Source organism: Stegostoma tigrinum, chromosome 30 (genome assembly GCF_030684315.1).
Source record: "Stegostoma tigrinum isolate sSteTig4 chromosome 30, sSteTig4.hap1, whole genome shotgun sequence".
In the NCBI taxonomy this organism is placed as follows: Eukaryota; Metazoa; Chordata; class Chondrichthyes; order Orectolobiformes; family Stegostomatidae; genus Stegostoma; species Stegostoma tigrinum.
The window spans coordinates 37,720,170-37,842,065 of NC_081383.1; the positions used below are offsets into that span (position 1 = coordinate 37,720,170).

Here is a 121,896-nt window from a genome sequence, read left to right on the forward strand (position 1 = left end):
ACCTCCCAGCTGCGAGACATTTCAACTCCCCCTCCCATTCCTTAGATGCCATGTCCACCCTGGGTCTCCTGCAGTGCCACAATGATGCCACCCGAAGGTTGCAGGAACAGCAACTCATAATCCGCTTGGGACCCCTGCAGGCCAATGGTATCAATGTAGATTTCACAAGGTTCAAAATCTACCCTTCCCCCACTGCATCCCAAAACCAGCCCAGCTCGTCACCGTCTCCCTAACCTGTTCTTCCTCTCACCTATCCCCTCCTCCCAACTCAAGCCGCACCTCCATTCCCTACATACTAACCTCATCCTGTGCCCTTGACCTGCCCGTCCTCCCTGGACAGACCTATCCCCTCCCTACCTCCCCATCCATACTAACCTCTACAGGCTCCATCTCCGCCTCTTTAACTTGTCTGTCTCCTCTCCAACTATCTTCTCCTCTATCCAGCTTTGGTCCGCCTCCCACTCTCCCTATTTATTTCAGAACCCTCTCCCCATCCCCCTTTTCTGATGAAGGGTCTAGGCCCAAAACGTCAGCTTTTGTGCTCCTAAGATGTTGCTTGGCCTGCTGTGCTCATCCAGCTTCACACTTTGTTAACTCGGATTGTCCAGCATCTACAGTTCCCACTAGCTCTGAAACCACTTTACTCTTCATCACAGGTTTCCAATGCTTGGATCCATGGATGTACAACAGTGGTGATCCACCTTGTTAAACTGCTATTAACCATGGGCACGCTTGCAATGCCAGGGAGTGAGTTTCAGGATTTAGATGCAGTGGCAGTAAATGAGTTGTAAGAGAACTCTAAGTCATAATGATGTGGGGCCTGAGGGGGAACATGCAGGGAGAGATACATCTTGTTGATGGTACACACTGCGACCATTGTATCTTGGGGCTAGAGGGAGTGAAGGTGGTGGTTGGGGTGTCAACCAAGTTGCTATTTTGTTTTTGATGATATTGAGCTTCTCTCGTATTGTTGAAGCAACTTCAATCCAAGCAAGTGTAGAGTCTTCCTTCACGCTCTTATCTTCTGTCTTGTTGATGGTGGAGATGCTTTCGGGCATCAGGCAGTAAGTTATCTGCTACAGAATTTCTAGTCCCTGACCAGGCCTTTGTGGCCACTGTATTTATTATATCTTGTCCAGTTCAGTTTCTTGATAATGTTAACACCCAGAATGTTAATACTTGGGGATTTCAGTGAAGGTAATGCCATTGAATGTCAAGAGATGATGGCCAGCTTCCATTTTGTTGCATATAGTCATTGCCTGGCATTTGTGTGGTGTGAATGTATCTTGCTACTTGTCTGCCCAACCTGGGTAATGGACAGCTCTTGCTGAACATGAACATGGACTGCTCCAGCAACTCCAGAGTTATGAGTTGTGCAGGACATTGTGTAATCGCCAGTGAAATTTTCCACTTCTGGGTTTTTAATAAAGGAAAATTCATTAATGAAGCAACTGAAGATAATTGCACCTAAGACACTAGTACAAGTCAGGACTGTGATGGAATGCTCCCCACTTGCCTGGATGGGTGCAGCCCCAGCAACACTCAAGAAGCTTAACACCATCCACGACAAAGCAGCCTCTTGGTTGGTACTACATCCTCAGGTATCCACTCCCTTCACCACTGACCCTCAGTAGCAGCAGTGTGCACCATCTACAAGATGCACTGCAGAAATTCACCAAAGATGCTTAGACAGCACCTTCCAAACCCACAACAACTTCCATCCAGAAGGACAAGGACAGCAGACATATGGGAACACCACCACCCTCAAGACCCCCTCCAAGTCACTCGCTGTCCTAACTTAGGAAAATACCGCCATTCCTTCATTGTTACTGCATTAAAATTCTGGAATTCCCTCCCTAGGGGAATTATGGGTAAACCCACAGTAGGTGGACTGCAGCAGTTCAAGAAGGCAGCTCACTACAACCTCCTCAAGGTACAACTAGGGGCAGGCAATAAATGCTGGCCCAGCCAGCGGCACCCACATCTGACAAAAATTTACCCCGATGAACTCCTGCTGAGATGTCCTGGAGCTGAGAAGATTGACCTCCTACAATTATAACCATTTCCCTTTGTGCCAGGTATGATTACAACAAATGAGGATTTTAACCCTGATTCCAATTGACTCCAACTTTGCTAGAACTTCTTGAAGCCACACTCAGTTGAATGCAGCCTTGATGTCAAAGGCTGTCACTCTCACCTCATCTCTGGAATTCAGCTCTTTTGTCCATTTTTGGACCAAGGCTGTAATGAGGCCAGGAGCTATATAGCCCTGGTGGAACCCAAACTGAGCATTTTTGAACACGCAAAATAAAAACCAAAAGAACTGTAGATGCTGTAATCAGGAACAAAAACAGAAGTTTCTGGAAAAGCTCAGTGGATCTGGCAGTATCTGCGAAGAAAAAATATCAGAGTTAATGTTTCAGGTCCAGTGACCCTTCCTCAGAACTGGGGAGGGGTTCTGAGGAAGAGTCACCAGACTGAAACATTAACTCTGCTTTTTCTTCTCAGATGCTGCAAGACCCACTGAGCCTTTCTGGCAACTTCTGTTTTTGTTCCATATTTTTCATTATCTCTTAATGCAATGTGGGCATTGTTGGCAAGGCCAACCTGGTGGGTATTGGCAAAGTCACGGTACCTGGCAGCATAACATTGCCAGCTCACCTGCCCTCTCACAAGTCTCTTACTCTTCTGTGTGTACAGGAGTCGTCTGTGATAATCTTTCTTTGTATTTGTAGTTTAGCTGCACTGCAGCAAATTACAAAGGTTACTCACAATCACTGACATCTAGAAGGGCAGGGCAGTCAGATACATGGGAACATCACCAGCTGTAAGTTCACCTCCGAACCACTCAACATCCTGACATAGAAATATATTATAGTTCCTTCAGTGTTGCTGGGTCAAAACCCGAAACTCCCTCCCTTACAGCACTGTAGGTGTTACTATGCCCCAAGGACTGCCACAGTATAAGAAAGCAGCTCACCACCTTCTCCAGGGCAATTAGCAATGGATTAGGTGATTCTTGTTAAATAAATATGGAAACATTTCTAATGCCACTGGGTGGTGTGTACTCAAAGAGAACCAGCACAGAGTGTTTAATTTCAAATTATTTTATCATTGTTGTTGTGGTATGCAGCTTCCCGGTTTTAAATTATTGAATCCATTAGCCAATTAGATTAAAGCCAAACAAGCAGATCAACCGCTTTAACCACTTATAGTGACACAATCCTTCTGACGAACTGTAACAAAGTGTGAAGCTGGATGAACACAGCAGGCCAAGCAGCATCTCAGGAGCACAAAAGCTGACGTTTCGGGCCTAGTCCCTTCTAGGGTCTCAGCCTGAAACGTCAGCTTTTGTGCTCCTGAGATGCAGCTTGGCCTGCTGTGTTCATCCAGCTTCACACTTTATTATCTTGGATTCTCCAGCATCTGCAGTTTCCATTATTTCTGACGAAATGTTATTGATTTGTTTGTTCAGGCAAAATCAAATGCGTTAAATCACAGTAAATTACACCCACTGATTTTATGATTAGAACTGTCATCATAAGCAATCTACCTCTTTCTCCTTAAATGGTATAGTTCAATCTGAAAAAGATTTTCAGCTTGAATAAGGGAAATTGTGAAAGAATGAGGCACAAATCAGCTGATCTTGATTGGGAAAATATATCAAAAGGCACAACTCTACACATCAATAGACTTTTAAAAGACTATGATATGCGTTACAGCAGCTATATATATCTTAAAGGTGAAAATAACACAAAAAATAGTCACTCTCAAACAAAAACAGAAATTGCTGGAAAAGCTCAGCAGGCCTGGCAGCATCTGAGGAGAGAAATCAGAGTTAACATTTTGGGTTGAGTGACCCTTCCTCAGAACGTGGGACCTATATGTGGGGGTAGGGGTGAGGACATGAGGGAGTTCAAGGCCTAAAGTTGTTAAACTCAGTATTGAGTACAGAAGGCTTCAGAGTCCCCAAGCGGGAAGCGAAGCGATGTTCTTCCAGCTCGCGGCGAGTTTCGCTGGAGCACCGCAGCAAGCATGAGAAAGAGACAAATATTGATCAGGGATTCTGTTAAAGTGGCAGGTAACCAGAGGCTCAAGGTTTTTTTTTCACAGACAGAACATGGGTGTTTGCGAAGTGTTTAGCCTGTCCATTCTTCATTTCTCCAATGTAGAGGAGAACACATTGTGAGCAGTGAATGCAGTAGACTAGATTGTGTGATGTGCAGGTAAAGTGCTGTTTCACCTTGAAGGTGAGCCTGGGCCCTTGGGTACTGAGGAGATTGGAAGCAATTGGATAGGTGTAACACCTTTTGTGGTTGTGGGGGAAGAGGCCATGAAGGCTGACAATGGAGGGGTGGGGAAATGTGTCTGGTGGTGACATCTTGCTGGAGGTGGTGGAAATGGTGGCTAAGGATCCTCTGGATGTGGATGCTGGTGGGATGGCAGCTGAGGACAAGGGGGAATTACCAAATCAGAGATTCAGGGACAGTGAGAGCCTGGGGCACATAGGATTGCCGAGATACCAATAGAGCTATACAAAGACACTGCCATTAACAGATCTGTTCAACAATACCAGGAATGGAGGGTTTGCATTATAAGGAGAGGCTGGAAAGGCTGGGAGTTCTTTTCACTGGAACATGGGAGGTTGAGGCCTGACCTTATAGAAGTTTATAAAATCATGAGGGGTATCGATAAGGTGAATGACAGGTGTCTTTTCCCTAGGTCGGGTATTTCAAGACTAGGGGGTATACTTTTAAGGTGAGAGGAGAAATATTTTAAAAAGGCATGGGGGTAATGTTTTTACAGAGGGTGGTTTGTGAGTGGAATTAACTGTGTGCGGAAGCTGTGGATGTGGGCACAACTACACCATTTAAAAGACATTTAGATATGTGTATGAACAAGAAATGTTTGAAGGGATATGGGCCAAGTGCACACAGGTGGACTGAGTTTATTGTAGAATTATGGTTGACATGGAAATTTTGGACTACAGTGTCTGTTTCTGTGTTTTATGTGTTAATGGCGCTAATGTCAAGATTGGGGCAGGAGTGTTCAGGATGACTGGAGATGAGAAAAATCATTAAGATCCCAATGAAAGGAATGTTGATGACTGGAATACATGGGGGAGCAGAATACTGCTGTTAGTCCCTGGCGGGGGTCTTCAGCATGGTGCTTCTCAATAGATTGAAAGCTGAAGAAGATTATAACCTTTGTGAAATATAGGCAGGTGTCTTGCTTGGCAGATCATGCTGTGAGCAGTTCTTTACCCACAGCCTAAATTACCAAAAGCCTCTTGTTATCAGCTTTATTGATCGTGAGAAGGCTTTCGACAGCATCTGTTGGTGGTCATACCCGTCTATTATAAGGCAATATGGCATTCAGGAATGAGCAGTTTGTACTTTCAAAGTCTCATAAAGACCAGCAAGACACAACAGACTGCTTCAAGAGCCAGGGACCCAGGATCAATTCCACCCTTGGGCTACCGACTGTGTGGAGTTTGCACATTCTCCCCGTGTCTGTGTGGATTTCCTCTGGGTGCTCCGGTTTCCTCCCACAGTCCAAAGATGTGCAGGCTAGGTGGATTGGCCATGCTAAATTGCCTGTGGTGCTCAGAGATATGTTGATTAGGTGCATTATAGGGGATGGGCCTGGTTGGGATGCTCTGATGATCAGCGTGGGCTGGCTGGGTGATGGGCCCGTTTCCACACTATGATTCCATGATCTCAGAGGACCGTAGTAAGGTTACATTCTCTCCATATTCTGTTACCTCTTAGTTATTGATTCCATCCTGACAAAGATGCAGGCTTAGGCATCTCATGGCAACAACAGCAGTTGATAAACCTGGATTTTGTAAGTGGCATCAATGAAGAATCAATTGCGGTTCAAACCATGCCCACCAGTCTGAAGAGTGGTGACATCAAAGCTGGGCTGTTCATCAACTGTGAGAAGACCAAAATGATGCTTGCTGCCTGGCACAAACCTGCCTTCCTCATTATCATTGGACACTAGGATGTTGAAGACATAGATCACTTTTCCCACTCTGGACTGAAATGGAATACTCAAACCTTTTACCCAGGTATTCCCCTTGTGAGGCAGACAGAAGGCAGGGCATAACTCTGACTTTAATTAAACAAACCCTTCTTTATTTTAACTTTTTTAAGAACTAATTTTCAATATAAAACTTACATTAATTGCAGTATTAACTTCTTATCTCATCTAACTGAACTACAGTTTTAACTCATTACGTTTAACTTCACTTTGCTTAATTCACATTTAACCCTAACCCTACAATGCATCATCCTCTGACACTTTTGGCATCTACAGTCCGACCCCACCACCCAAGACATTTTTCCATCCCCACCCTTGTCTGCTTTCTGGAGAGACCAATCTCTCCAGAACTCCCTTGTCCACTCCACACTCCCCTCCAACCCCACCACACCCGGCACTTTTCCGTGCAACCGCAGGAAGTGCTACACTTGCCTGCACACCTCCTCCCTCACCCCCATCCCAGGCCCCAAGATGACTTTCCATATCAAGCAGATGTTCACCTGCACATCTGCCAATGTGGTATACTGCATCCACTGTACCTGTTGTGGTTTCCTTTACATTGGGGAAACCAAGCGGAGGCTTGGGGACCGCTTTGCAGAACACCTCCGCTCAGTTCGCAATAAACAACTGCACCTCCCAGTCGCGAACCATTTTAACTCCTGTCCCATTCCTTAGACGACATGTCCATCATGGGCCTCCTGCAGTGCCACAATGATGCCACCTGAAGGTTGCAGAAACAGCACTCATATTCCGCTTGGGAACCCTGCAGCCCAATGGTATCAATGTGGACTTCACAACCTTCAAAATCTCCCCTTCCCCCAATGCATCCCAAAACCAGCCCAGCTCATCCCCGTCTCCCTAACCTGTTCTTCTTCTCACCTATCCCCGCCTCCCACCTCAAGCCGCACCTCCATTTCCTACCTACTAACCTCATCCCACCTCCTTGACCAGTCTGTCCTGCCTGGACTGACCTATCCCCTCCCTACCTCCCCACCTATACTCTCCTCTCCACTTATCTTCTCCTCTATCCATCTTCGGTCCACCTCCCCCTCTCTCCCTATTTACTTCAGAACCCTCTCCCCATCCCCCTCACTGATGAAGGGTCTAGGCTTGAAATGTCAGCTTTTGTGCTCCTAAGATGCTGCTTGGCCTGCTGTGTTCATCCAGCTTCACCCTTTGCTATCTCGGATTCTGCAGCATCTGCAGTTCCCATTATCTCTGACCACTAAATGTTTACAGCAAGCCATAAAGAGTGAAGTTCCACAAAAAGGTAGTAGTGGTGCCAGTATGTCTAGGAGACAGTAAGGACTGCAGAAGCTACAGTCAATGAATGTGGAGCTGGAAAAGCACAGCAGGTCAGACAGCATCAGATAGAGGAATGTCAACGCTTCAGGCCGAAACCCTTTGCCCGGACTGACCAGTATGTTAAGAGACCACCATAGCACTTATCTTATTTGGTCAACACAGGAAACACAGGTCACAGCTTACAGGGCACATCACAACATGTCTTGGCTGCAGTTTTAACCAAGGTCAGAGTTTAAACTAGCTTGACCAAAGTTCCCAGCATGCTCAATTGTAGTTCTTAGCAGTCTCAAATATATTTCTGCAGCTGGCCACCTGACCACACTACTTCAAAAAAGTAACATCTCCAGGGAGGATGATATAGCGATTGATGTCCATGCAAGAAACAGCAAAGCAACTTAAGCAACTTCAGTTTTGCAATGATCTTGCATGGTACGGGCATCCAACACTATTAACACAGACATAAAGCTTTAACTCTACGTATTTGACATAGTACCAGATATGATCTATGCCAGTGGTATCATTAAACAATTTCCACCAGTGTTGCCTACATAAGAACCTTTGCATTCATTTGGAGAGAGAGCATCACCCATTAGAGGGCCATACTGAACTGGTCAGTGGTACCAACAGGGCATTGTGATGGAGACACAGCTGGTATGTTTGAATGGACAGGGCCATGTGGAAGAAGAAGACTGAGTTGATAAAGAATGTGTGGTGAAGTAGCAGTCACTGGTGGACCACCATTCATTGCCCTTGAGAAGGTGGTGGTGAGGTGCTACCTTGAAATACTGCAATCCACTTGGTGTAGATAGACCCACAATGCCACTCGGAAGGGAATTCCAGGATCTGGAATCAGTGACAATGAAGTAACAGAAATATGTTTCCAAGTTTGGATTGATAATGGCTTGGTGGGGACTTGCATGTTGTGATGTTCCCATGGGTCTGTTGCCCTTGTCCTTCTGAATGTTAGAGGTCATGAGTTCAGAAGATACTGTCTAAGGAGTTGAGATAAATTCAAGAGTGAGATAGCACATGGCCTGGAGTGAAAAAAATTGAAATGGACCACAGGATTGAAGAGATCAACTAAGACCAAGTGAAGGAATATAGTGAATATAGCTTCTACCTTGGCCAAGGATTGCTAGCCCCGGTCATGCAACCAGCGACCTTTCTTATCTGTGTAAACTGGATCCTCACTCATTTTACTACAAGCCACATAGGGTGGATGACAACTTTCTTTTCTCCCTGTTCATATTCTTTGTAGACCCAAGTTTGTTAATGCTCTCAACAGAAATCAGATTTAACACTGAAAAGAGCCTAGAGGTTTTGAGCATATATATTGCATTGATAAGATTGTAATATCATAGCATCAAATTTATGCATTGTATGAGTTAACAAAGAGAATGAGATTAATGACCACATAATCTGTTAAATAATATCCCTTCAGGCGAAAGAGAGCAGTTCCCTTTTCTTCAAATAGTGTTATGAAATCTGTGTGTTCATTTCAAGGGACCAGATGTCTAGATTAATATCATCAAGTAATGTCATCTTAAAGATGACTTCGTTCCATCAATGTAGCAGCTCCAGTATTGCATTAATGTGTTTGCCTCGATTACATGCTGAAGTCTATTTAATACATAAAGCCATGATCTTTTTAGCCAAAGTGCTAAAATTTATTGTAGTGTTGAAAGGATGCTTTCCATCTTGGCTTAAATAGGGAACTAATAGTAACCTGACTATATGCATGTTTACTTCCAGATTAATCAAGAAATTGGAATACATTTGAAAAGCATTTGTTCATGATGGTGTAAGCTTCATCTTAAAATGATACAATAGAAATATTTCATATAATTGTTATAATTTGTGTTATATTTAAAATACAAATCTAATATTTCCTGTATACTGATAAATATTTCATGCAATCTGATTCTCATGATTGTAACTTGCAGTTGAAGCTCTGGTTTTGCATCCAGAATTTCATTTTTAAATATCTCTTGATTTGTCAGGCATCTTTAAGAAAAAAACTGCCACTCGGGGGTAGCAGATACAATATTGGAAGGTATGAGTCAAATTCAGGTCCCTTCATACTCAAAGCAATCAGACAGAAAGAGTAAAGCTCTGCAGGCTACCTTGTCAGAATAAGAAGCAAGTAATGTCAGGATCTGAAGGAAAACAGATCACGTCGTTTTGTAAGGGTCTCCATTTGAACCAGTTGGCAAGTGGCTGCAGCATGATTCAGACATTCAAGGTCCTGTGGGACCCCTTCATACATTCAATTTGCCACTTTAATCCCACCACTCCCCTGTTACCACCTCCACCGCAGATTTCATAACACCATTTGAAGAAAAGGGAACTGCTCTCTTTTGCCTGAAGGGATATTATTTAACGGATTATGTGGTCATTAATCTCATTCTCTTTGTTAACTCATACAATGGGTTACCTTCCAGTTCTTAAAGTACCCCCTGTTGCGCATCAGTGTATGGTTTGCCTCAGACATATCCAAAGTATTGGCACATTCCAGAAATATATTAGCACCATTTACAACACAAAGATATCCTTCATGGTTTGTAAGCAGAACTTGTTCTTATTATTGATTAGAATGTCGCACTGTTTATACTATTAGTGTTTAGTCATCTGCTCCCTTTCTGATTAAACTGCCACAGTGAAATTAAATCTTCGCTGACAAATAGAAATTAGCGTTCAGTGGATCTATGAGGCAGATGTGTGTCTGACAGACCTCCTCTGAGGTGAAAATTATCCTTCCTTTGTTTTCTCTCACCGATGGCATTGACCTCCAGCTTCCAATTTAATTACTTGTCAGCACAGAACTGAAACAAAAATGAGATTAGAAGCTTTTCATCTTGAACTCCTCAGGACTATCAAATTGTCTTGGAAGAAGAGACAACATTGTATCTGAATGAGAATTAGATGCTGATTGGTTGGCTGTAAAACAGTTAGCATCCATTTCTCATGCTGTATAAAATGGCAACCATTGTGAGAGTCTGATGGCTTCTGACGAGGTCAAGATGAAAATGTTCAACTTCTAGTCTTAGCAATGTTTACCCTCCAATTTCTTCAGTTCTCATCCTGGCCTTAACTCCACTACCTTGCTTGTTCCCTACCATCCCTGATTGCTTTATTTTGTACTTCTGAAGGTCTGTAATGCTGTATTTCTTTATTTTTCTAATTTTCTCCTGAGAATTTGATGTCAAGCATCTGTATCTCATTACCTACCTTTGTACCTATGATGGTGCCAGAAGCGACAACTTGTAAATTTTTCACTGTACTCATGTGAGTACTTGTGGCAATAAAGCTAGTTCAGTTCAATTATAGACCAAAACCTGTCTATCTCTGATCAAATATGGTCAATCATCCAGCCTCCACTGCCTTCTGGAATAGACAAATACAAGTGACTTCTCAACAGAGGAAAAATCTCCTAATCTGTCTTTAATTGGAGAAGTCCCTCCTCTCTCCTCTCCTCTATGTCCCTGCTTGACCAAATTATTAGCCATCCGACTTGACATTTCCTTAATGTCACAACACATCGGTTGATAATTCTCTGCACTGAGTGTTAACTGCAACTTGAAATCTTCATGTTGAAATTTATTGAATGTGGCACAGTGACTCAGTGGTTAGCACTGCTGCCTCACAGTGCCAGGGCCCCGGGCTTGAGTCCACTTTCGGGTGACTGTCTGTGTGGAGTTTGCACATTCTCCCTGTGTCTGTCTGGGTTTCCACAAAGATGTGTAGGCCAGGTGGATTGGCTGTGCTAAATTGCCCATAGTGCTCAGGGATATGTAGATTAGGTGGGTTATGGGGGATAGAGCAAAGACAAAGTTGCTGGAAAATCTCAGCAGGTCTGGTAGAATCTGTGAAGAAAAGATCAGAGTTAATGTTTTGGGTCCAGTGACCATTCCTCAGAATGGAGTTAATTCTGATTTTTCCTTCACAGATGCTGCCAGACCTGCTGAGCTTTTCCAGAAACTTTGCTTTTGTTCCTGTTTTATAGCACCTGCAGTTCTTTCAGTTTTTCTTTTCGAGGGATGGGTCTGGTTGGGATGCTCCAAAGGTTTGAATGGACTTGTTGGGCTGAAGCTTCCACACTGTAGGGATTCTATGATGATTCTTGAAAGGGCTCAGAAAAGATCTATAAGGATGTCACCAGGGTTGGAAGGTTTGAAAGTTTGGAGAGGCTGAATGGGCTGGGGTTATTTTCCCTGGAGGATCGGAGGCTGAGGGGTGACCTTATAGAGGTTTATAAAATCATGAGGGGGTGAATAGCCCAGGTCTTTTTTTCCAAGGTAAGGGAAACAAAAACTGGAGGGGCATAGATTTAAGGTGAGAGGGGAAAGATTTGCAAGGGACCTAAGGGGCAACGTTTTCACACAGAGGATGGTGCGTGAATGGAATGAGCTGCCAGAGGAAGTGGTGGAGGCTGGTACAATTACAGCATTTAAAAGTCATCTGGATGGGTATATGAAGAGGAAGGGGTTAGACAGATGTGGGCCAAATGCTAGCAAATACGAGTAGATTAATCTTGTCAACACAGATGAGTTGGACTGAGGGGTCTATTTCCATGCTGTACATCACTATGACTCATTTGCAGGCATGATGTAATTGAGAATTTTAAAACTATGTGCAATCAGATCTACAGGTCAATTTCTAGGCCCTGAGCAAACGGCTGTTGTGAGCAATCTGTGAGAATTGAGTGAGAAGTCCAGTGAGGCCTTTCTCAACATGCGGAGCAATTCACTGTATTTTCCAACAAAGTTCTGAGATTAGAGTTTCACTAGGCAGCGGTCAGATGCTCATAAAAGGGCTTTAGTGCTAGCCCTTAGCCTCTTTGGTTGCACATTGAATGCCTCACTAGTACGCAGCATCCCATTCCATCACCAGCCATGGGCAAACCAGACGTTGAGAATTCCAAACATGGAAGTCAGAGCCGGAGCCTGGCGATTCCAGGATATTCTCCTAAGGTTCCAGATGTAGGTATATTGCCCAACAAGATCTTCAATTGCTCATGGAATTCCCTTTCGGGCCTACTACAATGACGTTTCTACTGGATCCCAATGTACAACCCCTATCTCCGCTGCAGAAACCACAATCTGGCTATCGGAAAATCTGGGCCTTTATTGTCTGGTAATTATCACATTGCCATTTGTGGGATCTTGCTGTCACAATATGTCTGCCTTTCTTGCTTCACAGCCTGGAGTGCATTTCAAAATATTGGCTGTGAATCCTACGACTTGTGTTTGTTCTGTTCAGAAGGATAAATTAGTAAATTGAAGATTAGAGGGATGAGGATATAAATGCAATAAGGTTCCAATCCAGTGGAGTGTTAGTTGTTCTCTGGCAAGAATTTACAAATTATCCTAATTATTTTGCCCAATAGCTTTGTAATTTGGTACAGAGAGAACTGGAGATCAAGGCAGTAAATCTGGGGACAGCAAACTGAAAGGAATAAACTTGATGTGTCCAATATCTTTGCAGCAGCAGGGGGAGGAGGGAGAGCAAGGACCAGGGGACTGCTGGGAAAGTAAGTTCTTCATTTCGGCTGCAGAGCTGAGTGGGAGCGGCCGAACTGCACTCTGGGAAGGTGAGTGAACTGGTATTTGGGCAGTGGCTAAACCCGAGACACTACATGTGTAATGTCTCCCACCTGCCCTCCTCCTCCAACCAAAAAAAAAGACTCTGTGGTGTGTTGATAACGTAAGGATTTTCTTTCTGTTTTATCGCTTGCTGGTAAGTAGAGTGATTGGTAAAATTTTTTTCATTTCATTCAGCTATTATTTGATATTACAGTAGGACTAAGTTAAGCTTAAGAGTAAAAATGGCAGGAGATCCCAGACCGGTGTTATGCTCCTCTTGCTCAATGTGGGAGCTCAGGGGCGCAGCTGATATCCCTGACTCCGTCACGTGCAGGAAGTGTTAGATCGTATGATGGATCTGGACCTGCGGATGGACTCATTTTGGGGCATCTGCGATGCTGAGGAAGTGGTGGATAGCACATTTAGTGAACTGGTCACACCACAGATTCGGATTGCTGAGGGAGAAAGGGAATGGGTGACTAAAAGGCAAAGAAAGAGCAGGAAGGCAGTGCAGGTGTCTCCTGTGGTCATCTCCCTCCAAAACAGGTATACCGTTTTGGATACTGTTGGGGGCAGGGGGGTGGGGGGATGGCTCACCAGGAGAAGGCAGCAGGAACCAGGTTCATGGCACCGTGGCTGGCTCTGATGTACAGAAGGGCAGGAAAAGAGTGGAAGCTTTATAGTCATAGGGGGTTCAATTGTATAGGAGTAGATAGGCGGTTGTGTCGAAAACAAGACTCCTGCATGGTACGTTGCCTCCCAGGTGCACAGGTCAGGGTTGTCTCAGATCGACTGCAGGACATTCTGAAGGGGGAGGGTGAACAGCCAGATGTAGGAGCAACAGGGATGGGATATTTTAATTTTACCAACTTTAACTGGGATTCACTTAGTGTTAGGGGTTTAGATGGAGCAGAATTTGTAAGGAGCATCCAGGAGGGTTTTATAGAGCAGTATGTAAACAGTCCAACTCAGGAAGGGGCCATACTGGACTTAGTATTGGGAAATGAGTCCGGCCAGGTGGTTGAATTATCAATAGGGGATTACTTTGGGAATAGTGATCACAATTCCCTAAGTCTTACAATAATCATTGACAAAGATGAGAGCGATCCTAAAGGAAGAGTGCTAAATTGGGGGAAGGCCAACTATAGCAAAATTCAGCAGGACCTGGTGAATGTGGATTGGGAGCAGCTGTTTGAGGGTAAATCTACATTTGATATGTGGGAGGCTTTTAAAGAGAGGTTGATTAGAGTGCAGGAGAGACATGTTCCTGTGAAAATGAGGGATAGAAAGGGCAAGATTAGGGAACCATGGATGTCAGATGAGGGTAGCAAAGAGGATAAAGGAAGCATACATATGATCAAGGCGACTGAGGAGACACAAAGCTTTGGAAGAGTATCGGGAAAGTAGGACTAATCTGAAGCGAGGAATTAAGAGGGCTAAAAGGGGTCGTGAAATATCTTTAGCAAACATGGTTAAGGAAAATTCCAAGCCTTTTATTTGTACATAAGGACAGGGGGGTAACTAGAAAAAGGGTTGGCCCACCCTAGGACAAAGGAGGGAAGTTATGCAAGGAGTCAGAGAAAATGAATGAGATTCTTAATGAGTACTTTGCGTCGGTATTCACCGAGGAGAGGGACATGACGGATGTTGAGCTTAGGGATAGATGTTTGGTTACTCTAGGTCAAGGCGGCATAAGGAGGGGGGAAGTGTTGGGTATTCTAAAAGGCATTAGGGTGGACAAGTCCCCAGGTCCAGATGAGATCTATCCCAGGTTACTGAGGGACGTGAGAGAGGAAATAGCTGGGGCCTTAACAGATATCTTTGCAGCATCCTTGAGCACGGGTGAGGTCCTGGAGGACTGGAGAATTGCTAATGTTACCCCCTTGTTTAAGAAGGGTAGCAAGGATAATCCAGGTAATTATAGACCGGTGAGCCTGATGTCAGTGGTGGGGAAGCTGCTGGAGAAGATACTGAGGGATAGGATCTATTTACATTTGGAAGAAAATGGGCTGATTAGTGATAGGCAGCATGGTTTTGTCCAGGGAAGGTCATGTCTTACCAACTTGATCGAATTCTTTGAGGAAGTGACAAAGTTGATAGATGGGGGAAGGGCTGTAGATGTCATATACATGAACTTCAGTAAGACGTTTGATAAGTTTTCCGCTGGTAGGTTGATGGAGAAAGTGAAGTTGCATGGGGTCGAGGGTGTACTAGCTAGATGGATAGAGAATTGGCTGGGTAACAGGAGACAGAGAGTTGTAGTGGAAGGGAGTTTCTCAAAATGGAGAACTGTGACCAGTGGTGTTACACAGGGATCAGTGTTGGGACCACAGTTGTTTGTGATATACATAAATGATCTGGAGGAAGGTATAGATGGTCGATTAGCAAGTTTGTAGATGACACTAAGATTGGTGGAGTAGCAGATAGTGAAGGGGACTGTCGGAGAATGCCCTCGAATATAGACAGATTGGAGAGTTGGGCAGAGAAATAGCAGATGGAGCTCAATCCGGGCGAATGCGAGGTGATGCATTTTGGAAGATCTAATTCAAGAGCGAACTATATGGTAAATGGAAGAACCCTGGGGAAAATTGATGTACACAGAGGTCTGGGTCTTCAGGCCAATTGTAGCCTGAAGGTGGCAACGCAGGTCAATAGAGTGGTCAAGAAGGCATAAGGCATAGACAATAGACAATAGGTGCAGGAGTAGGCCATTCGGCCCTTCGAGCCAGCACCACCATTCATTATGATCATGGCTGATCATCCACAATCAGTATCAGTTGTATAGGACTTTGGTTCGACCACCAGTTCTGCATACAGTTCTGGTCACTACGTTACCAAAAGGACGTGGATGCTTTGGAGAGGGTGCAGAGGAGGATCACCAGGATGTTGCCTGGTATGGAGGATGCTAGCTATGAAGAGAGGTTGAGTAGATTAGGATTATTTACATATAAAAGATGGAGGTTGAGGGGCAACCTGATTGAAGTCTACAAAATCATGAGGGGTATAGACAGGGTGGATAGCAAGAAGCTTTAACTCAGACTGGGACTCAATCACTAGGGGTCACGATTTCAAGGTGAGAGGGGAAAAGTTTAAGGCAGATATACATGGAAAGTTCTTTATGCATTTCCAGCGGAGGTGGTAGAGGCGGGCACGATAGTGTCAGTTAAAATGTATTTAAATAGATACATGAATGGGCAGGGAGCAGAGGGATACAGATCCTTGGAAAATAGGTGACAGGTTTAGATAGAGGATCTGGATCGGCGCAGGTTTGGAGAGCCGAAGGGCCTGTTCCTGTGCTGTAATTTCCTTTGTTCTTTGAATAATCCTATTCCGTGGCTTCTTTGAGTTCTTACAACAATGCAATATTCCTATTGGCTAAATGTCATTGGTCTGTTGTTATTCAAATGAGCAATCATTGAGATGGGCACAACCCTATTGTCCAATCCTCTAATGTACCCTCTAATCAGGCAAGAGTCCTCACCTTGTAGACTTCTTGTTGTAAAAGATCTCCTCAAATCTCCCAGCCGTGTGGGCATGTTGATCTCTTGTTGTGTTGGAATCAACCAAAATGTGTCATGCATTCAAGATTTGGTAAGGAATAAAAGTATTCTCTTGTGTAAGAGGTGCTTAAACAGGTACGTACAGATATTTGAAATCAGGTTGTACCATAATGTCTCTTTATATCATTCATTTCTGCTGCACTTAAACATCAGACGGAAATTTTGAATCAAATGCGGGAGCATATTAATTATTAACATCACACAGTAGGGTTTCAGTTTGGCCTGTGACTGTAATTTAAAACTATTTCAATTTAGAACTGTTACATTTTTACTAACATGCCATGACATGAGCAGGCTATTTCACTTCAAACGATTATCCCCTGGGACAAGTTGGTTTTTGGTTTTTTTTAGTGACGCTTCCTGAAGGTTGCTATAAATTATTCTATCGAACCAACTGTCCTGTGTTATTATTCTCTTGATTCAAGATTCTGTTAACAATCAGTATAAATTTCAGGAATTTGTGTTGAAGCTGGTGGAAACTGGGACATTCAAACCACTTTCTGTTCTCCATATGCTGAGGAAGAGGATGAGAATAACGATGCCAACAAACTCTGGAAAACCTTCCCTAAAGTTTTTGGTCTCCCTACTTCTGTTTTGCTCTTCAAATTGCTCATAAATGCACTTTCTTTTAGCCAAGCTTTTGACATTTGCTTTATGTGGCACTGTAATGGTACTTTCTTGTGACCAAGTGTATATATGTTTATTCCAGAGTAAACTAAGTTATAAATTAAGTTTGATGTGGACTTTCCATGTACAGAACATTGTTTTGGATATCAGTTTTTCACACAGAGGGTGGAATGAGCTGCCAGAGGAAGTGGTGGAAGCTGACAGAGTTACAATATTTAACAGGCATCTGTATGGGTACATGAATAGGAAGGGTTTAGACAGATAGGTAGATAGATCCTACGGTGTGGATAGAGGCCCTTCGACCCAACAAGTCCAAACCATCTGTTGGAGCATCCCACCCAGACCCATCCCCCCTATAACCCACACACCCCTAATACTACGGGCAATTTAGCATGGCCGATCCACCTAGCCTGCACGTCTTTGGACTGTGGGAGGAAGCTGGAGCACCCGGAGGAAACCCACGCAGACACAGGGAGAACATGCAAACTCCACACAGACAGTTACCCAAGGCTGGAATCGAACCCGGGTCCCTGGCACTGTGAGGCTGCAGTGCTAACCACTGAGCCACCATGCCACCCCAAAATGTGCCCATTCTTTGCAGCATCATTACACTCATGCTTGAGTCAAACTTCCCTATTTTCTTTGTAATCATGGTCAATGTGTTTTTATGACCTGTGGGTTCATCAAATAGTTTCTGATGCTCTTCGAAAATTCTCCTTTTCCTTGTCAACCCCTGGGGCACAACTCAGCAGATCTTAATAGCAATTGTACGCTTGTGAATAGTCTGCCATGAGCATTAGATCAACAAATTGCCTGACTGGTCCCAAGTACAAACATCTAAGTTGTGTCATTGTAAGTCTGAATTATCTTATAGTGTCCTCTTAGAAGAATTCTGCTCTTCTGTGGTTAGAGGGATATGGGCCAAATGCTGGCTATTGGGACTAGATTAATTTAGGATATCTGCTTGGCAAAGACTTAATGGAGGGAAGGATCAGTTTCTGTGCAGCAGATGGCCCAACTTGTCCATGCTGACCATGTTTCCTGAATTGAGCTAGTCCCATTTACCTATGTTTGGCCCATATGCATCTGAAGCTTTCTATCCAGGTGCCAGTCCAAATGTCTTTTAAATGTTGCAATTGTATCTGCCACCCTAGCCAAACAAAGTTGGTTGGATGTAATTCCAGCAATCTAGTCAGGGATTTGTGAGGCTTTTGCTGCTGAGAAATATTTCTAAGAATCTACTTTCATGGAAAAGCTGTCTGGACATTTGGGCAGATTAAACTTTGAAGGTCTGGCAGCATCTGTGGAGGAGAAAACAGAGGCCATGTTTCAGGTCCGGTGACCCTTCCTCAGGACTGATGGTGGCTGGGAAAACGTCAGTTTACATGCAGAAAATAGGGAGGCAGATTGGGGTAGGGAGTAAACGATAGGATAGAGCCTGAAGAGAGAGAAAGGCAGTTTGACAAAGGAGTTGCTAATGATCAGGCTGGGAAGGTGAATAGCTGTTAATGGGGACTGTTAGTGACTAAAAACAGGAGGTGTGTAGTGGCGGGCTATGTGGTAACAAGGCCTGGTGCGTGGGGTAGGGGCTGAGACATGGGCGGGCGGGTTTAGGCCCTAAAATTATTGAACTCAATATTGAGTCCGGAGGGCTGTAGGGTCTCCAAGCAGAAAATGAGGCGTTGTTCCTCCCGCTTGTGCTGGGCTTCACTGGTAGACCGTAGCAAGCAGGAGACAGAGATATTGGCCAGGGAGCAGGGTGGTGCATTGAAATGGTGAAAGAGTAGAATCATAGTTTTTGAAGTGGGTTTTCAGGGAGACCTGTTAATAGCTCAGGTTCTCATATCTTTATTCAGGGTGCTTGGTAGTAGAAAGATTAAGTTTGCACGTGTAGATCAAGTTTTACCTTTGGAAGTCGTAAAGAAAAAGAAAGTTAGGGAGAATCAAATGGGTCTGATGAATTGGGTGATTGGGATTGGAGTAAATTACCAAGAGTTACTCCAACACAACTTGTGCCTGAAACCAATTGAGTCAGTCCGACTGATGCAGAGGAAAATTCCACTGAGGGCAAAGGGCAAAATTACTCCTTGTGGCAATAAGCTTCTCCTCAGAGAAGGATGGGCACTGTGTTATCCCTGGCTCCAGCATCTGCAGCTCTTGCTATCTCTAGATGAAAATCTTTCCTCAAATATTGAAAGTCCGAGTCAAGAAAGGAGTGAACCTTGTAGGAATAGGAAGTCAGCAGTTAAGTTAGACTTAAATAAGTGGAAAACCAGAGATGCACGTGAGTTGAATGGAATTTTTAACATTGCGTAATGCCTTCATTCAGGAAGATGAAGTGTAATAGCACCCTCCCTGGCCATTTGTACATTTGTATATACCAGAATAAACTGGTTTGAATCCACTGATAGTAAGAACTGCGAGAGTCAGAGATAACACTGTATGAAGCTGGAGGAACTCAACAGGCCAGGCAGCATCAAAGGAGCAGGAAAGCTGACGTTTCAGGTTGGGATGAAGGGTCCTGACCCAAAACGTCAGCTTTCCTGTTCCTCTGATGCTGCCTGGCCTACGGTGCTCCCCCGGCTCCACACTGTTGGTTTAAATCCAGTGTTGACTTTCTGTGTGTTGCATGCTGTTTGAGTTGGAGCTACAACAATATAATGGGTACTATGTATAACTTGGTGTCACTAAAATTCCTGACTAAGCCTCGACAGTTTTTTGAGGGAGGGAATTCTACAAGTTCACCACACATTGGGTGAGGAAATATTTCCTCAATCAGTCTGCTCCTTTGATGCTTTAATGAACCCATTAATTTCTGTTGCAGTATTTTCTTATTAATACCGATTTCCTACAACTGGCTCATTTTTTCTGCAGAAGGGCCCAAAACGTCAGCTTTCCTGCTCCCCTAATGCTGCTTGGCCTGCTGTGTTCATCCAGCTCTACGCCTTGTTATCTCTGGCTCTCTCCAATCTTGTTAATGCCTTCCACGCGCTCTGTTGACATGTTTTTCATCATAGATTCTAGCATTTTCCTCATGACTGATGTGAGGCTAACTGGTTTGTAATTCTCTTGTGTTTTTTCCCTCTCCCTCTCTTTTTAAATAGTGGAGCTACATTTACCACCTTCCAATCTGCAGGACTTTGAGCTATGGGGAGAGGCTGAATAGGCTGAGGTTATTTTCCCCAGAGCGCCAGAGGTTGGGTGGCACAGTGGCTCAGTGGTTAGCACTGCAGCCTCATAGCACCAGGGACGTGGGTTCATTTCCAGCCTTGGAAAACTGTGTTGAGTTTGCACATTCTCCCCACATCTGAGTGGGTTTCCTTCCACAGTCCAAAGATGTGCAGGCTAGGTGGATTGGCCATGCTAAATTGCCTGTAGTGTTCAGGGGTGTGTGGGTTATAGGGGGATAGGTCTGGGTGGGATGCTCCAAGGGGCGGTGTGGGCTTGTTGGGCTGAAGGGCCTGTTTCCACACTGTAGGGAATCTAATCGAAAAGGGTGACCTTATAGAGGTTTATGAAATCATGAAGGTATGGATAAGGTAATTAGACAAGGTCTTTTCTCCTGGATGGAGGGGTCCAAAAGTAGAGGGCATAGGTTTAAGGTGATAGAGGAAAAATTTGCAAGGGACCTAGGGGGCAACTTTTTCATGCAAAGGGTGGTGCGTGTATGGAATGAGCTGCCAGAGGAAGTGGTTGAAGCTGCTACAATTATGACATTTAAAAGGTATCTGGATGGATAGATGAATATGAAGGGGTAGTGATATGTCTAAATGCTGGCACACGGGATTATGTTAATTTAGGATATCTGGTCAGCATAGATGAGTTGGAACGAAGGGTCTGTTTCTGTGCTGTACAGCTCTATGACTCTATGGCTGCAACTGCTCCAGATTCAATAAGAATGCATCCAATATTTCCAGGGCCACTTCCTTTAGATCTCTGGAATGGAGACTATAGGTCCTGGTGACTTGTCAGTCTTTGAACCCATTAATTTCTGTTGCAGTATTTTCTTATTAATACTGATTTCCTTCAATTCTTTTCTCTCACTAGGCACCTGGTTCTCTATTTTCTGTGCACTCCATTGTGAAGACAGAATCAAATTCTTCTGCCATTTATTTTGTTTCCAATTATAATTGTAGAACTAGAGAAGGCTTTCTATCTCTCTATTATTGCTGGACTGTTAATCTAGAGACCAGACAACATTTGGGAACCTGTGTTCGAATCCCACCATGGCAGATGGTGGAATTTGAATTCAAAAAATATCTGGAATTCAAAATCTAATGATGACCATGAAACCATTGCCAATTGTTGAAAAAACCCATTTGGTTCACTAATGTCCTTGAGGGAAGGAAGCTGCCATCCTTACCTGGTTTGGCACACATGTGACTCCAGACCCACAGCAATGTGGTTGACTCTCAACTGCCCTCAGGGCAATTAGGGATGGGCAATAAATGCTGCCTGGCCACCGATGCCCTCATCCCTTGAATGAATAAAGAAAAAAAAAATCTCCTTTGAAAGAAACGTATGGCGATAAGGCAAAATGGAAAAGCACCAATTCACTGATAATTAAACCGATCTGCAATATTTGCCACTGCTGAGGATACAACATATCAACTTAAACAACTGTGGTTTCAGGCTAAAGCCCAATTGGAATTTAGAAGAATGAGGGGGGATATAGAGAGATATGTAATATTATGACGGGAATAGAGAAGATAGAAGCAGGTGAAACTGGAACCAAGGGGCATAGCCTCAAAATAAGGGGGAGCAGCTTTTCGACTGAGTTGAAGAGGAACTTCTTCACCCAAAGGGTTGTGAATCTGTGGAATTACCTGCCCAGTGAAGCAGTTGAGGCTTCCTCATTGAATGATTTTAAGACAAAGATTTTTGAATAGTCGAGGAATTACAGGTTATAATGAGTGGCCAGGTAAGTGGACATGAGTCCATAGAAGATTGGCCATGATCTTATTGAAGGTTCAACAGGTCAGATGGCCAACTCCTGCTCCTGTTTCTTATGTTCTTATTAGCTCAAGGAAACTCCAAGACTGTTGTCTCCAACACGTAGATCATAATCGATTGGTCGATCTCAGTGTCTCTGATAGTTGATCTCACTGTCCACCCACATTGCCTCACTGTGTAGATATCTGACATTGATCTCACTATTCCCTAACAGCGCACACATCAATCGTCATGACAACTGCTGCATCCAGAAAGCTGGCCACCTCTGCATTGTGTTTTCATTTGGTCCCCGATGGACAGCTACTTGCAGTGTAAAGTTAAGTTTTGTGGCCACAATGCAAACAAATGAATAAGAAATCTACCAGGATCTGATGTGTGATGCCAACAAATTATCATACCAAAACATACATTATAGCAACATGCAAAAATGAAACAACGCCGCACAATGATGTGCAGTAAATTCAAGGATCGCGTTCGCTTGAACTGTATGCAACAAATAAAGAAAGCCAAGGAGCTGAGGGCTGTTCTGAAAGCTCAACAGTTTTATTTCCTAAACAGCAACAAAAGGTAGGGCTGCACTGACACATTTGCCTTCTTCTGGCAAAGCCAAGAAATAATTTGTAGGTGTTGGGGTGATTAAAGAGGCAAGGCTGTGGTTGCTGTCTCTTATTTCAATGACATTAAGAACAAAGGAAAAATAATAACAACAATTCAGAACATATCACTTGCCGCTTTCACAGTGTTAAGACGAGTGGAGTCTTCCTCTAAAGATGTTTTTCAGTAACTACAGTACCTGAAGGATGGGAGAGCTTCTTGCTGCAATTCATTGAATCCATGGAAATGACTGACACTGCCCAGTTGATTGCTTTTTGTATCCATGGTTTTCAAGGACATAGTTAAAGAGAAAAGTCCATAACTATACTCACTAGTGTTTGCTGGTAGATTTACAGTTGTAATTATATAGTAATTTTGCCCCTGAAAGAGAGAGAAAGGGGTGAGGATATGTATAAGTTCAAAAGGTGTGTGCTTTTTATTTAAAAAAAGCTTTAATTAAAAAGCTAGCTTCCACCAGAAATGCAGCACCAAACATGGGCCTTGTTGCAGTTTACAGAAATAATGATTTCTTCGCTTTTGTCAATGACTACTGTATAATCCAACAGCAAGTAAAGTTATGGACTTTTCTCATGTAATAAAAATTTTAAGATTTTAAACGCGATTCAAGCAAGATCCTTTCAGCACCACTTGTTTAAATCCTTACTTGATGAACTCAGGGCTGCCTATGGTGAACTAATTCTCTATGTCAATATGACATGGTTAAGTTCAGAGAAGATCCTGCAAAGATTTTGAGATCTGATACATGAAATCCTCACCTTTCTTAAATCGAGGAATGAACCGAGCAGTGAGTTGTCAGACAATGCGAGGTATTGCATTTTGGTATGACAAAAAAAGGGTAGGGCTTACACAGTTAATGGTAGGGCCTTGGGAAGCGTTGCAGAACACAGGGACCTCAGGGTGCAGGCACATAATTCGTTGAAGTTTGTATCACATATGGATAGGGTGGTTAAAAAGGCATTTAACATTGTATCAGAGATAATGCATTTAACATGTTTGGCTTTATTGCTCAGTTCTTTGAGCATAGGAGTTGGGAAGTCATGTTGAGGTGTATGGGACATTGGTGAGGCCTGATCTGAAATATTGTGTTCAGTTCTGGTCATTCAGTTATAGGAAGGATATTATTAAGCTAGAGAGGGTTTAGAAGAGATTTACCAGGATGTTGCTGGAAATAGAGAGTTTTATTCATAAAGAAAGGTTGGATAGGCTAGGACTTTTTCACTAGAGCATAAAAGGTTGAGAGGTAATCTTATGCAAGTTTATAAAATAAAGAGGAATGCAGATAGTGTTATTGGTAATTGTCTTTTCCATAATGGGGGGATTTCAAGACTACAGGGCACATTTTTAAGGTGGATGGAGAGAGATTTAAAAAACACATGCGGGGCAATTTTTTTACTTAGAGGGTGGTTCATGTGTGGAATAAATTTCCTGAGGAAGTGGTGCATGTGGGTACAGTTACAGCTTTTAAAAGACATTTGGATAGATACATGAATAGGAAAGGTTTGGAGGGATATGGGCCAGAAGCAGGCACTCACTAATGGTGTCTCTTTGGGTCCATGAGCTCTCACCTTGTGCAGTCACCTTTTATGTGGCACTGTGGAATGCATTACAATTGTCAGTCAATCTTTATTCACTCGTCTTGTAACATTGCCAAACAACTCTAATAATTTGGTTGGACACAATTTCCCCTGCTCAAAATCAAATTTGTCCTTTCTGATTGCCTTATGATTTTCAATAGGTCCCAGTACTGTTTCCATAGTGAGGGATTCTAGTGCTTTTCCAAAGACAGATGTTGGGCTAACTTACCGATAGAGTCATTGCTGGAATGAAAACATTCATTCTGTTCTCTCTCCACAGATGCCACCAGACCTGCTGAGATTCTCCAGCGATTTCTGTTTTGGTTTCAGATCTCCAGCATTTGTAGTATTCTGTGTTCACATTACAATCTCTTATGGCTATTGTAGTAAGTGTCCTACAAGCCCCACGCGATCACAGGATTGTTATCGCGCAGATTGGGGCCATTCAGCCCATTGTATCTCGATTTATATTCTACCCTATAGCATGCTTCCTATTGAGGGCTTACAAACTACCCCATCCCACCTGTATAAAAACCAAAAGAACTGCTGACCCTGTTCTGAGGAAGGGGCACCGGACCCGAAACGTTAACTCTGATTTTTTCCTTCACAGATGCTGCCAGACCTGCTGAGCTTTTCCAGAAACTTCTGTTTTCCCCCTGCTATTTCTTATCTCAACCCAAACTGACTCTGCAACCTGATCCACTGTGCAAAAGAAATCTAAATCTTACCTTGGATTAAGAGAGTTAGCACATTGCTTTTTCATTTCTCCATTTTTCTGGACTGTCAAACATTCCTAAGTATTCAGGCCCTGAGAGTGGTCACTTGGCCCCTGAACCATGCTTATTCTTTTCGTCTGTGCTGCTTCCCCCCCCACATCCCCAGAGATGCTCCAAACTTTTCTCAGGGACAGGCTCCTGGTTTAATTTCACTCAACACTAGTCACTCTGTCCAGTATTTCCAAAATCACTTTGCCACTCCACCACCCTGCTCCCCAGCCACCCCACACACACACACACACATGCACACGCACACACACACGCACACACACAGACACGCATACGCACACACACATTCACACACCTGCATATTTACACGCTCATAAACATTTACATGCATGCATTTACACACATACATTTACAAACATGTACACACAAGCACATACACTATTTACACACATACACATACATTAACACACACACATACAGGCAAGCACGTATACACACCACACACACATGCAAGCATATACACACATGCAAACACGCATTTACACACACACAAGTACATATTCACACACATATTTACACACCCACATGTTTACACACATACATATATTTATACACGTTTACACACACATTTACACATACATATTTGCGCACACGCACATACACATACATACAGAGACACGTATACATACACACACAGAGGGGGGGGGGGGAGTCCAGCAGAGGTGACCGAGCCCCCCCGCCCATGAAGACCTTTCGAAACCCAACGCCCGAGCAGCTGGGTTAAAGACACACGGAGCTCCGCTGATTCTGCTCGGGACCTCCCGCTTCATCTGACTCGGAAACTTCCCCGGTTCGTTCACGCTTCATCCCGGTCCGGAGCTGACGCTCACTCTGTACAGTAACCAATTCCTGGTTTAATAGAATTACAATTTAAAACTGCGCGGAAATTCCATGGACCCTGATTGCTCTCTGTGTAGACTGTATATTTGTAAAAACGCCTTACAATGCATTACTTTTATTCTGTCATTACAAACCGGGATCGTACAGATCACAATCTGTGATTGAACTGGCGAAGATTTCCATGCGACAGGATTCCTCCAAGTGTTCATCGTTTCCCGTTTTGCCCGCTTCAGGCATTGGACCGTCTCTCTTTCTCTAAAAGCACTCTCTCCCTTCAATGGCAGCACAAATTCTCTGCAATAGAAACTCTTTCTACCCCAGAAACACTGTGTACAACAGAGAGAGTCTCTCTCTTCATGGAGCCTCTCAAATTACCATCTTTCCCTTCGTTTGCAAGGTACCCGGTGACGTCGCTGCTTCAGTGGCAGAGGGCGACGAAGCTCAGAGTCTGAGTTGAGAAAGATTCAAACCAGAGAGCGAGCAGACAGGGAAACGGGGCTGCGATGGGGAGAGAGAGGGAGCGAGAAAGATCAGAGGGAGGGAGGGAGATCAGAGACAGGGAGAGTGATCAGAGGGAGGGAGTGTGATCAGACAGAGAGTGATCAGAGAAAAGAGACAGACCAGGCGGAAAGAGATCAGAAAGAGAGGGGGCTGAGGGATGAGTTAGAGTGAGAGAGGAGAGAAAGAGATCAGATGGAAATACCGGAGTTACATCAATGAGAGGGAGTGAGAGACCAGTGAGAAAGAAAGGGAGTGAGAGAGATCAGTGAGAGAGAGGAACGAATTGAAGAGAAACAGATAGAAGACCAGAAAAAGACACAGAGGGGAAGGGATTATAGAGTTGAGAGGGTAAAGTTCAGAGAAAACGAGAGTAAGGGATTGAGACAAAGGGATGGTCTGTGAGAATTGGGGGAATTTGTGGAGGACAGAGGAAATCAGTGGGAGAAATATAGTAGGGGGTAACAGTCAGAGACAGAGAGAGATGGGAAAGCAGGGCTAAGGGAGTGATCAGAATTCCCTGGCCCCAGCTGCATCACTCACATGCTCCCCTCTCAGCCACCACCTACAGTCTGCTGTAAGAGCTGTAAGGAAAAAGAGATTAAGAGCGAAGTTCAGAATGGCTGACTTTAACTTTGAGGAATTGCTTTTCTTGCTTAATCAAACCAACCAGTCGCTGGAAAATTTCCTGAAATATATCGTTCCTGATGGGGCCGAGGTACGGAGCGATGGATTTAAAGTCACTAGGATCTTGATCTCCATTGTCTACTTCATCGTTTGTGTTTTGGGTCTGGTAGGTAACCTCCTGGTCCTCTGTCTCCTCCAATACAAGTATGGGAAGAAAAAATCCACCATGACTGTCCTGGTCATGGGTTTGGCAGTGACTGACTTCCAATTTGTGCTGACACTGCCTTTCTGGGCAGTGGACACTGCCCTGGACTTCAGCTGGCCTTTCGGCAATGTCATGTGTAAGGTGGTCTCTTCAGTGACTGTGATGAGCATGTACGCCAGTGTTTTCTTCCTCACTGTCATGAGCATCACTAGATACTGCTCAGTGGCCCAGTCGCTAAAGATGAATTCACACTCGTCGGGATACTCTGACAAGTTCCTCTGCATCTCCATTTGGTCAGTAGCCTGTGTTGCGACCCTTCCCCATGCAATTTATTCTACCACTGTTGCAGTAGTAGATGAAGAGCTGTGCATTGTCAAGTTTCCAGATCTTCACAATGACCCCCAGTTTTGGTTGGGGCTCTATCAGCTGTCAAAGGTCTTGTTTGGTTTTATCTTACCTCTGATCATCATCTCCGTGTGCTACATCCTGTTGCTTCGCTTTGTAACCAGGAAAGAAATGAGCTGCAACAACCCAAAGAGAACGTCCAAGGTCACCCGGTCTGTCACCATCGTGGTGCTCTCCTTCTTCATCTGCTGGCTGCCTAACCAAGCCCTGACTGTTTGGAGTGCCTTTATCAAGTTGAATGTGGTCGAGTTTACAGACGCCTTTTACACCACCCAGGCATACATCTTCCCCATCTCCGTCTGCCTCGCTCACAGCAATAGCTGTCTCAATCCCATCCTGTACTGTTTGATGAGAAGGGAGTTTCGGGCAGCGCTGAGAGAGTTGCTCCTGAAAGTGACCCCTATCAGGCAGATCCGACCTCTGATGTCGAGTCTGGCATTCAGGAAGAAGAGACAGATGCCAGTGATCATCTCCATGTAAAGTAAGGCTCATCTTTGGATCTGACTGTGCTCCCTGATCATTGATGAATTAATTATGATCCTTATACTCTGTCTCAGTTTGCCAAACATCTTGCTTTCTCATCCAGTTATGTAAATGTGGTTTACTCCGTATGTGTTACAGCTGTAAGTTAGAGTCTAATGATCGGTGTGCCTAGGTTTAGTTCTTAATAAAAAAGCATTTAATGATTCCATTTGTATCTGAAGTACATTTTAGCTGTATTAGGAAAATCGGTCATGCTTACAACTGGGGTCTAGGCCCGAAACATCAGCCTTCCTGCTCCTCTGATGCTGCTGGGCCTGCTGTGTTCATCCAGCTCCACACTGTGTTATCTCATTGTTACAACTGTACAGCTTTTCTCCCCATTGAGCTTTAGGGTTCCCATCATTGCAGAAAATGGATAAATCATGATCCAGAATTTGTGAAACTGTCAGTGTTTGTGAAATTGACAGCAGTTTTTTGATTCCTGGATATATGGTTAAACAGAGAAATTCAGGAGTGATTTCCTGCTCCTCTGCAGGGTCCACCACAGCTTACCATAAATGGAAATCTTTCAAAATCACTGAAATGATAAGAATTTCCACTTTTACTTTGGAAGATGGCAGTTAAAGCCCTGAAATGATTTGCCTTACTGATGAAATGTAATTGAGTGTTTAATGGCATGCTTAGTCATAACTATTCATGTATAATCTCTCTGGCCCTTAAAAATAAGTTACAAATATGTAATATCATTTTCTTCCATTCTGATAAAAAAATTGCCTTTTAATGTAATAAATGTATTTTAAAGTCCATGATATCTCAATAATATGCTTTGTAATGTGTATGGCCCAATCTTTATTTCATCTCGGTGAAGTTTACATGAAAAAGAAACAAAAGTTAAACCTGTGCCTTTCATTTCCAGGTTTGCTAGCTGTAGGAATTCTTTAATCTGATTGGTGGTTTGGCTAAATCTCTCCAAGCAGATTTGCTTGAAGTTAACAGTCAACAGTGAACACTATTCTTCACCACTAACTACAAAATCCAAGCCAGTTTTGAATATTTAATGGTGTTGATTTTATTGTCAGATGTACTCAAGTATAGAAGTACAGGAGTACAATGAAAGTGTATAATGTTACCATGCATGGCACCGTCTTAAGTACAAAGCTACCTGCGTGCACAAAGCTTAGGTACGAAGCAGTAAAAGAAAAAAAACAAATTTTAGAAAGCTAAGCATTGCAGACCATCATCATGTAAGTATAAAAGTAAAGAAATAACTTAATAGTTAATTTTATGTATAATAGCCCCAGTGCCTTATTGTTTTGGATTAGTAAAAACTAACAATCTCTGCATATTCAGTGAATATTTAAAAGAAACGTCTCATAAATATCTGAGATCTCAGTGACTCTGTAGTTGAATTCTGTAGAACTCAGCTCATTTTTGCATCTCTGGAATTTGTTAATATTTATATTTGACTTTTTTAACAGATAATTAATTTTGATTTTAGCAAGCATTCTGCACGGAGATCTCAGCCACACTAACCTTTAGTCTTATACATTGTGCCTTAGGACTTGCATACTGATTTCCGATGTTCAACTCCCCAGTGTAAATCACTGTCATTATTTAGTACGTTTTAGAGGTATCCATTAAACACAACAGTTAAACCCAATTACACTCCAATATTAATGTAATGACTTAATAATGGAAATTGGGGTCCAAAGCCAATCCCAACTGGTTGTGTTTAGACCAAGGCTGATATCCTGGGATCTTGTGCACATGCTGTCATTTTTATGTGATGTAATCCTTCACTTCTATCCATTTCTATAAATATTCATCCTAAACAGGGGATGTGCCTTGGGCAGCATCACTGACTCGATCAATGGGCTTGGCTTGTATGGGATAGATACTGACTTCCTTACAAATTTATCATCATTTTGTTTGAATCAGAGTCTCATCTGCCCATACTCCTAAAACTCACCGCAATCATCCCAATCAAACCCTCCATGCCTCCGAGTCTCTGTATATCCTGCCTCCTAATATCCCGACACTGGGAACCAGGTCATCAGCTGCCTCGGCCCCATTCTCTCAAAGCTCCCTCCTAAATCCCTTCTGCCTTTCATACCTTTGTTTTGCAAAAGTCTTTCCTTAAAAGCTAGATCCTTGTTCAAGTTTACTTAAGCTTTTCTTAAATTCCATGTTTTCCTTAAACTCTCCTTCCACTCAGCATCCATTTTTGCCCTGTACTTTGTAATTTTTTTGACAATATTAAGTGTTCTATTTCAATGCAAGTTGTTTCTGTAATAACACTTACTTCAAAGTAATGCATTTCATGATGAGGCTTGAATGTTAAGGGTAAGTATTGTTGGTCAGCGTGAATAGTGGACATGGTGGTACAGTGGTTAACGCTGTTGCCTCACATTACTAAGGAGCGAAGTTTGATTCCAGCCTTGGGTGATTGCATGGAGTTTGCACATTTTCCCCGTGTCTGTGTGTGTTTCTGCCAGATGCTCTGGTTTTATCCCATAGTCCAAAGATGTGCAGGTTAGGTGGATTGGCCATGCTAAATGAAGGGGTAGGATGGGGGTTGGGATTGGATGGTCTTCAGAAGGTCATTTATGAAAAAAGAAACACAGATGATGGATGGACTCTTATCAATACATGAGCAATGTGGCTATGGTGAATTTGTGGCAGCTTCAGGGGAAAGGTCTGATGGGGCCCATCTTGATGCTGGCAGCATCTTTTCCCCTCCCACTCAGCAGCGAAAGGAGTTTCTCACGAGGCAGAGCAGCGAGGTGCCTAATTCCACCTGTCAAACACCCTACTTGTGGAAAAACGCACCTCGCTAACAATTTTCCATCTTACCAAATACACCAAACATGCTAGACCACAAAACTTCTCAGCTTGGAAGTCAAAGCCAGGTCCTCTGAGTGACTGAGTAAGCAGCACAGAGGGTACACAGTGAGGAAGATGTTGCAGACAATAGTCAGTGTAGGTAGAGCATGAGCCAGGGTAGGAGATGGGTCCAGTAACAGAGATAGAGTGGGTGTGAGATATCGGAGAGAAGGTGGTGGCGTTTACACTAGCAGCGTGGAGGACATTAACCGTCTCCCTGCATTGCTGCGTGTTTCTCCAGACAACTGAGACTAATTATCCACTCCTGGGTAAACAGTTTGACCGTTTGAACAGCGGCGAGGTCAAGAAAGCTGGCGCGGAAGGCTGGCAGCAGAATACATGAGAACTGTAAACTGTAAGAAAAATGTGACACCTTGTTGACATATTATTTAAAAACAGTCCCATTATCACTTTGCTGAACTGGATTGAATTAGGCACTCAGTCATGCAAAACCAAACAAAAGCACACACACAACTGTGCAGCTCAGTTGAATTCGGGGCCAGCATAATGTTCAGAAACTTCACAAACTGCTTTAGAAAGGCAAAGTTCGGCGCAACTTTACAGCTGGATAGTTGCCAAGTTAGTTGAAACCAGAAAGCACTGTCAGCAATATTTGGAGATGAGTCGGGGGGGAGGGATGGGAGTGTGGGTATGTGTGTACTCTGCCTGTGGGGTAAGGGTGGGGTGTTGGGGGTGCGGGAGCTCTGTCCATGAGGTTAGGAGGGGAGGTCTGTCTGTGAGTGGGGTGATGAGCTCTGCCCATGGTAGGGGGCCTAATGGGGAGGCTGTGTTCATGAGGGGAGGGGAGAGGTGAGCTCTGGTCATGAGAGAGAGGGGATCACTTTTCATGGTGGGGGGCGCTCTGTTCATGAGGGGAAGAGGGAGATCAGTCCATAAGGAGAGAGGGCAGCAGGAGCTCTATCCATCAGGGGAGGAAAGTGGGGGGAGGGGTTGAGATCTGTCCATGAGGGGAAGGATTGGGGGTGCGGATATCTGCCCATGAGGGGAAGGAAAGGGGACATGGAGATCTGCCCATGAGGGGGAGGATTTAGGGTGTAGAGATCTGCCCATGAGGGGAAGGAAAGGGGGTGTGAAGATCTGCCCATGAGGGGATGTAAAGGGGGTGTGGAGATCTGTCCATGAGGGGAACGATTTGGGGTGTGGAGATCTGCCCATGAGGGGAAGAAAGTGGGGAATGGAGATCTGCCCATGAGGGGAATGATTTGGGGTGTGGAGATCTGCCCATGAGGGGAAGAAAGTGGGGAATGGAGATCTGCCCATGAGGGGAAGGATTTGGGGTGTAGAGATCTGCCCATGAGGGGAAGAAAGTGGGGAATGGAGATCTGCCCATGAGGGGAATTATTTGGGGTGTAGAGATCTGCCCATGAGGGGAAGAAAGTGAGGAATGGAGATCTGCCCATGAGGGGAATTATTTGGGGTGTAGAGAACTGCCCATGAGGGGAAGAAAGTGGGGAATGGAGATCTGCCCATGAGGGGAAGGATTTGGGGTGTGGAGATCTGCCCATGAGGGGATGGAAAGGGGATGTGGAGACCTGTGCATGAGGGAAGAGGAGGGTGGGACCTCCGGCCATGAGGTGGGAGTGCTCTGTCCATGGGGTTGGAATGGGAGCAGGTGAACAATATGTGGATATTGGAGTTATGCTGGTTTTAACCTAATCATAAATGAAAACTCCCAGTCAGTCAATGTAAATATCTGGGGAAGTGTAGGACAGTCAGTGTCCATGGTTTCTGGCCATCTTTTGCAGCGTTGATTGAATCACAGGGAAATCCCAGCAGGGGCAAACTGCAATCGGAATTTTATACCAAGTCCCATGGAATTGTGTCCCTTGGGCCTTCCTCAGGCTCCTAGCTGCAGCGGCTTTGGAAGTTGAGTTTGAAATCTCTCCCCAAATCAAAAAATCTGGCCCAATATTCCTCGCGTTAAAGACACTGCCTTAAAAATATAAATATCTGACTATGAAGATATCGACACCAAAGTACACATGTCTGTAAATTATAAGGAAGGTTCTGGCCGAGAAAACCAGGTTCCAATTGTCAAGGAGTGACTAGTAAAACAAACCTGAGGTGAACTGCATTTGTACTATCAATTAAGACAGTAGCATTGACTGAAAGAGCATCTGGTTCTGACACTGTTAAGATAAGGATGTTGAAGTAGGTTGTCTGGTACAAATGTCGTGCCTGGTTTTTGGGGTTTAGCATCAAACTGAAGTAAATAATGAAGTGGAAAATTTGCTGCAAAATGAAGAATGAAGCTTCAATATTCTAATGACAATGTGGTGAAGCAGGTGAGTTATTGAAGAGACCTTGCATTTCATGGAGATAATTTTATGAAGCGTCAGCAGCGATGTGTGGCCATGGTGTCATCATAAGTTGTCTCAATACTTTTGGAGTGGACCCTTTTAATCTATCCCAGTGTTTACAATTAAAATTATGCTGTATTAAGGAGAGGCACATAAGAGAGAAGATAAAACTATTACGTTATTGCAGTAGAGTTGGTGATGAGCTGTCTGCAGTGCCAAGACTGGACACTCTACAGGTGAAAGAATCAATTTCTGCTCTAGTTGATATTACTTCAGGCTAATAGCCATATGCATACCTGACTTCTTAAGTCTGAAACCAATGTTCTCTGATTCAATTGTACATTTTTTTTTGGTCCTAAAAGATCTTGAGACTACAACACCAGCACCCATGTGTTGTTGGAGGTCAGTCATCTCAGCTCCAGGACATCTCTGCAGGAGTTCCTCATGGTGGTGTCGTAGGTCCTAACATCCTCAGCTGCTTCATCAATGACTTTCGCTCCATCATAAGGTCTGAAATGGGGATGTTCACTGATAATTTCACAATGTTCAGCACTGTTCGTGACTCTCTGGATGCTGAAGCAGTCGATGTTCAAATATAACAACATCTGGACAATCTCCAGGTTGACAAATAGCAAAGACCATTCATGCCACAGAAATCCAGGCAATGACTATCTCCCACAAGGGACAATTGCACCATTTCTCTTTGACAGTCAATGGTGTTAACATCACTGAATCCCTCACTGTCAAAATTCTTGGGGTTATCATTGATGAGAAAATCAATTGGGCCTGCCGTATGAACACAAATGCAGCTCAGAGGCTAGGAATACTACAGCAAGTAATTCGTCTCCTGACTCTGCAAAGCTTGTCCATCATCTACAAGGTACGAGTTATAGTTGTGAATAAAATATGAGGGAGTAACTTGATGATTGAGAAACAGAAAGAAATAGGGTCAACAAACATCATTATTAACTTGTGACCTTGCACAGATGGCATCAGTAACTCCCACATTGGATTTGTCTGTGTGATTGCACACAGGAAGGAGTCAGATGATGTCCATGGGGCTGTAACCTTCATAGCCACCTGTGACCCTCAGGTTTACTTGAGTGTTTAGCACAGTTGTATCATGGCATCCTGGGAGATTCATTGGCAATGCATCCCCAGGAAATGGAATCAGATCCAAAAGCCTCTGGCTGCCCGTTAGCCTGAACTATCCAGAGGCTGCTTTTTACAGCATTGCTGCAAAGTGTGACATCATTGAGATGCCAATGTTCAATTTGTACCAGCCAAAGGGATGACGTGAATTGCCTTTGACTGGCATTTGAACCCGTAGCATGTTCTCTTTGTGCGCATTGCACATGACAAGGAACTGAAAGGATCTGAAGTTAGGAAATGTTTCATTATATATCAGTTGCTGCCGCAGCCTGGAGTCCAATAGTTGTGGATCTCACACTTTGCCATTGATCAGATGCTGATTTGGCCCATGCTGGGCATTGTTCCAGACCATTTCTATTTCCATGTCACATTGTGAGAAGGTAAGTGATGGCAGGGAATGCAGTGAATGTCATCAGCAATGGGGTCTGTCTGGTTACCAGGTAACTCCCCCACAGAGCCTCTGTCACCCTTATTACCTCACATTACACGGATTGCTTGGTGGTTCAGTGGTTAGCACTGCTGCCTCACAGTGCCAGGGACCTGGGTTTGATTCCAGCCTTGGGTAACTGTCTGTGTAGAGTTTGCACATTCTCCCTGTGTCTGTGTGGGTTTCGTCCCACAGTCCAAAGATGTACAAACTAGGTGGATTGGCCATGTTAAACTGCCCCTAGTGCCCAGGGATGTTTAAGTTATGTGGGTTACATATGGGGAAATTAGGGGAATTGGTCTGGGTGGGATGCTCTTCAGAGGGATGGTGTGGACCTGTTGGGCCAAATGGCCTGTTTCCACATTGTAGAGATTCTATAAATATTGACCATGACTCTGGGGATAACTTCAACAGCCACTACTCCTGCAGCACACTCAATGCTGCCCATCTTTCCTCCAAATCGTACCATGCAATTCTTCGCACACAGCTGAAAGACCAGGTTCTGTTTAAAATCAAACTCAAAATACAGGTTCTGACAGATCTGCCTGTTGATGCTTAAATACTTTCGAAAACATTTATTTTTCAGGCTGCTGAAAAGAATTTGCAATTTCCCTGGAAACAATTTTTATTGCAAGCTTCCAGGCCAATGAACCTGACAGTTGTTTGTTCCACGGTGGGAGAGCAAAGCTGACTTCATTATTCAGAACTTATTGGAAACCAACCTACAGTTTCTTCAATCATATCTCAGGAAATTAATGAACAGACAATTCTGTTTCAAGAAAGTATTAAACAAGCCACACAATAATTTAGATTTGTTACCTCCAGTGTGGACTCTGAAGACTGTTCACAGAGTTCACACCGTTCATTTTCACCCAGGCTGCTGGGAGAGCATGATAGGTAAAAAATGCCTGGAGAAAGGTTTGTTGGAACAAAAACTGAAGTTGCTGGAAAAGCTCAGGCAGCATCTGTGAAGAAAATATCAGAGTTAACGTTTCAGGCTCGTTGAGCCTTCCTCAGAAAGTTTTGTTTGGTTTGAATGCAGGTTAATCAAAGATAGAGGCTTCTTAAGGAGCGGTGAAAATCACGAGGCACACAGACCTACAGAAAGCATGCCAGCTACTGACACTGAAGGCTTCTGGGAAACTGTGTGCAAAGATGGGGAGGTGATGGCCTAGTCATGTTATCACTGGACTGCTAATCCAGAGACCCAGGTAATGTCCCAGGGAATCTCTCTCCCACTGCAACTCTCTTGTAATCTCTTCAGCCTTGAAACTGCTCGACCATGTCCTGAAGCAAACCAAGTACCACAGCCACATCACCTTCCTCAGCACCTGCCTACAGAACCGGATCATCCCCAATGGACTACAGTCTACATTTCAGCCTTCCCAATTTGGCCCCAACCGTGACCACCTCTACACCCAGAATATTCAGACCCTTCAGAAGCATTTCTCCCTGCGAGTCCTGAAACAGACACTCACGGCCATGCGCCGGCACCTCCAGGCACTGCAATCCAGCCTGCCCCAGCTCAGAGCCTCCCTCTCCCAGACCTGCAAAGGACCCCTGCCGTTTTTTATCCTCCGCAGGATCCACAGACTGAACACTCAGTTTCACTCAGCTTTACTGGACACCAAAAATTGTAAGTACAACAAACTCACTGGCCCCTGCCACCCACAAGAGGATTCCTGCGCCTCCCAAATCCCGAGTCTGTACCTGCCCCTCTCTCTCTCTCCCTCCCTGTCTCTCTCTCTCTCTCTCTCTCCCCCTCCCTCTCTCTCTCTCTCTCCCTCCCTCTCTCTCTCCCTCCCTCCCTCTCTCTCTCTATCTCTCTCTCTCTCACTCTCCCTCCCTCCCTCTCTCTCTCTCTCTCTCCCTCTCCCTCCCTCCCTCCCTCTCCGCCCCACCCCCACCATGCACCCGCCGCCATTGACCATGAGGACACGGCCGGAGACCCTACCGATGACGCCACATCTGCTTCCGCCGGCCACACCACTTCCGGGACCGCTGCTGCAGTCACCGCCTCCACTTCCAGTTATAACACCTCACACACCACCCTCACCGCAGCTGCTGCCGCCCACCCCGATCCTCCAACCGCCAACGGAACCCCGCCCACGGCCGACGCCGACGGAACCCCGCCCACGGCTGACGACCTCATCGCTCCGCCCACAACCTCCACAGCCAGCAACCCCAGAGGAGACAGCCACACTGAGCCCTGCCGCATCTTCACCATCCCCCCAGACCTCCCACTGACTGAGGACGAACGGTCAGTCCTTAGTAAGGGGCTCACCTTTGTCTCCCTACAACCACACATCAACGAATACCAGTCACGGTTGGACATAGAACAGTTTTTCCGCCGCCTTCGCCTCCACGCCTACTTCTTCAACCGGGAGCCTAACCCTCCCTCCACTGACTCCTTCACCCGCTTCCAACACAAGTCGTCCTCCTGGACACCATCCCCAGGCCTCCTACCTTCCCTCAACCTCTTCATCTCCAGCTGCCGTCGAGACATTAACCGCCTCAACCTCTCCACCCCTCTCACCCACTCCAACTTCTCCCCCGCAGAACGGGCAGCCCTCCACTCCCTCCGCTCCAACCCCAACCTCACCATCAAACCCGCAGACAAGGGTGGCGCAGCAGTAGTATGGCGCACTGACCTCTACATCGCCGAGGCCAAACGCCAACTCTCCGACACCACCTCCTACCGCCTCCTCGATCATGACCCCACACCCGAGCACGAAACGATCATCTGCAACACCATTCATGACCTCATCACCTCAGGGGACCTCCCACCCACAGCCTCCAACCTCATTGTTCCCCAACCCCGCACGGCCCGTTTCTATCTCCTTCCCAAAATCCACAAACCTGCCTGCCATCGTCTCAGCCTGCTCCTGCCCCACTGAACTCATCTCCACCTATCTGGACTCCATTTTCTCCCCTTTGGTCCAGGAACTCCCTACCTACGTCCGTGACACCACCCACGCCCTCCACCTCCTCCAAGACTTCCAATTCCCTGGCCCCCAAAACCTCATTTTCACCATGGATGTCCATTCCCTATACACCTGTATTCTGCATGCAGATGGCCTCAAGGCCCTGCGCTTCTTCCTGTCCTGCAGGCCTGACCAGTCCCCCTCCACCGACACCCTCATCCGCCTAGCCGAACTCGTCCTCACCCTCAACAACTTCTCTTTCGATTCCTCCCACATCCTACAGACTAAGGGGGTGGCCATGGGCACCCGCATGGGCCCCAGCTATGCCTGCCTCTTTGTAGGTTACGCGGAACAGTCCCTCTTCCGCACCTACACAGGCCCCAAACCCCACCTCTTCCTCCGTTACATTGATGACTGTATCGGCGCTGCCTCATGCTCCCCAGAGGAGCTCGAACAGTTCATCCACTTCACCAACACCTTCCACCCCAACCTTCAGTTTACCTGGGCCATCTCCAGCACATCCCTCACCTTCCTGGACCTCTCAGTCTCCATCTCAGGCAACCAGCTTGTAACAGATGTCCATTTCAAGACCACCGACTCCCACAGCTACCTAGAATACACCTCCTCCCACCCACCCTCCTGCAAAAATTCCATCCCCTATTCCTAATTCCTCCGCCTCCACCGCATCTGCTCCCACGATGAGGCATTCCACTCCCGCACATCCCAGATGTCCAAGTTCTTCAAGGACCGCAACTTTCCCCCCACAGTGGTCGAGAACACCCTTGACCGCGTCTCCCGCAACACATCCCTCACACCCCGTCCCCGCCACAACCGCCCAAAGAAGATCCCCCTTGTTCTCACACACCACCCCACCAACCTCCGGATACAACGCATCATCCTCTGACACTTCCACCATCTACAATCCGACCCCACCACCCAAGACATTTTTCCATCCCCACCCCTGTTTGCTTTCCGGAGAGACCACTCTCTCCGTGACTCCCTTGCTCGCTCCACACTGCCCTCCAACCCCATCACACCCGGCACCTTCCCTTGCAACCGCAGGAAATGCTACACTTGCCCCCACACTTCCTCCCTCACCCCTATCCCAGGCCCCAAGATGACTTTCCATATTAAGCAGAGGTTCACCTGCACATCTGCCAATGTGGTATACTGCATCCACTGAACCCGGTGTGGCTTCCTCTACATTGTGGAAACCAAGCGGAGGCTTGGGGACCGCTTTGCAGAACACCTCCGCTCGGTTCGCAATAAACAACTACACCTCCCAGTCGCAAACCATTTCCACTCCCCCTCCCATTCTTTAGATGACATGTCCATCATGGGCCTCCTGCAGTGCCACAATGATGCCACCCGAAGGTTGCAGGAACAGCAACTCATATTCCGCTTGGGAACCCTGCAGCCCAATGGTATCAATGTTGACTTCACCAGCTTCAAAATCTCCCCTTCCCCCACCGCATCCCAAAACCAGCCCAGTTCGTCCCCTCCCCCCACTGCACCACACAACCAGCCCAGCTCTTCCCATCCACCCACTGCATCCCAAAACCAGCCCAGCCTGTCTCTGCCTCCCTAACCTGTTCTTCCTCTCACCCATCCCTTCCTCCCACCCCAAGCCGCACCTCCATCTCCTACCTACTAACCTCATCCCACCTCCTTGACCTGTCCGTCTTCCCTGGACTGACCTATCCCCTCCCTACCTCCCCACCTATACTCTCCTCTCCACCTATCTTCTGTTCTCTCCATCTTCGGTCCGCCTCCCCCTCTCTCCCTATTTATTCCAGTTCCCTCTCCCCATCCCCCTCTCTGATGAAGGGTCTAGGCCCGAAACGTCAGCTTTTGTGCTCCTGAGATGCTGCTGGGCCTGCTGTGTTCATCCAGCCTCACATTTCATTATCTTGGATTCTCCAGCATCTGCAGTTCCCATTGTCACTAATGTCCCAGGGACCCAGGTTTGAATCCCACCATGGCAGATAGCGGAATTTAAATCAATAAGAAGAAATCTGAATTAAAATCTAATGACGACCATGAATCCATTGTGAATTGTTGGGGAAAAACCCATCTGGTGTACTTTAGGAAAAGAAACTGCCATCGTTACCTGGCCTGGCCAGCATGTGACTCCAGACCCACACTAATGTCGATAACTCTTAACTGCCCTTAGGCAATTAGGGGTGGGCAATAAATGCTACCTAGCCAGCGACACCCAAATTCTGTGTATGAATATAAACAAAAGATTAGACTCAAAATCAGGAAGGTTACACTTGGATAGTTGGCTGTAAAAGAACTGTTCTACTCATCAAGATGTTGACTTTTCCTTCGGGGTTTCTACTGTGACATTGGTGCCATTTCCAGGTCCAAATCCCTCTCTGAGAGTGCCATGTCCGTAATGTTGCTCATGGATTACAGAGGTACATGTGTTGCTGGTGTAGGGGGCTGCCAATAACCAATAGAATTGATTCTGCTAGTAGGAGGGGTGTTGAGGGTTTGGCACTGCCATTATGTTATGTGTTCCAGTGAAACAGAGAGGATCTCACATCCTCAGCCATAACCGTGCAGCCATTCTATTCTAATAGAATTGAATCTCAGTTTTTCTATTGCCCCAGTGAACACTGTTACTGCAACCATTAATGAGTCGTACTTCACCATTGTAAGTTTTCTGGAGTTTTCCTTTGGCAGCGCAATGAGACCCATTTAGTTAGAGCCCAGATACCCATTCTGCCTCATTGAAAATGGTTTGAACAGCCTGTCAGAATGGCACTGACCCCATAGACACAACCCTGTGTTGTTTAGTCCTCATGGATTTTGTTCCCATGAGGTATAGGTAATTGGGTTGAATTCTGCACGGTAAAGACTGTTCCCTTAGAATAGACTGTCCTTTCTCTGAAGAAGGGCCACTGGATCTGAAACATTGATGGATTTCTGTCCACGGATGCTGCCAAACCTGCTGAGTTTTTCTAGCAATTTTTCTTTTGCTTTTTTATGTCCTTTCTCTGACTTTGTCTCATCTAACATTGACTACAGTCTGACCCTTAGGGGTCTTCTTTTATTGATTCACTCGATGTGGTCATTGCTGGCTAGGCCTGCATTTATTGGCCATCCCTAATTGCAGTTAAGAGCCAACCACATTCATATGGGTCTGGAGTCACACATTGCCTTGTACCATTAAGGACAGTAGTTTCCTTCCCTTAAAAAAAAGTTCCACTGACTTATTAAAGAATAGGATGCTGATTGCTGTATTGCTGCTCATGAGGACAATTGTTCCTTTCCTTTCAATTGTGGGGCTGTTGGTTAGCTCAGTTGGTTGGTTGGCTGGCTTATAATGCTGGGCCATACCAATAGTGTGGGTTCAAATCTTGCAGTGGCTGATGTTGTTATGAAGAGTTCTCCTCTTGCCTGAGGCATGGTGGCTCTCGGGCAAAACCACGCCCTGAGTCTCTCCTTCTTTGTAATGAGACCATGGCAATTGTGGAGATGATGGTGATTTTACCTTATTTGGAGTTTCAATACCATGTTGATGTTAAGAATTCCATCAGCATCATCTCATTAAGATATGCATCTCTCTTTAAACAACAAAAACAGATTTTCATTTCTCAGAGGGTTGTGTGACTGGAACTATCTGCCTTAGACAGAGGTGGAGCTGGATAGATTTGTGTTGGGCCAGGAATCAAAGATTTTCAGTGGTGGATGGGAATGTGGATTCAAAACATGACTGGATTGGTCATTGAATGGTGAACTAGCTTGAAGGGCCAAATGGGCTTCTTCTCATCCTAATGTGCATGTTGGCATATAAAGTCTTCTCTTTCTGTTATCATTGCTTTTATGAAATAAGTTTGGCCAGTCTGAAATTTAAAAATAAACCCACAAGTGTCAAAATTACAACATCCGAGAGGAGAGAGGAATGGGTTAGGTGCCAGGATGTTTTTTCAAACAGGCCTTCGGAGGTGGGTTTGAAGGTCGAGAGAAGTGAGGGAACAATAATGTTGGACAAAAAGGTCAGGGTGTCCTACCCAACTCTAATGTTTCGTGGGGGTTTATTACTTGGAGTGGGTGTCTCAGTGCAGGGAGATGAAAAGGTGGCTGTGGGCTCCTTTACACTTATTGCCCCTCTGTTTTGTCCTCCATTTGCTGTTCCATTCCCCTCAGCAGCACTCTCACTGCAAACATAGCAATAGCTGCTGACCAGCTTTGTGATCCTGCCCACTGAGCATACATTCAGTGCACATTCTTCCCACCTCCTCAACCCTCTCATTGCCCCTAATTGACCGACAATCACAGAAGGCTCTTCTTAATTAGACGCTTTCTCGAAGAATCAGACTGGGCAGTTACGCTATGATCGAGTTAATGACCTACGGTCTTGGCAGACAACAAGAAACAGGAAAATTCGGGACATTGGCCTTCCATCAAAGCTGCTTTAGTGGGCAACACAGTGATAAGCATTGCTGCTTCACAGCATCGGGAGCCTGGGTTGAATTCCAGCCTTGGGCAAATGTCTGTGTTAACTCTGCACATTTCTCCCTGTGCCTGTGTGGGTTTCCTTCTGGTGTTCAAGTTTCTTCTCACAGTGCAAAGATTAGGTTAGATGGATTGGTTATGCTAAATGGCCCTTAGTGTTGAGGGATGTGCAGGCTGGGTGGGTTAACAATGGGAGATACAAGGATACAATCTGGGTGGGATATTATTTGAAGAGTCAGCATGGACTGAATGGCCTGTTTGCACACTGTAGGGATCTTATAAAGAAATTACCAGGGCCAGGGGGTGTGGGAAATAGAAGGGGACTAATTATTAATGCAGTGAAACTTCACATCTTTGGATTCTGTTTGTATTTATGGGATCTTTGCATTGTATACATTTGTTACCCATCTCCTAGCTACAACCTTAGCTAGGCCATTTCAGACGTCTTTTAGGACTTAACCACATCAGAAGCAATTATACAGCATCAGTATTTCTGGGGGCGATGACTTATCTCTGCTCAGGCTTACATGCATATCAAGCAAGAATTTCCTTCTGATTTTTAAAACTAATTTCACAAAGCACCTTCATTGGTAATTTTTGCAATGTCAGACTTTTGGCTTTATAAAATATGCTGCTTTTCAATGAATGCTAATAGGGTACAGGTTCAGTGTGGGCTTGAAGTTGGCTTATTGATTGGAACAGGCAGACCGCATCAGTTGTTGCACTTTAGAAGTTTATTTAAAGACTCATTCAAAAATCTGGATGCGTTGATAAAATTAGGACGACTGTTCCATTTTAATCAAGTTTAATGATGAACAGTTGGCATCAATATAAACAAGATCAACCAAGAATCCATCAACAAAAAAGAAAAGACTACCAAAAAACATTTTTTAACCAAACCACTCAAACATTGTATAATCCCACCCGACTATTTCACAGCTTGGGCTTAAACACAGCTCTTTGATATTAACACTCTGCTATACTATTGGACATGGGGTAAGAATTCAATGTTATTCTTTCTAATAACCTGTTTTAAACCCCTGTCATGATGGTACATCTACAGTGATATTAGATAGCACGCATGACAATTTTGAAGGGATTGCAACATAATTCTAAGTCAGGATGATGTGGGGCTTCCATAGCATTTCTACAGTGTTGAAGTAGGCCATTCAGCCCATACTGACCCTCTGAAGAACATCCCATCAAGACTCCTATAACTGTGCATTTCCCATGAGTGATCCACCAAGCTTGCACACCCCTGGACAATTTAGCATGGCCAATTCACCTAAACTGTACATCTTCAGACTATAGAGGAGGAAACTAGAGCACCTGGAAGAAACCCACATAGACACAGGGAGAAAGTACAACGTCCATACAGACAGTCACCCAAAGGTGGAATTGAACCCAGGTCCTTGGTGCTGTGAGGCAGCAGCGCTGACCACAAAGCCACTGTGCTGCCATCGTAGACCCATCTACCTCTACCTTAAACATATGGGGATGGTATTTCCATGTGTCTGCTCCCCTTGTTTTTTTAGACGGTAGAGTTTGCAGATTTGGGAGGTGCTGATGAAAGAGGCTCGGCAAGTTGATCCACATTGTGGATGATGCACACCGCAATCAGAAAAGACTTGCAGAAATGTTTTGCTTTAACCAGGCAGGCACACAGCACAACCCCTTCCCACACTGACATACTTTGCCATTCCTTCTCTGTTGCTGGGTGAAAAAAAATGTAACTCCTTTCCCAGCTACACTGTAGATACACCTAAACTGCATGGACTACAATGACTTACTGAGATGGTTCACCATCAGTTCTTGAGGGCAATTAGTGATGGGCAATAAATACTAGTCTAGTCAATGATACCACGTCCCATATAAATAATAAGAAAAAGTTCATCCTGCTCGCTAGGAAAGGAAAGAAAAATCAAATTATATAAAAGCTAAGCACTATCCCATTTACACATGAGTACTCCCTGCATTGAGATATGAGTCGGAGCTTTTGCGATTTGTAGTGTTGCATCAAGGGAGATTTGTGGTCCCTGGCCTGCCTATGGCTTGGAGCAACTTTTCTTGTACAATCTTCCACTCTTTAGGAACACAGGAACAGGAGTAGGCCATTCAGCCCATCGAGCATCCCCCATCATTCAATATGAACATGGCTGATCAAGCTCTTCAATGCCTGTTACTCATCTGATACCCGTAACCTAGTACACCATTGCTAATCCCAAACCTACCAATCTCTCCCTTAAACATACTCAAAGACTAATCCTCTACAGTTCTCTGTGGTAGAGAATTCACAACGCTCAGAGTGAATAAAGAAGCTACTTAGTTCCGACCCAAGTTCAATCCTCTTGATTTTTAAATTGTGCCCCCAGTTCTAGTTTCTGTAACCAGGCGAAACATCTGAACTGTCACCATGTCACCAGCTGGTAGAGAGTTACGATTCAAAGATTTGCAACAAGAGAGATAAGAGTGAGATAAAGAGAAATTTCTTCATTCAGACAGTAGTTAGGATTTGGAATGTGCTGCCTGGGAGCGTGGCGGAGGCAGATTCCTGAGAAGGTTTCAAAAGAGAGCCAGATATATTATCTGAAAGTGATGTAATTACAGGGGTATGGAGATGTGGCTTGAGAGTGGAACCAGCTGGCTGGCTCTTTCGGGAGTCTGTACAGACAAGATGGACCAAATAGCCTCCTCTGTACTGTAAAATTCTATGATTCCATACCTTGAAGTATATTTGTAGGTTTCAATGAGAACACCTCTTACTCTTCCAAACTCAAGAGAATACAGGTCTATTTGGCCAATCTCTCTTCATAAAGCAGTCTCTCAACTCATCTCCTTTATCTCGCTGACTACGCTACCGGCATCTTGGGAGGGTTTTCCAGGGAACCACGTGGTTGGAGAAACAGAAGAGATAATCTCTGCTGGGAACTTCCAGTAATTATGCCTCTGGAACTGTATTGAAATCTCGGCTACAGACACTGCAGATGCTGCAGGACCGAAACTGCCCCTCATATGATGGTGCTCAACCCCTCTTCCCAAACTCAGGGCCCAGAGGAAGGCTTGCTCAGTGCTTCACGGACATATACCAGGTGCTGTTGGTGGTCAGAGTTATGGGGAGGAGAGCTGCTTTATCACATGCTGACCACCACACGAGGCATGCAACCAGATCCAGAAAACTATCCTGGTCAGTGCTGTGTCCAGAGTGGTAGCTGGCAATGTACAAAGAAGTCAATAACCTTCTGTGATTTGCAAGGGTATGTCTCACCATCTTCTCTTGCTACCTCAAATCGCACTCACTCTAACTCTTCCACTGCACATGCATCTGGCTCTGCATCTCTCACCATTGCATTACGTCCACTCAAGGGATCTCACTGACCTCATCTTCCCAAAGTCCTCATCTTACCTGCCCTCTGTATTTCCTACACACTCACTGGGGACACCTCGCTGTCTTGCCCGTTCATACAAAGAGAGTACCTTACATTTGTTCTTTCACCAAGTTAAATGGGACAGACTTTGAACAAATCTAGTAGCTCAGGACTGGATATTCTTGAGATGCTGTGGGCCATCAATAGCAGAATCCTACTTCAACGCAATCTGTAACCTCATGGCCCAATATATCCCCCACCCTACCATTACCATCAAGCCAATGATCAACTCCGATTCAATGACAAGTGAGGAGTGCATGCCAAGAGCTACACTACACATGTATAAAATTGAGGTCTCTACCTGGTGAAGCTAACACAGGACTATTTGCATGCGAAACAGCATAACCAGCAAGTGCGAGATGGAAATAAGCAATTCCACATCCAACGAATCAAATCTAAGCTCTGCAGTCTTGCCACATCCGGGCATGAATAGTGGTGGATGATTGAACAGCTTACTGGGGGAGGAGATTCCTTAAATATCCCCATCCTCAATGTTGGAAGAGCCCACCACATCAGTCACATGACTGAATAAGACTGAAGCATTTGGAGCAATCTTCAGCCAGAATTCCTGAGTGGATGATCCGTCCCAGCCTCCTCCAGTGGGACTGGAATTACAGAGATCAGTCTTCAACCAATTCACTCAATTAATTTACTCCGCCTGGTATCGAGAAATGGTTGGAGGCAGTTGATACTGCTAAAGCTACGGGTCCTGATAACATTATGACAATAGTACTGAAGGTGTGTGCTCCAGAACTTGCCGCCCTCCTAGCGGAGATGTTCCAGCACACTTACAACACCAGCATCCACCAGACAATGTGAAGAATTGCCCAGGTATGTCCTGTACATAAAAAGCAGGACAAATCCATTCCAGACAATTATCACCCCATCAGTCTACTCTTGATCATCAGTAAAGTGATGGAAGGTGTCAGTAACAGTGCTATCGAGCAGCACCTGCTCAGCAATAACCTGCTCAGTGACGTCCAGTTTGGGCTCCACCAGGGCCACTCAGCTCCTGACCTCATTACGGCCTTGGTTCAAACACAGACAAAAGAGCTGAATTCCAGAGGTGAGGTGAGAGTGACAGCCCTTGACATCAAAATCATATTTGACTGTGTGGCATCAAGAAGCAGAACTGGAATCCATGGGTGTTAGGGGGAAACTCTCCTCTGGTAGGAGTCATATCTAGAATACAGGGAGATGGTTGTTATGTTGAAGTTCAGCCATCTCAACTCCAGGACATCTCTGCAGGAATTCCTCCAGCAGTGCCCTAGGCCCAATCATCTTCAACAATTTCTTTAATAACTTTCCCTCCATCATAAGGTCAGAAGTGAGGATGTTTGCCGATGATTGCACAATGTTCAGCACCATTCATGACTCTTTTGATGCCGAAGCAGACCATGTTCAAATGCAGCAAGACCTGGACAATATCCAAGCTTGTTCTATTTACAGCCATGCTACACAAATTCCATGAAATGTCTATCTTCAACAAGCAAAACTCCAACTATTGCCCCCTGACATTATCCATGGCATTACCAATGTTAAATCTCCATTATCAGGCTGGGGGGTTATCATTGACTAGAAACTGAACTGGACCAGCTGTGGCTACAAGAGCAGTCAGGGGCTGAGAATTCCACACTGTGTAACTTAGCCCTTGTCTCCTCAATGCCTGTCCACCATCTTCAAGACACAAGTCAGGAGTGCGATGGAATACTTCCTGCTCGACTGGATGCGTGCACGTTCAACAACAGTCAAGAATCTCACCACTGTCCAACAGAAAGCGTTCTGCTGAGTTGCCACCCCATCCACCACCTTGAACATTCAGAACCCCTACCAACAATGTACAATGGTAGGTGTTTTTCCTTTTCCTGTTTTTTCCTTCTCCTTTTCTTGTATTTCTTTTTTATTCAGTTTTAATTTCTTTTTCTTCTCACTTACCGTCGAGAGAGAGGTTGGTCACCAGAGCAGTGATGGTGATTGCATCACAACTTCATCGGGTCTGTTGTGTGGCAATGGCTGGGGGCCTGGATTGCGACACTGATGGTCAGAGACTGGGCCCAATGCTGGGAGAGCGAGCCCAACAAATTGATGTAGAATGCTCCTGGCATCTGCAGTGGCAGCAAGAGCAGGCAGCCTGGAGACTGGGCCTAAGTGGAGGAGATCGAACCCCTGTCAGGAGTGCGAATTCAACATGGCTAAGCACTTAAGGCAGACTGTTGAATTTATAAAGGTATGTTTTTATTTTTCTACTTAATACTACCTTTAACTTATAACTTTGTTTCTTTATTTTTCTACTTTATCACTAAGATTCTGTACCTACATACCTTTGTATCTAAGAGGGCGCCAGGAATAGTGACTAAGTACACTTTTCACTGGACTCATGAACTTTTGTATTGTGCATACATGACAATAAAATCTAATTCCAGTCTAATTCTAATCTGCAAGAGGCACTGATGTAACTTACAAAGGTTCCTTCAACGGCACCTAGCAGAATAAGCACCACCCCCTGCACTTCCTCTCTGAGCCTCTCCTGACACAGAAGTTTATTGCCATTCCTTCAGCGCTGGTGGATCAAAAGCCAGGAATTCCTCTCCTGACAGCACAGTGGATGTATCTACACCTGTAGGGCAGCTCGTCATTACCTTCTCAACGGCGGTTCAGAATGCAAAAGAAATGCCGGCATAGCCACATCCCATGAAAAATAAATTGAAAGGAACCATAGCACGGCCTTTCTCTCAAGCAGTGTACATCATGAGTTGGGCTGACTTTTGTTTAAGACCCAGGCCACATGACTGACTGAAATTCTCATAATTACCAGTGAGCATTACCAGAAAAAAACACTTCTTGGAATCTAGGCTGCAAGAACCACACGTGACCACATCATTTCAAGACCTGGTTTTCCTTTGGTTATTATTCGCTGCTTTTAACTAAAGCAAAATAGATGAAAAACAAATCAGCAAATAGAAGTTTCATTACCATAACGACAAAGAAAATTAGAAATGAGACTCATTAACCACTCTGGAGGGTGCCTTGAAGACACACACAGCACACTCTCTGGCACTGACGTGGGAAGTAAGGAGTCAGTCTTGGGTGTGAATGTTAGAAATATCTTCCCCCATCAGTCTATTTGAAGGGAAAGGAGGAACTTGTAAAATAAGATGCATGGCCAGCTCACCAATTTCACACTAAATCCCAATCTTCCGGCAGACTCACTCCACTGGATAAAGGTGATGAAGAAAGGGTGGGCTGCAGGTGTGAGCTCCTTGGAGAGGAAGCATCTGTGTCCATTAGGGCATATTTCCTTTCTGTTCCTCGATCCGCTCACCCTCCACCCCACCCAGCCTCACTAACCCAACCTGTCCCACTCAATCCCCTTCTCTCAGTTCCCTCAGCCATGCCTACTCAAGTTTCCCAGACTTCCCTGAAGACCTAACTTCACTTCTTCGTTGGGGCTGTTTGTAGTCCAAACAGTGCCATCAGATTTTTCAGGGGCTGCTGGGTGATGATTGGCTTAGCAGCTAGCTCTTGAGAATGGGGATCTTGTTCCTGACAGTAAGTCCCACTCTAATTCAATCAGGACCAGCCCTGACTTATTATCACTGATGGAATGGCCAGATGCCAACCTATCTTTAGCTCAGGGGGATGGAGCTGGGTAACCTGTACTCTCTTCTTTGTTCGCTATCTGGCATGGGTGTGTGCAAATGCTTTCCTGAAAGAAAGATAAAAGCAATTTTCATTTCATACATTTTGTTGCAACACAGTGAGCTGAAGTTACCACAATAGACAGATTGTTATCTATCCTGTCAATCATAGAGTCATAGAGTCACAGAGTCATATGACATGGGAACAGACCTTTTGGTCCAACCAGTCCATGCCCACCATGTTCCCAAGCTAAACTAATCCACCTGCCTGCGTTTGCTCCAAATCCCTCCAAACATTTCTTATTCACGTACTTATCCAAATGTCTTTTAAAAGCTGTAGCTTTACCTACATCTGCCACGTCCTCTGGAAGTTCATTCCATGCATGAACCACCCTCTGTGTAAAAAAGTTGCCCCTCACTCTTTTTAAAATTTTTCTCCTCTCACCTTAAAAATATGCCCCCAAGTCTTGAGCCCCACCTTCTCCCACCCTAGGGAAAAGATACCAGTTGTTCACTTTAGCTATACACCTCATGACCTTTTGTAGACATCTGTAAGGTTATCCCTCAACTTCTACACTGCAGTTGAAAAAGTTCCAGCCGATCCAGCCTCTCCTTATAACTCAAACTCCCCATTCCCAGTAATATTCTGGTGAATCTTTTCTGAACCGTCTCTATCCTAATAACACCTTACTATAACAGGCCAACCAGAACTGGACACAATATCCAGAAGAGGCCTCACAAACATCCCATACAACCTCAACATGATATCCCAACTCGTATAATCAAAGGACTGAGCAATGAAGGCAAGCATGCTAAATGCCTTCTCAATCACACTGTCTACCCGTGACACAAACTTTCAAGAATAATGCACCTGAACCCCAAGGTCTCTCAGTTCTACAACACTACCCGAGGGTCTACCATTAATGGTATAAGTCCTGCCCTTGTTTGTTTTACCAAAATGCAATAACTCATATTCATTAAAATTAAACTCCATTTGTCACTCTTTAGCCCATTGACCCAATTGACCAAGATCTCTCTGTAATTTTAGAAAACCTTCTTCATTGTCCACTATACCACCAGTTTTGGTGTTGCCTGCAAACGTACTAACCATGTCTTCTATGTTGTCATCTAAATCTTTTATATAAATGACAAACAATTGTGGAGCCAGCACCAATCATTGTGGAACATCACTGGTCACAGGCCTCCAACCAAAATACAACCCTCCACCATCACTCTCTGTCTCCTGTCGTTAAGACAATTTTGTATCCGATTGACAAACTCACCCTGGGTCCCCTGTGATCTAACTTTACTAATTAGTCCACCATGCAGAACCATGTCAAAGGCTTTATTAAAGTCCAAGTAAACAACATCTACTGCTCTACCCTCATCAATCTTCTTGGTTACTTCCTCAAAAAAATTAATCGACTTTGTGAGACACGATTTTCCCTTGCACAAAGCCATGCTGACTATCTCTAACCATTCCTTACCTCTCCAGATGCATATAAACCCTATCTTTCAGAATCACTTCCAACAATTTAGCCACCACCAAAGTCAGACTCACAGCTCTATAATTCCCAGGTTTCTCCTTACATCCCTTCTTAAACAAAGGCACAAAATTTGCCATTCTTCAGTCATCCAGCAACTCACCTGTATTTATAGCTGATACAAATATCTCTGCATGGGGCCCTGCAATTTCTTCCCTAACATCCCAAAATGAATCAAAATGGAAAATGTCGTATCTGCTCTGGTGAGCTGTCCTCCTAAATATCTTAATCAATCTGATTATGGATGAAGCCTTATTTTGTGCCCTTACCTGTGTGGAAGAATAGTGTGTTGTTTGGTTGAAAGATTATTGATCTTATTTCAGTAATATTCAACTGGCTCGTGGCATAGATTAACCAATGTGTTAGCTTCAAACAATGCTGATTATCCTTGTACAAATAAGCACTGCCACTTACAATCAGCAAAGTGACAACCTCTTTATTTTGTGATCCTTAGAGAAACTCCTTCTCTCCCCTCTCAAATCTGCGTTTAATTTATTAGCAATAAATTACCAACACACTGAAGGATTAACAAACATAGACAACAAAGTGAAGCTTTCTTTTAAGGGTTTCAGAGAATCCATGAGGAATTCGGGATTGATCTTGTTGCAGTAAACATCACATGGTACCCAAGAGCAGTATATCCCTTGAATAGCAGTTTGAATTTACAGATGGGCATGGCTAGATTATATTTTCTAAATAGAATCATAGAGTTGTTCAACACGGAAACAGACCCTTCAGTTCAACTTGTCTATGCTGACCAGATATCGTAAATTAATCTATCTCTATCGCTATCTCTAAATTAGTCCAGTTCTATTTGCCAGCATTTGGCCCGTATCCCTCTAAACCCTTCCTCTTAACATATGCAGAACTGAACAATGCATCTGTGACTATGCACATACATATAATTTTTTTAATGAATGAAGTATTTTTCAAAATTATAAAATAGGTTCCACTTGAACTGATCTGGGACCAATATCCCTCTGGAAAGGCTAAATAAGATCACAAGGACTTTGAACTAGTGAATGGTAGTGGGAGTGAAGGGAAAGTGTAGTCAACATACTTTCAAGATCAAGTAACGTGACAGAGAGTAAAGAGACAGTTAGGAATCCTGCTTCAGTTATGGTAGAACTATAAGAAGTGTATTGATTAAACCAGAAGAGAGAAATAATTAACAGGTGAAAAAAGCAGCTACTTCCCCTGTATTATTAGATTTCTAAATGAACCTCTTAAATTTCCAATCAAATGCTGATCTTGCTTTTAGATCTTTGTAGCCTAAACTTTGTGTTCCCCACTCTATTCAATCACCCTTTGTTTGTTATGATCTGCCTGCACAGCACACAAAACGTGGCAATAATAAATCAAAAATCAAAAGCATTAGTGCTGAGGGACAGATTACAGTGTATTGCCCAAATAAGAGTTCTATATACAAATGCATGGAAAGAATAAATTAAGTGAATGGCAGGCACCAATTCAAATTGAAAATTATGGTACAGTAACTATTATTGAGAGATGGTTGCAGGATGGTCAGGATTGGGAACTAACAGTACCAGATTATAAGATTTACAGGATGGACAGGGCAAATGACAGAGGAGATGGAGTAGTTGTATTCATTAGAAACAAAATCACTTCAGTTGTGAAGGAGGATATAATGAGGGCAATGGGGACTATATGAGTGAAATACAGGAACAGTAAAAGATTTAAAATTGTAATAGGTGTGTACAGAACTAGTAGCAGCTCTGAAATGCAAAATTGTGTAACTGCAGAAATTAGGAAAGTGTGTAGCAAAGCCGGAATAGTATTAATGTAGGATTTTAACCATAATATAGATTGGGAAAGACTGATAAACACCTGGTAGTGAATGTTAGAATCGTTTCTGGAATAGTTTACTACAGCAATATGTCCTGGATACAACAAGGTGACAAGCAATTTGGATTTTGTCATGAGCCAGATTTAATAGGAGTTTCAATGTTTGTGAATAATTATCAAATAGTGATAATAAAATGATTGAGTGCATTGCTGCATTTGAAAGTGAAAAGCATAAATTAGCTACTATATTTAGGTTTGGAGATTAGGTTTAGACAGACACTGTCCATAGTAAACTGGGAAAATCTACTAAAAGGTTAAATGAAGGACAGAGGAGAATGTTTCAGGAATCATTTAACATTATACAAACCTGAAAGAGAATAGCTCGGCTTCGCAGGAAAAAAACAGTAGTACAACTAAAGAAATAAGGGACAGCATAAAACTAAAAGAAAGGACTTACAAAAATATAAAAAAGAAACAGATTCTGCTGAAATGGGAAGGAACAAAGACCAGCAAGGGCCACAAAGTGGCTTAAAAGAGCTACTAAAAGATATTATGATAAGAAACTTGCCCAGGGTGCAAAAATCAATGAGGAGAAACTTTATAGTCAGATAAAGGGAAAGTGAGTGGTCAGGAGCAATGTTGGCCCATTCAAAAATGAAAATTGGGGTATTATCAATGACTATGGGGAAATGCCAGACACATTAAATAATTACTTTGTCTCAATATTTTCAGTAGAAAAGGAGGACAGCTTGCCAGAAGTCCCAAGGAAATTCATAGTGGATTGGGAACCGGGGCTGAATAAAATTAATGTAAGTGAAACATCAGTAACGAGGAAACTAATGGAATTAAAGAGTGACAAATCCTTGGGATCTGGTAGTTTCCACACAAGGATATTAAAGCAAATAAGGGAGCACATTGTAGACCCCTATTATAATCTTTCAGAAATGTCCACATACAGGAGTCATCCCTCTGGATTGGAAAATTGCACGTCACTCCATTTTTAAGAAGCGCTAACGAGGAAAACCAGGCAATTTCAAGCCACTGTCTAACATCTGTGGTGGGGAATACAGTCTATAATCAAAGATGTGGTAACTGAACACTTTGAACATTTTTAGTTAATCATGAAATTTTTTGAAGAGGTGACTAACGTAGTGGACAGGGGAATGTTAATGGATGTTGTTTATGTGGACTTCCAGAAGGAATCTGATAAAGTCCCACATAAAAGGCTGTTGACTGAAGTCAAAGGCCATGGAATTTTGGGCAAATTACTGACAAGGCTGGGAAATTGATTTCGTGGCAGGTTAACAAAGCAGGGATATTGGGTAGGTACTCAAATTGGTAAGAGGTGACCAATGGTGTCCCACAGGGATCTGTGTTAGGGCCTGGATTATTCACATTTTTTTTAACAACTTAGATAATGGCACAGAAAGCCATATAAACTTACTGAGGACACAAAGGTGGACAGCATTGTGGACAATGTAGATGATCGTATCCAAATACAAAGGGATAGATTAAGTGAATGTACTGATGCAGTTAAATGTAAGCTAGTGTGAGATTATCCATTTTGAATCAAAAGGATATAGATCAGAATACTTTCTAGATGGAATGAAGTTAAATATAATGGATATACAAAGAGACTTGGAGGGTTCAGGTGCACAGATCTTTAAGATTTTACAAACAAGTGCAGAAAAAAGTCAAGAAGGCTAATTGAATGCTGGCCTTCATTTTTAGAGGACTGGAGTACAAGGATGCTGAAGTTATACTGTAGTTATACAAAACCCTGGTTAGTCCCTACTTGGAGTACTGTGAGCAGATCTGCGCACCACACCTTAGTAAGGATATATTGACCTTGGAAGGAGTACAATGTGGGTTTACAAGAATGATACCAGGACTTTAGGGGTAAAGTTAGAACATAGAACATAGAACAGTACAGCACAGAACAGGCCCTTCAGCCCACGATGTTGTGCCAACCATTGATCCTCATGTAAGCACCCTTCAAATTTCTGTGACCATATGCATGTCCAGCAGTCTCTTAAATGTCTCCAATGACCTTGCTTGCACAACTGCTGCTGGCAACGCATTCCATGCTCTCACAACTCTCTGTGTAAAGAACCCGCCTCTGACATCCCCTCTATACTTTCCTCCAACCAGCTTAAAACTATGACCCCTCGTGTTAGCTTTTTCTGCCCTGGGCAATAGTCTCTGGCTATCAACTCTATCTATGCCTCTCATTATCTTGTATACCTCAATTAGGTCCCCTCTCCTCCTCCTCTTCTCAATGAAAAGAGTCCGAGCTCAGTCAACCTCTCTTCATAAGATAAGCCCTCCAGTCCAGGCAGCATCCTGGTAAACTTCCTCTGAACCCTCTCCAAAGCATCCACATCTTTCCTATAAGTTATATGGAGAGATTATATAAACTTGGCCTGTTTTCTCTAGAATTTAGAAGGTTAAGGGAATGACCTGATCAAAATTTTCAAGATATTAATAGGAAAAGACAGGTTAGACAATGGTAGACCAATAGTTTTATTTCCACTGGTTGAGGATTCTAGTGCTCGGGGCATAGTCTCAGAATTAGGGCCAGACTGTTCGGGAGACATGTTGGGAAGCACTTCTATGTACAAAGGGTGGTAAATGTTTGGAATTCTCTTCCATAAATGGCAGTAAATGCCAAATCAGTTGTTAATTTTAAATCTGAGATTGATAGATTTCGTTAAGCAAAGATATTAAGGGAAATGGGCCAATGGCAGGGAGATGGAGCTGCAGATTAGTCATGGTCTTATTGAATGGTAGGACAGGCTCGAGGAGATGAATGGCCTACAATGTTCCTTATATTGCCATGATGATATAATAACCCCAATATTAGAATGACAATGTCACAAGCCTTTGATTAATTACAACTAATAAAGCAATCCAAAAATCCTAGGATTTTTATTGTTCCATCAGTAACTCTTGCCAGAATCCCAAAGTACTATAGACATTTTTAACCTGTAATTCCAATTTTTTTTAAAGAAAGAGGATTGATACAGTCAAAAATGGCCGTGGATGTATTTTACATGACTGTGTAGAAAGAGAAAGACAACAGCCTTTCAAGGGGGAGCAGCCAACTGATCTCAAATGATATTTTCTCCATTACCCTGGCTGTCTATCAGAGGCTCTCATGTCTTGTTGACTGCAAAATGTTCCTGTTTCATGAGATAACACAACTCACAGTTGCAGCACTCATTGTGAAATGCAAGCATTTTAGGTCATTTCGACTGGGTGGAATTATTAGACTAAGTCTAATAAGGGGCTCAGGAAACAGGGCAGTAGACTAATTGGATCATTGAATCTGCTACTCCATTTAATACAATCATGACTGATCTTGGACTTCAACCCTATCACCATTTGCCCACCACTCATATCTCTTGATTCACTGACAGACCGAACTTCAGTCCTCTCCATCCTTAGTGTATTCAATGATATACCATCCACAACTCTTTGGGGTGGAGAATATAAAAGATTCATAACCCTTTTACCTTATCTCAGTCCTTAATGATCAGTCCCTTCTCTGAGGCCTATGCCCCTGTGCTTTAGTTTCCCTGACCAGCAGAAACAATTTTGCATCAGCCACTCTATCAGAGTCTTTTAAACTATGGTCCTCAGTTTTCAAATCTCTCATGAAAATAGATCCAATTTGCTCAGTCTCATTTCATAGGACAGCTCCTTATCATAAATAAGCAACAATTCAGTAAATTGTTGTACTCCCTCCCATACAAATACACCTTTTATTAAATGTGGAGATAGAAACTGTGCATAGTGCTCCAGATATAGTCTCACCGAAGCCCTGTACAATTTTAGCAATGTTTATTTCTGCCCAACTCTACTTCCATGCAATAAAGGCCAGTGTGCCATGTGCCTTCATAATTGCTAGCAGCACCTGTACAGAGTCTTTCTATGTTCCTTGAATGGTCCAAGCCTGTTTCAACATCAACACCTGAATACTTGACAACTTTTGAAACCTTTTCGAATCTTACGACCAAAGTAAATATCTTCACGCTGTCCTACATTATAATCTAGTGGGTGGAAACACTAGTTTACCCTACGCTTAGCATGTTTAAAACTTCAGTTATGAATAGTAATCGGACTCCCACACAGGCACGGGGAGAATGTGCAAACTCCACGCAGTTACCCGAGGCTGGAATCAAACCCGGGTCCCTGGTGCTATGAGGCTGCAGTGGTATCCACAACAAATTAAAAGGAAAAAAAACCATAAGAGTTAGAATCTCCTCAATTTTGGGGTGTGACTTCGGGCTGGCTAGCCACAGCCAGTGTACTGTACACATGTAAATCAAGGGTGACTTGGGGATGGGATACTAGTCTCTGTGCAGTTACTTCATCCCCTCTGTCTTCCTGTCTCCATCTGTCCATCTCACACCTTAACCCATATCACCAACATATCAGCATTTTCTAGCTTTCCGTTCTTCGAGAGCACTGGATGATGCATGGTATCGAACTGCCTTTACGTATTGAATACCATCTGATTTTCGGAATTATTCAAATTCTCTGCTGGTAAATTACGTTCCATTGTCTGTGACCAATGCTTCCAGAGACTGTGTATCACGAACAATGCTCGCAACTTCTTAATTGTCATCCCTGAGTTTGACAAATGATCTTTATGTGCGTCCAACCACTTTGAATAGGCATCCACAATGACCAGGAACATTGAACCCATGAAAGAACTGGCATAGGCGAGATGTAATGCATGTGGGCGTGCTGCTGGTGGCAATTTCTGTCCTTGTTGGCACGCTGGGTACTGCCACACCACGCATCTTAATCTTGGAAAAGCCAGAATGACCCGAGTGGAGTTCAGCCAGTATCTGGTGATGACTTTTACTCGGGACAATCATTCTTGCTCCCCAAAGTAAGATGCCATCCTCTACGGTGATCTGGTATTGCCGGGTCCGGAAAGGTTTCAATGTGGGCAGGGATGGACCTTCTGTTTCCCCCATTTCCACCAGCAAGGGCCAGATCTTTTTGTGTCCACAGACGGATGTTGTCAGCAGTGTTCAGGAAGTTTAAAACCTCCAGGGGAGGCACCACCAGTGGAGTATCTGCCAGTGGAAGGCGGTTCAAGGCAGCCGCGTTGGCCACTTGGCTTCTGGGACGGTGTTCTAACTTGTACGCACTGAGAATAAGGGCCCAGTGCTGAATTCTACTGGAAGCTATGGGCAGCACCACCTTGTCTTCCTTCAGTAGCCCTAGCAGGGCTTTGTGATCTGTTACTATGAAAATTCCCATCTGTAAAGGAACAGGAAGAACCTTCTCACCTGAAAGATGACTGCCAAACCTTCCTTCTCTATCTGGGCATATTTACATTCAGCATCAGCCAAAGTCCTGGAATCATTTGCTATTGGGCATTCCTCTCCACTGAGATTAGATTAGATTCCCTACAGTGTGGAAACAGGCCCTTTGGCCCAACAAGTCCACACCGCCCCTTGGAGCATCCCACCCAGACCCATCCCCTTAAAACCCACACACCCCTGAACACTCTGAGCAATTCAGCATGGCCAATCCACCTAGCCTGCACATCTTTGGACTGTGGGAGGAAACCGGAGCACCCGGAGGAAACCCATGCAGACACGGGGACAATGTGCAAACTCCGCACTGACAGTTACCTGAGGCTGGAATCGAATCCGGGTCCCTGGTGCTGTGAAGCTGCAGTGCTAACCACTGAGCCACCGTACTGTCCTACACTGGGCTACCAGTGAACCAACACTACCGCAATACCGTATGGGGAGGCATTGCATATCAGCAACACCTCTTGCTTCGGATCATAGTGGGTCATTACCTTAGATGACAGTAGCCTTTTCACTTCCCTAAAGGCTACTTCTTGGCTACACAACCAGTTCTAAAGCTGATCCTTTTTCAATAGCAGGTGTAAGGGTGCCAAGATGGAGGCCAGGTTACTTATGAATTTTCCGTAATAATTCACTAACCCAAGGAAAGACCTAAGCCCAGGCACAGGGAGCTGGGGCTTCTTTGATCGTCCTCACTTTCTCTTCTGACAGCTGTAACTCAGTTTTGTCAACTCTATAACCCAAATAGGCCACTTGGTATGGCTGGAACACACATTTTTCCCTCCCAAGGCGTATGCCCGTCTGGGAGAAACATTTAATCGCTATATCCAAGTTCTCCAAGCCCTCTTTATTGGGCTTCCATGCTATTAGTACATCGACCAGATAAATGGCTACCTGGGGTAGGGCTTGTAAAATGTTCTCTGTGGTCCACTGGAAAAGAGTACAGGTCGATGATACCCCAAATGGCAGGCTTGTATATTAGTATAAACCCTTATGGGGGTTAATTGTGGTGTACGTTTGGGATTCCTCATCCAGTCCCAATTGCAGGTAGGCATGGGTCATGACCAGCTTTGTAAAGGACCCACTGCCAACTTTACGTACAAGTGCTCTATGTGAGGAATCGGGTTTTTATCCAGCTGTGAGAAACAGTTTAGTGTTTGCTTAAAATCCCCACAAAGACAAACTGAGCCATCAGACTTCACAATCAGTACGACCATTCTGCAAACTGCACTAGTTTGATGATTCCTTCACTTTCCAGCCTCCTGGTTTCTGCCTTCAGTTTAGCCCACAAGGGAAATGGCATTTGGACGGCCATGTAAAATCTCGGAATTGATTCTTGGTCAACTGTAAAGTGGCTTTGGACTCCTTGATAGTCCCAAACCCTTCCTGAAAACCTCCTGGCTATTTCATTAAGACTTCACTGAGGCAACCATTTTCTATCAAAAATGTTGAATCAATCCAGGTGAATCTTTCTCAACCAATTTCACCTCCATAGGCTTAGGCCCAAGCCTTTTACCACAAGCAGTGGTAATTGCACCAACTACTTCTCACAGGAGACCAGAACCGAAGTCATAACCTTAATTTTCAATGGTTGCCCGGTGTACGTTCTCAGTTTGGTTGAGGTCTAATGTCAACCTAAGGTTTGGACACCCAAGTGAATCTTGTTAAAAATAAATTCTGCAACCACAAATACAGCTGCATTGGTATCAACCTCCTTAGGAACTGGGTGGCCATTCAACCAAATATTAATTTTAATTGGTTCTGATTTGGATGTTGCTACACAATTTAATTGTTCCCATGCACACGTAGACAGACTTTCCAGGGTAGGCGCTCTCCTGGGTAGTGGTCTACATGTTTTCTTACTCAAGTCAGGCCTTGGAGGATTCCTTTGCTGTCTCAAATCTGTGCACTGCCAGCAACTACAATGGCTCACCAGCCCAGATCCCGAAGAGCTGTTTAGCCACTTGGCTGAAGCTTGGCTTTATTGTGGGGTTCTGCAGTGGACGGGTCTAGGGTCCCTCTACTCAGGATATGCCATGCGTGAGGCTCTGCAATTGCCTCCACTCAAGTGGTGTCCCCCAAGCCCAGTCAGACAGGTGAGGGTGTCCACTTCCATTGGGATACCGTGTAGCTCCCATGCTCCACTTGCTGCATTTTCTAGTGGCAAGGTCAGTTAAGGCACCAGTTTGAAGTCCAGCTGGGCTTTGACTAGTGGGCACTTCTGCATAGTTATATCATCAATTCCACACACTCTCAGCATCTCATTCAGGGTTAACCCAAAATCACATGCATCTGCCAGTCATTGTAATCTCGTTAAAAATCCCGTTATGGACTCCCCTTGTTCTCTAACAGCTGAATAAAACCGACAGCATCTCATAATTGGAGGTTTGGGGTCGTAATATTCCTTAACCAACTCTGTCAACACTAGGGATGTTTTAGTGTCTGGTGCCTCTCGGAAAATTAAACCCCTTATAAGCAAAAATGCTATGGGTCCGCAAGCGGGCAGAAGGCAACGTTAACTCTGTTTCTCCTCCACAGGTGTTGCCAGACCTGCTGAGCTTTTCCAGTAACTTTGTTTTTGTTCCGGAAGGATTACTTGTTGCTTTTCATCTGCCGCCAATGTCATTTGCACAGAGAAAAAAAATCACATTCCTTCCACATACCGGGCCCAGTCTTCGATCGCAGTATCAATGGGTCAAGCTTCACAAACTGAGGCATGATGCCAGAAATGCTTATCCCAAGTCCAGAATGACTGTTGGAAGCAAATGTTCTTCAGGCATGTACATTTTTTTTCCCCATTGCCACTGAAATAATTGTCCACGGGCTGGTATCGTGTACCAATTCACCCTTTATTTGCTTGCATACAGTAGTCCAGCGATGGCCAACCAGCTCAGAGTCAGATCCCTGAACTGAGCAGATTCTAACTCTCCCGTTGGTATTGTTCAGCCAGGCCTTTCCTGATTGGCTCAGCTTAACAACCCCAATCAAGGATCTCATAGTCGACACTGTGGGGGTAAAAAGGGAAACAAAAGTATAGTTGAGGGTAAGCCAGGGAAGAGGAGAAACTGACTCAGTGATAATGTTGAAAATGGGCTAGCAGTGCTAAGAGTGGCTCATACAGGACAGGATCTGTGAGTGTGGGTATTTGGGTAATGGACCACGAGGTCCCAGGCGGAACATGAGGTATTGTTTCTCAACCTTGCGGTGATCTTCATTGGAACACTGCAGCACGCCAGAGACACACATGTTGGCCTGGGAATGCCATTCTGTGTTGAAGTGGCAGGCAACTAGAAGCTCAGTGTCATTTCTTTACAGATGAAGCAGAGATGCTTGGCAAAACTGTGGTTCCCCCATTCTGTGTTTTGTCTCTCCAGTGTAGAGGAGACCATGTTGTGAGCAGTGAATACAGAAGACAAGATTGAAAGAAGGACAGGTAAATCACAATACTTCACCTGGAAGTTACATCTGGGGCCTTGGATGGTGAAGTAATACATAATTGCCCAAAGGTCATTTAAGAGCAAATCACATTGTTATTGATTTGTAGGCACACGTAGGTGAGATTGGGAAAGTTCAGTACATTTCTTTTCCTAAAGGTCAATAGTGAATGAGATGGCTTTTTACAATTGTCATGAGATGGTCAATATTATAATAGCAGTTTATTTGAAATTTATGTTGAATTTAAGTTTTATGATAATGGGATTTGAACCCATGTCCCTTATCAACCACAACTAATCCAGTGCAACTATCACTAATCCACTAAGGCTATGGGCCAATGTGTATGTATCAAATCACCAAAGCATTCTCTACTTTTCAGCATTCAATACATTTTGTAAAAAATCATTCATGGAATGTGGGCATCTCTGCCTGGACTAACATTTATTGTCCATCTGTAGTTACTCTTGGCAGGTGATACTCGTGAGTCGTCTCTTGAACTGCTGTAGTCCATGTTCTATAGGTTGATTCACAATGCTTTGAGTGAAGGTACTCCAGGATTTTGACCCAGTGCCTGTGAGGGAAAAGTGATCTATATCAGTATGGCGTGTGGCTTGGTGGGGAGCTTGCAGATGGTGGTGTTCCCATGTACCTGCTGCCCTTGTCCTTCTAGGTGGAGGTGGTCATAGGTTTGGAAGCGGCTGTCTAAAGGAGTCTTGACGAGTACCTGCAGTGCATCTTGTAGATAATACACACTGATGCTACTAAGCATCAATTGTAGGGGGAGACAGTGCTTGTGGACGTGGTGTAAATCAGGCAGACTACATTGTCCTGGATAGTGTCAAGCTTCTTTAATGTAGTTGGAGCTGCATACATCCAGGAAAGCAGGGAGTATTCCATCACACTCCTGACTTGGGTCCTGTAGATAGTAGGCAGGCTTTCCAGAGTTAAGAGGTGAGTTACTTGCTGCAGTATTCCTATCCTCCGACCTACTGTTGTAACCATTGTTGTTATATGGCTAGTCCAGTTGTGTTTCTGGTCAATGGAATCCTCAAGATGTTGATAACGGAGAATTCAGTGATGGGAATGCCATTGAATGTCATGGGGTGACTGTTTGATTAATTTTTATTTGTGATGCTAGTAGCCTTGCGTTTGTGTGGCATAAATGTTACTTGCCATTTGTCAGTCCAAGCCTGGATATTGTCCAGATCCTGTTGCATTTGAACGCGGACTGCTTCAGTAGCTGAGGAGTCGCAAATGGTGATGAACATTCACCAACATTATTCAATCATCGGCAAACATCCCTACTCCTGGCCTTACAATAGAGGGAAGGTCATTGATGAAACAGCTGAAGATGGGTGGGCCGAGGACACTACACCGAGGAACTTCTGCAGAGATGTCCTGGAGCTGAGATGGCTGGCCTCCAACAACCACGATCATCTTCCTACAAGTCATGTATGACTCCAACCAGCGGATCCCTCTGATTCCCACTGACCCCAGATCTGCTAGTGCTCTTTGAGATCTGTCAAAGGCTGGATTTGGAGTCACACGTAATCCAGACCCAGGTAAGAAGGCTGTTTGCCTTTCCAAAAGGACATTAGTGAATCAGATGAATTTTACAGAGTTAATGTTTGGCTCACTTTTTAATTCCAGGTTTTTGTTTGAAATCAAATTTCACCACATGTAATGTAAGATTCAAACTGACATCCCCAAAAGGTTAGTCTGGGGTCTCTGCATCACTGGCACCTTGACATCATCAGTATGCTACAGCCTCATCAAAATTTCTGAGTGGGAACAGGGCAGAATCAATGTTGCCAAGTGTTGGTGGGAGAGAACTAGTGTTTGTAACTAACTCTGCAAGTAGCCAGCTTGAGAAGACAAACTGGGATTCTTTGCTGAGTGGAGTCAAGAGGAATGTATAGCAGGAACAAAGAAAGAAAGCAGCAGATTTGGGAAGAATGAACAAAAAAGGACAGCCCTGCAGTTAAGAGAGAGCAGCAATAAAATGCAGTGTAAATCCGCTGCACTTTCTATGGATGAACGACAGATTAGCCTGAGATTTATTCTTCAGTTCTTTATTCTAACGAAATGTTGTCTTCTATACTCCAGAAATGGTTTCCAACTAGTTGCTACAGATAATATGCTTGAGAATGGATTGTAGGGAAATATATATATTGAGATATCTTTCAGAGTCATCAAATAGTGGTAGATTCTTCATGGATTCTTCGTGGCAGACAGGGCCTTCCGCAGAATCACAAAATATTTCATCACTTTTTTAAAAGTGTCCCACTCTGTAATAAGAAGAGATCTTCTTTGATAAAAGAAGGAAGGTAAGATGGTGGCATGCTGGGGGAGCTGACATGTTGGTCTTGGGATAATTTCCACTCTGCAGAACTGGTGTGATGCAAAACTAAACAAAATCATTCAGAGATAGTAAGAACTACCGATGCTGGAGTCAGAGATTACACAGTGGGGAGCTGGAGGAACACAGCAGGCTAGGCAGCATCAGGGGAGCAGGAAAGCCGCCGTAAGGGCCTTGACCCAAAACATCGTCTGCTGTCTTCCTCCAGCTCCACACAGTGTTATCATAAACAAGATCATTGCCCTTTCTCTGGTTCTGTTTAATGCACCTTGAGTGAATCTGTTTTTCTTTTTAGTTTAACAACATGTGAAATTGGAGTACTGATCTGTTTTGGCAACCACTCGTATTTCAGAGTTAATTCACTCCTTGAACAGAAGAGGAGAAAGGCATTAAGAATATTAAGAAACACTGTGTGACTGTGGAGACACCGACGATTGTATGATACAGCCTGTAGTTACACAAAATGCTGAAACGGTGCCAGTGAAATTTAATGCAGAGAAATCCGAAGTGATCAAATTTAGTAGAAAAACATGAGGAAAGAGAGGATGAGCTAAATAGTATAATTTTAAATAGGTACAGAAAAAAGGAACCTGGAATATGCAGAAGAGATTTACCAGAATGGACAGGGGTTGAGAAACTTAAGTTATGCTGAGAGTTGGGAGAAGTCAAGTTATTCTCTTTAGATCAGAGAAAGTGAAGATTTGAAATCAGGAATGGTTTTGAGAAAAATGGCAAAATTATTTCCAGTGAAGGAAGAGTTGGTGTCGGGGATACAATTTAAAGGCAAATAAAAACAATCAGAGGCAAGATGCAGAAAGATATATTTAAAGAGCTACTGTGATCTGAAATGCGTTTTCTGAAAAAGTAGTGGAAGCAGATTCAAACATATCATTCAAAATATTTGAAGGGAAAACATTAAAGGATGGTTAGGAAAGAGCACATCAGTAGGGTAAGTTAGCTTGCTCAGTCAAAGAGCAACCACAAGCATAGTGGGCAATATGGCCTCCTTTTGAAATGCATCATCGCTGATTCTACAAGTAAATTACCATCAAGTTAGTCATATTGTTACCCATTGGGGGGACTGTGTATTTATCAGCAGTGATTGAAATTGCTTGGTCATTGTTTACGTATTCTCAGCTGCTTGGCAATCTGCAATGTTAGGAAACAACTTCATTAATTTTGAAGCGAGGGCTGTAGTCTTATTTTAACCTCAACTCAATAAAGACAATCTATAATTAATTTTCTAACTTGTGATGCCTGTATAATGAGTGGCAGATTTTAATGCAGGCACCCATACCACAATTCTCGTGATGATGAGCTCACAATGCCATATCAATTGCAAAAGAGAAAATGGTCTTTATCAGATATGATAAATACAGTATGCATGGATTTAGAAAAGTCTTTGACAAAAGTATCACACCAAAAATTACTGGAAAATATTAAGGGGAATGAAAGAGGGAGCTTGCAAAGTTTTTTTTGTCTCCTTTCTGACCAGTGAGGAGAATCAGGGCCAGGTTTTGCATTTCCTTGTCTGAATAAAAGCCATATGGGAGTTTGTACATTACACTAAGTTAGGAGAAACAATTTCTGGAAGAATAAAATGAAAGTGAGACGAAATATTAGTGAAGCCTTGGAAAAGTAACTGATGTAATTTAATGTCATTAAATGTGAAGTGATATATTTTGGGAAAGAGAAATGACAGCAGTCACAATGGTGCTATCAGTTGGGACTCGATTAGCTCAGTTGCATAAGAAATAGGAACAGGAGTAGGCCATCCAGCTCCTCGAATCTGCCCTGCCATTCAACAAGATCATGGCTGATCTTTTCGTGGATTCAACTCCACTTACCTGTCCGCTCACCATAAGCCTCAATTTCTTTTCTGTTCAAAAATCTATCCATCTTTGTTTTAACAACATTCAATGAGATATCTCAACAGCTTCACTGGGCAAGGAATTTCACAGATTCACAACTCTTTGGGAGAAGAAGTTCTGCCTCAGGCCAGTCCTAAATCTCCTCCTTTTATTTTGAGGCAATGCCTCCTACTTCTAGTTTCATCCTCCAGTGGAAATTACTTCCCTGCCTCTATCTTCTCTGTTCCCTTCATAATATTATATGTTGCCATAAGACCTCCCCCCATCCCATTCTTCTAAATTCCAATGAGTGGAGTCTCAATCTAGTCAATCTCTCCTTATAAGTCAACCCTCTCAACTCTGGGACCAACCTAGTGAACCTCCTCTGCACCCCATCCAGTGTCAGTACATCCTTTCTCAAGTAAAGAGATCAAAATTATACAGAGTACTCCAGGTGTGGCCTCAACAGCACCCTATACACATGTAGCATAACCTCAATATTATTAAACTCAATCTCTCCAGCAAAGAGGACAATATTCCATTTTTCTTAATTGCTTGCTACACCTGCAAGCCAAATTTTTGAGATTCATGAACAAGGACACCCAGCTCCCTCTGCATAGCAGCAAATAATAGCCCATTTTGATGTTATTCGTACCAAAATGGATGACCGTACATTTATCAATATTATGCTCCATCTGCTGGACCCATGTCCACACACTTAACCTATCTATATCCCACTGAAGATTTTTAGTGTACTGTACACACTTCATTGTATCACTCATCTTAGTGTCATCTGCAAACTTTGACACACTACACTTGGTTCCCAACTCTAAATCATCAATGTAAATTGAAAACAATTGTGGAGCCAGCACTGATTCTGAGCCACATTACTACCCACTGATCAATAACGAGAAAAACCCTCATTTAGTTCCACTCTTTGCTTTCTGTTAGTTAACTGATCCTCTATCCATGCTAATGCATTATCCGTAACACTGTGCACCTTTATCTTATACAGCAGCCTTTTATGCAGCACCATATTGCATGCCTTCTGGAAATCCAAATACACCACACCCAATTCGCTGGATGATTTTTTTTTTGATGCAGATACTAACAGTAACAGTGCAGGTTCAATTCCCACTCTGGTTGACGTTACCAGAAGGTCCTGCCTTCTTAATGTTGCCTGACATATTGTAACCCTCAGGTTAAACAAACCATAGTTGTCTCTCTCTTTAAAGAGAGAGTGGGACTATGGCAACTTCACCTATTATCAGTCATACTCGTGAACTTGTTTTTACTCATGCATGAAATGTAGTATTTATTGGCAAGGGCATCATTTATTGCTAATTTCTAATTATCCTTCAGAAGGGGGCGGTGACTACTTTCATGAGAGCATGAGAACAAAATGAAAGGAATAGGCAATTCAGACCTTTTAACTTGCTCTGCCATTGAACACAATCACAGCTTAACTCATCCTAGCCTTAACTCCACTGTCCCACCTGCTCTCCATAACCCTTTAATGAAATAAAAATCTGTTTCCTCAAATTTATTCAGGGTCCTGACATCTCCCACACTTTGGGGTAGTGAATTGTAAAACCTAGTGCTAATCTCATGGAGATAGCAAGAACTGCAGATGCTGGAGTCAGAGACAACACAGTGTGGATCTGGAGGAACAGGGCAGGCCAGGCAGCCTTTGTCCATATCCTTATACCACCATTTGTACACAAATAACCATCTAATGCCCTCTCGAATGGCCTGATTGAACCTGCCTCCTCCATATTTTCAGGCAGGATATTTCATTTCCTCAGAGATAATGGGAACTGCAGATGCTGGAGAATCCGAGATAACAAAGTGTGGAGCTGGATGAACACAACAGGCCAAGCAGCATCTTAGGAGCACAAAAGCTAACATTTCGGGCCTGGACCCTTCATCAGAAAAGGGGGATGGGGAGAGGGCTCTGAAATAAATATGGAGAGAAGGGGAGGCGGATCGAAGATGGATAGAGGAGAAGATAGGTGGAGAGGACAAGAGAGTTTCAGTGGGAGAGAGATCCCCTGAGGTTTGTCCGGAAGGAGGAGAGTAACTTCTTCAGGTTAGGCATCCCTGGAAGAGGCTTCTGCAGTTACCATTATCTCTGATACAATGTTAACCTCACTGTGAAGCCTCTTCCAGGGATGCCTAACCTGAAGAAGTTACCCTCCTCCCTCCGGACAAACCTCAGGGGATCACTCTCCCACTGCAACTCTCTTGTCCTCTCCACCTATCTTCTCCTCTATCCATCTTCGATCCGCCTCCCCCTCTCTCCCTATTTATTTCAGAACCCTCTCCTCATCCCCCTTTTCTGATGAAGGGTCTAGGCCCAAAACATCAGCTCTTGTGCTCCTAAGATGCTGCTTGGCCTGTGTTCATCCAGCTCCACGCTTTGTTATCTCGGATATTCCATTTTCTCCCCATTTGCTGTGTGCAAATGTTTCTCTCACATTACCCTTTGTTGTTTTTCACATCACTTTAAATCGTGACAAAGGGAATAGAAAGCGTTTCTTTTTCAAGGGACACTTGTCACCAGTTCTGGCCAATGACATACCAATGTGATGGGGTCCACTAGAACAGGGATGGAACTCCTGTGTGAGCTGAAAAGATAAAAAGGGAGGTGGTTGAGCTGTATGTTACAGGATGTAAGGAGAGGGATCAGGATGAGAGGAGGGGGATCTGTGACAAATACAAGCAGGTCAAATATAAACAAGAGCAGGTAGGAGAATAGAAGAGGGAATATGGGAGAATATGGGACAGTGGTTAGCACTGCTACCTACAGTGCCAGGATCCAAGGTTCGATCCCACTCTCGGGCGACTGTGTGGAGCTTGCACATGCTCCTATTGACTGCGTGGGTTTACACCAGGTGCTCCGGTTTCCTCCCACAGTCCAAAGGCGTGCAGGTTAGGTGGATTGGCCATGCTAAATTGCCCATAGTGCCCAGGAATGTACAGACTAAGTGGATTAGTCATGGGAAATGCAGGGATAGGATAAGGGGTTGGGTCTGAGTGAGATTCTCTTCCAAGCGTTGCTATGGACTTGATGGGCCAAATGTCCTGCTTCCACTCTTTAAGGATTCTATGAATAAAGTAAGGAAGATCATTGCGGGTAAAGAAACTAATAAGTATAGAACGGGAAAAAAAAACAGTAAAGAGAGAAAATCTACTAAAAGTAAGGTGAAATATCTATACAGCAACACACAGTCTGTAATAAGACAGCGGAGCTGTTGAAATGAAAGCATCCATTAGGGAAACAAGATGCAGTAGGGATTACTTGAGACATGGCTATGGAATAATCAGGAATGGCAATTAAACGTCTGAATATAAAATCTTGTGAAGGTAAGAAAGGGAAAAACAAGAGTTAGAGGAGCTGTACTTATTTGGGATAAGGAATACAGTGGAGAAAATGGACACAGCTGGCAACAAGTCTGAAATAGAATGCTTGTGGACAGAGGTGAAAGATAATTGAGGATTTATCAGGTTACTAGGCATAACCTACAGACCACCTAGTAATGAACGAAAAGTGAATGAAGAAACATGTAGACAAATTGGGTGACATAGGATTATTGTGGGAGTCGCAATTCTTTCTGACTGACAGTGCCACGGCCCATTATCATCTGCGAAGGAGAAAACAGAGTGAACATTTTGAGTCCACTGACCCTTCCTCAGAACTGACAGTGACTGGGAAAAGGAAAATATCAGTTTATATGCAGAAAATAGGAAGGGGGTGGATTAAGGAGTTAACGATAAGATAGAGCCCAAACAGAGAGAAAGACAGTTGGACAAACAAAGGAGTTGTTAACGATCAGGCTGAGAGGGTGAATAGTTGTTAATGGGGACCGTTAGTGACTAACAACAGGGGGTGTGTAGTGGCAGGCTGTGTGGTAAGAAAGCCCGATGTGTGGGGTGGGGGGCTTTGACAGGGGAGAGTTGGGCTTCACTGGAACACTGTAGCAAGCCGGAGACAGAGATGTTGGCCTGCGAGCAGTGTGGTGCATTGAAGTGATAGGCAACGGGTAGTTCAGGGTCTTTTTGCAAGTAGAACATAGATGTTCTGCAAAGCGGTCGCCAAGTCTACACTTCATTTCTCCAATGTAGAGGAGACCACATTGTGAGCAGTGAATGCAGTAGACTAGATTCTGGGAAGTGCAGTTTCACCTGCAAGGTATGTTTGGGCCCTTGGATACTAGGGACAGACGAGGTAAATGGGCAGGTGTTGCACTTTCACCAATTAGAGGGGAAGGGAGGGGAATATGTGTCTGGTGGTGGCATCTTGCTGGACTTAAACATGGAACTTCTGGTTTTAAGTTAGGGACACTGCCCATTACGCCACAAAATCTTCTCAGGTTTTTAATCCCCTCATAGAATAGAACAGATTGCAATAGAATAGAATAGAAATTTATTGTTGCATTTACTTTTACATGAAAAATACAGTGAAAAGTACCCTGACATTAATCAGACATAAAAGTGGTTAAGGGAATGGGCTTCAATCATGTACTACATTTGTTCCAATATTGTATTCCCTTCTAGTTTAATATGTAAACCATCCAACAAATGGAGGACAGGAGTCCGATAACAAACCAAATCCCATACCCTGAGGGACAAGAAGGACCATATTGAATTTTGACCCAATTCAACTTTCATGTCCCTTCTCTGGTATTGTGTTACAATTTTGACTTGGATATTAATATTAGATTACAGGGTCACTTCCTATAAAACTGGTGCCATTCCCCCATGGCGATGAGTACAAGGGGCTAAACTTCATAGTATTGCTCGTATGGCGTCTTTCTTTCTAGCAGTATCCCTCTTTAAATGGATCTCAGCAATAGCAAAAGTGCAGCTTCCTTCTCGTTTATTTAAGTGTCTGCATCATCACAGATCTAAGCAGGAATCTTGTCAATGGCTAGATGGAAAATTTTAAACCTGCCATCAAATTTAATCAGTGGACACTCCTTGACCATAAGTCATTGTTTGCACTGAATCACAACAACAGTCTGGATGGTCTGTGTTCCCAATGATGATGGATGGCCACACAGTGGCCCATTTGGAAATGATTTAAAGGGTTCATTGATGTTGTATAAGGTGTTCGTTTCTCAAATATGTAGGGCAAATATGTCGAGAGATCTTAGATATATGTAAGAATAATAAGGTTGTAATAGTAGGTGATTTTAATTTTCCAGACATTGACTGGGACTACCATCGTATTAAAGGTTAGAATGGTCTTGAATTTGTTAAATGTGTTCAATAAAATTGTCTTTATCAATAAATAAATGTTCCTACTAGAGAACGAGCAAAACTTGACCTTCTCCTGGGTAATAAGGCAGGGCAATTTACTGAAGTGATAGTGAGAGAGCACTTTGGGTCAAGTGATCATAATTCTATTTATTTTAAACAGTTAATGGAAAAGGATAACCCTTCTATAAAAACAGAAGTTTTTAATTGGAGGAAGGCAAATTTTAATGGTATGAACAAGAACTTTCAATAATTGATTAGTGTAGACTGTTCACAAATACAGGGACATTTAATAAGTGGGAGGCTTTCAAAAGTGCAATGCTGATAGTTCAGAGTCATTATGTTCCTGTTAGAGTGAAAGGTAAGTCTGGTAGGATTAGAGAACAATGGATGAATAAAATAATGAGGTTCTCATCAACAATAAAAAAAGTCATCTATTAGATATAGATAATTGTGTTCAGATGAATCTCTTGAACAGTAAAGAGTGGAGGGGCATTCTTAAAAGGGAGATCAGAAAGGCAAAGGGATGATATGAGATAGCCTTGGCAAATAGGGTTAAAGGTAATCCAAAGAGATTCTGCAAGTATGTTAAGACCAAGAGAGCAACTAGGGAGTGTGTAGGGCCTCTTAAATCAAAGAGATCGTCTTTATGTTGAACTGCAGGAGATGGGAGAGATATTGAGTGAATATTTTGCATCAGTTTTTACTATGGAGAAAGAAATGGAGGCTAGAGAAGCCAAGGAAATAAATATTGATGTTTTGAAAACAGTTCACATTACAGTAAAGAAAGTGCTGGAGGTCTAAGAAAATATAAAGGTACATAAATCTCCAGGACCTGATCTACTGTACCTCAAAATGTTGTAGAAGTTAGGGAGGAAATTGCAGGGCCGCATGCAGAAATATTTGTATCATCCATAAAAACAGGTAAGGTGCTGGATGACTGGAGAGTGGTTAATGTTGTGCCTTTGTTTAAGAAAAGATGTCAGGAGAAGCCTGGGAACTATAGACTTACGAGTCTGAATTTAGTGATGGGTAAGTTGTTGGAAGTGCTTCTGAAAGAGTTCTATTCATTAGGAGAGGCAGGAATGATTAGGGGTAGTCAGCAAGGTTATTGTACATAGGAAATGCTGTCTCACAAACTTGACTGAATTTTTTGGACTGGAGGCCTATGACCAGCTGTGTTCCACAATGATTGTGGCTGGGTCTAGTTTTGTTTGTCATTTATATAATTGATTTAAATAAGAATATAGAAAGCATGGTTAGTAAGTTTACAGATGACACTAAAGTTGGGACAGCAAAGAAGGTCACCAAAAATTAGAAAGCGATCTTGGTCAATGGGTTGAAGAGTGACAGTTGAGTTTAATTTGGATAAATGTGAGGCATGGCATTTTGGTAAAACGAACAAGGGCAGGACTTATATAATTAAAAGTAGGGACTTGGGTAGTGTTGTAGAACAGAGACATTTGAAGTTCAGGCACATAATTCTTTGAAGTTGGGATCATGTCTTGATAGAGTGGTTAAGAAGGTATTTAGCACTATTGCCTTCATTGCTCAGATCTTTGAATATATGAATTGGGACGTTATGTTGAGGTTATACAAGATGTTGGCTAGGCCTCTTCCGGAGGACTGTGTCCAGTTCTGGTCACTGTGTTATTCGAAGGGTGTTTATTAAGCTGTCGAGGATTCAGAAGAGATTTACCAGGATGTTGCTGGGAATGGAGAGTTTGAGTTATAAGGAGGTGCCAAATGAGCTGGCACCTTTATTCAGGAGGTTGAGGGGTGACTTTAAAGAAGTTTACAAAACTATGAGGGGTATAGATAAAATGAATGGCAGGTGCTTTTTCTTCAGGGTGGGGGATTTCAATACCAGTGTGTATATTCTTAAGGTGAGAGGAGAAAGACTTAACAAAGACATGAGGGGCTTTTTTTCCACACACAGAGTGGTGTGGTGAGGAATGAACTTCCAGAGAAAGGAAATACTATGTCCAATTCTGGTCTCCCTACTGTAGGAAGAGTGTTGTGAAACTGGAAAGGGGTCAGAATAGATTTACAAGGATGTTGCCAGATTTGGATAGTTTGAGCCATAGGGAGAGGCTGAATAGGGTGGGGCTATTTTCACTAGAGTGTCAGAGGTTAAGGGTGACTTTATGGAGGTTTATAAAATCATGATAGGCGTAGCTAGGGTGAATAACCAAGGCTCTTTCCCCAGGGTAGTGAAGTGGAGGGCATAGGTTTAAGGTGAGAGGGGAAAGGTTTAAAAGGGACCTAAGGGGCAACTTTTTCACACAGTGGGTGGTGTATGCATGGAATGAGCTGAAAGTAGTAGTGGTGGAATCTGATATTTAAGAGGCATCTGAAGGCCAAATGCTGGCAAATGGGACCAGATTTATTTAGAATATGTGGTCAGCATGGACGAATTGTACCGAAAGATCTGTTTCCATGCTGTACAGCTCTATGACTCTATGCTGGATAGGACATAGAACATTACAGTGCAGTACAGGCCCTTTGGTCCTCGATGTTGCGTCGAACTATGAAACCAATCTGAAGCTCATCTAACATACACTATTCCATTATCATCCATATGTTTATCCAATGACCAGTTATATGTCCTTAAACTTGGCGAGTCTACTACTGTTGCAGACAGGGCATTCCATGCCCTTACCACACACTGAGTAAAGAATCTACCTCTGACTTCTGTCCTATATCTATCAACCCTCAATTTAAAACAATGTCCCCTTGTGTTATATACGAGAAGTTACATTGCTTAAAAGACATTTAGATATGCATGTGAATAAAAGATGTTTGGAGGGATATGGGCCAAGTGCAGACGGCACTGGTTTGGAATTATGGTTGGGTTGAACCAAAGGGTCTGTTTTTATGCTATATGACTCCATGACTCTCAAGGGTTAATGCTGTAGCTTTCATTAAGCTCTACCTAATTTGATAATGTCGTTGGATTTGGGTGAGGTCTGGATCTCGAAGGAGGAAGACGTACCATTCTCAGTCTTGATAATGTCTATTCTACCGCTGTAACTTGGAGGTTATCATGGAGTAAACAACATCTTGTTTAAGACAAGAGACTCTTCTCATTTGATTACCTTGTTGTTTTGCTTTAATACACTGGACAAAATGGACCTTTTAGATGTCATACTAAAAGAAGGACAGTGGAAGCAAGTCAACAACTTGCATATACAACATGATGAGCAGTGATGAGAATCCACCATGGAATAAGTTGTCACCACGCATGATTGGTGGATAAACAGTAGGATTCATTATGAGAAAGAGGTTTCTGATGGATGGCTATTGGTGTTGGTGGGGTGCAATGGTCATTGAATAGGGTCAGCATTGGATTGAAATAGACCTTTAGCATATTGTCTGATCCAATTACCCTCCTGATGCAAGGCAGAGTAGGGAGAGCAACAGATCAAAATTTTCATTGTGCCATCCCAGCCTAACACCAGGGAAGCCAACAAATCTATTCTGAAAGAATTCCAGTATTATGAACACAACTAGCACTTACTGCAATGTTGCCAATGTGGGCTGTGAGTCTGATATAAGCTAAGTGCCTTTAGTAAGGGTGAGCTTATCTTCTGTGTGTTAGTGTTATTGCATCTTGCTTCAAAGTCACAATATCAAATAGCATCCTGGCAGATGGCCAGCACTCAGAAAATGCAATTGATTTTTCCAATCTCTTTTATAAAATGTTGAAACATATAAGAGCTTTAAGCAGAGTTTCTCAAGAACATGTCAATAGGTAGACAGACAGGATTACTCATCAATTTTAGATCCACATGAAGAATTTTACAGTGAAAGGTCACAGGAGCAGTAAGTCAACTCCTCTTTGAGACTGCATTTCCCACCTTGGATTTGGTCGAGGTTGTCAATTTAGTTTTGTCAGCACATGGTTCTACAGATCAAATAATAAAATTAACTTTAGATACAACAGAGATCTTGCAAAATGATTACTTTTCACTTACATTGCCACAGGTATCTTATGTTATCGATGCAATTGTCCACAACTACACTGTCAACCTGTCCAAAGTGAACACAAACACACGAAAAACAAGTTCCATCTCAATGATGCGGTACACCGTCGGAATTGATCCGACTGTTTTGTGAGGAGCTAAGGAGTTTCTCATCAGTATTTTTTGGCCAATGTTTATTCCTCAATCAACATCACTAAAAATATTATTTTACTTCACGGGTTGTGGGCACCATTGGTTGAGCCAGCATGTGTTGCCCACCTTTGAGAAGGTGGTAATGAACTGCCTTCTTGAAATGCTGTATTTCACTTGCTACAACATCATTAAGGAGAGGGTTCCAGGGTTTTGACCCACTGACAGAGAGAATAAATAACATCCAATTTGGGGTGGTGAGTGGCTGAGAGGGGATCTTGCAGGTGGTGAGGTTCCCATTTATCCTTGTCTTTAATGGAAGTGATTGTAGGTTTGGAAGGTGCTGTCTGTGGAACCTTGGTGAATTGCTGCAGTGCATCTTATAGATTGTACGAATTGCTGCTCCTGAGCAGTGGTAGTGGACAGATGGTCATAGATGTGGGACCAATCAAACTGCTTTGTTATGGATGGTGTCAACCTTCTTGAGTGTTGTTGGGAGTACTGATCCAGGCAAGTAAGAAGTATTCCATTGTTTCCCTGGCTTATAGATGGTGGATAGGCTTTGGGAAATGAGTTACTCGCTGCAGGATTCCTAACATCTGACCTGCTCTTGTAGCCATTGCATTTATATGGCTCGTCCGCTTCAGTTTTGGGTCAATGATAGCCTCTAGGAAGTTGATAAAAGAGGATTCAGCAATGGAAACTATTATTATTAGGGGGCACCTATGGTAACACACTACAGATGCTATTTGGTTTACTCTGATGCCAGTGCTCTGCATCTTATTCCAGCAACAAGTCAATGGCTCCAAGAGAGAAGTAGAGGGGGATAAGTTGACACGGGAAAAGGAAATGCTTAAGTTGAAGAGGAATGCCATTGAGGTCAACCCATAATGCAAATTAATGGGAAGACAAGGCTTCTGGTATGGTGTTCAGTGCTTTTTCCACAAAGTAACCAGATCAATCCATTTTGAGTCATCTCAACTCTAATGAATACAGGCCCAGTCAAAGTAGTCTAACTTGAATCTGCAATATCTCTAATTTTGAACGTTATGAATCGTGATATTTAAATCATGCAGGTGCAGTTGTGGGCACCTACACAAAGCTGTTTTGACTTAGGATTGGATATGGTTGGTCTGTTGTTATAGGGTTGTCCAACCACCACTGTGGTTTGTAGATTATAATCTCTATTTCATGGCTAATTATTCCCGAACCTTTGCCTATGATGCTTGTGTGAAACCTTCAGCGGTCTCACAAACTGGGTAACAACACAGATGATTTATTATCCACCTATGAACCATGGACAAACTTCAGGAGCTGAAAAAGCTGTGCACTTGAGTAATGAACGCGATTATTATTTCAGAACATTTGGCGCCCTCTTTTGATTCTGCAGAATCAATGATAAAATGTGAATAAACGGACAAATTGAGGTTGATTATAAGCTATGAACTACACACAAAATGTCACACTAAGATAGGTCTTACAAATTGGTTCAGCTGTCTATTCGGCAAACATGTCAGCAATCATAATTACAAAATCTTTCAAAACTCTGCCTTGCTCACAAAGAGTTTCAGCTTCTCTTCAAACATTGCGTGGTTACCGAGCCAACAGCAGCACACAATCAATTCCAACTTCCATGGCATATTTTTCATCAAAAATTGCACACATCTGCACAAGCTCCTCAATTCTGCTCACGAAGGCCTGGATATGCCTAGATCCACCAATGTCATTCTTTGTCAAGTGACAAAAACAGCTGTAACTATACCTTTGCTCAATCAGAGCTTCTCAATATAGCTTGTCTTCTCAACCTTCCTCTAGTAGCTACTTCGCTCGAAAGACCTTTGTTTGAACCATTTTCATTCTCTACATCATCCAGGTCAAACTTCTATTCTTATGAATGAGTACCTAAGGAACAGAAATGAGAAGATATACTGAAAGGCTCAGGTGAGGTACAGGAAGTATCAACACCAACACACATTAGTCAGGGTGATCAGTCTGCTTTGATGTTGTTATATTCAATACAATTCTACTTAATTAACTTCTATTTAAACTGAAAACTTTTAGATTTACATCAAGTTTTGCTATATTTTCAAGAAAAAAAGTGACTTACATTTGACAACACACTTCATGACCCCAGAATGATTTGGAGTGCTTTACAGCAAATGCGGTACTTTGGAAGTATTGTCATTGGTGCAATGCTAGAAATGTGGCAGCCAATTTCTGCACAACAAGCTCCCACAAACAATAATGACAACCGCAGATAATCTGTAGTTTTAATAAAGTTGGTTAAGCGATACATTTTTGGTCAGAAGATCAGAAACAACTCACATATTCTTTTAATATTACTCCAGGGGATCTCAAAAAGTTACAACTCATTGGGAAGAGATTACTCAGTACTGCAATGGATTATCAAACCAGATTACATGCTCAGGTTTCTGTACTGGAGCTTGATCCCATACCCATATTCAGGGGTTATAGCACGGTCACTGGCACAATGTTGACAGCTAGAGTTCGAGTGAACATTTGGAATTTTGGGGTTTTCTATCAAATACAAAAACTGTAACTGTAACAACTGAACAGAATTGAAGTCAGTTAAAAACACAGGATTAAGTTCATTCAACCGATCAAGTTTGCTTACAACCCAATGTTTTAGTGAATTATTCAATATTTATTTGGTTTCACATTGTTGTTAGTTAGGTCTGTCTACATAATAACCAGAACACTTTAAAGTGTGAAATCCTTTGAGACACTGACATTATCTGCTACATAATTTGAAGTACAGTATTAATATTCACTTATAGCAGATTCAAAGTGTTGGGAAATAAATTTACCACTGAGAAGTTCCTCCTGTCTGTACAGAAATTAAATTTAAATCTGAATAGGACATATCACCATGAAAAACACTATGCCGAAATTATAAGTATTTGAATAATCTTCAAATCAAAAACAAAAAAATAATTTTATCAAGGAGATGACCAATTTAGCTTAATTGTACTTTAAGGAAAGTGGCTGAATAGGCTGCAAATTAAAGGAGACATCAAGCTCCAGTAGATCTTAATTTCATGTGATTCATCTGAAACAACATCCTGTCAGTGTTGATGTTTAAGTTTAAAATTCACCACACTCCAACCGTGATATTTATGCAGCACCATACTGTAGCCCTAAATATATGACAGACGTCTAAAGCTTGAAGCACTGAACAGAAAAGATCTTTGTTATTTAAAATGTGTCAAACATATCATCATCATAGATGATGTAGGTGTAAAATCCCAAAGGCATTGTGATATTACATAAAGACTCAGGTCTGTGGGTTACTCTTTAAATCTATATAAACAAAATTAATTAATGCTTTAATCTTCCTATTATCCCCATTAGTGCCTTTCACAATGAAGGTTCCAGTGGTGTTTTTTTTAGATCTATAATTAAAAAGGACCCACTTAAAAACCTGTGGAAAGTCACAAACAGCTAGATTTGTTGCATTGGGCAGAGTTTAATATAGTTAAATATAAAGTTACAATTAAACATTCATATTCATAGAAAAAAAGTCCTTAAGTATTGTAAAAAGACATTTCACACCATAACAGGCTCGAGTTTGATGCGTTTAGGATCAAAGGTGTTACAGTCCATCTCTTGGCAATCTTGCTTAAAGGAGCCATTGGGTTTTGAAGAGTCCAGCAACAGTGATTTGGATTCACTTGTCCCTTCTTCCTCAGTATCTCTACTTTGTCTCCTGACCTTGATTTTTGGTTTACTGTCCAGGTCAGCCTTGACAGGAAGGAGCATCCCCGTTTCTGGTTTAATTGCCTCTGCTGTCTCCACCACCTGTGGTCCTTCCCATTTGGGAATTTCGATGCCAAGGTGCTTCATAAGTTTGCTCATCACTACATCAACATAACCGAATATCCGAAGATCTGAATGTCTGTCCTGTGGTCACAAGGAAGAAACAATTTAAAATGTTGCGCAGAGCAAGGATTAGGGAAATGGGATAATTACTATGGTCTCATTGAGTATGAGATTCAAGACTGAATACTGTAGTAATTCTTATGCACTAAGTGACTAACACCTCCAACACATCTCACTTCAATATCTGGCTGAAGAACTCAGTGCTGAAGATCAAAGGGGATGCATTCTGCCCAAGAAACCTTCACTTTCACAAAACTCTTCGATTACTAATGCCAGCACCTCAGATTTCAAGTTTCACCCATCTTTCAACTCAGACACAGGTACAACATTAAAATCGTAGAATCTTGTTGATGATCAACTGGCCTATTCTGCAGAAATGACAAATTTTCCTTTTCAATTATTTGCTCAATTCCCTTCAGGAGATTACTATTAAATCTGCTTTACTGCCCTTTCAATGAAAGTAATGGACAACAAATGTGTTTTTCTGCAGTTAGCAATAAGCAAAGTACCTAAATATGTGAATGAAGAAATCCACAAATGCAGATTGCAAATATTGATCGTATACAAATTCTTGGGACTGAGGCAATTCCGGCTGCTTATGTCTACACGTAAGTTATCACGTCAGGTTCAAATTGTACACTGACATAATAACAGTAAAATGACATAATTACAGTATTGACAAATAAGTCAGATAACAAAGGTGCAGTGTCAACCTGCATGCTCAGTGCATACTGAATGTTGGGAAGAATGTCAGATCTTACTGGTGTTAACACTTGCTAATGTTAGTTAAATGCACTCAGCACACAAATAACCTGGTCAAACTGGCATTGGAAAGGATTTTTCCTTTGAGGACAATTGAGAGCAGCATGGTGGCTCAGTAGTTGCCACTGCAGCCTCACAGTGCCAGGGACCCAGGTTTGATTCCAGCCTCGGGCGACTGTCTGTGTGGAGTCTGCAGATTCTCCCCGTGTCTGCGTGGGTTTCCTCCTCGTGCTCCGGTTTCGTCCCACTGTTGAAAGATGTGCAGGCTAGGTGGATTGGCCATGCTAAGTTGCCCATAGTGTTCAGGGGTGTGTGGGTTATAGGGGGATGGGTCTGGGTGGGATGCTTCAAAGGGCGGTGTGGACTTGTTGGGCTGAAGGGCCTGTTTCCGCATTGCAGGGAATCTAATCTAATCTAAAAAATGTACAGCTGAAGCTACAAATACATACATACACAGAGAGGAAGATTTGCAATGCACATCTTTCATGGTTTCAAAACAGCCCAAGGTCTTTTTACAGCTCATCAAGCACTTTTGAAGTTTAGATGCTGCTGTTAAAGTAGGAAACAATGCAGCCAGCTTAGGAGGCAGAGGTGCACAAACAATGGGATGACAACTGGGTCATTTTTAACAATTCATTTACTGGGTGTTGGTAACTGAATGATAAAGTCAGTTTTCATTGCAATGGTAGTGAGCCATCTTCTTGAATACAGTGGAATGCCATACCTGACCATTCTTGTGTTAAGAGTCAAATTGCTGGGGACTGGAATCATATACAGGTTAGATTTCGAAAGAATTAGAGATTTTTTTCCCTGAACAATTTGTGTGTCACTGGCGAGCAAAGGATTTGTGTGTCACTTTTGGCTTCCCTAGACTTGACAGAGAGGTTCTCTGCTCTACATCAGTCAGCAGTCAAGAGTGTGGCAATTTTGTACGGGTAAGAACAACATGCTCCCAAGCTTTACCTGAACTGGTTATGTTTGTTTCCAGATTTCTTTGAAATTATAAACCAGCACGGTGAAAAAGCAAATCCTCACTTCCTGAATTATTTGCACTTACCAGCTTTGTGGCCTGAAGGTTAACAATAACCAGCTTTCCTCCCCTCTTTTTTGTATTAAATGGCAGATTGCTGCTTGGTTTGATCTGAAGAGAACTGCCCAGTGCAATGGCTAGATCAGACTTTCTGTGAGAGTAGGAGGGAGAAAAGAGGAAACATAAAACTCTACAAAGATTTATTTTTTTCAACAAAAGATTTAAAAACTTGGTATTCACATCACAATTCAAATGTAACTACTTAACAATACATAGCATTGCTCAGACTGAAATATTTGATTTTCTAAAATATTGAACAAATGAAAAATGGTTTCTTTTAAAAGTTCTATTTAGTTTTATAATTTTGGTGATAAAATTGGCTACTAACTTTGAAACTAATTGGTACTTAATATAATTCTCCTCTGCAGTCATTTATGATCACTCTGAAACATACTGACAATTTTCCCAACCTACGCAGGTAGCTTGAAATAATGTTTTTTGACCACAGTTTATGCTGTCAAAGATTATTTTTGTTAGTTTCTTTCTTAAAGGAATGAAAGAATGAAGTGCTACATGAAATAAACATGGGGCAGCTGAAAGAGCTGAGGGGAGACAGGATTGAGTGGGGAAGTTGAGACTGGAGTGGGGAATGGCACAAAAATCAACAAAAGGCAGAAAGAACTAAAATACAAAAACATCAGCTCCTTGTTTATCTAACTGCTGTTTGTGGGACCGCACTGTACAATTTACTGCTTGTAAAAACTGTGATTTTGGTCATGGAAGACTATTTACATGCCCTTCATTTTTGGAAGTCAAGAATGGGATTATAAAAGCAGAAGGTAGCCAGGTCTGGGCTAAGACCATCAAAAGAATGGTGAAATGTGGAACTCTGGGCCGCTGAGAGCAAACTGGAAAGCTTGGGCAGTGGTAGCTCCATTACAGAATAGTTGTCTGACTCAGAATTATAAGTCAATGTATAAAGAGTTGTAAAAGGTGGAAGGGATCACTGGGAAACAAAATAAGCCATTCAGCCCGTCAAACCCGCTTTGGTCTCAATTAGATCATGGCTTAAATGTTTGCGGAATTTTGTTGTCAGCTGAAGGAAAGCAGCAAGAGTATTTCTGCCAGACATCAGCAGCACCTTCAGGCTTGATGCAGTGAATGAGGCGTTGTTTGAAGGATGGGGAATATAGTTAATGAACAGATTGAAAGAGGATCTGAACAAATGTGACATTTTTCCAGAATTGAACAACTGTCTTACGTGCCAAATTTTATTTACAGGTCAATGACAAGTGGTTAAGGAAATGTAGCACTATCTTGATATTGTAATTGGTACAACGCAATGTTGGCAATGTACCAGAAGAGAAAGGCTTTGTGCCATGTGACTAGTGCATGCTGGAAGCCCCAGATAACTGGGTAGAAAAATAACAAATAGATTTAAACATCTGACAATTGGGAGATAGGAAGATTGACCAAACAGCTGAACTGGTACAACTGATTTGCTACATCTGTCATTGTATGAAATTTTAATCCAAGTTTCAAACTGTCTGATAACTCAGTGGAGAACTAATCACTGTCAGCATCAGCATCACTGTCAGAGGATCACCTGCCCAGGTTCGCACTCTGGCAGTGGTAAGTGTATTAATCATATTCAGAATAGAGCTAATGGCGCCAGAACTCTCACCAGTAGCCTAGCTAAGAGTGAGAAATTTAAAACAGACCTCAGAGTTCACACTCAGCACTGATATGCAAAAGTGTAACTAGATTGTGTGGACAGTTTCAAGGAACTTAGAGTATCTCAAGGAAAAGAGTCTTTTAATATTGTGGTTAGATTATCCATTGAGTTAGCTGATAAAAGCACAGTCTGTCAATCAGATGACATTCTTAAGACATTGGACAAAGTGGATGCTGCTACTGAATTAATCTATTGAGTCAGTTTGTAAAAGCCAAATAAATCGTGAATGATATAAATCAGAAACAACAACAGAAATTTCTGGAAAATCTGGGCACAGAAACCAGAGTTAACATTTCCAGTCGAGTGGCTCTTCCTCACAGATGCTGCCTAGACAGTTTGTTATATTGCTAATATCTCAGAACAATGAAAAGCATACATGATTTTCAAGGGGCTTGACAGGATAGATGCAGAGAAGTTGCTTTCCCTTATGCCTTACGGGAGATACCAGGGGATGCATTTTAAGAGTAAGGGGTCACCCATTTAAGATAGAGATGAGGGGGATATTTTTATCTCTCAAACGGCAATGAATCTATGGAATACTTTATTGTACAGTGCTGTCAAGGCGAGGTTGTCAAGTACATTCAAGAATTTTTAATCAGGAAGGAAATAAAGTTTTATGGGAATAAGACAGGAAAGTGGAGTTGAAGATTATCAGATTAACAACTGAATGGTCAGCAGACTCGATGTGCTGAAGGTCAAATTGATGCCAAAGGGGTTGTCAGAGTTTAGCAATGGAACCAGGAAATCTGCAAGTTCACCTGTCAAACTAATTAGGAGAACAACTGCCCTTACTGAAAATAAAAGGGCCATTCTCTTCAAAACTAGTAAACAAAAGAAAACAGAAGTTAGAAATGTTCTCAATACTTCTGTCAATGAATAGTTTTAGATGTACCTGCAGGCTTCATCTGCCAAACTGAGGTCCCGCTCAGGTAATGCATCTTCCCAATCCAAAATTGTATCGCGTAACTTTCCTCTGGAAACAAAATTTAAAATCATCAATCTCTGCAGCATCTTCAAGAGTTCTGTTGCTAGAAATACAATGACATTTAACAGTGTTAATCAAGAAGCACTCATAGACAATGATAACTGACCTGCAAGTGAAACAAATGGGAGTCATAAGTAACGAATGTCAGCAGGAAGCACATCTGTTTAATTGACAGTTGTTCTATATGCAAAGATTATAATGATTGAGATGGCACACACAGGACCAAACATTATAATATATTGTGTCAAGTCTTTGTTGCATCTTTTCCCCAATTAAACATATCTTATACTACATTTTGCAGATTTTTGAAACTGTATAAATAAGAATTATTGTAATCATCACTTACTAACGAATAGACCACTGCAGGCACATCGAAGAAATCTTGACTTCTGGCCGGAGTGGTGAAGATATGCTATGTGTGACTTATACATTTGTGTCTAAGCATGCATACACCAGCTCTAAAGGTGTATGGTAACATCTCTGAATAGGTTGATGTGTTGTCTCGAGAGACCATGGATCTGCACCTGAAGAGTTTTGATTCAGCTGCTGGTGGTAGCGCAGCGTCTGTTGCGGCTGTACAGGCCCACACTGGAGCGACAGTCTCGGTTGCAGCGACTGCATTTGAAGACACTCTCCTTCAGTGTTGCCGTGTCGCTTTCTTTCTGTCGAGCGTGCTTTTCCTCAGCGACAAGCCTCAGTTTCTTCTCTCCTCGCTCCAGCCCTCTGCGTAGTTCCCGTCTCCAGCATGAACGACCTTTTGTGACGTCTTCCCATCTCTCGCCGTCCAGGTCCATTGACTTCATGTCCCTTTTGCAGACGTCTTTGAAATGAAGATGAGGTCATCCTCATGTTCTCTTGTCAATGGCCAATTCCTTGTAAAGCACATCTTTCGGGGTCCTCCCATCCAGCATACGATGTACGTGACCCAACCAGTGGAGGTGGCGTTGTTAGAGTAGGTTGATAGGCAATAGCTATATTCACGCAAACATTACAAACACAAATTTATACATACACAAGGCTAAGCCTTTTGTATTATTGGTTGAATTGTATAGTTGCTGGTGCCAGACACTCAGCAGTGGGGGCTGGATGGCTTTGAACAATAAAAATTGAAAAACCTCAAAAGCCGGCAGTGAGGTTTTGGAGAAGAAAAGGAAAACAAAAAGATAATTTTATTCATTAGAGGAAGTTGGGACAGCTTTACGCTTTTGCTGAAGTGGAGGTGGTTAAAAGTGCAGAACAGCTGTAAACCATCTTTTAAATCAAGAAAGTTGGCCAACTCATGACAGAATGTGAGAATCCTTGCTTTGCTTTTCTTCGTGAAGCTAAAGTTGTTGGAAGGAAATTGAGTAAGTCTGATGAGTATCTTCCTGCTGTAAAGTAAGGCAATTTACTAATGTTCCTCTGATTGGGTCAACAGGGCTTTATTCAGTCCACTTTTGCAGTATTGAAGAGGTATGGGTGAAAGATTCGGAAAAGTACTGGTTACAAGAGGCTACTACTATTTTGCTTCTTAATCACATTATCTTAAAAACCTCAAAAGCAGATTGCGGTGTCTTTTGGAAAGTTGGAAACTGCAAAGTAATTTCATTTAATGCCTTCATACTACTTAGGAGATACAAGTTTATAACTGAAAGCAGGCACTAGACAGCTGTACTGAAATGGAAAATGTCTGTCCTGAATAGAACTAAGTAGAAATCACTGTCAGAAGTATGCCAGTAAAAGGTTCCCACTTCTATTCGTTACCTAAAACACTGTGCCACGTGCACAGACATCAGATTAAACCTGGACTAAGATCAACTGTGATGCTTTCTATAGTTAATTAGCTTGTCAGCATTCAACATTTAGCCTAACTTACCAAAGGTGTCCTTTCAGGTGGGCTTTAAGTAAACAATCAATATCTGTGGTACTCTACAACAGCAAGATCAACAGTTTTAAGGTGAATGCAAAGTAAGTAGAGGGACCGATACCATTAACCAGTGGCATAGACATACATTCAATCAAAAGGTGCATTGAAATGAAGTAAAAACTAACTGAGATAGGAAAAGTGACCTGCCAATGTGCCAAAAACACTACAATTATTCAACAGTAGAGACAATGTTGAATGGAACATGAACAGGAATCCCATACCTGCAAGCTCGAAGACCTCGTTCCTTTTTAACATCACATAATCGGCCAGTCGTTTTCAATCCCATTGTTCCAACTACTGTCTCTCGAACATACTGCCTGCAGAAGAATCAGTCAATTATCAAACTACCTTCTTGGAAAATTTCATCAATATCAAAATTAAGTGTATGATACTCTAGGTTCTCAAGCACTGCTCTCTCCATCTTCGTTCAATTTGGTAGCAAAAGTTCACTGAGCATTAAGACCTATCAAACAAATTACTTGAGAAGAACAAAACCTATACAAGAAGGGCAAATGGATAACCAAAGTGAACATTTTAAAATATTTGATATTAAGAGGGAAATAATTTTTTTGTGGGGAGTACAAAACAGGCAGATGTAGCTTAAAATTTGAGTTGACTGTTCAAGGCCGATGTCAGGAAAGGGTAGTTTATTTCTGGAATGTAGTTCCAAAAGAGCTGAAGCTGGGAATCGACAGAAAATTGACTGACAGATTTTTATAATCAATGGAAATGAAGCCAAGGCACACATAATGGAGCGAAGACGAGGGTCAGCCATGATCTAAATGAACTGTAGGATAGACTACTCCTGTTGAAAAGCAGAAATTGCTTGAAAAGCTCAGGTCTAGCATTACTGGTATACAGAAAGCAGAGTTAATGTTTCAGGTCCAGTGACCCTTCGTCAGAATGGATGCTGCTGCTCTCCACAGATGCTGCCAGACTTGCTGAGTTTTTCCAACAATTTCTGTTTCTGATTTACAGCATCATCAGTTCTTGATTTTTTTTAAAACTCCGTTTCAAAGTTCTCTCTCCGTAACCTTTGCCAACAATGACTGATCTGCAGGCTTTCTACACTCTGTCTTCAGTTCTGCTAAAACCACAGGGCTTGACAACATCCCACCTCCAAACAAACAGCGAGCACTAGCTGTATGCTGAGAAATAGCTAGCTGGAATAAATGAGATAGCAAAAACTGCAAATGCTGGAGTCAGTGATAACTGAAGTTATCCGAAGAAGGGTCCCGGCCTGACATGTTAACTCTGCTTTCTGTCTACAGGTAATGCTTTCCTGTTCCTCTGATGCTGCCTAACCTGCTGTGTTCCTCCAGCTCTACATTTTGTTATTTATAACTGAAATAAATGGTGTTTACGTGCAGAGTCCAAATGCAAGCTGTGTCTAGCTCACATGGATAAACCATCCAATAGATCTTAATGAAAATATTATAACACGCTGAGTTACTGAGTCACAAAAACACGAGGGATACATATACTGAACGGATGTGCAAGTTATTAAAGCTGATTTATCACTTACAGAAAAAAAAACAAAGACTTAAATCCCTTCAAGTACCTTCCTTTTATTGTCTCTACCACATCACCCTCTCATCTCACCTTAACATTAGTGGCAGGGTTTCAGTACTCTTGGCCTACACTTTGGAATTTTCTCTCCCCAAACATATCGACTTCATTACCTCTCTCTCCTGAAACCCTTCAGCTTTTCCCAATTGTTTGATCATCTGTTCCACTATCTCTTTACATAACTCAGTGTCAAGTTTTCTTTTTAAAACAGAGTGGCAAGGTAGCACAGTGGTTAGCACTGCTGCCTCACAGCTCCAGAGAACTGGGTTTAAGTCCACCTTCAGGAGAGTGTCTGTGTGGAGTTTGCACATTCTCCCCATGTCTGAGAGAGTTTCCTTTGGATGCTCCGGTTTCCTCTCGCCGTCCAAAGATGTGCAGGTTAGGCGGATTAGATGTGTTAAATTACCCATTGTGTTCAGCGATGTATAGTTTAGGTGGGTTGGCCATGCAGACCTGTTGGGCTTCCACACTATAGTGTTTCTATTCTTTAATGCTTTTCCAAAAGGCTGTGGAATGCTTGACCACATGATTGGGTTGTACAAATGCAAATAACTGTTGCATGTCTGCAAACAGCAAAGGTGCAGAATCTGGGTAAGAGACTCAGTTGCTTACAAAAGCTACACTGGAGCCAAGACTATAAGATGCTCAAAGAATACTCAAACTGTAACAAACATCTTGACTACTTTCTGATAAATCACTACAGTTAGTTTAACAGTAACACTTCACTGAAGATATAAGCTTCTATGAACAGACTTTTGATGGAAACAGGCTGGAGGCAAGAGGCATTGTTGGAACAGTGAACTTGATTAAATTTCCAGTTCAGGGTTTAACATTTCTCATTTTCGTAAGCAATGTGTATTGACTTATTTCATGTTTGTATCTTACAGCTAAATCAACCAGGACAGGGGATGTACAAAGGCAGAGCATTCCATGTGTTTGTTACATGGATGTCTCTTCATTTCAATTGACATATTTATCATATCAGGAGGGAAAGTTAAGCTTAATCAACAACAGGCCAAGCAACCAGAAAGATGTATGTCACTTTCTATAACATAAATCACACAGTCACGGAAGATACAATGCGAAGCAGACGGCTAGCCTGGGTTGGGGGGGGGAGTGAATGGGGATAAGCCTACAAATTGAATTGTTTGCAACAATAATGAATAGAATACATAATTCCTAAGTATGTGGAGAGACAGCTCCAAAAGCAAGACAAAAGAAATCTCCTGCTCAGGTAGCATAAACACAATAGTTATAACCTGGCAAACAAGAGACACTGAGATAATAAAATGTGAGGCTGGATGAACACAGCAGGCCAAGCAGCATCTCAGGAGACTGCTCTTTTGCGCTAGATATTTCCTGAAAGGATGGAGCTTCGTGGTCATTTAAAAATAATAGCAACTGGCTATTAAAACCAGATATTGTGACATTCAAAGTAAAAATGAAAAGCTGTCAACTTTTTAGAGACATAACTGAGGTAAATACTCCAGCTGCGCATTCAATCTTTCCCATTCACCACCTATTTTCCTATTAATCTTACCTGCTCCTGCAACATGCTGTCTGTTCATTCAAGCTGTGCATCATAGTCAAAACCAAAAATACTACTTGTGTTTAACTGTCATAACAGATCAATTTTATAATATAAAGCTAGTGGAAAATGTTATAGAGTGTGAAAAAAAAGAACAATCTACCGGGTTGTACAAAGTCTGAAAGAAATTTGGAACTAAGCCAACTTGAAGTTGCTTAGATAATTGTGCTTGAGGGGAGAAGGATCCCGATCAGCGGGGCCAAAATTGAAAATTCAGTTTCAAAATTTCCTGCACCTAGTATATGGAGGGGCAATGGGCAAAATGGGAGTTAATGGGCATGTGTAGCCATGTGCTCCTATCAGTTACAGCAGACAGCAACAAGCATTTCTTTGCTGGCCTTCAAAATATAATGTATCACCAGTGTAGGGGCAGGGAGAAAGTAAAAAGGATACAGCAACATCACTTTAGATTCTACAGAATGCGACCTTCCTCTCCAGAAATATATGCAGCTAATGTACACTTTACGCAAAAATTAAACAGCATAACCTAAAATTTATAATTCTGTCTTGAGCAGAGAGATCAGATTAGAGGCATAGCAGAAATAACCTAATCATTCACCAGCAGTATACAACAGAATTATGGTTTAATTATGACAAGTTCTCACCACCAGAATTTAAATAATGCTGAAAAAGGTCCCAAAGCACTCTGCACAGGTGTAGTCAAACAATAATTATCAGAGACAAAGGATACATTTGGACATGTTAAATAGCTGGTTATCAATGACATGCTTAAAAGGAAAAGTGGAAGGCACAGCGATCTGAGAGGTGCAAGGCCCAGGCGCAATGGGCAGTAAGGAGCAGAACAGGCCAGATTTAGCAAATATAGCTGGGCTGAAGGGAAACTGGTTGTAATGTTTTGCCCCCAAACCAACAAAGAGAATGCAAGGAAAAGATAAAGTTTCAAGCATGAGGATCAGAATATTAAATGTCAGGTGCTGGGGGAGGCAGGAACCCATAAGATCAGGGAAGACACAGTAAAGGATGAGTAGGTGAATGAACGCAAATTTAGGGGAGATTCGAAATGGAAAGTCAGTCAAGACAGAATAATATTGAGTCTAGAGGCGACCAAAGTAGGAATGAGGTTACAGTGGGACCTGATTGAGGTGTAAGCAGCTGCTTTTGTGAAGGTGAGGAAGTGAGATCGCTGTGGCTGAGCCTGTGATCAAGAATACAAGCAGTTTGAGACAATGGCTGGGGACTTGAGCTGTGTGGAAACAAGGGAAGGACCAGAGTTTGTGTTGGGCATAATGGGTGTAGTCTTCTGAATGTTAAGTATTGGCTTGACCAAGACTGGATCTCTGACAAATGGATTGCAAACCACATGCAGGGGAGAGATCAAAGAAATTGTGCAGAGGTAGAGTTTAGTGTTATGGATGGGGAAGATGGGTGCAAGTCTACGGATGATGATGCCAACAAAGTGTGCAGATGAAAATAAGAAAGTGGAAGGGACCAGAAAAAAATCATTGGTAATGGTACCAGAGTGAAGAATACCAATACAGCAGATACTTTGGCTATGCTGAGGAAAGTCCAAAGACTGTCTTCAGGCCCTTGAAAAACTTCATTCCCTGTTCAATGATTCTATCATATTACTATCCCACAGTCTCAACCAATCTTGATGGAATAGCATATGGAGAAATATGAAGCCATCCACACATAAAACATTACTTAAAAGGAGAGAGACCAGAAAAGTTGACCTAAATGTCCTTGTTCACAGGTCACTGAAATTTAATGTGGAGAAACAGCAAGTATTTGGGAGGGCAACTGGTATGCTTTTATTACAGAGAATTTGAATGTATGAGTAAAGAAGTTTTACTGTAATTATATAGAGGCTTGTTGAGTCAAGATTTGGTGCACTGGGAGCATTTTTGGTCTTGTTACACGAGATATACTTGCCACAGAGGGAGTGAAATGAGCATTTACTGACCTGACTCCCAGGATGAAGGCATTATCCTACCAAGGAAGATTAAATAGATTGGTCCTGTATTCTCTGTAGTTCAGAAAAGAATGAGAGGTGATTTCATTCAAATCACACAAAATTCTTATAGGGCCAGACAGATTAGATACAGAAAGGATGCTTTCCCTGACTGGGGAGTCTGCAACCAGGGAACACAATCTTAGAATTAGGACTACATAAGGCTGAGATGAGAAGGAATTTCTTTACTCTCAGGGTGGTGAATCTATGGAACTCTCTGCTCTGGAGCACTTTAGCGGCTCCAGGATTATGTTCGTGACCGAGACCGATAGATCCAGGATAAGGGGATACCACAGAAAAGAGTGTTGAAGATGATAATTAGCCATGATCTCATTAGATAGAGGGCAGGCTCAAAGGGCTGAAAGGCCCATGCCTGCTCCTATACTTTAAGATATTATGGCCTCCATTCAACTTCAAAGTTAAATTGATGGCTATCTTCATTACAAAGGTGACATACTTTCACCTCTGGAACATCATCTGCTTATTGACAGATATGTGTGGAAGCAGGCGAGGACAATCTAACTGAGCCGAAGAGTGAAGAAAAGAAGGTTCATGAGCATAGTGTAGTCGATCATATCAAAGGCTTTACAGGAAGTGAGGAGGACAAAGAGGAAAACTGAACTATAATTATTTAGAAATTCATCTTCTGAACCATGCTAGCCTTAGTCCCAACATTAATTGTTCCAAGGGAGGGAAATACTGATCGGGAGCCTTTGCATGCGTGCAGTTTTTAAATTAATGCCCACTAAATTTTAAATTCCACAATATTCAGCAATTTTGCTGCTTCAAAATAAACTTTTAGCTACATCAGCAGATGGCTAATGCTAAGTATAAATGGAAAGTAATTACATTGATCTCCTCAGAACTTTAGATTTTTCAGTAGATCATTAAAATGTATCTTAGAAACAATGAATTCAATTTCTGAATGAGGCATTGCATGGGTGAGGTAATGATGCACAGATCCTTGCGAGTTAATTGAGATCCATTCAGCTGCTACTGCAGAATCAAAAATGTTAGAGTCGTACAGATATACAGCATGGAAACAGACCCTTTGGTCCAACTTGTCCATGCCAACCAGATATCCTAAATATCCCGCTTGCCAGCATTTGACCCATATCCCTCCTAACCCTTCCCATTCATATACACATCCAGAGGTATTTTAAATGTTCTAACTGTACCAGCTACTGCCACTTTCTCTGGGAGCTCATTCCATATATGTATCACACTCTGCCTGAAAAAGTTGCGCCTTCATCTCTTTTAAATCTGCCCCCTCTCACCGTAAACCCATGCCCTCTAATTTTGGTCTCCCCACTCCAGGGAAAAGACCATGGCTATTTACCTTCTCAATGCTCCTCATGATTTTATAAACCTCTATAAGGTCAACCCTCAGCCTCTGATGGTCCAGGGAAAGTATCCCCAGCCTATTCAGTCTCAGAGAGAAGAGATTACAGAAATAAATAGGAACTTACTTGCCACATTTGGTGCATTCTTCCACAAACATGTTGCCATGGAGTTCCGACAGTTTATCTCTGTGGAAAGAAAACCCAGTGAAAACACAACATCTCATTTGCGGCCTGTGCTGGCATACATTTACGCTTCAGAAGCAGATCATTCAGCAGACCTGGTCCATAGCACTGTTTATGCTCCACAAGCATGTTCTCCCATCCCTACTCCAAATAGCTCCATCACAAATTCTTTGTTCCCCCATATGCTGTCAAACTTCTTTGAAAGCATTACCCCTCCATAATTCATTCTACTGCATAATAACTACTTGGCGGGCAAAAAAACTGTTTCTTCTGATTTCCTTATTGAATTTATTCCATATAAACTTGCATTCATGATCCTTACCTTTGAATGCTCCTACAATGCAGAGATTTTTTTCAACAATACAGATAATTACAAACAATGGAGTGATACAAGGACTTTAAATAGCTTTCATGTTTTACATCAAAAGGCAGCCTAAGGCCGGTAAAGAAAGTAGGACACACTTGGGGTCCAGCTATGGTTTAAGACCTAGATAGCCGAAGATTCAGATTTGGAGTACCAGAATTTAGATGGTGCCCACTGCTGACACTGAGCACAGCTGCTAGAGTTAGGTGACAGTTAAGATGATGATGTGCGCTGACCAAACGAGATCATTCTTATCGCTGCTCACGTGGTTTCCTCTACATTGGGGAAGGGAGACTTGGCGACCGCTTCACAGAACAAACCCTGAACTACCTATTGCTTGCCACTTCAATGCACCACCTTGCTCCCTGGCCAACATCTCTGTCTCCTGCATGCTATAGTGTTCCAGTGAAGCCCAGCGCAAGCTGGAGGAACAACACCTTATTTTCCACTTGGGGACCCTACAGCCCTCCGGACTCAATATTGAGTTCAATTTTAGGGCCTAAACTCTCCCATGTCGCAGCCCCCTACCCTGCACACCAGGCCTTGTTACCACATAGCCGGCCACTACACACCTCCTGCTGTTAGTCACTAACAGTCCCGATGAACAACTATTCATCCTCCCAGCCTGATCGTTAGCAACTCCTTTGTCTGTCCAACTGTCTTTCTCTCTGTTTGGGCTCTATCCTATTGTTTACTTCATACCCCACCCACCTCCCTATTTTCTGCATGTAAGCTGATGTTTTCCCAGCCACCATCAGTTCTGAGGAAGGGTCACCGGACCCGAACCGTTAACTCTGTTTTTTCCTTCAGATGCTGCCAGACCTGCTGAGCTTTTCCAGCAACTTTGTTTTTGTTCCTGATTTACAGCTTCTGCAGTTCTTTTGGTTTTTAAATGAGATCATTTGTTTTGAATGGTGTAAAGCCTTCCCAGAATTGTTGGTTTACCACTTGTCCAGAAAGTATTTCATCTCACTCCAGACCTGGTGGCATGTAAATAGTGGACAGATTTTGGGGGCGTCAGATGGTGAATTCCTTGCTGCAGAATTCCTAGCCTCTGACCTGCTCTTGGAGCCATGGCTAGTCCTGTTCAGTTTCTGGAAATGGAAACCATAGAATGTTGATAATGGCGTATTCAGCAGTGGTAGCATCATTGAATGTCAAGCGGAGATAGTGGAGTTCTTTTTTTTAAGAAATGGTCACTGCCTGATTCTTGTTTGATGCGAATTTCACTTGCTGCCCATCAGCCCAACCGTCACCTCAGGTGACCTCCAATCCACAGCCTCCAATCTCATTGTTTCCCAACCTTGCACTGCCCGCTTCTATCTCCTTCCCAAAATCCACAAACCCGCCTGCCCTGGTCGACCTATTGTCTCCGCCTGCTCCCGCCCCACCGAACTCATCTCCACCTATCTGGACTCCATTTTCTCCCCCTTGGTCCAGGAACTCCCTATCGATGTCCGTGGCATCAGTCATGCCCTCCACCTCCTCCAGAACTTCCAATTCCCCGGGCCGCAAGACCTCATTTTCACCATGGACGTCCAGTCCCTATACATCTGCATTCCCCATGCAGATGGCCTAAAGGCCCTCTGCTTCTTTCTGTCCCGTAGACCCGACCAGTCTCCCTCCACCGACACCGTCATCCGCCTAGCCGAACTCGTCCTCACCCTCAACAACTTCTCTTTCAATTCCTCCCACTACCTCCAGACAAAGGGGGTGGCCATGGGTACCCGCATGGGCCAAGCTATGCCTGCCTCTCTGTAGGTTACATGGAACAGTCCCTCTTCTGCACCTACACTGGCCCTAAACCCCACCTCTTCCTCTGTTACATTGATGACTGTATCAGTGCTGCCTCGTGCTCCCAAGAGGTGCTTGAACAGTTCATCCACTTCACCAACACCTTCCAGCCCAACCTCAAGTTCACCTGGACCATCTCCAACACATCCCTCACCTTCCTGGAGTTCTCGGTCTCCATCTCTCTGCAGCCACCTAGAAACCGATATCCATTTCAAGCCCATTGACTCCCATAGCTACCTAGAATACACCTCCCACACACCTTCCTGTGAAAATTCCATCCCCTATTTCCAATTCCTTCACCTCTGCTGCATCTGCTCCCAGGATGAGGCATTTCACTCACATACATCTCAGATGTCCTTGTTCTTCAAGGACTGCAACATCCCCCCCCGCAGTGACCAAGAACGCCCCCAACCGTGTCTCCCGCATTTCCCGCAACTCATCCCTCACACCCCGTCCCCGCAACAACCGCCAAAAGAAAATCCCCCTCATCCTCACATACCACCCCACCAACCTCCACATACAACGCATCATCCTCCGACACTTCCGCCACCTACAATCCGACCCAACTGCCAAAGACATTTTTCCATTCCCACCCTTGTATGCCTTCCGGAGAGACCACTCTCTCCACGACTCCCTTGTCCGCTTCACACTTCCCTCCAGCCCCACCACACGCGGCACTTTTCCCTGCAAACGCAGGAAGTGCTACACTTGCCCCCACACCACCTCCCCCAAGATGACTTTCCACATCGAGCACATGTTCACCCGCACATCTGCCAATGTGGTATATTGCATCTGCTGTACCCGATGTGGCTTCCTCTACATTGGGGAAACCAAGCGGAGGCTTGGGGACCGCTTTGCAGAACATCCATGCTCGGTTCGCAATAAACAACTGCACGTCCCAGTCATGAACCATTTCAATTCCCCCTCCCATTCCTTAGACAACATATCCATCCTGGGTCTCCTGCAGTGCCACAATGATGCCACCTGAAGGTTGCAGGAATAGCAACTCATATTCTGCTTGGGAACTCTGCAGCCCAATGGTATCAATGTGGATTTCACAAGCTTCAAAAATCTTCCCTCCCGCCACTGCTCGTCCCCGCCTCCCTAACCTGTTCTTCCTCTCCCCTTTCCCTCCTCCCACCTCAAGCCACACCTCCATTTCCTACCTACTAACCTTATCCCGCCCCCTTGACCTGTCCGTCTTCCCCAGACTGCCCCATCCCCTCCCTACCTCCCCACCTATACTCTCCTCTCCACCTATTTTCTCCTCTATCCATCTTCGATCTGCCTCCCCCTCTCTCCCTATTTATTTCAGAGCCCTCTCCCCATCTGCCTTTTCTGATGAAGGGTCTAGGCCCGAAACATCAGCTTTTGTGCTCCTAAGATGCTGCTTTGCCTGCTGTGTTCATCCAGCTCCACACTTTGTTGTTTCGGATTCTCCAGCATCTGCAGTTCCCATTATCTCTCTCCAACTTTTCTGAATTGGCACACAAACTAACAATCCAAACTTCCAAATTCAGGTTTACCGTACACGGTTCTTACACAGCACAATCGAAAATATCCTTCTATTGTTAAATATTAAACTGCCCTTAAGCACAAAAATCGGATTTTTGGCTTTGTCCAGCCCAGTCCAACGCTAGCACCTCCACACGGAGCTGTACAGCATGGAAACATTTGCCAGCATACGGCCCATATCCCTCTAAACACTTCCTACTTCTATACCTATCCAGATGTCTTTCAAATGTTGTAATTGTGCCAGCCTCCACCACATCCTCTGGTAGCTCATTTTATACAGACACTACCCTCTGCGTGCAAACACTGCCCCTTAGGTCCCTTTGAAATCTTTCTCCTCTCACCATACACCTCTGGTCTAGTTTTGGACTCCCCTATCCTGGGAAAAAGACCTTGGCTGTTCACCTCATCCATGCCTCTCATGACTGTATAAACTTCTGTAAGGTCACCGTTTGGACTCCGACACTCCAGGAAAAACAGCCCCAGTCTACTCAGTCTCTCCCTACAGCTCAACCCTCCAAGCCTCGCAACATTCTCTTGGATCTTTCAAGTTTACAAATACAATTTTAAAGAATGTTTAGAATTCATTCTTCCTCTCGGAAGACACTCGTTTTTCAGCCAAAAACAGGGCACATTATGTCAAAAAGGGAAGCACTAGACCTATAACTCACGTCCCCCAAAGGTAGAACAAGGGTGGCAGCTGCATGGAAACACCATTAGTTTAACTTCACTCACAACAGCCTGGCTTGAATATATTGGCCATTCCTTCTTGGTAACTGGTACTCCTGATCTGGCAGCACAGAAATCAATTTCACTACACAGTTTCTAGCATAAAGATGCCACTCTACCTCTTCCAAGACAACGAGGGCTGTGTAATAAATGTTGGTTCCGTTAGCAATACCAGTTTCCAGAGAATGCATTTTTAAAAAAAGTCTTCATATGTTCCTCAGAATTGCGACACAAGGATCTTGCTGCATTTGTTGTCTGCAAGGGGGCTGCAGTTAAGCTCAATCAATTTCACTCCACCCCCAGAAAAGGCAGCCAGCAGTATCAGTTTAACTCTCAGTCACTGTTATTGGTGTTGAAATCAGACAACCCCATTAACTGATTTGATTTGATTTGATTTAGAATTGTTATTCTGCAGGAAATAGTCTAAAATGGCTCCCAGTTCACACTGGCTTACAGCTCTTCTACTTTTCCAGCTCAGTAACTTCTAATCTGAGAGTTGCATTTCACTATAGTCTCCTTTGTCTCACTCCATGCTGGGCATCTCTTCCAGCAACCTTTAAATCTTCACAAACCTAGCTTTGTGCAAGAGCTCCTGCATTCTCTCTAATTAAACTGCAGGACTGACTCTCTTTCTTACAACCTCTAAAATAGTTATGGACCACACTAGACAGAACTGCAAAATGATTTCGGTGTTATACATTGGTTTAAAAAGAAGACTATTATCTGATCTCAAAAATGGCTTCCTATAACATTTTTCCCATGGTACCAGGAAACACATCAGCCTTGCATCTAATGCTAATTAATTAAGTCAGAGTTCTCTTCCATCTTAAAAGGTAATGGCCAGTTTACTAGAACACTATTTAAAACTTGATACCGATGATGGGATTCAGGGTATATTCACCATATAATGAGAGACTGCAGCCACTTCTCGAGTGTAAGCATCTTACAACATCTCAGCTACTGTGTTTGTGATCTCTAAAAATCAAAGCAGAAAGACTTATTCTTGGGCAGGCTGTAGAACAGGACATGCCCCTTTCACTTAGCCTGAATTTAAAGGTACAGTCTCAAAATAATTTTATAAACCTCACAAGTATAGCAGCATTCAAAGTTACTTTATAAAAAAATGTTCAACATCACAGATAAGGCTAGCATTTATTGTCATTTCTACCTGCCTTTGAAAAGATGGTGCTGAGCTTCCTTCTTGAAATGCTATAGTCCTAAGGTGTTAGTACAGACACAGTGCTTTTAGGAAAGGAATTCCAGCAATTTGACCCAGCAACAGTGACAGAATTATGACATTATTCCAATTCACTCTATTGAAAGACACTTGAGAATCCCACCTTCTCAACCTCACCTCTTGCCATGGCATGGTGGCCCTCAGGTTAAACTAGCACAAATTGTATCGCTCTAATAGAGAGCAGCCTTATGGTCTGCTGGGACTAAGGCAACTTTACCTAGGCTGCACTTTCAAACATGAACAGGGCTTTCTGGCACAAAATCCAAGACAGTTTTTATTCTCCGCTTGGTGAAAAAAAACTTTGCATATACCCCGGAAAAGGTTGGCATTGATGCTGTTTCAACTAAATTATCTTCCATATACCAGACACCAGATAACAAGCCACAGACTTATGAATATTCTTCCAATGAAAAAATTTCTGATTATCTTATCAATTTACTCTGGAGTGGCAAGATAAGCTTTAATAACTTCTGGTTCTATCTTCTAGAAAAGAATGACAAACAAACCATGACAGTTGAGCAGATGGATGATTTTCCAATTAGTTACATGATTCATTCACAACCAAATACCACAACGGCTGATAAATTATTGAAAATGATGTGACAATGTGGCTATAGTGCCAATGGTTGGCCTAATTTGGTTCAACTAGATGGCTGCAAAATTTGCAGTCCCAGATATCAAGTTCATATTTAGGTACAATTTACACAGTAGACTTTAAGCAATTTCCAGTCAGGGGTTCATGCGGTCTTCCACAATGACACTTGTAAGTATGGGGCAAAGCCTAAAATTAGCCTTTACACATTTTCAGAAGTCTCAGTGAGCTGATCGAAGGCAATGTTACCCTGAGTTCCATTACCTAGAAACCATCATACAGATTCACCTTGACTATTTCTTATTCAACCATACCATTTATTGCTTAATCAAGAATTCAACTAGTTGTTGAATATTCCCAGGATATCTGAATTTAAGACTTAATCCTGAGTTCCCAAATCCATGACCTCTGATGTCTAGAAAGCTAGGATCAGGAAGCACAAGTGAACACCATCAGTTCCACAAAGTCCTCAAAGATACACAGCATCGCAACTATGATGTGTGTCAATGCTCCTTCATCATTGCCTCAAAACAGTGGATTTCCTAATCAACAGCATAGTGAGGATACCTCCAGCACTGTAGCGGTCCAGGATGGCGCATGAACACCCCAAAGGCAAGAAGTGAAGAGTACTGGCTAGTATGAAACTGCAGTTATTTGAGCACTGAGCACTAGTTTGTTATTATATTATGTAAAAACAGAACTTACTCTTCAATAATTTTGGGACAGTGATATGTGAATGCTGAAAAGGGACCTCATAAATTTAGACATAAACATATGCAATCTTGAGCAACTAGCACTGATTTGAAGGCAATTGTTGTAAATAAGCAAATTGTTAGATTTTAACCACTGCTTCCATTTTCTCTTGGGCATTCCATGCACCTCACCGAAAACACTTTCTCTATTGTTCCAGCACTACGTTGTTTGTCTTGCATCATCATCCCCTTTGTCAGTCAGTCATTTTAGCTCTACACCATATCAAAGACCATCCTTTTCTTCTCTTTACACCTACTCTGCATTTACTGTTATGGTGCTTCTGCTTAAAACTTCCTCCAATTTGACGGGGGTATAATGGGCAGCAAGACAACTTGTCCGGTCCAGGTCCATAAGATATGGAAGCAGAATTAGGGTATTCAACACACTGAGCCTGCTCTGCTATTCAATCATGGCTGAAATGTTTTCAGCTCCATTCCTCTATCTTTTTCCCTAACCCTCAATCCTCAAACTAATCGGGAACCTATCTAACTGTCGGAAGGTTCTCCCGAAAGCTAGGTCTTCTGTCACTAGTCCTGGCTTCATTTCCTGGTGGTGTCCAGCCTACTACCACTCTGATTGGTCATGCATTGGAGGGGTAAAATACACATCTTGACAGCACCAGTCACCTCTCCATCATGTTACGCTTTAGGTGCCTCTGAATGTTCCTGTGCTACACATTTATTGGCAATGCTGTTCTGAGCAATGCCCTAGCTCTTATGTAGGTAACACTGATGGATGACATCCAACTTAAGTGACATCTTTGCTGCTCTCTTCCATGACTCAGTGGCATAGATCCCAGAAGGGCAAATCGGAGTGTGTTCAGGATAGTTTCCTACAGCAATACGTCCTGGATGCCACAAGGTGACAAGCAATTTTAACATGAGAACATAAGAACCAGGAACACCAATGGCCTTTCGTGCCCACTCCGCCATCCAATAAGATCATGGCTTATCTTTTGTGGCCTCAGCTCCACTTACCCACCCTTTCATCATAAACCTTAATTTCTTTACTGTTCAAAAAAAATCTTAGCTTTAAAAACAATGAGTAAGCTAAATTACTTCACCGGGCAGGGAATTCCACAGAATTGCAATCCTTTGGGTGAAGAAGTTCCTCCTCAATTCAGTCCTAAATCTGCCACCCTCTTGTTCTAGCTTTACCTGCCCATGTAAACAAACTCTCTGCTTCTATCTTATTTAATCCTTACATAATTTTATATGTTTCGATAAGATCCCCCCTTCATTCTTCTTTTGGATTTATAAGGCAGATTTAATTAGTAACCTCACTGTGCATTAACGTTTATCAAATAGAGATCATAGCATGATCGAGTTCAATGTAGCATTTGAAAGCAAAGACATGATTCAGCTACTAGATTTAGATCTAGGCAAAGCCAATTTTAACAAGATGAGACAGAAACTGTCCACAGTAAACTGGGAAAATCTACTAATAGGTAAAACAACTGAAGAAAATGGAGGATGTTTAAAGAAGTGTTTAACACAAAACATAACCAGTTTATACCCCCAGACAGAAAAGCTCCACTTCATAGAAAAATACGGCCATGATCAACTAAAGAGATAGGGTCAGCATAAACTAATGGCACTTACAAAAACGCAAAGCAAAACAGGTTCTGCTGAATAGAAAGGAACAAAGACCAGCAATGGGCCACAAAGCAGCTCAAAAGAGATTATGAAAGGAAACTTGCCTGGCACACGAAAATGAATACAAGAGTTTATATTCAGATAATGAGGGACAGAGTGGTCAGGAACCACGTTGGCCCATTGAAAATGAAAACTGGGATACTGGCAATGACTATTGAAATGCCAGACGTGATAAATAATTGTTTTTATATTTACCGTAGAAAAGGAGGACAGCTTGCTGGAAGTTTCAAGGAAATTAGAGTGCATTGGGGACTGGGACTGAATAAAATTAATGTAAGTGAAACATCAGTGATGAGGAAATTAATGAAAATAAAGTGACAAATCCTTGGGATCTGGTAGTTTCCATACAAGGATATTAAAGCAAATAAGGGAGCACATTGTAGACCCCTATTATAATCTTTCAGAAATGTCCACATACAGGAGTCATCCCTCTGGATTGGAAAATTGCACGTCACTCCATTTTTAAGAAGCGCTAACGAGGAAAACCAGGCAATTTCAAGCCACTGTCTAACATCTGTGGTGGGGAATACAGTCTATAATCAAAGATGTGGTAACTGAACACTTTGAACATTTTTAGATAATCATGAAATTTTTTTGAAGAGGTGACTAACGTAGTGGACAGGGGAATGTTAATGGATGTTGTTTATGTGGACTTCCAGAAGGAATCTGATAAAGTCCCACATAAAAGGCTGTTGACTGAAGTCAAAGGCCATGGAATTTTGGGCAAATTACTGACAAGGCTGGGAAATTGGTTGAGTGGCAGGTAACAAAGTAGGGATATTGGGTAGGTACTCAAATTGGTAAGAGGTGATCAAAGGTTTATCACAAGTATGTACCTAAACAGATCACAAAAGAGCAATCAGTCCTTGGCACTCTGAATGGTTTAAATAACCTAAAGTATAGACTCATATGCTACTGCCTGGCTCAATCATTCCATGCAAATTCACACTTCACAGTAAAATAATGCTTAATTCAACAAATGTGCTAAAATGAAAAGCCCCTCTAAAAATGTCAGATACAGTAAGCGAGAAGCAAGGTCCATTAAATTCAGACAAGTTTGGACCAGAAGCTGAAAAATCCAAGGGACCATTATTTGCTTTATTCTTTTATGGGATGAGACACATCACTGACAAAATTAGCATTGTTTGCTCAACCTCAAATGCCCTTGGGTAAGTATCAATGAGCTGTCTTTTTGAACCAATGCAGTCCATTTTGTCCAGGATTTGATCCACTGATAACGAAAGACAACCAACGGACTGTCAACTTAGGGTGATTTGTGGCTGGGAAAGGAATAAGCAAATGGTGGCATTTCCACGAATCTGCTCTACCTGTTATTTTCAATAGTGTTGAGTGTTTAGAAGGAGCCTCAAATAATCCTGCTTTTCAATGCAGTGCAGCATTGAGGAAAGGATTCATATCACAGTGGTTTCCTTCCAGATATGGCAATCGAAAGAAATCCTGCCTATCAAGATCTGATCATTGTTATAGAAGCCTACAGCACAGAAAAAGGCTCTATGGCCCATCAATTCTGCACCAGTCAAAAGCAACCATCGAACTATTCTAAGATAACAAAGTGTGGAACTGGATGAACACAGTAGGCCAAGCAGCATCTCAGGAGCACAAAAGCTAACGTTTCGGGCCTAGACCCTTCATCAGAGAGGATCTCCAGCATCTGCAGTTCCCATTATCAATCAAACTATTCTAATTTCTTTTTCCAGCACTTGGTCACTCAGCCTTAGCACTGTGAGTGCACATCAAAATACTTCTTAAATGGCTGAGCCTTGAAAATTCCAGGAGTAGTAGTGAGCTCTTCTCTTACCTTGTGCAACACTTCTCTCTGGCAATCAAAACTATTGTTAACAGCCTGGCCAAAAATACTTAAAATGGACATCTTGTTCTCAAGTTGACAGACGTATTTGTCTGTTGAATGGATTATAGTTAGAAAAAGACTTAAAGAAAAGGCTAGGGATGTCTTTCCAGTGAAAGTGCAAACAAGAACTTGTCACAAACTTTTCTGAGGAAGATCAGAGCTGTTGCTGTTATATTTCCCTCAAAAACGTATGGAAGCTGTCCATTTATAGACAGAGCAGCTCCACAGATAAACCCATATAAAAGTTTGCTGAATATGGGATCTCAAGCCAAAATGTACTGCCTTGACACCAATATTGTTCCTCTGAGCGTAAATCCAGCAAGCCTACAGTAAATCCAATAGAAGTGCATGAAACCTTTCATAGGAATAAGAGAGATAGCTCAGACAATAGTGAACCTGTAGTATAAACTGTGTGTTTATATTATGAATTCTTTCACCTGAAAGGCGGCACGGTGGCTCAGTAGTTAGCACTGCAGCCTCACAGCACCAGGGACCTGGGTTCGATTCCAGCCTCAGGCAACTGTCTGTGTGGAGTTTGCACATTCTCCCAGTGTCTGCGTGGGTTTCCTCTGGGTGCTCCGGTTTCCTCCCACAGTCCAAAGATGTGCAGGCTAGGTGGGTTATAGGAGGATGGGTCTGGGTGGGATTTTTCAAAGGGCGGTGTGAACTTGTTGGGCTGAAGGGCTTGTTTCCACACTGTAGGGAATCTAATCTAATCTAAAAATTGGACATGCCCTGGCTGGGACAGAAATCAATCTGTAATGCATGACTTTAATCAGAGCCAACACTGCCAGCCATACCATCTTTGATTACTTAATAGGATTGGAGAAAAGTGTTTATAAAATTCTTTCTCCCCTCAGCAGCCTAGTTCTTTGCGGACTTTTTCACCTCTTCTAGATCACTTGGGCTTGGGTTGGGTGAAGCCTCTACTTTGTAATACAGAAGACATCATTGCAGTAGTTCTAGTGTAAAATTAGCATCTAAAATGGTGGCACAAAAGCACTGGAGAAACTCATGAGGTCCGGCAGCATCAGTCGAGACAAAAACAGAATTAATGTTTCAAGTTAACTTCATTCTGAAGAAGGGTCAATGGACTCAAAACACTGTTTTTCTCTGTATAAATACTGCCAGACTTGCTGAGTTTCTCCAGCACTAACTTCTTGCTTCAGGTTTCCAGCATCCTCAGTTCTTTGTCTTATCTAAAATACTGCTCTCCAAGAGAAAGAGAGTGATTTCAACATGTTGTCTCCTCCACTGATAAAGTTTAACTTAAAACAAATTCAGACAATTAGAAACGTACTGCTGGTGAAAATTTTTAATCAATCTTTGAAAGGATATTTTGCACACGTGCTACACGGCTAGATGACTGTATTGCCCACCTGAACAATCTAACTTCTCACAAAGTACTGATTCACAATAAATGAAGGCAACCACATATTGAGCGAAAAAAAAAATCCTCTGTGTTATCAGATCAAGCGTGCACAACCTTTCAGTAGATTTATTGCACAGATTTAAATGTCATCTCAAATAATCGGAAATGACATTTCAGCAATTCTAGCCTTGAACATGACTGAATTCATTCTGAAGAGCACTGAAATTGCAGGACAATTTTCCTTGTACTGAACTGAGGGCAGGATTTTTAAAAAGGGCAATCTCTTTAGTTAGGTGTTTGGAAGACTTGAACAGTGGTACTAAAATATATTTATTTGTTTCTAAAATCGGACTAGTTGTCTGTTGACCTCAATCCAGTGGGAAACCAAAGTATATTTTTCACGCTCACGCAACATCACCTCCCTCATTTATTACATTTGTACTCACAATGAAAGTCACTCCCATCGACAAATCTCAGGACAATCCAAAACCACCCAAATTGTCATGCCGTCAACCTACTCTCGCCACCAAAGGGAAGTCACTCAATGTTAACAAATAAGGCTTAACAATAACCTGCATACCTTGGGTTTAGCAGAATGATTCTGCTCCTGGCCACTTTGTTGGCTTAGTCAAAAAAAAAGTGATGCCTATGACATCAAGACATCATTAGACTGACTGACATTAAGCAGCCATGGGAAAAATCAAGTCAATGGGAAATTGCCCAACAATGAAAACATACCTAGCACAAAAGAAGATGCTTGTGGTTTGTTGGTAGCAAATCATTTCAGGCCCAGGTTATACCTTTACAAGTCCGCCAAATCCTAGTCTCCTGGGCCCAATCATCTTTAGCTGTTTTAATTGGGGACATTCACTGATAATTGAACAGGGTTCAGTATCACTTGTAACACCCTACATACAGAAACACTCCATGCTTGTAGACAGCAAGACCATGTCATTTATAAAAGCTAAATTAGTCAAGTAACATTTGTGCCGCAGGAGTACTGTGCAATAGGCATCTTCAATCATCTCTCCTTAAAATTCAATAGCATTGCCATGAATTAACTCCTATCAAAACTAGAAACCTAATGTAGTCTAGCCACATAAACATTGTTGCTAACAAAAGGCTGAGTATTCTACAGTGAATAACTCTCTTTCTGACTTCCCAGCATTTTTTTTAAACCATCTAGAAGTCACAAATTAGGATTGTGATGAAATATTCTCCACTTGTCTGAATGCAGTCCTGCACATGCTCGAAAACCTTGATGACATACGAAACAAAGAAATCCAGTTGGTCCACAATCCTGAGCATTCATTCCCTCACCCACTGGCACATAGCGAATAGGGCACAACTGGCACACTAAGTGTATTGCAGCAGGTCGCCATGGCTCCTTCAATCACACATCCCAAATCCCCTGTCTTTACCACTTACAATAAGAGCAACATTTGAATGGGAATGCCAGCTACTCCAAGTTCTCTGCCAAATCACTCACCATCTTATCAGAAACACATCAATGCCATTTCATTAACAGCAGTTGATTCAGTGACTGACTTTAACTCACCTCAGCTACCACTTCTGGTAACAGAAGTTATGTAGACCTGGAAGAGATCACCAAAGCAGTGCAAAGCAAAAGGAGTAGCGTTGTGAGAACAAGCACTCAATAGTAAATTTTGGCAAATGTAAGTGAAGATGTTCAGTAAGAATTAGAGCACTGTAAACACAGAACTTTGTGCAACTGAAAATAAAGGTGCAGATCCCAAATGAGTTATGGTTATGAAACAGAAAAGGCAAGGATTCTAGTCAGAATCCTGCCATTCACACTCTCTAGATTATCACTTTGTTTCTTTGCTTGTCTCCTTGCTCCTTCTCAAACTCTCCCCGCACCTGAGGTATGGTGGCCCTCAGGTTAAACCACCACCAGTAGGCTCTCACTCTCTAATGAGACAGCAGCCCTATGGTCTGGTATGACAATGGCAACTTGGCTTACTTTCCTTGATCATGCATCTTGAAATATTTATCATTAAGTCTATCCGAACTACCACAGATCTTCCCATTTTCTCCTCCCACCTCCCAAATTTCGGATGCACAAAATACATATTTTGAATTTTCTCTAGTTCTGATCAATGATCTGAAACATTAAGTCTGGTCTCTTCACTGCAGATGCTTTCCAGCATTTTATGTTTTTATTAATGAAGGCAAGGAAGTTGGACAGGAAACCAATTACTTAACTACTTACAGATGAGGATTAAAATCTGACTGTGAGGGTTGGGTGCAGTGCACAGGGAGGAAATGTCAGATCACAGTTGGTTAAAGCTGTCCAAAGCAAAATTTCAGGTTTAGAGGTGGTGCTGCTGCTATGGCATTCAAGAGCTTTTGTCTGCCCTCCCGTCAAGAATCCACATCCTGCCTGTTTTTGCCTGGGCAGTGGGTTGAATGTGGAGTGAACAATTCAATCACTGATTCTTTCCTAAAGACCAGACAAAGCCCAGATGTATTGAGAAGACACCAACTCTTATTCTTATTGAAAGAGGCTGAAACAAGATAATTCACTGACTGTCTCATGTTGTTATGGGTGAGAGGTTCGATTGCTGACACACAGCATTCAGGATGAGCTAAGTAATATTCTCATCGACACCAACTTGACTGTGATAAAGCAGCAATATACATTGTCTGTGAGAATTAAACGTGAAAATTCCTGAAACACCATTCATACCAGAAGCATGGCACAGCTTAAACAGCAATACAAGACATAAGGACTTTTTGATCAAATACTCTTAGCAGTTACCAACTGGGCTTTGTAACATTGCGTCGTTATGTTTTACAGAAGACAAGAACAATGGAGGCTTAAACACAAAATACTGCACAATGGGAGGAGAGAGAGATAATTGGAACTGCAGATGCTGGAGAATCCAAGATAACAAAGTCTGGGGCTGGATGAACACAGCAGGCCAAGCAGCATCCCAGGAGCACAGAAGCTGACGTTTCGGGCCTAGACCCTTCATCAGAAAACAATGGGAGGAGTTGCTTTTAGTCAAGGTCTAAATTGAGGTCTGTCTCCCTGGCTGGATGCAAAAGGTCCCATGACCTTATTCTGAAGAGGAGCAGGGGAATTCTCCTGATGTCCTAGATGATATTTATCACTCAACCAATATTATTAAACAGATGATCAGTTCATTAGATTGTTATTTTTGAAACGTTGCTGCGTGCAAATTGGCTGCTGCATTTCTTCATCAGTTGAGAGAATGGATCATGCCCATTTTGTTAGATTGTCTATCTAATATCTCCATATATTTGAATTCAGGGCATCAATATGAGACTAATTACCAAGCAGAAATTCAAATTTTAGGGTTAACTGGTTATTAAATATTACTGAAAACATTAATCTCAGTGCGTTCAAATTAAATTTTCATGTTCATTTTAAGGTTATCTATTCTCCCTGCAATTCAGTCATCATTGTAAAAAGGCAAATCTTCAGAACGCTTTTGGTCGTAAGTTCATGGAACTAATCTCTTTTTCGGCCTGTAGGTCAGATGGTATCAGCAGCACTGATACATTTCTTGTGTGCGTACATAAAGCCTGCAGCAGAATTGCTTTCAGACAAACTGCTTCAAGGTTTATGAATCAAACAAAAGTTAAGCTGTCAGCAGGAATAAACAAGAACACAGAAACCTTACCTGGGAAAACCTGACCGTACATGAAGCCCATCCACATTCTGACTGACCACGTACTTCACCAAACCGGTTCTCTGAAGTGCAACCAATGCCATATGGGTCTTGGAGGGACTGGCTTCCTCAAAAGTGGTGTCAAACTTGGGTTCCAGGCCTTGTTCCTCCATTGTCCACACTCCCCGGGGTCCCCTGTCAATATCACCATTTAACTGTTTACAATGGGGCTGGCAAGCTTTTGTTCTGAGCTAATATGATTAACTATTCCGCTTTACATCGGCTTATGCATGGAATTTTATTTAAACCATTGCCGGATGACTTTTCCTCCAATAACAAATGTGGCATTGATTCTACACTTTTGATGAAGGCAAGACACTAGAAGCAATGAGGTGCGCCAACCAGGAAACATTTTTAATCAACTGTTTAAGCAGAACAGTTACTATTGCAGGAAAACACACAAGATTAGTAGGAATTGGCATGTAACTGATGAATTAATTTAAATGTGGCTAAGTTTGAAGAGATGCATTTTGGTAGAAAAGAGGTGGAGACCTCACACTTGCTGCAATTCTCTAAATAATTCTTCTCAAGGATTTGCGTTTGGGCAGAGGTTACAAGAGAACGGAAAAACAAAAAGTCCAAATTATTATTTAGCTTGTATAAATCCTTTGTTAGGCCATACTCTGAATATTGTGAATAGTAGAATCTTCACATTACATAAGAAAACATAGAAGCACTAAAGAAAGTGTTTAAAATGAAATTAAAATGATGATTTGAGAACAGAGACAATGTATTTAATATGAAAGGCTGGACAGCCCGGGGGCTCTGTTTCAGGTGATTGTGTGGGGACCTAACAGGCATCATTTAAAATTATGAAGTGTTTGATTATGTATACTTAGAGATGTTTCACCTTGAGGGTGAGACACAAATGGGTGATAAATATAACAGTCACCAATAACTCTATTTTGGAACACAGGACTTCTTTACCCAAAGAGTGACAAGAATGAGGACTGCTAACGTTGAACGAGAGTGTGAACAGTGTCAATACATATAAAACAAAACTAGGTAAAGATAAGAGAAAAGAATATGAAAGAAAAACACTGCAGGTTACTGAATATTGAATGCCTCCAGACAAATGCCTGCCCCTACCACATCCAAATTAAAGACACAAATAAATCCCTATTTACCTTTGACAAAAGTAAATGATCATTCCTTCCCAGATCTATAAACTTTTGTCCATCTTTGTAGCACTGGACTCATGTGGCCCCACATTGCCCAAATTAGTCATTGCCAGAGAAGCATCAGCAATGACTTATCTTCCTGCCCGTATGCCTGATGACTTTATTACTTTAGAAGTACTGTACAAATACAAGTTATTGATGACAGTGGGTGGGGTGAAATACAGTGTGAAGTTGAGAGAGACTGATGTGGCACAAACATCAGTAAGATCAAATGTGCTCAATGACCACTTTTTATGCTCTAATTTCAACATAAAAGGCACAGACACTGGGGATATGGGTCCTTTCTCAGTTAAACATAGATTATTTGCAAAGCACAACTTAGCAATTGCAATTTGAACCAATCGGTTGCATGCACCAACTCTATGTTTACATTGAATCTTTGAAGGTGGACAAAGGTTTCCAGGCTCTTCGCAAAACTAGAGGTCGAAATTAACAGTATATTGGAAGAGGTGACAACAAACTTGGTCAAAGAGGACAAGGTCGATAAGAGAATTCAGTCGTAGGCTTTTTACACAGACTTTCACAGTTCACAGCCTAGAGATGAGTGATTGAAAGGGAAAATGCAGAAGGGGCCAGAGTTGGAGAGACAAAGACTCCTGAAGTATGTAAGATGTTAGAGACAACGAAGAGTTATGAAAGGATAGTAAGGAAGTTAAGCACAAGAATAGAAGCTTCAATTTGCTGGTGGTTTGGGGAACCAATAGTAATTCCAGATCAGTAAGCACAGATGAATGAACAGATTTTGGTGCAAAGTAGATAGAGCCAACAGAACCATGGAGGAGGCAAGGCCTATCAAGAGATGATGAAAGTACAGATGAAGATGTCATAGAGATGAGCTGAGACAGGAGTGAAGGCTGATGATAATACAGAATTAAAGTCTATTGCCTCTCTAATTACAGTTTGCTTTGGTCTTCTTCACATTTAATTGGAAGAGAAAGCAACTTATGAGGCTCTATGTCAGAGAAACGGTTGGACAGAGGCAGTGGGGGAACAGAGAGATGGTGAAGAGATGAAGCTGGATGAGATATTAGCATTTGTGTGAAAACTGACCCCAAACTTTCAGATTATGTCGCTATGGGGGGAAACATAGCTGAGAAAAAGGAGGGAACCAGGACAGATCCTAGTTAATGATGCAATGGTGAGAGGGAAGGCATTGCTGGCTACGCAGGGAAGAATGTGTAAAAAATCAGTTCTGAGCACTGTCTTGCAGCACTGTTTTCATGATTTTACTTCCATCATTCGGAGGCAGGAAACTAGATACTGGGCACTAGCAGGATGATCTACAAGAAACATATTGTCACTAATGGATCAAACTGAACAAGAATCTGTTTCGCATGGCATAATTTTAGAACCTTTGTGTCAGAACAATATAAACTAAGTCTTAAGAGAATCCTTCACAATCATAAAACACTGTTTAATTTCCAATTTATTTGCATATGGCTTTGGAAAATATTTCAAGGTACACAGACCTACTGTCATGTTGATCTTTGCAGCTCGGGGCTAGGTCATTCCCCAGAGATAGTTGTTGCTGGCTAGTTGCAAATGGACAGGTGAGTTGAATAAACAAGTAGAGATTCCCCTATTATGCTTAAACAGTACCATCTACAGGCAATTGGAGAGAATTAATGCTGCCACACAGTTTCTGCAATAATCTGAAAACCAGCAACTCATTTCAAACCTGCAAATGTAATCAGATGGAGGCTGTTGTGGCATGGTGGTAGTATGAGCAAGGAGGCCTGGGTTCAAGTTCCACCTGTTTGGGAAGTGTGTAATAACATGAATGGACAGGGTGATTAGAAAAAAGGTGCAACTCCAGTTTCTATTGGAAACAGGAGCCTGAACTATCCATTAGAACATACAGTGTGAATGATCTCAAACTCTGTGGATCCCACAATCCCTAAACTGCACTTCAAATGTTGGTTATGTAACTATTTGCTACCAGTCAACATCCATTGGATATTCACCACTCAAATTTGCGACGTGAATTTAAATGGGGGGGGGGGGGGGGGAGGGATTGCTTCACGATTCGTACATTTTTATAAAAATTGCATTTACATATATATTTAATTCTGTCCCAAGATACTTCACAAAGCTACAACAGACAAAAACAGGCACTGATATTGAGTGGGCCCACACAAACCCACAGCGAAAGAGGTAGCTATTTGTGAGGACAGGCTGTTTGTGTACTGTATTTCAGAGCTTGGTGCCTACACAGTGGATGGTACGGTTGTCAATGGTAGGGAAAATGGGGTTGGGGACGGAATTCAGAACAGTTCAGCGAAAGTGTGTTTGTGGAAGGGAGCTTTTGAGGGGTAGTAGTAGAAGTTGAAGATATAGCTATTGGGACAGTGAAGATTGGAAGAAGTTTAATTATAAAATACATAGGATTTACAATGCAGAAATACATTTGACCCAACAGGTCGGAGTGCATGTTTATGGTCCACATTACCCTTCTCCTATTTTATTTCATCCATTCCTATTAGCATTCCCTTCTATTTCCTACTCCCTCATTTAAATTATCTAACTTCCTTAAATGGATTTATGTCATTCATCACAACTACCAGAGGTTATGAGCTCCATATTCTAACCATTCTCCAAGGAAATAAGAGACAATGCTATATTCATGTCCCCTGGTTTTGAACAACTAATGGAAGTATAAGACAAAACGTTTAATATTAAAGTATAAAATGATGCTTAATTTTTAATTAAGTGGAGTGAAAGAAGTATAGAGGTTTTAATGTAAACAATATCAATGCCTCATAAATATTGTGTTTTAACAGAACAGAGCAATTTTGAGCAAGTGATTTGGACATATCAACAAATCTCCCAGTGAATAGCACAGCACTGTTTTAAATAAAGACTGTGGCGGGAAGACAGTGTACCTGAAGTCAGGAATTCCAGAAGAAGTGCTGATGCCAGCCCCAGTATGCACTACCACATATGAGGCATTTCGTACAAGGTTGGCCAGTTCCAGCACCTTTCTATCCAGGTCATCAGGAGGATCAAAGTTCTGCAACACACAACAGGGCAGAAATTGGTTTCAATCCAAAATTCAATTGTCATAGAAACGTCCACATTTTGTGCTTTTCCTGCTGACCCAGTTTGCTCTGAAGCTGAAGCTAAGTATGAAATATCAGCTTCGATAATTTGGCAAGATCTTACCACAGCCTGAATGACTTTTCCAAGTATAAGCTCTCACACTCAACTGCATAATTCCTGATTCTCACTGTGTGGTGCTGAGGGGCTGTATTGTCAGAGATACTGTCTTTCCAGCTAAAACTAAACATGCCTTTCTGATTAAGGCGCAGCATTTGAGAAGAAATGGAAGAAGTTGCCCAGAGGCCTAGTCAATGATTCGCCTTCAAACTGTCATCAAAAACAGGTCATCTCGTTACTTATATATTTGCTGTTTGTGGGACCTTAGTGCACATTCACTGCTTGTTATGTCTGTCCTTATACTAATGACAATACTTCAAAATATACTTGTAAAACATTTTGGACACCCTGCCACTGTAAAAGACTGCATTTAACACAAATACCCATTCACACCACAGGACAGAACCAAGTTAGTTACCAGGTGGATGGGAATTGCTTCGCTCCTGCTACTGTTTTTAAACACTCTACATAGAAGTAGTTTTGACTACAATTCTTCTTTGCCGATGGGAAATTCTTCACTGATATTCTGACAGTAAGCAATCTCCAAAATCAATAAATGCTCATTCATCTCTCCGTTTCTACATGTGTTAACTCACAGTATATTGCTTGTGTTGAATATGGTTGCTTTGGATGCTTTGAGCAAAAAGGAAAACTTCCACAACAGTCCAGAGTGCTTCACTCCAAAATACTTCCAATGTTTAATTGCTGTTACAATGTAGGCACCTTCAGCTGTCAATGTGCGGACACAGTACGTAATGTGGCAAACATCCAGAAAATCTATTTTATGTTTTTAGGTGAATGATAAATGTCGGCTAGAACACTGAGAATTCCCTTTGTCCTTCTTCAAATAGCATTGCAAAACATCACTGTTAATTTGTATGTGAACAGGGAGAACTGCACCTCAAAAACACCCAGAGGAATAATCAAGCCTGACTACGTTGATGGATTTGCAGAGATGACTGAGCAATGGTATATTCAAGAGAATGGGACCTGCTTAAGACAGATTCTTGTTAGCATCCATGCTTTTTCTGGTTTGTATAAATGATTTAGAAATGGGTGTTGAGAGCTAAAACTCTAAGCTAGGGAGAATAGTGAATGAGAAGGATGATGTTGAGTGACTTCAGAGGGATGTTGACAAGTTGGCCAAATAAGCAGGCACTCGGCAGATGAAGTTCAATGCAGAGAAACTTGAGGTAATTCATTTTGGTGGAAGAAACACAGAGAGGCAATAAAGGCTCGATGGATTCAAGAGCATAAATCTCTAAAGGTCATCAGGCAAGTTGCAACAGTTGTTAAGAAGGTTTACAGGATCATTGGGTTTAAAAATTGAGGTACAAGAGTATAAAAGCAAGGAAGTGATACAATACCTTTACATATCACTGGCCAGTTCACATCTTGTATTGGGTAGCTTATTTAAGGAAAGATGTTAAAGCCCTAGAAACAGTTCAAAGGAGATTTAGCAGAATGAAACCAGGAATGAGGGATTTTAGACAGAAAGAAAGCTTAAAGAAATTGAGTTTATTCTCCTGGGAGCAGAGATTAAGAGGTGATCTTATTGAGGAGTTCAATATTATGGAAATTTTTGACAGGATGAGGAACAATTCTGTTTCTACTAGTTGGTATGTCAGTAACTAAGAGTCAATTTCAAGACTGTCAGCAGCAAGCAGGGAGTGAGATAAAGAAACTTTATTACTTATTAGGATTTTTATTAGGATTTTGAATGGGCTGCCTGGGAGAGAGGTAGAGGTAGATTCCATAGAAAGTTTCAAAACAAGAGCCGCATACATATTTAAAAGCGATGAATTCAGAGGGCTTGGAGATAGGGCTGGAGAACAGGACTAGCCTTGTAGCTTTTTCAGGAGCTGGTACAGACATGATGGACTGAATGCCCTCCTTCTGTGCTATGACAATCCTAAGCTTTTATGATCTGTGGGGTCACAGGGTCAGATGCTTGAGTTAAAGTAGAACTGTTCAGTGTAGGTACACACTTAGCTGTGGTTTGAGAATCATAAGAGTACCAAGCAGAGGCTAACTGTTCACAAGATATTTTAACGGGTTCATATGATAATATTTACCTAAACTTACAACTGCACGTTAAGGACATAGACCAAGAGGTTAAGACAGCTCAGCAGCAACACTCAGGGGTCAAAGATGCAACTTCACATGGCTTCAACCAGATTTTCAGTGTCAGACCTCAGAATGCATTGATGAGACACTAGCTTGAACAGTTAAATATTTGGGACAATTAACATCAAAAAAAGTTTGTACAAAAATACTTGAATATTGAGCAGGTCATTGTTCACATTTTTATCTTGCATTTTTGACCAGAGGGAATATGGAACAGACATCCCGATGAATTTCGTAATGGATTGCTATGACTTACTCAGTATTTACACAGATATTACTCTAAAAATGTTTTCAACTTCTCGGATGGTGACCTTGAGCTAATTGTTCTTTGAACTTTCTCAGCTTTGACATTAATCAACCTACAAAATTTTAATGTCCTCTTCAAGACCCTCTCTTCAGCAAAGCAGCTCAAAGCAGCCGATTGCTCTCCTTGTCGTCAGCCATTATAGAATTAAGAGTCTGCATCAGTCTACTCAGAGTAAAAGAGTCAGACAGCATGGAAACAGAACTTCTGGTCCAACTTGTCCATGCCAAACAAGTTTCCCAAATTAAAAAAAGTCCCGTTTGCCTACGTTTAGGCCATATTCCTCAAAACTGTTCCCATTCATGTACCTGTCCAAATGTCTTTTAAATGTTATAACTGTAACTGTATCCATCATTTCCTCTGTTGATTCTTCCACATATGAACTGCACTCTGTGTGGAAAAAGTTACCCATTGGGTCCCTTTAAAATCTTTCTCCTTTCACCTTAAAATTACGCCCTTTAGTTCTGGACTCCTACCATGCCACCCAGAATTGCATGTAGCATTCCAACAGTGGACTAAACAATGTCCTGTGCAGCTGCAAAATGACTGCACAACTCCGACGCTCAATGGTGACAGAAAGGCCCGCAAATTACAGTCAAAAAGTGTGGAGCTAGAAAAGCAGAGCAGGTCAGGCAGCATCCAAGAAGCAGGGAGATCAACGTTTCAGAAAGGAACCGTTCTTCAGTTCTGAGGAAGGCTTCTGATCCAAAACCCTGACTTCCCTGTTCCTCGCATGCTGTCTGACCTGCTGTGCTTTGCCAGCTCCTATATGCAATGCACTGACCAATAAAGGCAAGCATATCAAACACCTTCTTCACTATCCTATCTACCTGTGACTCCACTTTCAAGGAACTATGAACCTACACTCCAAGGTCTCTTTGTTCAGCAAGAGTCCCCAGGACCTTACCATTATGTGTATAAATCCTGCTCTGATTTGCCTGTCCAAACTTTAGCACCTCATAATCATCTGAATTAAACTCCATCTGCCCCTACTCGGCCCTTTGGCCCATATGATCAAGATCCTGTTGTACTCTGAGGTAACCTTCTTTGCTGTTCACTACACCTCCAATTTTGGTGTCATCTGCAAACTTACTAACCATACCTCCATGCTCATACAGAAATCATTTATATAGATGACAAAAAGCAGTGGGCCCAGCGCCTAACCTTATGGCACACTGCTGGTCCTAGGCCCCCAGTTTGAAAAGCGACCCTCCTCCGCCACCACCATCACCACCCTCTGTCTTCTATCTTCCAGCCAGTTCTGTATCCAAATAGCTAGTTCTCCTTCTATTCTGTGAGGTCTAACCTTGTTAACCAGTCTGTCATGGGGAACCTTGTCAAATGGCTTACTGAAGTCCATACCGATCATGTCTACCACTCTTACCCTCATTAATCCTCTTTGTTACTTCTTCAAAAATCTCAATCAAGTTACTGAGACACAACATGGCTTTGTGCATGGGAAACTGACTATCCCTAATCAGTCCTTACCTTTCCAAATACATGTAAATTCTGTCCCACAGGATTCCCTCCAACAACGTGCCCACCACCAATGTCAGACTCATTGGTCTATTGTTCCCTGGCTTTTCCTTACCGCCCTTCTTAAAAAGCAGTACCATGTAGCCAATCTCCAGCCTTCCGTCACCTGGCCTGTGGCTATCACGGTACAAATACCTCAGCAAGAGACCCAGCAATTACTTCCCCAGCTTGACACAGAGTTCTAAGCCTTCAACGGAAGCTATACAGCTTTGATGATGTCATCTATAAAGGAAGATTAAATGTTTCCACAAAAAGCTCAGCAAACCAACCAACAACTCCAGTTCTCGAGTGCGCCTGACCAGGTCCCAGGGATTTTTATCCACTGATACGCATTTTACCATGTCCAGCACCACCTCCTCTGTAATATGGACATTTTTCAACATGTCGCTATTTATTTTTTCCACATTCTGTATGTTCCATATCCTTCCCTGCAGCAAATATTTATGCAGAATACATTTTGTACGTCCTCCATCTCCCGCAGTTCCACATATAGGTGGTCTTGCCGTATTTTAAACAAGCCTTATTCTCTCCCTAATTACCAATTATCCTTAATGTATTTGTAGAATCCCTTTGAATTCTTCTTAACTCTATTTGCCAAAGCTACCTCATGCCCACTTTTTGTCCTCCTGATTTCCCTCTTAAGTATATTCCTATTGCCTTTACACTCTTCAAGGGAATACTCAAGTTGTGCTGTCTATACCAGATATATGCTTCCTAAAAACCTTAATTTCTCAAGTCACGCAGCATTCCCTACACCTACCAGCCTTGCCCTTCACCCCAACAGGAACATACTACCTCTGGACTTTCATTCTTTTAGCCGTCCCCTTACCTGCCAACGTCCACACCCACCTAACGTTTGAAAGCAATTGACCTTCCTTAAATTTAGAACTTCAACTTTTAGATCTGGTCTATCCCTTTCCATCACTATTTTAAAACTAGCAGAATTATAGTCACTGGTCCCAAAGTGCTCGCCTGCTGCCACCTCAGTCACCTGCCCTACCTAACTTCCCAAGAGTAGGTCAAGTTTTGCACCTTCTTTAGTATGCACATCCACATACTGAATCAGAAAATTTTCTTGTACACACTTAAATTCCTCTCCATCCAAACCCTTAACACTATGACAGTCCTAGTCTATACTTGGAAAGTTAAATTCCACACCGTAACCCCTCAATTACCCTTATGGAGAATATTCTGTACCCTCACAAATTTGCTTCTCAATTTTCTGCTGACTATTAGGGGGGCCTGTAATACAATCCCAACAAGGCGATAATCACTTTCTTATTTCTCAGTTGCACCAAAATAACTTGCCTGGACGCATCCCAGGAATATCCTCTCCAAATACAGCTGTGATGTTATTCCTAATCAAAGATACCACACCTTCTCCACTCTTGCACCCCTCCCCCCTCTTTCTATCGTTCCTATAGCATCTATACCTTGGAACATTAAACTGCCAATCCTGTCCATCTCTGAGGCACATCTCTAATTTCTATAATATCTGTCTTATGTTCCTAACTATGCCCTGAATTAATCTGCCTTACGTGCTAAGCCTCTTGCATTGAGAAAAATGCAGTTGAATTTATCAGTCCTACCTCATTCTCTACTTTGTTCCTCTCTGCCTTGTCTGTTTGACTTACTCCTTTTCATAACTGTTAGAGTCTCAGACTGATCTCTTTCCTCATTATCTCCGAGTCCCTCCCCATCACAACCAACTAGTTCAAATCCTCCCGAGCAGCTCTAGCAAATCTCCCTGCCAATCTCTCCTTCTAAATTAGGTGCAATCCATCCTTCTTAAACAGGTCACTGCTACCCCAAAAGACATTCCAATGATCCAAAAATGTGAATCCTTCTCCCCTTTACCAGCTCCTCAGCCACACATTCATCTGCTGTAACATCCTACTCCGAAACTCATTAGCTTGTGGCATCAAGTATAATCTAGAAATTACCAACCTCAAGGGCCTACTTTTTAAAATTCCTGCCTAACCTCCTATACTCTCTCCTCAAAATCTCATCCTTTTCTCTTCCTATGTCGTTAGTGTATAGTGACATCCAGCTAGTCCTGTTCCCATTGGAGAACGTTCTGTACCCTGTCCGAGATATCTTTGAACCTGGCTCCAGGGAGGCAACATACTATTTTGATGTCTTGCTGTTGGCCACCGAATCGTCTGTCTGTGCCTCTGACGAGACGTGTCCTGTTACAGTTGATCGTTTGGAACCTGGCATACCCCTTGTTACATTACAGCCAGTCACAGTACCAGAAACCTGGTTGTCAGTGCTACATTCCCTCGAAAGTCCATCACGGCTTACATTTTCCAAAACAGCATACTTGTTTGAGATAGTGCAGGAGCCTCCTGTGGCTATCCCTATCTCCTACCTCAGTTTTGTTAGGAAATTGTCAGTATGCTCATCAGATTCTGTCTCGGGCCTTAAATTCACACTGATAAATCCAATGTTTTGACTCCGGATAAAAATACATGCCAAATCTAAAAAAAATTGTGTTGGGGTTTCTGCTGTCATCCTCAATCTTCAACTATTAAACAATTTAACCTTTCTCTCCTGCCTGCAGGTTCCTTCATTTTTGCTAGTGCCTTTAGAGAGGTGCTGAATATCAGTCTGCACTTTCGTTCAAATTTCTCAGATGCATCTTCAAATGGGGCACATTTAATTGAAGTTTGAATGCCACCCATATCGTTGCTGTTACAGCCATTCCGTTTTCTGACAACAATTTAGTTTTTCCACACACTCTGGTACAAATGTAGGATGACTTCTTCTTCCAATTAATTCAGCACAAAATTCATTTAAAATATTTCAGTTTTCACTAACAAACAACCACTGCCACCATGTCATGCATTCCAGTGCCAGTAAATTAAAATAATCTCACTTTAGATCAGTACTAGTGTTTCACTGAGTGCATTTTTTGCTGCTCTCCATAGCGGACTGCGACCAATACATTGTTACTTTGCAATGTAACTGCAGTGCAGAAGTGAAATGTGACAGAGGAACAGGAGTAGATCAGTCAGTCAACTAAGACTGCTCTGCCAATCAACTCAATCATGACCAATTATCTACAGAGGTGTTACTTTTCCACACAATGCCAGTTTTCAGAAATCGATTTCTGCTTTAAACTGCTCAATGACTCTGGGGAAGAGAATTCCAAAGATCCAACATTGTCAGTGGAAAAAAAAGTGCTCCTCATCTCAATCTTATTTGGCCTGCCCCCTATTTGAGATAACATCCTCTGATTTTGGACTCATCAGGCAGAGGGAGCATCCTCTCTATAGCAACAATGCCGTGCCCTGTAATTTATTTTGTGAATTTGAAAGAAATCACCTCTCATCCCTTCAAACTCTAGGGACTAAAGATCCTGTTTCTGCAGGCTCTCTTCATAAAACAATCCCACCATTGCAACAATTAATCAGGTTAACCTCTATTGCACATCTAAGGAAGGATTTACTTTACGTAGAAAAGCCAAACAGAACTGTACACAATAACCAGGGTGTGTACATGCCAAGGCTCCATAAAATAGCAGGAAGACATTTTTACTATTGTTAATGTTTTGGGTCCAGTGGCCCTTCCTCAGACTGGACCCAAAACGATGACTCTCATTTTTCTTCACACATGCTGCTAGACTTGCTGAGCTTCCAACAACTTCTCTTTTTGTTCCTGATTTACAGCATCTGCAGTTCTTTTAGTTTTACTTTGCTTTTGTCCTTAAGTTTATTTGTTATGAAGACTAATATTCTATTTGCTTTTAAAATACTTGTTTCACCAGCATGCTAGCTCTTAGTAACCAAAGATACCTAGATCACTCCTTCCCAATCACATAATGATCATCCTGCCTTTCAGCTTTTCAATCAAACTCAATACTTTCATAAAGTTCTACTATATTCCATCTGGCATGTTCGCTTAGATTGTCGAAATTCCCTTGAAGGCTTCACACAACTTACATTTTCATTACATTCAGCATCATGAGCAAATTTGGAAACATTGAAACTGGTCCCCATATCCAAATAACAAAGTGTGGATGAACACAGCAGACCAAGCAGCACCTTAGGAGCTCAAAAGCTGACGTTTCGGGCCTAGACCCTTCATCAGAGAGGGGGATGGGGAGAGGGTTCTGAAATAAATAGGGAGGGGGGAGGAAGGCAGACTGAAGATGGATAGAGGAGAAGATAGGTGGAGAGGAGAGTATAGGTGGGGAGGGTATAGGTCAGTCCAGGAAGGACAGACAGGTCAAGGAGGTGGGATGAGATTGGTAGATGGGAAATGGAGGTGCGGCTTGAAGTGAGAGGAGGGGTAGGTGAGAGGAAGAACAGGTTAGGGAGGCGGGGAACGAGCTGGGCTGGTTTTGTGATGCAGTGGGGGGAGGGGACGAGCTGGGCTGGTTTCGGGATGCAGTCGGGGAGGGGGAGATTTTGAAGCTTGTGAAGTCAACATTGATACCATCCGGCTGCAGGGTTCCCAAGCGGAATATGAGTTGCTGTTCCTGCAAACTTCGGTTGGCATCATTGTGGCACTGCAGGAGCCCCATGATGGAAATTTTGTGTGAGGAATGGGAGGGGGAGTTAAAATGGTTTGCAACTGGGAGGTGCAGTTATTTATTGCGAACTGAGCGGAGGTGTTCTGCAAAGCGGTCCCCAAGACTCCGCTTGGTTTCCACAATGTAGAGGTAGCCACACCGGGTACAGTGGATACAGTATACCACGTTGGCAGTTGTGTAGGTGAACATCTGCTTAATATGCTTGGCCTGCTGTGTTCATCCAACTCCACACTTTGTTATCTTGGATTCTCCAGCACCTGTAGTTCCCATTATCTCTGCTTACTCTTCAGCCTTCTATTAAGCCATTTTCCATCCAAATTATTTTATTCCCACCCATCCCCAATACTACATACTCTAATTTCATTTGCTAATCTCTTGGTACTCCAGAATATATATCCATGTAACATAGATCGTTCTCTTTCAGATTAATAAAGCAATGAAACCAAACCCTTACAGGGACATCTGTGATGTCCACCATCACTAGCAACCTCCCTCTCCCAATCCACGGCCGCCTCCAACGTTAAGAGGGTCCCCACACAGTGGAATCTCCTCGGTCCTTTTCTCCTTCACCCCCTCCCGCATCCCCGCCTGCCCTCCCTCACTGATCTTCGCCTCCTCTTCCCGTTCCTCTGGGGGTCCCGGCCAAACAGTCTCTAACGAAGGCCCCAGTCCGGAGCTGGACGCCGAGGTCTCATGACCCCGGCGCCTCCCCAGGATGCGAGCCTATCCAAGGACAGGCCCGGAATCCTTTTCCCCCTGCAACGACATCTAAGCGGCACAGCCTCTTACCTCCGGAAGGCCACACTTGCCCTTGTGTTCGTACTCAGACAGTCCGGCCGCGTAGTTCACGGACATGGCTCCAGCACAACAACCCGGGCAGGGGCCTGCGTGACGTCACCAGGCCGTGCAGGCAGGACCTCCCGGAGGCCAGAGGGCGCTACAGAACAGGTGATAGGTAGCTTCGGGGGAGGAGAGGCGGGTGGGAGGCGCAGGTCGGAATGGGCATGGAGTAGGAGGGACCGGACAGAGAAACGGGGATGGTGCTGGGTGCGAGAGCGAGAGGAGAACAGTGCTGGGGGTGGGGTGACAGTGCTGGAGGGAAGCAATGCTGGGGAAGGTCATGAGGGGGAGCAATGCGCGTGTGCACAAGGCTGGGGGAGTGAAAAAGGCAGGGGGTGAACAAGGCTGGGGGGGGGGCAGGGGGTGAACGAGGCTGGGGGGGGGGCAGGGGGTGAACGAGGCTGGGGGGGGGGCAGGGGGTGAACGAGGCTGGGGGGGGGGCAGGGGGTGAACGAGGCTGGGGGGGGGGCAGGGGGTGAACGAGGCTGGGGGGGGGGCAGGGGGTGAACGAGGCTGGGGGGGGGGCAGGGGGTGAACGAGGCGGGGGGGGGCAGGGGGTGAACGAGGCGGGGGGGGGGGGGGGGGGGCAGGGGGTGAACGAGG

General features: G+C 42.9%; 2 protein-coding genes across 3 annotated transcripts; one reads left to right on the top strand and one right to left on the bottom strand.

The window, feature by feature from the left end:
• Nucleotides 1–26,387: 26,387 nt before the first annotated feature.
• On the top strand, nt 26,388–28,810 carry LOC125465978 (relaxin-3 receptor 1-like). Its single transcript, XM_048560032.2, has one exon. It carries the CDS (start codon nt 27,004–27,006, stop codon nt 28,099–28,101), a length of 1,098 nt encoding a protein of 365 aa, XP_048415989.1. The 5' UTR covers nt 26,388–27,003; the 3' UTR covers nt 28,102–28,810.
• Nucleotides 28,811–77,298: 48,488 nt separating this feature from the next.
• Nucleotides 77,299–121,365, bottom strand: sirt6 (sirtuin 6). 2 transcript variants are annotated; one of them, XM_048559779.2, is made up of 8 exons: nt 121,243–121,365; nt 111,676–111,803; nt 107,565–107,747; nt 91,959–92,018; nt 85,582–85,677; nt 83,362–83,442; nt 80,762–80,885; nt 77,299–78,963 (listed from the first exon to the last, which is right to left on the bottom strand). In XM_048559779.2, the coding sequence occupies exons 1-8, from the start codon at nt 121,306–121,308 to the stop codon at nt 78,610–78,612; spliced, it is 1,092 nt and encodes a 363-aa protein (XP_048415736.1). In that variant the 5' UTR covers nt 121,309–121,365; the 3' UTR covers nt 77,299–78,609. The 2 variants fall into 2 exon arrangements, with proteins under 2 accessions (XP_048415736.1, XP_059494531.1); XM_059638548.1 differs by lacking the exon at nt 111,676–111,803 and having other exon boundaries at nt 121,243–121,357.
• Nucleotides 121,366–121,896: the final 531 nt, after the last annotated feature.

Bases quoted from the DNA above. Each gene is read 5' to 3' on its own strand.
- sirt6 (XM_048559779.2), bottom strand. From the start codon at position 121,308: ATGTCCGTGAACTACGCGGCCGGACTGTCTGAGTACGAACACAAGGGC. The intron at 92,019-107,564 runs GTAAGGTTTCTG...TTCTTTCCACAG, and splicing joins GTACGGTCAGGTTTTCCCAG to AGATAAACTGTCGGAACTCC. The intron at 78,964-80,761 runs GTAAGTGCAAAT...TTGTGACCACAG, and splicing joins ACCTTCAGGCCACAAAGCTG to GACAGACATTCAGATCTTCG.
- LOC125465978 (XM_048560032.2), top strand. From the start codon at position 27,004: ATGGCTGACTTTAACTTTGAGGAATTGCTTTTCTTGCTTAATCAAACC.